Source organism: Helianthus annuus, chromosome 9 (assembly GCF_002127325.2).
Source record: "Helianthus annuus cultivar XRQ/B chromosome 9, HanXRQr2.0-SUNRISE, whole genome shotgun sequence".
NCBI lineage: Eukaryota > Viridiplantae > Streptophyta > Magnoliopsida > Asterales > Asteraceae > Helianthus > Helianthus annuus.
The window spans coordinates 146,178,155-146,297,923 of record NC_035441.2 but is presented as its reverse complement, the minus strand read 5'-3'; the positions used below and the strand labels follow the sequence as shown (position 1 = coordinate 146,297,923).

Sequence of the window (119,769 nt, the reverse complement as noted above, 5' to 3'; positions counted from 1 at the left end):
ATAAAGTAGTTAATCATTACAAAATCATTAATAAAGTTGATTTTTAGGTATACTAATCCTTGTTATGGGTATATTTATCACACCCCTAATTAATTAGTGTCCATACTAAATGTAAGGGGTAGTGCCAGGTTGTAAGACCAAGTTCTGTATGTTATGAACAGCCCACAATGGGGCCCAATTTGGAAGATAGAAGTTGACAACTTTGTCATTATTAGGCCTACATATTCAACTTTGTTGAAGAAAGTAAGAACCAAAGCTGCTATCCTATGTAACGATGATACATAAAACCAAATATTTTGGAAAATATCAGAGAATAGTAATCAAGTTTTAAAAGTGTTATAATTAGGTTACTTGTATCGTTTTTGTCTCTTATGACATTCAAATCGAGTCATGTCCTTTTTTCTATGTGTCAAGAAAAAAATGAAGCATAAGATTTTATGGTCGGATTATTTTAATATATGAAATTATATTTATTAAAAATAAAAACACTTTAATTGCATTAAAAAAAAAAAACAAGTTACGGTCCAAGTCATCACTCGAAGTTAGCATCAAATAAATGGGAAAAAAGAAACAAAAATCCACATCACCATGGTTGCTTATGAAATTGATGAAAAAACTCTTAATTTTAATGAAAAATGAATGTTGAGTGATCTGATTGGAACACTTTTGAAACTTGAGTGACCTAATTAGAACACTTTTAAAACTTGGTTACTATTCTACAAAGTTACCCCTAATCTGTGGGATTTTGGATTTAAATAAACCCAACTTTCATCAAGTAGCCGATAGCATTCTCATCTTTCGATTTGTACAACACCACTCTCAACTTTTAACTTATTGGCTGATAGCACTGTCAAAGTAACTGAATCCTAACCCAGTTAGTTTTTTACTAATGTGGCACTTGTGTGTTGACGTGGCATCTAACGTGGAATTTTTTTGATGATGTGGCAAATGAGGTGGTCGATGACGTGGCAGCTAACATGGTTTTTATGAGGTGGCAGCTGACGTGACTTTTTTTTTTGATGACTTGACAACTGATGTCATGTGGCGTTAGTTAGGTGATATGGCAGGTGATGTCAACCAACTGGATTACTGTTTTGTTAGTTTTGGAGTGCTATCAGGTAATAAGTTGAAACTTGGGAGTGGTATGGTACAAATCGTTGGAAGTACTGTTAGTCAATTAGTGAAAGTTGGGGTTATTTAAATCGACTGATAAGCATATGAAAAGTGAGGGAAAACTCAGCCACGCCATTCTCGAATTTGTGACTTTGTTAAGCTCCTACATCTCTTGTATACATTTTAGTTCGGTAGAGGTAGATGTTATTTGTCATTTATCAATTCAAAGCGAGGTTTTGGACAAAAAAATAAACACTTTGAAGGAAATATATGCAGTAAAACATGATGGTTGACATAATTCATTCAAAGTGAAGTTTAAAAAGTCAAATCATTGGTTGACTTGTAGAACTACAAATTAAGATTTTGAAAATGCCTTTATGAATATTTCTATAATTGTATTCATATTATCATATACATGTAAGGCCATGAGGTATACCTTAACATCTAGAGTATTAACGATGACATGACATGTTAAATGGCATTGCAAATCACTTCCTTCTTGTGTTAAGGTGTGTTAAAAGGATTATATGTTAACATGATGTCAAGAGATTGTCTTAATTTATTTTCCTTTTTTACACCCAAACCATGAAAAGTTTTTACACTCAAACCATTAAAGAATAAAGTTAAGGGGATTAAACCATTTCCTTGATGTGAGGTAAAGTGAAATGGAGAAAAACAAGTGATATGACACCTAGGTGGTGTTAAAAAGAGTTAAAGTATAACTCAAGTCCTAAAGGTCAAATGTATACTTTCATGGGATGTAGGCAACAAATTATATGATTTTTAAAACTATCATATTCGGTTTTCCTTTTAAATAAACTATTATTAGTTTATTACTAGTTCCTGGAAATTCACATTCATCAGTAAAGACCCTTAGGATTTCATATGACAAAACATAATCTTATTACATATACCTATACTATATATAACCAACTAACATTGAGGTCCTGGGTTTGATTCTCACATGGGGGTTTCCAAATTTATTAGGTTTCCTCCTGAATTGGTGTATAGGCATTATTGCCTAGTGAAGATGGATATAATCGGGTGGTTCCGCTGGTGGCATGATGATACTCCAGTGGTCTGTCAGTGATCAAAATTTGCAGTTAAAAAAAACTAATTATTGTCGATATTCACATTCATTAGTAAAGAATTTGATTATACACCATTTGCAAATGCATTTGTTTCTCTTTTTAAGTAAATGCGGGATGAAAACAGTTTCTCTAGAGTAAATTGCAGTTTTGGCGTAAACGCAACGGCTGCAAACGCATTTTATCAAAAGACAATAATATTCTTGTAGTGTGATTACAGGTTCTCATGGTTATCAAAAAACAACAATATTCAAAATGACCATTATTTACATTTCAAGTTTGACGAGATGATAAACACTTGCCAATTTTTGTGAGTTGATATCTATAACACTAGTCAATTTTCATGCGTTGATATCTATAACACTTGTTGTACTTATTTTGTCAGCTCCATGGTGTACGTAGATCGATAATGTCGTTGATAAGAGCACGAAAGTTTTGATCACGTCAATGTCAAGAAGGATACAAGTGGATCCTTGCCTCTTTGTTTGGAGCCCTTGTGCTTGCAACCCTCTTTATCTTGTATTACAGCCTTTCTTATTAGCAAAATCACATTTGACCATATTGGATGTACATAAGCAAACATATGTTGTTTAATTGTGTTTGTTTGGATGTACATAAACAAACATATCTTGTTTGAACTTTGAACGTTCCATGTAAAGTTAATAATATCAACTTTGTTTTCTTTTCAATCATGATCTGGTTATGTTACTTTTGAACTTTTTGCAAAAGAGGGTTTTTTTAGTCTAAAAAATGGGGTTTTGGCTATCTCAAAGAACTTGAACAAATTTTTTTTACTAACTTATTTTTTCGTCAATAACTTTCATTCTCTAATCTCTTTCATAAAAAAAGAACTAATTTGTTACTGAGTTTATAACTTTGTAACCCTTCGAGTTTATATAGTTTCAAGTTTATCCCTTTTGTTCCTTTATTTAAAAAAGAACTAATTTGTCACTGAGTTAAAAAACCCTTTTTATAACACATTAAGTTTATAAAGTTTCGAGTTTACTATATGTTTTGATTCAACCGTACGTAATGTAGGAACCGTTCGCGTAATTAAATAAAATAAAACAAATTTTATTAATATGATTACAATACAGAAATTAGAAAGCTAAAATACTAGTACGAATACAACTGAAATAAACCAAAATACAAGAAATGGAGTAGAAACAGAGTGGCTGAGGCACGTGAACACACGCTTCCCTTAAAACAAATTCCGAGTCTCCCAGGAGTACTCGTTTTGTTTCCCAGGGTACAACAGCCGGAGCAGTGGTACTGCCGGAGTTCGCCTACAACCCGAAGGTTACCTTGAAAGCTGCAAGAAAATTCTGGAGAGAAAGTTTAGATTGCTGTTGTGTTGCTGATGTCCTTCTGAAGTGGGTATGGAGCTGTATTTATACAGCTCCTAGGTTGAAACAGTCAAAATGAATTAAAGGAGAGGTTTAAATTGCATTAAACGTCTTCAATGCAATTTAATACGTCATTTAATTCTCAGTCAAAGCCTATTAACTCGTCAGTTACGAAGCTGGACTGAAACTGCCCTGTCATTCAATGCTGGAAGCTTCTGCGCGCGCGCGCGCCCATGCGGCCTCTTGGCTCACTGCCGTGCGGCGTGCGACCATTTGGCTCACTGCCGTGCGGCGTGCGGCCTCTTGGCTCACTGCCATGCGGCGGTGCGGCGTGCGCCACGTCACCTGTGAGTCTATACGTGCGCGCGCCTCGTGTACCCGCGCGCGCATGCGCATGACTGCCACGTCATGCGCCGCATCACCCACTTGGTCCTTGCAACCCTTGTGCTTCACCACGCGCGCGCGGTCAAAAATACAAAGGCGGCTCTCAAGCGGCTCGCGGCGATGCGAGCGTGCGAAGTGCAAAGTGCGCCATCAAAGCGCCACATTGCGCCTCATCGCCCACGCCACGCGTGCGCGAGCGTGTGCGAGTGCGAGTGCGAGTTAGGGTGCTCCGCACCCTTCGCGAGGACACTAGTGTGTGCTTCCATGAAACAATAATGATGGAGAGTTCCACCTTAAATACCCATTTAAGTTCCATCTCTCCTCCTATGTGGGACAAGGTGCTACTTTCCCTTTAGTTTCAACATTGAATGTTCCAAACACCCAACTTTGAGCATCGATATCTCATTCATCTTAGCTCGGTTTTGGACGTGGTTTAATTCGTTGCGAAGCTCTTCCAACATAGAACACAAACCCACAAATAAATACATAAAACCCGCTCATTTTATTATATTTATTTCTAGTCCAAAATAGGAAAAAATCATTTTCCTATATTTGTGAAAAATGCTATTTTCACTTATTTTCCAACAATCCCCCACATGAAAAATGCTATTTTCATCAAATTTCCAACAATCCCCCACATGTATGGAAATGGATCTTTCCTTACACTTTTCAACGATAAACTTCGACAGTTGAGTATTGCAAGATAGGTAGGTTGAAGCCTTTGAACCTTCTTTTGTGAAGCGCACTTAGCTTACTAGCGGTGTGTAGACGCGATGTCCTTGAACATACCCCCATTTGTGTAAACGACAATACACTTCACACAATACTCTCCCTGGTTTGGCCAACTCCTCATTGTCGTGTCCTATTATGGTCCTGGAACACTAGCCTGGTTCTGCGAGAGCTCTAGGATTTGCGCACCCCACAAATCCATTTGAAGCGACCCCACTTCTCTCTAACATAGGTGATTCCCATGAATCATTAAAAGCATCATGGTTATTTGATTTCCCGAAATCATTAACCTTAATATGCTTAACCTCACTTCATGTCACTGATTGGAATGGACTAGGAAGTATATGTAACTCCCTTTTATTTAGTTTGGGGTACTCCCCCACAGTGACTCCGTTTTGGTAATATGATTAAGTTGTCCTATTGAACTTAGATCTTGGGATCTCCAGTCAACTAAGTTAGGTTTCCCTCATATTCCCATTTTCCACGGGCTTTAGTCCCATTCCTCTTGACGACGTTTCTACTAACTCTCTGCTTAAGCCTTTTGTAAACGGGTCCGCAATGTTATCCGCTGATCTCACATAATCAATTGTGATAACACCCGTTGAGAGTAGTTGTCGTATCGTGTTATGTCTACGTCGCATATGCCTTGATCTGCCATTGTACATCAAGCTTTGAGCTCTACCAATCGCTGATTGGCTATCACAATGTACACATATGGCTGGTAAAGGCTTTGGCCATCTTGGAATATCTTCCACGAATTGACGTAGCCATTCCGCCTCCTCGCCTGACTTATCCAAGGCGATAAATTCAGATTCCATTGTGGATCTCGCTATGACCGTTTGCTTAGAAGACTTCCAAGCAATAGCAGCTCCTCCAAGTGTAAACACGTAACCACTTGTTGATTTGGAATCTTTATTATCCGATATCCAGTTTGCATCAGTGTATCCTTCGATCACTGCTGGTTGTCGGGTATAATGCAGTCCATAGTCTCTTGTGTATCGTATGTATCTAAGCACCCTCGTGATAGCCTTCCAATGATCCGCGCACGGATTGCTGGTGTATCTACTTAGCCTACTCACCGCGTAAGCCAAGTCGGGTCTAGTACATGTCATTAGATACATTAGACTGCCTATAATTCTTGAATACTCTAACTGAGCAACTCCATCTCCTTTATTCTTCTTGAGATGTTGGGAGGTATCAACTGGGGTTCGAGCTACACTCGTATCTCCCGAGTTGAATTTTTCAAGAATTTTATCCACATAGTGAGATTGACTTAACACAAGACCATCTTGGGTTCTTATGATCTTTACTCCAAGAATCACATCCGCTAGACCCATGTCTTTCATGTCAAATCTCGCTTTCAACATGCTTTTAGTAGCTTTGATAATTTTATCATTACTCCCAATGATAAGCATATCATCTACATAAAGGCATAAGATGACATAACCTTCATTTGTGTCTTTGAAATAAACACATTTGTCGCACTCATTTATTTTGAAACCATTGTCAATCATGACATGATCAAACTTTTGGTGCCATTGTTTTGGTGCTTGCTTCAAGCCATACAAAGACTTGACGAGTTTACATACTTTACCCTCTTGACCAGGGGCGGAGAAACCTTCAGGTTGCTCCATGTAAATTTCTTCTTCTAAATCGCCATTTAGAAATGCGGTTTTAACGTCCATTTGGTGAACTTCCAAATTTCGTAAAGCCGCTATAGCAAGAACCAATCTAATCGAGGTTATGCGCGTCACAGGAGAGTAGGTATCAAAGTAATCTAGACCTTCCTTTTGTCTAAATCCTTTAATCACCAACCTAGCCTTGTACTTATCAATACTTCCATCAGTTTTCATCTTCCTTTTGAATATCCAGCGATATCCAAGTGGTTTGCAACCAGGTGGAAGATCTACTAACTCCCAAGTATGATTTTGCAATATAGAATCTATTTCATTTCTTATTGCTTCTTTCCATTGAGGTCCTTCTGAAGAGGAGACCGCTTCGCGATATGTATTGGGCTCGCCCTCAACCATATAGCTAACGAAGTCTGGACCGAAGGATTTTTCAACCCTTTGCCTTTTACTTCGCCTACGATCGCTTTCTTCAACCTCAGGTTGTTCATGTGTCTTATCATGAACCACCTCATCAACTGGTGTAGATGAACTTTCACCTACTTCAAAATTAGGTGTTGATGACGTTGCATGTGTTTGTTTTCTCAAAGGAAACACATTTTCAAAGTAAGACACAACGTTAGAATTCACCTCCATAATAGTGTTTACGTGTACATCAGGATTCTTGGACTCATGTACAAGAAAGCGATGTGCACTACTTTGATGTGCATACCCAATAAATATGCAATCAACAGTTTTGGGTCCTATCCTAAGAGCCTTAGGAGGTGGTACAGTCACCTTTGCTAGGCACCCCCACACTTTCAAGTATTTGTATGAAGGTTTCTTCCTTTTCCATAACTCATATGGAGTTTCGTCTCTCTTTTTGAGTGGTATCCTGTTCAAAAGATAATTAGCCGAGAGAATGGCTTCCCCCCACAGTTCGTGGCTCACCCCAGAACTTATCAACATGGCGTTCATCATTTCTTTCAATGTGCGGTTCTTTCGTTCCGCCACGCCATTTGATTGTGGAGAGTAAGGAGGTGTACACTCATGTACAATGCCACTTTTTGCGCATAACTCGGCAAAAGGTGCAACATATTCGCCTCCTCGATCGCTTCGCAAAGCTTTTATCTTCTTTTGAAGTTGATTCTCAACTTCATTTTTATACAAGATAAATTTACTTATTGCTTCATCTTTACTTTTTAGTAAATATACATAGCAATATTTAGTACTATCGTCAATAAACGTGATGAAGTACTTATTTCCACCTGTTGTGGGTACCGCTTTTAAATCACAAATATCAGTGTGAATTAAATCAAGGGGTTCGGTTATTCGTTCAACCGATTTCGATGATGTTCTTGTAAGTTTGGATTCAACGCATGTTTCACATTTATAGTGTGAATCAATATGGAATGTTGGTATACAATTTAAATTGATTAAACGGCGTATTGAATTAAAATTAACGTGACCTAATCTACCATGCCATTTATTCGATTCAGAAAACTCAAGCATATAAGTAGAAGTAGTAGCAATTTTATTCATGTTCTTGACAGCCATTACATTCAATTTGAACATTCCATTTTGGGCATAACCCTTGCCTACATACGTTCCTCGTTTAGTTAGTACAAATTGATCGCTCTCAAAAACTAAACGAAATCCAAACTTGTTAAGCAACCATCCCGAGACTAGATTCTTGCGCAAGTCTAGGACATACAACACGTTGCTTAGAGTGAGCTCCTTCCCCGAAGTCCACTTCAAGATCACCGTTCCTTCACCCATGATGTCAGCGGTGGCTGCATTTCCCATATACAGCTTCTCTTCTCCAGAAAGCGCCTTGAAGGTGGTAAAGAGACTTTTGTCTGCACAAACGTGACGGGTCGCACCCGTATCAACCCACCATCCTTTTGGAGTGTTGGTCACAGTATTGACCTCATCCATCATTGCGCTTTTGTCGGAAATCATTGCCACCAAAGGCATTCCGTCTTCATCCACCATGTGCGCACGCTCACGCTTTGGTTTCTTGCATTGGTTAGCCCGATGCCCCGGCTCGTCACAGTTGTAACAAGTCCCTTGGAACGTTTGAGGTTTCTTTTTCACAACCCCTTTCTTCGGTCCAAGGTTGCTAGCCTTTGCTTTCCCTTTCCCTTTGTCCTTTTTCCCCTTGCTCTTCGCGCCCTTAGAGGATTGCCCATGCTCAACCAGATTTGCGCTAGCACTAGGCTGCACAAGGCTGTTTTTTAGGGCGATCCTATTCTCCTCTTCTATACGAAGACGAAGAACAAGGTCCTCCACCGACATTTCCTTCCGCTTGTGTTTAAGATAATTCTTAAAATCCAACCAAGCAGGAGGTAATTTCTCAATCATGGCTGCCACTTGAAATGTCTCGCTAAGTATCATTCCCTCGGCATGGATGTCATTTAGTATAATTTGCAACTCCTGGACTTGATTCATAACCGGCTTGTTATCAACCATTTTGAAGTCCAAGAAACGGGCGACAACAAATTTCTTTGTTCCCGCATCCTCCGTTTTGTACTTTTTCTCCAAGGACTCCCATAATTCTTTGGAAGTCTTGATATTATAGTACACATTATACAAAGCATCCGAGAGACCGTTGAGTACATAGCCTCGACATATGAAATCCGAATGCTTCCACGCATCTACCGCGCTCAGAGCCTGAGCGTCGGTCTCCCCTTCCGCAGGTTGGGGAGCGGTTTCCGTCAAGAACCTCGCAAGGTTCATGGTGGTCAAGTAGAAGAACATCTTCTGTTGCCACCGCTTGAAGTGTAGACCCGAGAACTTCTCAGGTCTTTCAGCATGATTTGCCACTGTGGACGCTCCCACAGTGTTGGCAGGGGTTCCAACTACAACATTCGTATTGTTGTTGTTTGAGGTCGACATTCTGAAAAAATTAAAATTTTAAAAGTTTAGTCAAAAAATTTCTTGTAGGAACCGTTCGCGTAATTAAATAAAATAAAACAAATTTTATTAATATGATTACAATACAGAAATTAGAAAGCTAAAATACTAGTACGAATACAACTGAAATAAACCAAAATACAAGAAAGGAGTAGAAGCAGAGTGGCTGAGTCACGTGTTCAACACGCTTCCCTTAAAACAAATTCCGAGTCTCCCAAGAGTACTCGTTTTGTTTCCCAGGGTACAACAGCCGGAGCAGTAGTACTGCCGGAGTTCGCCTACAACCCGAAGGTTACCTTGAAAGCTGCAAGAAAATTCTGGAGAGAAAGTTTAGATTGCTGTTGTGTTGCTGATGTCCTTCTGAAGTGGGTATGGAGCTGTATTTATACAGCTCCTAGGTTGAAACAGTCAAAATGAATTAAATGAGAGGTTTAAATTGCATTAAACGTCTTCAATGCAATTTAATACGTCATTTAATTCTCAGTCAAAGCCTATTAACTCGTCAGTTACGAAGCTGGACTGAAACTGCCCTGTCATTCAATGCTGGAAGCTTCTGCGCGCGGCCTCTTGGCTCACTGCCATGCGGCGTTGCGGCGTGCGCCACGTCACCTGTGAGTCTATACGTGCGCGCCACACAGTCGCGCCGTATTGGCTCACTCTGGTGCGCCGCACACGGCACAGTAGGACCCATGCACCATGCTCCCAAACGCGCGCCTCGTGTACCCGCGCGCGCATGCGCATGACTGCCACGTCATGCGCCGCATCACCTACCACTTGGTCCTTGCAACCCTTGTGCTTCACCACGCGCGCGCGGTAAAAAATACAAAGGCGGCTCTCAAGCGGCTCGCGGCGATGCGAGCGTGCGAAGTGCGCCATCAAAGCGCCACATTGCGCCTCATCGCCCACGCCACGCGCGCGCGGCGTGTGCGAGTGCGAGTGCGAGTTAGGGTGCTCCGCACCCTTCGCGAGGACACTAGTGTGTGCTTCCATGAAACAATAATGATGGAGAGTTCCACCTTAAATACCCATTTAAGTTCCATCTCTCCTCCTATGTGGGACAAGGTGCTACTTTCCCTTTAGTTTCAACATTGAATGTTCCAAACACCCAACTTTGAGCATCGATATCTCATTCATCTTTGCTCGGTTTTGGACGTGGTTTAGTTCGTTGCGAAGCTCTTCCAACATAGAACACAAACCCACAAATAAATACATAAAACCCGCTCATTTTATTATATTTATTTCTAGTCCAAAATAGGAAAAAATCATTTTCCTATATTTGTGAAAAATGCTATTTTCACTTATTTTCCAACACGTAATGCTTCTATAGGTTACATTAAATAACTAGATGTGTCGAATAATGGCATATGATGACCAAGTCATCAACGTATGGTTACCACGACCCATAATGGCATATGATAAAGCAATGCCATTGATGGTTAATAATGTTAGATGCATGTGATTAAGCAAAGTCATTTATGGTCAGCTAGAGTTGTTGATTGTCGATTAGAGTCATTGATGCTCAGTTATGGTTAATGGTGATCATACACAGTCAATGATGATTAATAACACGAAATTAGTGGTCAATCAGGGTCAATAGCCAATTAAGGCCATTGATGATCAATTAAATTAAATAAAGGGTCAAATGAAAGTTGGTTAAGGTTAATGATGATCAATTAGAGTCACTGATGGTCAATCATGACCATTAAGGTCCAAAATACACATTAGGAGATGTATTGATCCTATAAAACATGTATGATCAATCAATTACTAGATATGAGTTATCACAGCCCAATCACTAATAAAGACACGTAAAATTGATTATAACATCTAATGTGACTCTTACGCATTTTGAATGGTGTGTGTGTGAGAGAGAGAAACCAAACACATCACCCCGCGTATACACATCATCCCATAGTAGATATGGCCCAAGATGGAGCCCCATAACGAGCGACTACACATGGCCTTACTAGGCCTACATATTCAACTTTGTTGACGAATATAAGAACAAAAACTCACATACAATGGAATAACAAGACTCGCAAATAATGATAATAGAAAAGATCAAATATAAAATATCATAGTTAGTTTATTCTCTCAGTCATTTAATTTGTTGATGCTACATGTATTTGAATTAAAATCCATCCTTATAACTAAAAAAGATCGGTATCAAATGAGCTTCTTCTTTTCAAAGAAAGATTTCAAGTGCCAAATTTGCATACCCGCGACTGATAAGCATATGAAAAGTGAGAGAAAACTCAACCATGCCATTCTTGAATTTGTGACTTTGTTAAGCTCTTGCATCTCTCGTTCCCTGTTATATAACATATGAAATGTGTGTTCAAAATAATACGGTCCATCACGAAAATCCCTAAAAAACAAACACGTATATACCCTTGATGATGTGCCGAAATGGTACAGGTCAAAATTATTGTTTGTTATCAACATGTAGAGGCATGCTTTTGAAAAAAAAAAAAAAAAAAAAAAAAGAGTAAAATGTCATTTTCGTCTCTGAGGTTTGCGACTTTCGTCAAAAGATTTGTTTTTTCGCATCTGAATCCAAAAGGTTTAAAAGCTTGCCATTTTCATCCGGCTAGTTAACTCCATCCATTTTTCTCCGTTAAGGTAGGAGTATTTTCGTCTTCTTTTTGTTAACTTAAAGGGCTATTCGTTCTTTTGAATACTTGTACATTATGCTAAATGCTTGTACCTAAAGTGAAAAAGACTAAATTGCCCTTTAAGCTAACAAAAAAGACGAAAAAACCACTGACTTAACAGAGAAAATGGATGGAGTTAACGAGCCGGATGAAAATAGCAAATATTTCAAACCTCTTGGATCCAGATGCGAAAAAACAAACCTTTGGACAAAAGTCACAAAACTGGTCAAACCTCAGGGACAAAAATGGCATTTTACTCAAAAGAAAAAGAAAAAGAAAAAGAAACTTCAATTCGAATAAAGTAGTATGTCAAGCATCATGTATTACTGCATATATTATTTCAAAGTGTTTAATTAGTTTTTGACGTTCTAAAAGGCTAAACTCCAGATTTGAACCAACATTATCGACTTCTGAAATACCAAATTTGCCCCTACAAGAGATAAAAGTATGAATATTTTGGTAGATTATTCACTAACCTATCTCTGAGATATATCATTTCGTCATGAATTGAAGTGATGGTATATGCAAGTTTCTTCAGCTCATATTCCATTGCCTGAAAATAAGCAAAAATGCCAAAAAGGAAATGGTAAAAAACAAAACTTCAATTTCATCCCATTTACTTATGAATGGGTCAACTCGGGTTCTAAGCAGTTAATGCAGCAAAAGATCGGATATCGGTCAAGGAACGATATTTGAGATATCCGTTATAGCGGTGGGATATCTGTAATTTTAATATCATGATGAATTTATATATATATAGCAATGTAACACTAACAATTCAACTTTCGCAACTTGCAAAACACTACAATTGTAGCAAGTAGGAATTGATTAAGACTTAAAACACTAACAAATTAACAATTAAGACTTAAAACACTAATAGCAGCAATAAGAAGAAAGATGAATGGTAGAACTAATAAGAAAGGTAATATCGGGAAAATCGGTCAATATCGCCGATAATATTGCTACCGATATTTGACACCAATATTTTACATGGGGACCGATAACCGATAACTGATATTAAGTGAGTCGAATCGACGCGGAAAAATAAGCCAATACTCGTGAGCCAGGACTCATGTAACCCTAGTCAATAACAATAATTCTTTCGATCTACCTTTTGAGCTTTATTAATGAAGTTATACGTGCATGCGTGTGTATATAATTAACTGGGAAACTCTGAAAAAAAATTCGTTATTTCACAGGACATTCTAAAAAAGGTACGGTGTGATATAAGGGAGTATCATCTATACTGTGACATCATACTTTGTTACTAATGCCTCACATAGGCACATTAAAGATATGTTATATCGCTTCAAGGCAAACAAATAAACGTTAAAATGTTAGCTAAGTTCAAACTAAAAAAGTAGAGAACTAAAAATATAAATATGCATGCATAGCGTCATATATGATAACAAAAACGGATTGATAATCTTACGTCGACTGAACCTTTCTTGGCAACATTTGACCAATCTTTAGCCGCTACACCAGACCTCCAATCGAACTCAACCGGAATTTTAAGCGGCGGTTGCTGATCAATGGCAAAAAAGCAGGCCATGTAAGACCATGGGGTATGGTGGGGCTTGGGTTGGGGAATTGGTTGACACCTGGAAATTCAAAACTCAAGTTTTGAACCCACTTTGAAGGGAGTATGGTGGGGCTTGGGTTGGGGCTTGGGTTCAGCTTTTTTTTTTTAATATATGTATATATATATATTTATAACCATTCACAGCCCGCCATATCAGCCATGTCAGCTTGCTCCCCCGCCCCACGCCCGGCTTGAAAGCCAAGCCCCAAGGGGCCACGCCCCAACCCAAGCCCACCCGGGGTGGTGCCTTGGGCGTTTTACCCCAACCCACGCCCCAACCCAAGCCCCATACCCCATGGCCTAATCTCCAGCCTCAACAGCCTGAAAAGCGAATTGACCCGATTGCACATTTTCAGACGAATGGTAGCTATTCCCGTAAGCCGATGTCACCTGCATTACATTAAAAAATAAACGAATGCAACAATTCAGTTCAACTAAATGCCGAGAGGCAAAAAAACAAAGAAATTATATATACGTACCAAAACCGAATAACAGACGGTTGACGGTTCCAACAAAAAAATACACATAAATCTAAAATTTCCAACAAAAACTGAAGCGAAAGCAATATCTAATATAAAAGCAACAAAAATAAACAAAGACCGTGATGTAAACCTGTAATTTAAACTGAAATACCTTATGAAGCGTTATATATATACACGCATAGCAACCAATTTAACAATTCAATTCAACTAAATGCCAAGCGGCAAAAAACAAAAGAATCATATATACGTACCAAAACCGAATACATAAAGATTCCAACCAAAAATACACACAAATCTAAAATTTTCAACAAAAATTCAAGCAATATCTATATAAAAACATAAAATTTAAACAAAGACCATGACGTAAACCTGTAATTCAAACTGAAATATCTAATGAAGCATCATATATACACACACACACATACATATATATATCACACAGGATTCATACAAGTAAACAGCAACCAATGCAACAATTCAATTCAACTAAATGCCATAAACAAAAAAAAAGAATTACATATAAGTAACAAAACAACAAACTTAAACAAAGACCATGACGTAAACCTGTAATTCAAAATGAAATATCTTATCGGGTATCATATATATAACACAGACATTCATACAAGAAACAGCAACCTACGCAAAAATTCAGTTCAACAAAATACCAGAAACATAAAACAAAAGAATCATATATACGTACCAAAACCGAAAAACATAAGATGCCAACAATAAAAAAACACACACAAATCCCCAATTTCCAATTATATAACAACCAATATATATATATATATATATATATAGGGAAAGGTTATCATACAAAAACCCTTATCGTACATCATGTACGCGAAGGGCGTAACCGTCCGATCAGGCACAAATCACGCATTGGACACAAAATAACGCACGGGATCCTTTTTTTGACCTAATCACGCATTGGAACATTATTACGCATGTTCATTTTGTCAAACCTTACTGATAATAACGCATGGAACATAATTACGCAAGTTCTATAGTTTGTCGCGTACGATAATGTAGGATAAGGCTTTTTGTACATTATACTTATTCTATATATATATATATATATATATAGGGTAAGGATAGTGTAAAAAGGGCCTAAAGTGTGAGAAGTGTAAGAAGTGTATTATAACACTATAGATAATACTATATAACACCATATAAACACCGTATAACAATATGTAACACCATATAATACCATATAACAGTATGCAACACTATATATCATTATATAACAAATATAACACTATAGGTTGTCTGATAGCATGTTTATGATATATGTATAGTGTTATATTTGTTATATAATGATATATAGTGTAACATAGTGTTATATGGTATTATATGTTGTTACATATTGTTATACGATGTGTATATGGTGTTATATAGTATTATATATAGTGTTATAATACACTTCTTACACTTCTTACACTTCTCACACTTTGAGCACTTTTTACAGGATCCTCTACCTATATATATATATATATATATATATATAATAACAAGTTTAAACAAAGACTAATTCAAACTGAAATATCTTATGCAGCATCGTATACTGAATACAAGATTCATACAAGACAAAGTAATCAGGCAAATTTAGAATCCCACAATTCAGTATATAATAACTCTGAATACAAATACTACAATCCAAAGCATACAAGCTGTAAAAATCAAAACTTTAAACAAATAATAACATAAACAAAGAAGCAATATCTATATTACAAGCTTCTAATAAAAAAGCAAAATTAGGTTAAAATATTGGTAATTGAACTGACTCTGAGAGTGATTCTGTGAGATTCAGGTAAAGGTTGTCCTTCATTAGGGTTAACAATTGAGTAATGACCAACAGTCATCGAATTGCTTTTGATATCTTCTGCTATACACCTTGTGTGACCCGATTCGATCTCGAAGCGAATTGAGTGAGCGATTGTGGATAGAAGCCCTATGATAGCAATGAAACAGTGAGCAGATCTTTGAAGCTTCATAGTTGACAGATGTATTGATCTGCAGAAGATGATTTTGAGTAGTGATTTGGGGATCTAGCAAAGGAAGGAGATGATTTCGTGATGACCAAGAGTCAATAAGGTTTCTATAGTCTTTCATATTTATGTTCTTTCGATATATATTCATGGGTTAACAAGAAGGTGGGCCGGGTTGAACCCGAGATCGATTTGGGTTGGAAATTAAGTCCGGATGTTGGGTCGAACCGCTAATTACAGTTTTCAAGAACAAGAAACAAAACGGGGTGGTTGAGACTTGAGAGGGTGGGCCTAACTGAAGACCGACCCGACCCGATCCGATCCGTTTTGTTTTTTTTTTTTTTTTTTGAGGATGAACGGTGTAAAAGCTTGAGGAGATTGAGAAGTTGATGGAATGGTTGTATCGAGTTGAGCGTTTTGCTAATAACATATATGCCTTGTCTTGACACATAGACGAGACGGCCAAGGAGGTTGCATTTGAAACTACTTTCGCAAAATTATATTTTATATCCAAGAAATGAAGCCCTTAGAAAGATTTTTTTTAAAGTTTACCAGATTTTTAATGGTTTTAAACTTCAGTTTGTAATAAAGTAATGATTTGAAGATATTATAATAAATAAAACAAAAGATGGAATGAAAATCATTGTATTTGCATCCACTTAATAGACTAATGATATAAATTGACAAATTCGCAAAGCTATGGCATCCACTTAATAGACTAGTGATATAAATTGACAAATTCACAAAGCTGTGGCATCTGGTGGTGCACACAATAACCGGCTTTTTAACCAACACTGGTTAATAACTGATACCATAACCAGTTTGTAACCGGTAGAGGATTAACCGATGATGAGTTTTTTTAACTATGGGTTAGTAACCAATTTGGGATTTTTCAGCAATAATAGGTTTTTTAACCCCCTTTAACTGGTTAACCAATTTATTTGTTTTTTTAGCCAAATTAGTTGTTATTTAACATTATAGAGCCGATGGAAAACGACATTATGGTCGTTATAGAATATAGATTGGTTTTTCTAACCATTTCACCCACATAACATGTGTATATATTTGTGTATTGGGTTAGTCACAAACTCTTCTAAACTAAAGAATAAACACTTAAGAAATCAAAAATAGCAAAAGAACGTTCAAACTTTTATACGTTGAGTAGCTAGCTCGAGTGGTCATGATTCGGTTGGTGTTGGTAGTTCCTCGAGTGATGTAAGCGTGAAGAATATCCAAAAGACGATGAGCGATCCAAAACTATTTCAACATTTCGACTTATGCGAAATAACGAATGGTAATCAAAAAGCTCGGTGGAAGAATTGTGGTACATTTCTTGCATCCACACCCAACTCTACATTAATGTCACATTTGTCAAAACATTTCCGGTTATATGTTTTGAGGTATGGACTCGCGGGCTTCACTTTAATAATTGGGCCTACCAACATCAGGTTCTAACGGCTTTAACCAGTACGGTGTCGTTTTGAACATTAGGTTCTAACGGCTTTAACCAGTATGGTGTCGTTTTGCTTCTGAAATAACAAAACGCATCTTCTATTTCATACACCTTAGAAAGAAAGGTCATTTCTCTGTAAACCCTAGATCAAAATCACAATGTCAGACAACATTCCCTTCGAACTCCAACTGCTAATCATCACAAGCTTCCGGTGGAACCCTTGATTTGATTTCGATCGGTCTGTAAAGCGTGGAAGTCACTGATCGACAATCCCGATTTCATTCTTAATCATATCAAGCAACAACAACAGCAACATCTGCTTGTAAGTTATCAAGACGTTCTTAATCTCGAGCTAAAATATGTTTCAATTGATGACAACGATGATGATACTGATACTGATACTTTCCCCAAACATAAGGTTTTTGTAACTGTTCCCCAATTAGTAGTTAATATGGGCAAACATTATACAACAATTGACAGCTCTCACGGATTATTCTGTTTGTTCGGTAAAACCGACAGAAAAGCGGTTATCTGGAATCCTTCTATTAGGAAAGCGGTTGATGTTCTTCTGCCTGATATGGCTGATGATGAGATTGAGAGGTATAGAACCGTTTTAGGGTCTGGGGTTTGTCGGGAGACTAAGGACCCAAAGATTGTTCAGATAAAGATAGATATAGATATGGGAGATGCGGTCCCGTGGCAAGTTGAGGTGTTTACGTTAAGCACGGGGGTTTGGAGAAGTGTGTATAGCGGCAATGTACCTAGTAAGTTTGTTAGATTTAGTACTGGGGAACAGGTGGTTGTAGGTGGAGTTATTTATTGGCTAGCTAGTGGGCTTGCTAGTGATAGGGTTGACGGTGGACATTGGTGTGATAACTTGATTGTTTCGTTTGATTTGACGAGTGAAGAAGTTGGAGAAGTGAAGCTTCCGGGTAGATTAGCCCATACTCATGTTACTTTGTCTCTGTTTAAGCTAAGGGAGTCCCTTGTTGTGATTGAAGGCGGTTTAGAGGACTATCAACTGGTATAGCACTTTTACTATTTTAGCCTAAAAAGAATTTTTAACATCTGAGCTCCGTCCCCTACCAGTGTCCGGGACCAAGTTCTGCCAGCCAAACATATCTTCGGTGGAACCAAAAGCAGCAGGAAACATGCGGCGCCATCTCCAAACCTTACTCCAGACCCGAAAAGCAAAACCACATGAGACAAAAACGTGAGAGACGGATTCCTCCTCAATACCACACATCGGACATATGGTACTCGACAGACCAATCCTTCTTTTAGCCAATTCAATGCGAATAGGAACTCTATTTTTTTCGATTCTCCATACTAGGATATTAACTTTAATTGGAACCCAATTAACCCATCGCATCCGAAAGGTTGTATGCCCGTTCTGATCCCCTCTCAAAGCTGTTTTTATAGCAGCAACAGAAAAACCGACGCCTGGCTTCTGATGCCAGACCCAAATATCACTGCTACCACTGATACGAACACACGACAACATATATTCCACGTCTTGAACCTCCGAAATACCTTCTACCGAAGTTACCCCTAAGTTCCAGTTGTCTTTAATAACTGTATTCATCCCAACTTGCTTTAACCGTGAATGTACCTAGTAAGTTTGTTAGATTTAGTACTGGGGAACAGGTGGTTGTAGGTGGAGTTGTTTATTGGCTAGCTAGTGGGCTTGCTAGTGATAGGGTTGACGGTGGACATGGGTGTGATAACTTGATTGTTTCGTTTGATTTGACGAGTGAAGAGGTTGGAGAAGTGAAGCTTCCGGGTAGATTAGCCCATACTCATGTTACTTTGTCTCTGTTTAAGCTAAGGGAGTCCCTTGTTGTGATTGAAGGCGGTTTAGAGGACTATCAACTGGTTATAGCACTATTACTATTTTAGCCCAAAAAGAATTTTTAACATCTGAGCTCCCAACGTCTTTTTTTCTAATCTTTTTGGCCCCTAACGTCTTGTTTCTAACCCTTCTAGCCCCTAACTTTTAATGGATGGGGTTAGTGTTAGGGGCTAAAAGGGTTAGGAAAAAAAAAAGACGTTAGGGGCTCAGATGTTAAGAAATTACAGATAAAGTTCCATAAATTATCTTATTATTTATTTATATTAATTACTAGGTTAGAAATTATATCTTAATAATTAAAACAAATATCGAGCATTTTCATAACGAGGGTGGAGGGAACAATTTTCTTCTTTATATTATTTACTAGATTAGAAATTATATCTTAATAATTGAAACAAATATCAAGCGTTTTCATAACGAGGGGGGAGGTAATGATTTTCTTGCTTAATAAATAATTTATTTATTTAATATATTTAAAATACAAGAAGAATAATAACTACATTTATCATACTAATAAATTTATCCAAAAACAACCATCTTTTTAAGATGCAACTCAGGTCTATATGATTAAATTTTAAAGTTATATAACTTAATATTACCGATAATTTATAGTTATATAATTAATTTAAATATTATTTTGTAGCTATAAGTTTATCTAATTGGCTAATTGCTATATGCCTAATCTAAACATTTCAACAATACTTTTAAAACTTATAAATTAATACCACTGTTATTTAAATAAAACTTGGGTTCACGTTGTGAGAAAGTCGATGATACAGTTTATTTTCTAATAGATGGTTCAGATGTTTTTATATTTATAAACTTGACAAACATCACAAGTTTTGATCATACATAAAACAAAATTTTGTTCGGATATCAGAAAAGTGTCTTAAAATATCGTTTTATAATTGTTAAATCTTCGTTATTAACTATTTGATATTTTATTTTCTCAATCCGTGTAATACACGGGGTTATAACCTTTTTTTTTTTAACGTTAGACTTCATTAAAACACCGAGCAAGGCCTCAAAACGAGGACCGCTCAACCAATTACATAATATACAACGGGTATTTTACCCAATCATTCCAATCAATCCTAACATTGTTCGACCTATACTTTATCCAAAGAAAAGACATGGATTTCACGAGCGCCACAACTCCAACCACCTTAGGATCCGAATTTTAAAACACCACCTTATTTCGTTCTTTTTAGATAGACCAGCACGTAACCATGATAATAGCTCGGACCAGCTTCCGTCCCCTACCAGTGTCCGGGACCAAGTTCTGCCAGCCAAACATATCTTCGGTGGAACCAAAAAGCAGCAGGAAACATGCGGCACTATCTCCAAACCTTACTCCAGACCCCAAAAGCAAAACCACAAGAGACAAAAACGTGAGAGACGGATTCCTCCTCAATCCCACACATCGGACATATGGTACTCGACAGACCAATCCTTCTTTTAGCCAATTCAATGCGAATAGGAACTCTATTTTTTTCGATTCTCCATACTAGGATATTAACTTTAATTGGAACCCAATTAACCCAGCGCATCCGAAAGGCTGTATGCCCGTTCTGATCCCCTCTCAAAGCTGTTTTTATAGCAGCAACAGAAAAACCGACGCCTGGCTTCTGATCCCAGACCCAAATATCACTGCTACCACTCATACGAACACACGACAACATATATTCCACGTCTTGAACCTCCGAAATACCTTCTACCAAAGTTACCCCTAAGTTCCAGTTGTCTTTAATAACTGTATTCATCCCAACTTGCTTTAACCGTAAATGTACCTAGTAAGTTTGTTAGATTTAGTACTGGGGAACAGGTGGTTGTAGGTGGAGTTGTTTATTGGCTAGCTAGTGATAGGGTTTACGGTGGACATGGGTGTGATAACTTGATTGTTTCGTTTGATTTGACGAGTGAAGAGGTTGGAGAAGTGAAGCTTCCGGGTAGATTAGCCCATACTCATGTTACTTTGTCTCTGTTTAAGCTAAGGGAGTCCCTTGTTGTGATTGAAGGCGGTTTAGAGGACTATCAACTGGTTATAGCACTTTTACTATTTTAACCCAAAAAGAATTTTTAACATCTGAGCTCCCAACGTCTTTTTTTCTAATCTTTTTTGGCCCCTAACGTCTTGTTTCTAACCCTTCTAGCCCCTAACATTTAATGGATGAGGTTAGTGTTAGGGCTAAAAGGGTTAGAAAAAAAAAAGACGTTGGGGGCTCAGATGTTAAGAAATTACGGATAAAGTTCCATAAATTATCTTATTATTTATATTAATTACTAGGTTAGAAATTATATCTTAATAATTAAAACAAATATCGAGCACTTTCATAACGAGGGTGGAGGGAACAATTTTCTTCTTTATATTAATTACTAGATTAGAAATTATATCTTAATAATTGAAACAAATATCGAGCGTTTTCATAACGAGGGGGGAGGGAACGATTTTCTTGCTTAATAAATAATTTATTTATTTAATATATTTCAAATACAAGAAGAATAATAACTACATTTATCATACTAATAAATTTATCCAAAAACAACCATCTTTTTAAGATGCAACTAAGGTCTATATGTTTAAATTTTAAAGTTATATAACTTACTAATTACCGATAATTTATAGTTATATAATTAATTTAAATATTATTTTGTAGCTATAAGTTTATCTAATTGGCTAATTGCTATATGCCTAATCTAAACATTTCAACAGTACTTTTAAAACTAATAAATTAATACCAGTGTTATTTAAATAAAACTTGGGTTCACGTCGTGAGAAAGTCGATGATACAGTTTATTTTCTAATAGATGGTTCAGATGTTTTTATATTTATAAACTTGACAAACATCACAAGTTTTGATCATACATAAAACAAAATTTAGTTCGGATATCAGAAAAGTGTTTTAAAATATCGTTTTATAATTGTTAAATCTTCGTTATTAACTATTTGATATTTTATTTTCTCAATCCGTGTAATACACGGGGTTATAACCTAGTTATTTCATATATCAAATTACATTTATTCAACCCGTGTAATACACGGGGTTATAACATTTTTTTTTAACGTTAGACTTTATTAAAACACCGAGCAAGGCCTCAAAAAACACGAGGGCCGCTCAACCAATTACATAATATACAACGGGTATTTTACCCAATCAATCCTAACATTGTTCCACCTATACTTTATCCAAAGAAAAGACATGGATTTCACAAGCGCCACAACTCCAACCACCTTAGGATCCGAATTTTGAAACACCACCTTATTTCGTCCTTTTTAGATAGACCAGCACGTTACCATGATAATAGCTTGGACCAGCTTCCGTCCCCTACCAGTGTCCGGGACCAAGTTCTGCCAGCCAAACATATCTTCGGTGGAACCAAAAGCAGCAGGAAACATGCGGCACCATCTCCAAACCTTACTCCAGACCCCAAAAGCAAAACCACAGGTGACAAAAACGTGAGAGACGGATTCCTCCTCAATACCACACATCGAACATATGGTACTCGACAGACCAATCATTCTTTTAGCCAATTCAATGCAAATAGGAACTCTAATTTTTTTTTCGATTCTCCATACTAGGATATTAACTTTAATTGGAACCCAATTAACCCAGCGCATCCGAAAGGCTGTATGGCCGTTCTGATCCCCTCTCAAAGCTGTTTTTACAGCAACAACAGAAAAACCGACGCCTGGCTTCTGATCCCAGACCCAAATATCACTGCTACCACTGATACGAACACACGACAACATATATTCCACGTCTTGAACCTCCGAAATACCTTCTACCGAAGTTACCCCTAAGTTCCAGTTGTCTTTAATAACTGTATTCATCCCATCTTGCTTTAACCGATTACTTACCGTGATGGTTTTCTCCCTGTCCAGCGAAAACAGCACTGGACAAGTCATTATATCATTACTTACGGGGTTATAACCTAGTACACATATATTAGTTAATGTTTACATAAAAGTTATTAAGAAAAAGAAAATTGCCAATTTGGTATTTTTCTTCAATATAAATATATTATATTATACATATGAATTTAAAATTGGGATGGATAGTAAACTTATGTTTTAATGATATTTGATTGTTTTAAATAATAATTTAGTTCTTTTTCTTCCTAAAAAAATTTGAATTTTTATAGCAATAGTGATATCATAGTTTTCTTTTTCATTGTTTTGTATCAATGTATTATGTATGATATATGTTTTCACCCCGTTTAGTTTTTTATTAATTTATTTTTTATTTGATGACTTGCCTTCATTAGGCTTAAAAAACTGAATACGTAGTTGTATTGATTATATAAATTTTATTGAAAACGAGTCGTGTTTGAAATAGAGTCTTTTTTATATCAAAGGGTTCATGAAGTCATTGTAGTACTGTGACGAACAAAACAAAGACCGACAACGTCCATACCGGTATCGATATATACTTTAAAATATATATACGCCTTTAACCCAATTAGTTTTGTTTAATTTGATTTTCCTTCAATAACTCGCGTTCATTATCTTCTTTATAAAGTTGAATACGTGACTATGTCCTAATATTGTTTTTCACTGATCCTGTATAAGAAAAAGAGTTTTATTCAAAATAGTACCATGATGAACCACCGATATTCGTTTTTAATATAAAAGGCGTAAGAACATATCATGACTTTAAACCGAGTGCAGGTCCTGTACTGATATCAAATCGTTACCGTTCCAAAAGCCCGTGTAATGAATCAAACCGATACGGACCACTTCCCGCCGCATCGTGCAGGCAAATCCCGCTAGTTATCAGTAATTACACCATAACGTACTTTTCATCAATTTTATTAGTCATTACATCATAAATTGGACAAAAGGGTAGCTTCTTGTCTGTTGACTTTTGAATTTAGTGAGTTGAACTCTCCTATTTTGTTATTAAGGAGCATCCTTTCAAGATTGTTAATATATATATATATATATATATATATATAGGACAAAGATCCGTTAGGAACCACCCTTTATTGCGAGAACCGCGAGAACCAGTGTGAACACAAACAGTAATAGCTAAAAAAATCTAAAAAACACCCAAAAAATTTTTTTTATTTTTTTACTATTTTTTATATAAAAATCGCTACTTTTAGTATCCAAAAAAAAAAATTTTAAATTTTTTTTAAAAAAAAAGAAAATTTTTTTTGGCTACTAAAAGTAGCGATTTGAACATAAAAAATAGTAAAAAAATAAAAAAAAAATTTAGATTTTTTTTTTATTTTTTTTTTATTTTTTTAGATTTTTTAGGTTTTTTGGGGTTTAGTTTTTAGCATTTTAGCTTGGGGGGTGGGGGTGGGGGGGGGGTTTAGGTTTTTGGGGGGTGGGGGAGGGGGGTTTAGGTTTTTTTTTGGGGGGGGGGGTGGGGTGGGGGGGGGTTAGGTTTTTTTTAGGTTTTTTGAGGGTTTTAGTTTTTAGCATTTAGCTTGGGGGGGGGTTAGGTTTTTTTTTTGGGGGGGGGGGGGTTTAGGTTTTTGGGGGGTGGGGGTTAGGTTTTTTGAGGGTTTTAGTTTTTAGCATTTAGCTTGGGGGGGGTTAGGTTTTTTGGGGGGGGTGGGGGGTTTAGGTTTTTGGGGGGTGGGGGTTAGGTTTTTTTAGGGTTTTTTAGCTATTTTAGCTTGTGTTCACATTGGTTCTCGCGGTTCTCGCAATAAAGGTGGTTCTCGCATGAACCTTACCCTATATATATATATATATATATATATATATATATATATATATATATATATATATATATATATATATATATAGGCTTTGCATCTGCTTAATAAAATATATCAAGAAAATGGAATATGTTTTTGGAGGTAGGACTTTGATTATGGTTTTCTTGACTTCTGAGTTTTGTAAGTGTGTTGAATTAGTTTATCACCCCTCTATATTTGCATGGAATGCATCAACAAATTAAAATTTTGTACTTGAATCTTATTAGTAGGCAAATTTGTTTTATTGATAAAATTAGAAACATGTGTCATTCAACTATCGAACAATCGGAAGAAGCATGCGCGTTGGTCTCGTTGTTAGTACTCAAATGCATAAACACAAAAGTATGAATTTGTGCATAATCCTCCCGAATGTACACTTTTATGACTTTAGATATTATCCTATTCTTAATGCTTAATGTTATGTTGAATGGAAAGTAACAACCAGTTTATTTATTTATTTATTTATTTTTAATGCTAACAACCAATTTGTTGACTTATTTTCAATGGTTATATATTTAGATAATAAATGGCCGTATACGTAGTGTGGTCCGAAAAATTGGACGAGGGCAAGCAAGGTGGACTGCTCTGCGATGTGGGTAATGTCAGACTTTGTCTGCTTGGGTAGGTCCCGTTGGACCGTTTGAAATTGAAAAAAAAAAAAAACAATCCGACGTCTATATGCCTAAAAAATATTACAGGTATGACTAGTCGGTTTAGCAAATCTGTGGTATTTGAAATTACCACAAATCAAAGTTCTCAATTGTAAAGTTTTATTTTTATTTTTTATTTAGTGCAGAAAATAGCCCCAGAAAATTCATTTAAACATGTATCGTTAGGGCTGCAAACGAATCGAACGAACACGAACAATTGTTCGTGTCCGTTTGTTAAGAAATATATGTGTTCATGAACCGTTCACAAACACTTAACGAACGAGATTTTATGTTCGGGTTCGTTTGTTAAGGAAATAAACTTGTTCGTGTTCGTTTGTTAATTTTAGGCAACAAAAAAAAACGAACGTTGACGAACACAAATGAGCACAAACTAATGTTTATGAACACAAATGGAAACAAATGAACGCAAACAATCGTTCATGAACAGAATATGTAATTTATTGACACTTATTAGATATTTAGTTTGTCGGAATTTTGAAGTATTTAAATAAATATAAAAACTAAAAACACTAATCAATTATCGAACATAAACGAACACGTTATCGAAGGTTCACGAACATAAACGAACGAACACGACCTCTGTTCATGTTTGTTCGTTTAACTAAACAAACGAAATTTCTTGTTCGTGTTTGTTTGTTTATTAAACGAACGAACACAAACGAACTTCCCGCCAAACGGTTCACAAACTGTTCGCCAAACGTCTGGTTCGTTTGCAGCCCTATGTATCGTCATACAGAAGGAAGGTTTTACCAACTTAAAAGATCATGATACCCTTGTAAAAAAAATCTATACTATATAATAAAATAAACCTGTTTTGGGACACTTGTCATTCTCTTATTTAATTGATTAAAATTATTAATAATACTAATAATACTAATATTTAATCTAATATAATACAAATAAAAATAATAATATTTAATCTAATCTAATACAAATTCTTATTATTAATTCAATAACCTATTGTTAAACTAAAACTTCAATAGAATCTTAAATCCTAGCTAAACAAGTTTCGAAATTCATAATAATATTAATATGTTAGACTAAATATATTATTGATATATATAACTAAAATTATTATCAATAATATTAATAATAGGTTTAGAATCAAATACAAAAATTCAAAAAATAAGAAGTCGTACAAAGGATATCAAATAGACTCTGACTGACCTCATTCAACCGACATTAGAGCCGTCTTATCGAACTCTACGACATTAATTAATATGTACGAGTGGATGGGTTACATTTATATTAGCTCATTTATGTCAATAAAGATTCAAAAAATAAGAAGTCGTACAAAGGGTATAAAATAGACTCTGATTGACCTTATTCAGCCGACATTAGGGTGTAAGGGGTGCTCACCTAAGAGGTGAGTCCCCTCTCTTACGCCCAACCAATCCTCGTGTGCCACGTCAACTACCCTCTTAAACTCCCCTAACACCCTAAATTGATGGCGGCACTCCCCTCTTAGGTGAATTGGTTTTTTGTTAAAAAAAAATCATTGATTGGACGCCGCCTCTCTCTCTCCTCCCTCTCTCTTCGGTGAGCCGCCACCGGGAACACCCCCTCTCTCTTGGTCAACGCAGTGATGGCGGTGTCTTACCGCTCGGTTAAATGGGTCACCAATGGGGGTTGCCGAAGGCACCCCGTATACCCTTAGAGCCGTCTTATTGAACTCTACGACATTAATTAATATGTACGAGTTGATGGGTTACATTTATATTAACTCATTTATGTCAATATGGTATGTAAATGTCCCTATCTTTATTTTGCATTTACAGGAAATATTTATACTATATAGTTTAAATTGTTCAACCCGTGTAACACACCGTATGGGAGTTCTGATCCATTTTACCCCAGAATGAATAAATAGCCCTTTTCATAGTTAGGCAGGCAATTAAACCCCTGATAATTCCCAATTGTCAATTTCTACCTCGAGTTATCATTATGGATTATTTCATCTCAAGATTAAACAATGTTTCTTATGAACCCCAAACCTTATCTAAATGTACTAAATTCATTCAATGTTTATAATAGAATAACAACATACGTATGAATTGTATATACTTTGACTTCAAGTTGTATAAATAAAAAATTAGGGCGTACATCAATAGCAAATGTCTTCGATATAATGTAAATTTCTCTCGTATGTGAAATGTGACTAAGGTGTTTAAAGTGAGAGAGAAAAATGTTATCAAAATCTCTTGAATATAGAGTTTACAATCCTTTTTAATGATGTAATCGATCACAGAGTTTTGTTAACGTCCTAAATTTTCCGTTTGTTATATAAGGATACTTTATTCTATGATACAATAATAAATTCTGGTTTGTATTGTGTTGCCATGGCAACAATATATACGTTAGACCATGAGATATAGTTTGACCTCTCTTAGCTCCATTTAAACGTCATGTCATCCATTTTTACCTCGTTAACTCTTTCTTATTATTATTATGTATAAATCTCTTAATGTCAATTTTAATAATATATACAAAAAATATTTTGTTATCCTTATTATTATTATTATTAGATCTCTGAATTTTAATTTTAATAACATACAGAGGAATAGTATATTTTTTTTTGTCTTTTTATCTTCTTTTTTTTGGCATTAGGATATTTCATTTTGTAACAATACTTTAGTTTTTATAATTTGTGTCACAAATGTTAAATAATTTTAGTTTTTTTATTAGTTTTTGTTTTACATTTTTCTCGGATTTGTTCGTCATTCATTGCTATTTAGCACAGTGTTTGATAGTCACATTTGGCCCCTCAGGGTTTTTTTTTCATTCGTATTTGGTGGTCACATTTGGTCTTTTAAGTTTTTTACCCCCTCCACTTTCTAATACGCATCGTTATAAATTCGACTTATTCTACGTTTTACGTCACGTAAGTCACTTTGTGTTGGATATTTGTGTTTTTTTTATGCTTTACCCGGTTTTGGTTTTCGTTTGATGCTACTTGGCATGGTTTTACGTCCCCATCTCCTCAATGTTGGTAGCATGTTTTTATGCCCACTGGCCCGCAACGCGGGTAGCTTAAGACTAGTTGATAATAAAAAAAAGCACAAAATATAAGAAAACTAAAAAATCTTGTATTTGTTCCTAATCTCTTGTTTCAGTTCTTCTTCCAATTGACGGTCCAAGCCCGTCAGATGATGAATATTTTGTGCGAGAATTCTGAAGTAATTATGTTTTTCTTCATCTTCATCATCTCTTTTTGCAAGTCCATCTTCGTATTTGTGCATAATCCTCTCGAATGTACACTTAAATGACTTTAAATATTATCCTATGCTTAATGCTTAATATATTATGATGAATGGAAAGTAACAACCAGTTCATTTATTCTTTTTAACGCTAACAAACCAATTTGTTGACTTATTTTTAATGGTTATATTTAGATAATAAACTAGATTTTTGCCCGTCGCAAGTTGCGCCGGCAGGGCAAAGTGTTCGTCAAGTTCCGTTGTCCCCTCACGTTATGAGGGGAAACCTATTACTTTATGTCTTTGAAATGTTACTGATAGATCTACCTAGAAACACCAAACGAAACACAACTCATATAAACATTCATAAACAAACATGTAGGCAATCAAATCCGATTAAAAAATTAGAAACTTAAGCTTTTGTTGCAACACAAACAACATAAAAAGGATCACAAAGGATAACAATAGTAGCACCAGAACCAATATTCACAATAACCCATTTTTTTCCTCTTCAGCATCCCTGGTAACACAGCTTGTGTCACCTTAGTTGTCCCTTCAACATTAACTTTAATCAAACTATTCAACAATTCATCATATCCACTTTTTCCTTAGACCAAAAATTTCATCAACTTGCCATTGGGTGGTTCAGTCGATTTCGCACCATTTTCATCTTCTAGTTTAGATTCTGAGTTCTCGTTTTCAAGCGCCAAAGTCTTCAAGCGTTTAGAATTTCACAATTTTTCATTCATAATTTAACAAATCTTAGCATTTACAAGTTATAATTGGTATATCACACTAATAGTAGCCTAGCATACTAAACTTCAAGAAGCAAAACAATTAATCAGCATCTAGAAACCCATTTCAAAAAGTTCAGCAGGAAATGATCCTGCAACCATTTCTGTGGTCCTGTAGTGTCGATTTTAAGTAATACAAACAAAAAAGATTGATGAGATTGAAACATTTTAGATATAGGATAGAATATAGCCGTGTTTCAATCTTAAATTCGAACAAATTCGTACCACCGATTTCATCCAAATTTGAATAAATTGTGCAACAATTTCATCCTTTCTGTAATATTCCATCATGACACTATATCCACTCGGGAATCATCGCTTGTTTGAATCTGATTTACGTTGAATTCCACCATAAGTGTATTGTACCAATAGGGTAAAATGGTAATTTTTCATTTCACTCAGATGGGAGTTTCAAAAGTTGATATGAAGATACAAATTAGCTAACCTGATCCATGAATAGCAGTGAATGCCAGAATTGTGTGGGTTCAAGCTCAATCCACTTAAATAAGGCAATGAAAAAAACACAAATAAATATATAAATGAACTTAACATTTCTATAAAACTAATAAAATACAAAGTACCAACCTTTTCTGTAGAGTTTCTAGTAAAAAATCACAGTAAGTTTGGGCAGCGTATAAGTCTGGCTTTCCAGTGTTTATTATCACTTTCGAATAATTGTCTCTGTTCATATGCATCTGTTGTGTGTTCAAACATAAACGGAAAATCAGTTTTTAAAAAGCAATCCTAAACACTCCAAGTATCATGTGAAATATTGACTTACTTGAAAAAGAAATAATAACAATCATAAACGCTGTCAAACCAAAGAAAGGTTCTGTATGCAAACTCTGACGGCTAATCGGGTTTTCTAGAGGAACTTTGCATTTAAAGATAGTCACATTGCTGATCTTCTATTGTTTTCCTTCTTTCTTTGTTGGCTTCTGGTATATGATGATGATTTGGCTCAAGATAACACCATTTGTCAAGATCCCGACAACTAAACCCATGATGACTTTAAACAAAATTAAGGATATTAGATTAGGAAATAAAAAAATAGATAAAAAGTTTCTAGCTTTCTAACTATTTAAGACAAACTATAGGCAGAAAATGACGATGTTAAGCGAGTGAATATGTAATAATTATAAAGGAGAAGGCTACCACATGTTGGAGCTTTTTCGTGTAGGCTGGTAAACACTCACTTTAAAATAGCATAAAAACAACATAAATTAACTCCAAAAAAAAAAAAAAAAAAACTCTAGAATCAGCTTCCACAACAACAACTAAACAACAAAGTATAATCTAAAGCTCAATAACATGCAAGAGTATTCAATTAGTTATAGAGATCGGCCTTTAGGTGAAAGGCCTCTATAGCCTTTGTCCGTGGCTTTGTCTTCAGCTATTACAGAGACCGGCCTTTAGATGAAATGCCGCTATAACCTTTGTCCGCGGCTTTGTCAACAGCTTTTTACAGAGAACGGCCATTAGATGAGACACCTCTATAACCTGTGTCCACGGCTTCGTTTTTAGGTTTAAAAGTTGATGTTATTCATCTCTGGTACATCCAGCATCCTCATCTTCCCAAGGCTGCTGTAAATCCATTGAATTACTATGAATATGATGTAAATTGAACCAATAAAATGATGAAAATCCATTGAATTACTGTAAATATGAACAAATAGAAAAATTTAGTGTTTTGATTTTCTTTTAACTTTAGCAATTAGATGCAGAATCGATTATTCCTTAGCCAAACAAATTTCATTTTTCTTCTGATCAAACTTGAAATTTCCTTTAATACAATTAGATTATGTGATCATAAATGAATTACGACGCCTTAACATCACGACGACAACCGAGGTCCAAACCCGGAGATAGCGAAGCCTTAACATCACGACGAAAAACCTATATTTACAACTCTAGAATTTTAAATTGAAGAATGAATGAAATATCAAATCGCAACATAATCCAAAACAGAATACGAAAAACTAAAGCACAAAATATTAGGGTTTACATGGAAGAAAAAAACGTAGCGATGTAACTAAGCTGGCGATCACCCGTGAAAGTTGGCCGCTTGAAGCCACCGGAACTTGAAGACAAAAGAGACGATGCCCCAGGATGACGGCCACCAAGAAAACAAACCAACGCGTCATCAATAACCCCCATAATCGACAACGACACTGAGGGTTATCTCCTGGTGTGAAGGAGGACGTGGGTGAGGGTTTAGGATAAGGAGCAGTTGCAGACACGTGTAAAGTTATTCAATAAAAGAGACACGTAGCTTTAAGATGACACACGTCTACTAAAGAATAAATATACCCACAATATAGCACATAATACAATTTAAGTAAGCACAAAACTCCATTTATGCATGTTGTACAACTTCAATTAGCACAAACTTGTTACAAATTTATAATTTATAATTTATAATTATAATGACTAGAATTTTCGTTATTATACATTGCTAACAGTTTTTAAGAGCATCCATAACGCCGTATACGTGGTGTGGTCCAAAAACCTGGACTCGGGCAAGGTGGACCGCCCTGCGAAGTGGGTGGTGTCGGACTTTGTCCGCAAGGTGAGGGCAGGTCTCTTTGGACCGTTTGAAAAAAAAAATCCGACGTCTAGGCTGAGTACTTCCTGAGTACTCTCAAATCCGACTAGATACTGCCTAGCGACTTTTGTAACCATGCGGTCCAGTATTAACGAATTTTAGGTGATAAGATAAGTCAAATCGTGTTTTTTATTTATGAAAACTGAAACCAAGCCGTTGAATATTAAAACTAAACCGAACGAATTTTAGGTGATAACATAAGTCAAATGGTGGTTTTTTATTTATGATAACACTAGGCTAATGCCTGCGTTAAACGCGGCTTCAACAAAAAAACAAATTATTTGCTTTCAATTTTAATATTATGTAAAAACGCATATATTGGAAGAAACAAAAAGAAAATTATTCAATCTTCATCGGCGACGAATTCAAATCCATCAATCTTCAAAGGAATTCAAAGTATAACGTCTTTTTTTTTTTAATTTGTGAGGCCATTTATTAATAAGTGTATAAATAAATAAATGCAAATAAACTGACATGTTACATGATATACTCACAAGATGAATTGTATCATTAAGTATGAAGTCTTCTTTATAATAAACAAATATTATATTTCACAACGTTTCATTTACAATTTATAAAAAGTAACATGAGCTCGATCCGGTTGGTGCAGCACGACCCGAAACATCCAATGGAGTAGGTGCAACAATGCAACTCCTCTTTAATTAACAAAAACAGACAAACACAATCAATTGCCAATAACCAATAATCAAAGGCGAAAAAACACCAAATCCGATTTGCAAATGCACAATTCAAAATTAACTTTTCGGAATACTAACAGATCCGATTTGCAAATTTAAGGCGAGGCATAAGATGAAATCCAACAATGAATCTGATTTTAAAGGAAGTGGCGACATATTAGTTATAGGAATAATTGCAAAAATTTAAAACAGAAGAAACAGAGAGCAAACCGGTGGTAGATAAGCAGTCGACAACCTGATAAAATCGTCCGCCATGAGAAGAGTGTAATAGCAGTTAGAACATCATAATTCTTGTGCATGTCACTTGACATTCCTTTTGGTGGAGTAGTGGGCTCCCTTACTTTTCCTTACCAAGCAATTTCGATACCGGTACCTATATTTGGTGATTTTCGGTACTGAGCTCATCCCTACATATTAGAGCTGTCAACAACCAACCTAGAAATATGAAATCAAACCATCATGAGAAGCCACAAAACACAAAATAACAAAGAGAATAAAAAGGGGTGGATGAAGAATCGAACATGTGGAGCACAGTTAAACATTTGCAACACCAACCACCAAACCAACACAAAATTCAGATCTAAACCAACATCAATTGTATAAAAACACTATTAATTATGAAAGGCGTAGTAAAATAGTAAAAGTGAGAAAAAGAGAGCCAATCACAAACTGACAGGTACCCAAAGTTACTATTCCTAGACTTTGAAATTTAATAGATTTTTTATTTTTTATTTTTATTTTTATTTTTATTTTTATTTATTATTTATTATTATTATTATTATTATTATTATTATAGTATTATTTATAATATAGGGAAAATATCAAATAAGAAGTTAATTTTCGCTAGGAAGGATAGGAAGCCATAGGATTATGACATGTGGCAAATTTTAAAATAAAGAGAAAGGGTATTTTAGTCAATCCAACTCCTTCTTCTTCCTTTTTCAAAATCCAGTAAATTCAAAAACCCATCATTTTCAAAACCCACCATCTTCAACTATTTCTTCACTTTCTATCTCAATAATCATGACATTATAGTGCGATTTTCATCACAAATCAATGATTCAGAACCCGATCAACGTGTTCTTCAGCTTTTTTTTGAAGAAAACCCAGTTTAATTTCATAAGAAATCTCGTTTTTTCCGGTGATTTTGGAGATAATCACTCGATTCGAGCGTTGATAAGTGTTTCTATCATTCAAATTTCGTCAATTGATGAAGAAATCGGCTTCGATCCATGTAAGAAATTCTTTAATTTCATTTTCATGATCTGCGTTTTTGATTTAGTCATTGCGTTTTACGATCTTTGCGGGGGTCCGGGGGCGGCAGCCCCCGGTAGTGGGGTCCAAGGGGCAGAGCCCCTGCCTGGGGTTGAGCTCATTTCGATAAATTTTGATGTACTAAAAACGCATCAGAAAAATTAATTTTCCATAAATTGGCTCGTTTCGAAGACAGTAATTCGTAGACAATTCAGACAGTTCACAGTGATAGACAGTTTTATGTGTCCATTGCGTTTTAGAAATAAAAGAGTTTTATGTGGTTTCTGGCTATTGCGTTTTAGAAAAAAACACATTTTAAGTGTTTTTAGTCATTGCGTTTTAGGTAAAACACATTTTTTAGGTGTTTTCAGTCCATTGCGTTTTAGAATGAGTCATTTTTAAGTGTTTTCTGGCCATTGCGTTTTACATATAAGACATTTCTTTGTGTTTTTGGTGCATTGCGTTTTAGGTAAAACACTTTTTTATGTTTTTTTAGTCCATTGCGTTTTAGAAAACAGACATTTTAAGTGTAGTCTGGCCATTGCGTTTTACGAATAAGTCATTTCTTTGTGTTTTTGGTGCATTGCGTTTTAGGTAAAACACATTTTTATGTGTTTTCTGGCCATTGCGTTTTACAAATAAGACATTTCTGTGTGTTTTCTGGCCATTGCGTTTTACAAATAAGTCATTTATTTGTGTTTTTGGTGCATTGTGTTTTAGAAAAATGTCATTTTTTAGGTTTTTTTTTCATTGCGCTTTACGTAACTGGTGATTTTTCTATTGCGTTTTACGCAACTGGGTTTATTTTTTTTTAAATATAGCAATAGTATACTCGTTTTAAAGATAAAAAAACGCTCGTTTTTTTGGTGCAATTTTTATAAAAAATAATGTTGTATGAAAGAGTTATTAACGTTTAAAAAATGGGGGGGGGGGGAATTGGAGGAGAGAGAAACTATTGGTTTGGATTGACTAGAATGCCCTTGAACAAACTCACGCGCTTCTTTTCTTCTTTTCAATTTCCCTGATTTAATCTTAGCCCTTGATTAACTTCACTTCCTATCCTTCCTAGCCAAATAAACTTCCTATTGTATCTCCACCCTTATAATATAATCATAAATGGATCATCCGATACCATGATCCACGCTTTTGCCAAAGCAAATTGTTCTTCATGAGTCCATTTCCTTGTTTCTTTTTTACCGATAGCCGAAGAACCTTCAACCATAGCATTCTTATTATGTTTTCTTTTGCTAGTCCTGGTCTGACTTAATTTGAACGTTCGAAAATATGGTCGACCAAGTCTGACTTAATTTGGTGATGCACTTCTCGATTACGTATATCACGCCGCTTTGCTCGTCGGTGTACTTCATTAATTGGTATGTCCATTTCATGTTTCGTGTATCGACAAATGATTTGTTCCTCGTTCTCTAAAATCATGTCATGCAAAATTATACACACGCACATTACCCTCCTAATTTTGGTTGGTGACCAAGCTCGTGCCGGATGTTTTATGATATGCCATTGTTTCTTCAAATACCAAACGCTCGTTCGACATCTTTTCTGGCTGACATCTAAGCGAATGTGTAGATGGCGCGTTTCTCACCTACTCGAGTGTTATACGCTTTCACCATTGTCGCATATTCCCGATATACCATCGGCAAGATAATAGCCAAGCTTATATGTTGTTCCTCTAAGATGAAACGAAGAGTCTGGCGTGGTTCTATTTACTATATCGTCGAAGATAGGCGACAAATCTAATACATTAATATCATTGCTGGATCCGGCAATGCCAAAGAATGCATGCCAAATCCAAAAGTCACCAGATGTCGTAGCCTCAAGCATTATGGTAAGATGGGGATAATCACCACGCATATATTGACCTTGCCAGGCATTAGGGCAGTTTTGCCACTCCCAATGTGTGCAATCAATGCTATCGAGCATCCCTTGGAAGCCGTGTCTAGCTTCATGTGCCGCGTATAAAGCTTGAATGTCGCTAGGTGTCGGTCTTCTTAAATATCTCCTGCCATACAAAGTAATTACAGTTTTACTAAATTTGTAAATGCATAACCTTATAGTACACTCAAACATCTTCAAGTATTTGTCGAACACATTAGGAGCAGTTCCGTATGCCATTTGCCGAATAGCCACGGGCAGTGGCGGACCCAGGATTTTTTTTTCTATTGGGGTCCATTTTTTTGGTGTGAGAATTTTTCACATCCGAAGGTTAAAATTTTGCGGATCGGTCATCGTAGTCGGGTCGGGGCTAGGAAATAATGTAGAAGCATTTAGTGGACATGCAAATGCTACATTATTAAGAACCATATTTTAAGCATCAAGTTATCAAATATTGGTAATTAATAAGTTGCTTGGAATCAACAACTACCTAAACAACACAATTACTTCAAATAACTTCAAAGTTTTGTTTAAGTTTTTTTGTATTTATTTTTTATTTAGGAATGCCATAATTTGGTAATCAAATGTGAAATAAAATCATTTAGAGGCATTCAATTGAAGTAAATTAGAGGATTCAATTTATCAAGTTAAAGAAGCAAATTAAAAGATCAATTGGTAGTTGTGCTATTTTAAAACACTGTTTTAATTTGAATGGAAAAAATAAACTAAGTGTTATTTAGTAATCAAATGTGAAATAATTCATTGGCATTCAATTTATCAGTTTAAATTTTAAAGAAGCAAATTAGAAGATCAATGGATGTGTTTGTTGGAAAAAAAAAAAGCAAAAAGCAGGACATGTAAGACTTGAATATGGAATTAACCACCACATCATCTTTATTTTTAAACTACAGGGTCCAACTAATTATTTTTATGGGTCCTTGAAAAATTTTACATACCGATTCTACTATTTTTTGAGAAAACATTAGGGTCCGTGGACCCCGACTTGCACCATATGGGTCCGCCCATGGCCGCGATACACTTTTGTAAAGTGCTAAAACCAATTCGACCTCTTGCATCGTACCGTTGTAAGAACCACAGGTTCACTCTCTCCATATCTTCAAGTATTTTCAAGAATAGTGGTCGGTTCATTCGAGAGACGATGCCTAAATATATCATTTGGATACGTCGGATCAACTTCTTTAAAATAGTTGTTGACTAGCATCAGATGAGCGCGTAGCCGGTTATGGTGGAGTGCAGGTTTTCGGGTTCGCAGTGGTGCTTGTGGTTGTTGTAGAAAAGCTTGGGTTGCAGCTACAACCGTTTGCAAAAAAAAAAAAAAAAAAAAAAAAAATCGTTGATGATGAAAAAGACATTGTTTAAAAATACAGAGATTGTTTTGGTGTGGAAAAAAAAATTAAAATGTTGAGTTATATATAAGAAATTTATAAAATTATGATAACATAATAAAATAAATTAAAAGCCTATTTATATTTAATAAGCTTTTACTGTTAGGATAACTTAGATATATCTTATTAGTTAAAGGTAGAGGATATTAGATGGGTTATAGAAATTTAAAGAGATATATCTCAAAATTTCACAATTTCACAAATCTCTTCCTAACAAATCGACCGAAAAACGTGGGTGCGATAACTGTTACCACTTATCTTTATTAAACTTTATGACCTCAACCTTCCTTCATTGCTTCATGAATATGATCTCTCTTTTTCGTCTAACTACCACACCATTCGGGTGTCTTCGACGCGACTAGTTCCGCCCCACCACGAACCAAATATTATATGGATTCAATAGACGTGTTTACTCTCTGTTCCCATCCTCGTTCTTAATTCTGGTTTTGCAATGTTCATCACGGGTGCCATTAATCCCATTCAGAAGTGTTGTTGCGGCCACTATCGAACGGGTGTGGTTGCTCGATCCCTTTCGCTTCTGTCACTAGCCATACATACGAGACTTCCGTTGGTGAATGAAATATTATCTAACGTCGACAAGGCACCTTAACCAAACCATCATCCGATTTGGAAATAGCGATATGAATTTTGGTTTTGGTTTAGATTGCTACGGGGACTAAGAACTAAATTAGCTTAATTGTTTTTATAAATATAAAGAATCAAGATTTACTAGTACACATGTTAGATTATGTAACGTGTTGATTAATAGAACTCCAAGAGACCTTTTATATTGGTTTAAGTTAATAAAAAAAAGTCCCCATATCTCGTTTTCTTTTTAATAAATACACACATGTTTTCTTATACAAAATAAGCTTTTGTTCTGATGAGTTTGGATGAAATGGTGATGCTATGGCATCATCCAAAAGTTATAATTTAATGGAAGGGCATCAAAATTAGTTGACGTTTCTAGTGGTACGGTTATAGGATAATAATTAGAATTCTAAAATTTGTTCTTAAATATATAGAGGTGTTTATCATATAATACAAGGTGACAAACCATTTTTCTATATAGTGTAGCCAAGTTAATTTAATTGCCATTCAAGTAGTTTTTTTTTTTAATTATTAAAACAAGGGTTACAATCAGATTCGTAGTCGCCGGGAAGTTTTAACAAAGGAATCAATTAATGTGATTAATCTATCATAAAACTGATTTGGTAAATAACGGGTTATAGGTTCGCGTACTCGTTGAAGACAAGTTGTCTTGATTTGCTTGCTTATAAGGTACGGATTCTGTTTCTTTTACATCATTGTGTGATACCGTAGACGTTATTGTCATCATCCCGTCACAACATGCGGGTTGGGTTAACTCGTTATGTCTTCAAAGTCCAAATAAATAGACTTACAAAACCGCTCTTGCCATTTGAGCAAATTCAATTGCTTGAAAAAATATATTGTTAAGGGGGGGGGGGGGGGATATGGTTTTCTATGAAAGGGGAGGGTGTGAGGGGGTGTGTTTTGACCGTTGGAGAGTACGAGAAAATCTTATATGTAACCTAATTAACTTTCATGTGGTTTCGGTCTATGTTTTTTAGAAAAAGGAAACTTTACATTGTATGATTGCTAACTTATGCGTTAAACAAAATATTGATTGAATATTTTATATTTTAATCTTTTTGAGATAATCTTATTATATATGTGTGCTAAAAAATAGTGGTTGATATGAACTAGGTTATATGCCCGCGCGTCGTGGCGGTACTTTATCATGGGCATTCGAACAATGTCGGTTTGGTTCGTTAGACTACTGATACGGGCACTTGGTATAGAAATCAATACGTGTTTTACATCAACCGAAAACGATAAAAACGAACACCGGTACTGACACCGATGTTGTTCGAATGGTATCGATCGACTCAGATCGTCAGGTACTCGTACTGATATTCATTTATGGTCGCATATAGAGTTGTATAAATGAAAATTATCGATACGGGAAACAATAAAAATGAATACAGATACCAGTATCGATGTGTTCGTTAGGGTACGGTAGTGACATGGTGTTAGTTTTTCGAAAACAAAAACAACATATACAAATACGGTACTAATACATATATTGTTCGGTTGATTACCGATCGGTGTGGCACAATAGCCGTCTTCAATGAAATTTATATCACAGTGTTGAAAAAAATCAGTTTCAGTTCTGTTTGGTACTATTCGACACAATATACGTTATTAATAAAAAATTTATATCACAAAATTGAAGAAAAATAAGCATAGAATGCAATTTACTAAAATAATCAAATTACATGGTAAATAAAATATAATTAAAAAGTTTAAAAATTCTATTTAAAAATTGTATAATATCATTAATGAAGACTCCAAATTACAATCTATATTATGTCATAATTGTTTATTATTAAATTAAATAAATAAATTCAGATTCAAATTAAGAATACTGTTCATGAACACTTCAAATTAATATGTATAATATAATAATGTATAATGTATAATATCATGAATGAAGACTTCAAATTTATATAATATTAATTTAAAACAATGTTACGCATCATTGTTTGTACTTTGTGCTTATAGGGTGTTTTTTTACAATGGTTGGTTGCATCTATTGTTTTAGAGTTGCATATATGTATTGTACCTTATGATTTATGAGTTTCTCAAAAATGTTTGGTTGTAGGTCCATAGGACATTATATTTTATTATTATCTTTATTTTTATTATTATTTATTTTATGATTTCTTTGTTTTAGTATTCTTACTTATTTAAATCATGTAATTATTTTTGTGATACACATTAGTGATTTCTTTGTTTTAGTATTTTTACTTATTTAAATCATGTATTTATTTTTGTAATACACATTAATTTTTATTTTTGTAATACACATTAGTGATTTCTTTGTTTTAGTATTCTTACTTATTTAAATCATGTATTTATTTTTGTAATACACATTAATTTATTTTATTTAAATTTTATTTGTGTCCATACACGACGTAAGGTGCGTATGTGGTTCAATGTTTTTACGTCTATTTTTCTCATATGGTAGGTTCGTCGCAACTCGCAAGTCCTATATCGACTTAGTTATTCTTTTCGATGTTTTACGTTTCGGTCTAATTTTTTCGTATTAACACGCCGCAATCGATGTGTGTGGTTCAATGAATTTACATCTATGTTTCGCCCAATGTTACTTTTTTCATTTTTATTTATTTTCTTTTACAACTTTTTTCTGCGTTGATGGTCGTTGGCGGTAGTATAACAATGGAGCAACTTGTCACGGTTTTATGTTCCCCACTGCAACCTGGGGGTAGTAACAAAATGCACTACAAAATGTTTCTTACTTTTCTCAAAATGGTTGTAACTTCTCTTATACTTAAGGTACGTGCATGATTATGGTGTAACAACTTTTATTAATGCGTCATTTTCTACACGTTACGAACGTGTGTGGTCTAACGTTTTCACGTCTTCTTTTTCAGTGTTGCTTGGCGTTGGCGATGGTGTGTTATTAATGTTGTTGGTACGGTTGTACCCCGCCGCAACGTGGGGATGCTTCCAACTAGTTACAATCTATATTATGTCATAATTGTTTATTATTAAATTAAACTAGTTTTATAATATTTACAATAACGGGATTATTTGATTATGTTGTATTTGTTTTTGTGTCATTAGTTTAGGGTTTTATTGGCATATTAATTTAGGTTTTTTTGGGTATTTCCTATTTGTTTAACTTATATTTTTAGTGGCATTTAGTTTTTATGCCATTAATTTGGATTTTTAATAGCACTTTGCGTATGACACACCGTCCTAAGGGACATGCTTTGGTGGTAACGTGCCTCATGTATCTAAGAAGTGAAGTGTTCAAATCCTGGACGATGTACAAGTAGATGTGGTTTATATGAGTATTTAGGAGTATGTTAGTTTGTCGTTAAGAAAACAAAACTTTCGAGCGCTTTAGTGGTAGCATTTCTAGTTACACTTTTTTATGGCCACATTGGTTTTTGGTATTATTTTTTTTAACAATTATCACTAATTTTTTTAGTGGTTTCCTTTGTATTAATTCGAACTGTATTAGCAAATATTATTACAATAAATTGTAGCTAATATATTATTTCAAATACAGGTATGGGTGGGAGGCTGAGGCCGCGGCGGTTGTGGACGATGTGAAGAAGAATCCGGCTGCAGCAACTGAAGGAATCGTGATCCGAAGACGGTTACAACTCATGATGTATAACAACATGTTCAGAATCATGTTCGACAGACGATTCGAAAGTGAAGATGATCCCTTGTTCTTGGAACTCAAGGCGTTGAACGGTGAGAGGAGTCGATTGGCGCAGAGCTTTGAGTACAACTATGGCGATTTCATCCCTATCTTGCGGCCGTTTTTGAGAAATTATTTGAAGTTGTGTAAGGAAGTTAAAGACAAGAGGATTCAGCTCTTCAAGGATTACTTCGTTGACGAAAGGAAGTAAGTATTCGTTCGATTGATTTGAATTAGAGTTACAATAAGCTTAGTGTTATGTGATTAATTGTGGATCTAGAGATTCAATGAAGTAATAAGTGTTTTGTTTTTGGTGAAAACAGGAAGATTGGAAGCACTAAGAAAATGGACAACAATCAGTTGAAATGTGCCATTGATCACATTCTTGAAGCTAAAGAGAAGGGTGAGATCAATGAAGACAATGTTCTTTACATTGTTGAAAACATCAATGTTGCAGGTATGCCCTATTTATTTAAACTAATTATATATTTCTTTAATAACATAGTTATAACATACACCTATGTTAAATAAAAAAAAATTAAGCAAGACCTTTTTAATAAATAAAGTAACAAAGTTTTGAAAATTTAAGGTGTTTTAATACTTTCATATGTTAAATTAAAAAAAAAAAAAAACAAAATGCAATACTTATAAAGGAAAATCAGGGTATTGAACAAATCATAAATGTGTTTACTAAAATATGCATTAACTTTTTTAAACTATCAATAAAAAAAATTGATAGTTATTAGTTACACATACCCAAAAGCAATTACAACAAGTGTCAATTAATGCTAGTACTTTTTTTCTGTTTAATCGGTGCATAAGTGATGGTACTTTTTGTGCATGTGGGACTAAAAAAATAATCAAATATTTAGTATTGATTTATTTTTATTTTATTAAATGGTTTTGTGAGGTGGGACTAAAAAAATAATCAATTATTTAGTATTGATTTATTTTTTATTTTATTAAGTGGTTTTGTAACAAGATAAATTAAAAAAATATATAAATGTCTATTTTGTTGATATATTTAACATGAATATTCTCCTGATTTTCCCTAATTCAAACCCTACAATTTGTAGGGGTCCAATTGACAGAAAAGACAATAATATAATTTTTTTGAACAAATAAGGCAATAAAATTCATGGGTTTTTTTTTTTTTTTGTTTTGATATTGTGGTTTTTAATATTTTTATAATTATAATAATATTGTATGCACAATATGAGTCGCATATGTGTATTTATTTATCACCACCCGTATTGCACCTAACACGTCTAGGAATTAATGCCACGTGCGACAAACCTCCAACACAAGATTTTTTAAGTAATTAAGATTCAAAATTGGATCTTGTTTGACTTTTTTAAGTAATTAAGATTCAAAATCTCCAACGCATAATTTTTTTTAATTATATGTTACTATTTTAATTAAACTAGAATGGACTCCCCACCGCGATGCGGTAGGGGCGAGACACTTAAATGGCATAAAGCATAGTAATTCAACAATATACGCACAACAAAACCTTTACACAAAAGATCTATACGTTGATTGAAAGGTTTTTTGGTAGTAATCTTAACACAAAAGATCTATAACGTTGATTGAAAGGTTTCTTTGGTAGTATATTTAGGCTACTAAACGATTTAACTTCAAAATTTCATGTATATTAAAAAATTAAGTATTTACATTAATAAAACACCCACAATCATCTGACAAATTTTCTAAGGGGGTCGTTCAATCACTTATTCTCTAACCAATAATATCATGTCATGTCAAGTCCCCATTTCTCAATCACTGACAATGATTCAAACACATATAGAGAGTGGTAAAAAATTTAAAAAAAAATATATAATAGGTTGAAAGAGGTTGGAACCCACCATTAAACCCCCCATCTCTCCTCATTCCCTCCTCTTCCCGCATCGGTGAGTATAGAAACCTCTCCCCACTCACATATCCACCACCAACACCCTTTCCCCGTGCGGCAACCCCACTCCCCGATCCCTTTCCCGCAACGATACCGTCCAGCCTTATACGATATGAAACACCCACCCATAAATGATTAGGAAAACAATAAGTAAAATAAAACATCAGAACATTAAATATTATCAGCGTAGAAAAAAAAGTTGATAAGTTTACAATTTACCGAATATAATTTTGTAAGATTTATAGGTGTATCGTATATATATATGACCAAATTTACTTTTTATTGAAGTAAAAGGTAAATTAAAGAAAGAACATTATGACTACAATTTCAAAGAACATCTAATTCATTTACCCTTCAATGTTCATCGAGAATCAGCCATTGAACATTTTTCAAAGTAATTATGTTTGATAAATGATGTTAATAATTCTGGTTTCATAAAACAACCGGCCAAATATATATTCACCCCACTCCACCATTACCTCACTACACCAACACCACTAACACCACAAATTATAAACCCATTTAAAGTTGAAACAAATCTAATACTTTTAGATATCTAATCTTTTATCACCACCAATTCGATCATTGATGTCGGCCAAACAATCTTGTTACATTATCTCACCTATCTTAGGTTTTGTTTTGGGTTTCGCTGCTTTTTAGCTGTCTCAATAACTACACCCAAGTGATGCCGACATTTCTTTGGCTCAGAGTTCATAGAAAACATTGGTGCAAGGCGGGTTGTAGGTCAATACCCACCATCCATCAGCCTTGCCACGCAATTCTCATAACAAAATTGTGAACTCATCATAGCCAAGCGAACTCATAACCACAGCCAAAGGAATGCAAAAAATGTGAATTATCAAAGTTTATATACAAAATAAAGGTTCCAAAGAAGCTTTGACTTTGTAAGTTGAACCTTACCGTTTCAAGATGCAAGGAACACAAAGAAAACACAAAGTACAATCACACTATGTGTCACGGTCCCTGACCCGGTTTGACCCGTTTCAGGACCCGCGGAACAGAAAGTCTGCGGTAATCTGTTTATTGTGAGTTTAGCAGCGGAAAATTTATTTCACAGGATCGGCTAAGTTAAAATTTTTCCCGATTATTTTTATTTTACAATTCGGGTTAAAACCCCGGGTAATTTACAATATAAGTTTTTAGTAATAAAACACATTTCTTTATTTTTATATCGAGCCACTATCTTAAGCTTGAAATGCTTCCCCTGCATTTTTTCCTGAATTACAGCAGATCACCTGAAACATGTTTGGAAAAGATTTTGTCAGCGGGGAAATACTGAGTGAATTATTCTAGTTACTGAAAACGACACATTTTAAGATTATTCACAGTGTTAAGATCTTTTACGCATGTTTCCGATATCAACCAATTACCCACAGTATTTGTCACTCGACCGAATCTGTGACAGTGGTCATATCACCATTGGCTGCCCCAATGAATGACGTAAATCAATTAAATTAGGTACGCCCACCTAAAATGATTTAAACTGTAATATTGTGCACAATACCCCACATACTGGCTGCAATTTGGTGATTACATCAACTTAATCACTGGTATTATAATCTTGGAAAATGAATTTGGAGTATTGTAAATTAATCACAAACTGTGATAAAAGAATTTATAAAAAGAGAATAACTCACATTGCAGATTTAGTGTTGATAGAATTTAGATTTAATCCCTGTTAACCTAATTTCATAACAAAGCACACAAAACAGGATTAGTGATCAATACAACGATTATGATAATTCTCCGAGATCAATTGTGACAATGAATGTCCAAGTGCAATACTTCGGCTCATTTATCAAAATGACAAACGATAAAGTATAGTACTTCAACTCGTATATCGAATTATCGACAACGACAAAGTACAATGCTTCGGCTCATTATCGAATTATCGACAACGATAAAGCATAGCCCAATGTGGCGGCACTTAGATATTCTTTGGGTATATTGATCCCGGAAACTGAATCGTAATAGTGATCGACTAATTACCCTGTTTTGCGGCAGTACCTCGATAATAGTGTGTGTGTGTGGACTGTTTTGCTTATAACTCGGCCTATGTAACTCCGATTTTCGTCGTTCAAGTGCCAAAATTCAAGTCCCAACCCCTGCTATTTATACTGAATTTTTGACACCGTCGCGTAGCGCGAGGGGTACCCCCTTAGCCGTCGCGCTACGCGAGTGACCACCCTATTTTCATAGGGTAGCCCTTCGTGCAGGTAGGCTTGCTGTGTCGATGGTTTTATAAATTTCGAATTTTATAATGAGTTATGAAGATAATCGTTATTAGGGTTTTGCCCCCCCTGAGTTTTAGGGCCCCTGATCCTGATTCTGATTGTTCTGGAAATTCTAGGGTTAGTGCAGAATTACTTGGGTGTCTCAATTAGGGTTTTCTTAATAGCTAATTATTATCCTAATTATTTAAAATTTAATGAGAGTTGTTACATCCTCCCCACCTTAGGAAAAATCTCGTCCTCGAGATTTACTGGAATAGATGAGGATATTTGCGTTTCATTTCTGATTCCAGTTCCCAAGTGTATTCTGGTCCTCTTTTTGAATTCCATTTGACTTTGACTAATACCAGTCGTTTGTGTTTGAGAAACTTGATTTTCCTGTCTTCTATTTGTAAAGGTTTTTCTATGAATTTCAGCTTCTCATTTACCTCTATGTCTTGAAGAGGTACTACCAGAGATTCATCTTGAGATTGGATACATGAAATACATCATGTACTCCAGCTAGTTCTTCTGGTAGCTGTAAGCGATAGGCAACTGGCCCGATTCGTTGAATTACTGGAAATGGTCCAATATATCGGGGACTCAGTTTCCCTTTCTTACCGAATCTTACAACACCTTTCCAAGGAGATACTTTTAAAAGTACCTTGTCTCCTATTTGGAATTCAAGCGGTTTGCGACGATTATCTGCATAACTTTTCTGACGATCTCTTGCTGTTTTTAGTCTTTCCTTGATCTGAGTTATCTTGTCAGTAGTTTCTTGTACAATTTCTGGACCTGATAATTGACTTTCTCCGATTTCTGCCCAACATACTGGAGTTCTGCACTTACGTCCGTACAGGGCTTCGAATGGTGCAGCTTCGATACTTGAATGATAACTATTGTTATAGGAGAATTCAATTAATGGTAAATGGTTATCCCAATTACCTCCAAAGTCAATTACACATGCTCTGAGCATGTCTTCCAGAGTTTGGATTGTCCTTTCACTTTGTCCGTCGGTCTGTGGATGATATGCAGTACTAAGATTAAGTCGAGTTCCCATGGATTCTTGGAAACTTGTCCAAAATCGGGAAGTGAAACGACTATCTCTATCCGATACAATGGAGAGTGGAACTCCATGTAAGGATACTATTTCATCCACATATAGCTTGGCTAATCTTTCCATGCTAAAGGTTTCCTTGATTGGTAGAAAATGAGCTGATTTGGTTAATCGGTCCACGATTACCCAAATAGCATCATTACCTTTTCTGGTTTTGGGTAACTTAGTAACAAAGTCCATTGTTATAAGTTCCCATTTCCATACAGGCATTTCTAATTGTTGCAGTAAGCCTGAAGGTTTCTGGTGTTCAGCTTTAATTTGTGAACAAGTTAAACACTTAGATACATATTCAGCTATGTCCTTTTTCATTCCTATCCACCAGAAATGTTTCCTTAAATCTTGGTACATCTTATTATTTCCTGGGTGTATAGTATACCTAGATTTATGAGCTTCTTCTAAGATTTTTGATCTTAAATTTCCTTGTTTAGGTACCCAAATTCTGCTTTGATGAAATTTCCAAATTCCATCATTTCCTTGTTTTAATTCTTTTAGGTAACCTTTCATTCCTTCGGTATCGTTATTGATTGCTGTTTTCTGGATTTCCTTCACTTGTTCTCGTAAATCTACTTGTAGATTTATTCTAAGAGCACGGACTCGCTTTTGCTTTTCATGGAACTTACGACTTAAGGCATCTGCTACTACATTGGCCTTTCCTTCGTGATATTGAATATCACAGTCGTAATCACTCAGGACTTCCATCCATCTCCTTTGTCTCATGTTTAACTCTTTTTGCCCGAATATATACCTTAAACTCTTATGATCTGTATAAACAGTAAACTTACTTCCATACAGATAATGTCTCCAAATCTTAAGGGCAAAAACTATGGCTCCTAATTCTAAATCATGAGTCGTATAGTTTTCTTCATGCCTTTTCAATTGTCTGGAGGCATACGCAATTACCTTCTTGCGTTGCATTAACACACATCCGTATCCCAGTTTTGAAGCATCACAGTATATTTCAAAGCCTTCTGTTCCTTCTGGTAAAGCTAAAATTGGCGCATTGGTTAATTTTTGCTTTAAGATTCTAAAGGCTTCTTCTTGCTTTGGACCCCATTCAAACTTAGTGGCTTTACAGGTTAGCTTAGTTAATGGTACAGCTATTTTGGAGAAATCCTTAATAAACCGTCTATAATAACCGGCTAAACCTATAAAACTTCTAATTTCCATTGCGGTTTGTGGAACCTTCCAGTTGGTAATTGCTTTGATCTTAGCAGGATCTACGTGAATACCTTCGTGATTCACCATATGGCCTAAGAATTGCACTTCTTGCAGCCAGAATTCGCACTTCGAAAATTTCGCGTACAACTTTTCTTTTCTTAACAAAGTTAAGAGTGCATGCAAGTGTTGACAATGCTCGACTTGACTTTTGGAATAAATAAGTATATCGTCAATAAATACGATCACAAATTTATCCAAATATGGTTTACAGATTCTGTTCATCATGTCCATGAATGCAGCTGGGGCATTGGTTAATCCAAAGGGCATGACTGTAAACTCATAATGACCATACCTAGTTCTGAAAGCAGTTTTAGGTATGTCTTCTTCTTGAACTTTCAATTGATGGTATCCAGATCTTAAATCTATCTTAGAGAAATACCTAGCTCCTTGTAATTGATCGAAAAGATCTTCAATCCTAGGTAATGGGTATCGATTCTTAATTGTAACTTTATTCAATTCTCTATAATCAATACACATTCTCATTGATCCATCTTTCTTTTTCACAAACAATACTGGTGCACCCCAAGGGGATGAACTAGGTTGTATAAATCCTTTGCTTAATAATTCATCTAATTGCTTTTTCAATTCTAACATTTCGGTGGGAGCTAATCGATAAGGTGCCTTGGCTATTGGTGTAGTTCCTGGAATTAGATGAATTCTAAATTCTACTTCTCTGTCTGGTGGTAACCCAGGTAATTCTTCGGGAAAGACATCTGGGTATTCTGACACTACAGGAATTTCCTTGAGTTCCTTGTCCTTAGTACAGATGATTACAGAAATCATATATACTATTCCTTGGTTTCGTTCATAACTAGCAACTTTCATTACTGATATGAACTTTAATGGCTTTCTAGGTTTATCTCCTGAGATCTTAATTACTTCTCCAGTAGGTGTTTGAATTTCTATAGAATTCTTATCACAAATGATTTGCGCATGGTTGGCTATTAACCAATCCATTCCTAACACCACATCGAATTCAGCTAATTTCATAGGAAATAGGTTTGCAGTAAATTTATGACCTAAAAGTTCTATGTTTACTTTTTGCAGAACCTGATTGATTTCTACTGAATTCCCATCTGCAGTTTCGACTATCAAGATCTGTCTAACGGTAGATAATGGTAACTTAAGAGCTTGACAGAATGAAGTATTGATAAAACTTTGGTTGGCACCAGAGTCAAACAATACTTTGGCATAAACATTGTGAACTAGAAACGTACCGGCGATCACATCTGGGATGAGTTCTGCTTCTTGAGTAGTTAGCTGAAATGCTCTAACATTCTTCTTAGTAGTTCCTTCAGCCGTCTTAGGTTTGTTATCAGTGACTTTGTTCAGTTTAGGACATTCGGTTTTGTAATGTCCCGTTTCTCCACACTGAAAACAAGTTACAGTTTTCTTCTTACAGTTTTCTTCACTATGTCCTGCTGTTTTGCAATAATTGCAAATTCTGTTGCATTTTCCAAAATGGTTCTTACGGCAAACTTTGCAAAATGGCAAAGTTGCAGATCGCCCTGTCCCTCTTTTCTTGAAATTATTACTATTACCCATCCTGAATCCTTGGGTAATTTTCTGAGCTAATTCCTTCTTTCTATCTTCATCTCGTGTGCGGATCAGTTCATCAGTTAAGGTGTTAGCTAATTCGACTGCATCGTCAATAGTGCGAGGTCTCGCAGCTTTAACGATATTGCGAATTTCGCTAATTAATCCCCAAATATATCGAGAAATGAGTACCGGTTCTGGCGAAGCCAGATTAGGTACCACTTTCGCATATTCGAAGAATGTCGAAGTATAACCACGACAATCTACCCCGGTCATTCGATGATTTAGGAATTTATTTGCCATTTGTTCCTTTTCATACTCAGGACAGAATTTTCTTTCGACAAGATTTTTAAATTCGTCCCAAGTCATAGCATATGCTACCCGTCTGCCTTTTGCCTGTAGCACTGTGTTCCACCACTCTAGTGCTCCTTCTTTAAACAAGTTTGAGGCATACATGACTTGATCTTCTTCAGCACATTTACTTATTGCAATTACTGCTTCGGTTTTCTCCAACCATCGCAGCGTTGCAGTTGCTCCTTCGTTGCCTGCAAATTCAGCGGGTTTACAAGCAAGAAATTCTTTGAAAGTGCAACCAGGCGTTGCAGACTTTCGCTTCTTAGGGCGCTGGGTGTGCTGAGATTCATTGTCATGATTTATATGGTCATTGCCCCTGTTGATGCTATTACTGAAATTATCTTCAGTAGTATGTTTGCTAGGTACAATATGTTGCGGATTACTTGGATTTTTCATAGCAGCAACGAACATTGGAATTGCGTTGGCTATTCCTTGGGCAACCATATTTTCAATATCTTGTTTAGTCATATATTGATCTTCTGGTTGTTGCTCCGAGTGATTAACTTCATTTACTGGTTCGTTATCGTTATTTGCCATCTGATGATAAGTTATTATGAACAATTAGCAATTAACAATAAATCATTTAAACAAATTATAACACATAAAGCCAAAATTATCGATTTCTCGATTGCATTTCATATCAGTATAGTATGCATCAATACACACCGATATTTTACAATGTTTTATTTGTTATGTTACAACTGGTTTCACTATTTACTTTTACTATTATACAAGAATAATTCCACCACCCTCCTATTCGTCATCTCAGAAACGGAATTCCCTCTCGTCGTATTTCTAGGCAATCTGTTCCCCTATTTCCCTAATTCTATTCCCTGCATCCATTAACTCTTCACCAAAGTGGCGAAGTTCAGCCAGGTTTTCATTGCTCATCGGTGGATTAGGTAGGGGTTCTGGGTCGAATTGTGGAAGAAACGAGTAAGGACTATTGACAATGTTTTGGAATTGCCAATCGTTAGTCCACCATTCTTCTGGTTCTATAGGTTGGTCATGGACTATTGGTTCAGTGATTGTTGGTGTAAGGTTCATTGGTATTGGGTTTTCAACGGGATAGGTAAAGATACCTGAGTTGATAGGTTGCATAGTTTCACATTTTTCTAGTAAGGTATCTATTTGATCCTGAAAAGTAATTCTCCTGGTTTGATTAGAACTCTCTCCGACTTCTACCTGAGTTGGGTTAGAATCTTTTCCTATTTCTATTGCTATTTCCTGAGAGTACTGTTCAAACTGCTCCTCCATTTGCCTAACCTCATTAACTTCAGTTTCCTGTTCTTGTGGATTAGGGTTTTCCTGAATTATAATTGCTTTTCCTTTGTCTAAGGGTTTACTAGTTTTAGGGGTTTTTGTAACTGTCCTTCTCTTACGTATCCGGCCTCCCCATACATAATTTTTCTTTGGCCTTCTTTTTGGTTTGGGTACTGGTGGAGTAGGGAGTTCTACAGGTTCATCCATATCAGCAACGTATCCCGTAAATTCATGAGAAACTTCAATATTTACTGGGTACAGATTGAGGTTCTGAAAAGCTTCAGAGATCTCGTTCATGCTGTGTAGCATATATGCAAAATGCACAAAATATCAAGTTAAAATTTTTGAAACAAAGTTTACCAAATAAACACAGAAGTTTTATTGCATACTTATTTGTACAAAATACAGGAAATACCCAGTTTTATTTATCTACTTACTGAGAATTACTAGTACTGTATTCAAGATGCTTTTTAAGGATTAGCATTTTCTGCTACAGTAGCTAACATATATAAATTAGCCCATTTTTCATCAAGTTTATCCTCCCAAGGGGATTTCTTAAGTAATTCCAGGTTTTTCCTTTTTAATTTTCCTTTCCTTGATTTGCTCCTTACTTTTCTTAATAATCATACTCCTTTTTCTAGGAGAAAGCGGATTTTCGTAATTTGCTTTTTGCACAAATATTCCTTCCTCAGGAATTGTAGGGAGCTTTGAAATTTTAGTTTTAGAAGAACTACCCTCCTCGTAACTTGATCTATTTAATTTAAGATAGATATCTTGCAACTTCTGTTTATTCATACTGTAACTAACAAATAATCAGTTAGAAGCATGTAAACACATAATCATATATAGTAATCAGGAAAAATTAAGTATCGTTTAAATACTTAATTAGCTTAACTTAGTGGCTCTGATACCACCTTATTTCTGTCACGGTCCCTGACCCGGTTTGACCCGTTTCAGGACCCGCGGAACAGAAAGTCTGCGGTAATCTGTTTATTGTGAGTTTAGCAGCGGAAAATTTATTTCACAGGATCGGCTAAGTTAAAATTTTTCCCGATTATTTTTATTTTACAATTCGGGTTAAAACCCCGGGTAATTTACAATATAAGTTTTTAGTAATAAAACACATTTCTTTATTTTTATATCGAGCCACTATCTTAAGCTTGAAATGCTTCCCCTGCATTTTTTCCTGAATTACAGCAGATCACCTGAAACATGTTTGGAAAAGATTTTGTCAGCGGGGAAATACTGAGTGAATTATTCTAGTTACTGAAAACGACACATTTTAAGATTATTCACAGTGTTAAGATCTTTTACGCATGTTTCCGATATCAACCAATTACCCACAGTATTTGTCACTCGACCGAATCTGTGACAGTGGTCATATCACCATTGGCTGCCCCAATGAATGACGTAAATCAATTAAATTAGGTACGCCCACCTAAAATGATTTAAACTGTAATATTGTGCACAATACCCCACATACTGGCTGCAATTTGGTGATTACATCAACTTAATCACTGGTATTATAATCTTGGAAAATGAATTTGGAGTATTGTAAATTAATCACAAACTGTGATAAAAGAATTTATAAAAAGAGAATAACTCACATTGCAGATTTAGTGTTGATAGAATTTAGATTTAATCCCTGTTAACCTAATTTCATAACAAAGCACACAAAACAGGATTAGTGATCAATACAACGATTATGATAATTCTCCGAGATCAATTGTGACAATGAATGTCCAAGTGCAATACTTCGGCTCATTTATCAAAATGACAAACGATAAAGTATAGTACTTCAACTCGTATATCGAATTATCGACAACGACAAAGTACAATGCTTCGGCTCATTATCGAATTATCGACAACGATAAAGCATAGCCCAATGTGGCGGCACTTAGATATTCTTTGGGTATATTGATCCCGGAAACTGAATCGTAATAGTGATCGACTAATTACCCTGTTTTGCGGCAGTACCTCGATAATAGTGTGTGTGTGTGGACTGTTTTGCTTATAACTCGGCCTATGTAACTCCGATTTTCGTCGTTCAAGTGCCAAAATTCAAGTCCCAACCCCTGCTATTTATACTGAATTTTTGACACCGTCGCGTAGCGCGAGGGGTACCCCCTTAGCCGTCGCGCTACGCGAGTGACCACCCTATTTTCATAGGGTAGCCCTTCGTGCAGGTAGGCTTGCTGTGTCGATGGTTTTATAAATTTCGAATTTTATAATGAGTTATGAAGATAATCGTTATTAGGGTTTTGCCCCCCCTGAGTTTTAGGGCCCCTGATCCTGATTCTGATTGTTCTGGAAATTCTAGGGTTAGTGCAGAATTACTTGGGTGTCTCAATTAGGGTTTTCTTAATAGCTAATTATTATCCTAATTATTTAAAATTTAATGAGAGTTGTTACACTATGCACCATCGGCCAATAAGCCAAATGAAAACCCCAAAAGGTTTGTACCATACGGAACATCAAAACAAACAAACGGCTATATCATCACGCGGCATACAACGTATGAAAATAACGATGAAATAGAGATAAGCCAACGCCGATGAAAACCAAACAACAAAGCAAACCTCAAGTCGCCGGTCATCGGCGCAATATGAGACAGAGAGATAGAGAGAAGAGGTGAAGCGGGGATTTAAAACCTCGTAGTGAGATTATGCTTTCACCGTTCACTCTCTTTTCAAAGGTCTCTGTAGTCTCTCTAAAGTGCATCAGATTATGATGTCTCTCCTTTTTATTTATATACAAAATAAAGCTTTCAAAGGAAGCTTTAAGCTTCCAGCACGTCATAATACACGTGTCGTAAACAAAATAAGTTACAATAAAATAAACAAAGTGTACACTTAATCCATGCAGAAACAAAAGCTAATGCACATAGTACAATCACACTATGCCTAGTAACGTTGCTAATTTATAATATTGAATAAATAAATTCAAATTCAAATTAAGAATACTGTTCATGAACACTTCAAATTAATTTACTAAAATAATCAAATTACATGGTAAATAAAATATAATTAAAAAGTTTAAAAATTCTATTTAGAAATTGTATAATATCATTAATGAAGACTCCAAATTACAATCTATATTATGTCATAATTGTTTATTATTAAATTAAATAAATAAATTCAGATTCAAATTAAGAATACTGTTCATGAACACTTCAAATTAGTATGTATAATATGTATAATGTATAATAATGTATAATGTATAATATCATTAATGAAGACTTCAAATTACAATCTATATTATGTCATAATTGTTTATTATTAAATTAAATAAATAAATTCAAATTCAAATTAAGAATACTGTTCATGAAAACTTCAAATTAATATGTATAATGTATATTAATATGTATAATAGCAATAAAGCGTCTTACAATATTAGCTCTTTATCAATTTTTAAAGTTATGATATGCCCACATGAAGTTATAATGCGTTTTCCTCTAAGTACACTTGCTATTTAAGGTCTAAAAATTTTCAATTTTTTAAATGGTTACATGAAGTCATAATGTGTGTGTTTTTTTCTCTAAGTAAACATGTTATTTAAGCCCTAATTTTTTAAATTCCTACATGAAGTCATAATGTGTATTTTTCTCTAAGTAAGCTTGCTATTTAAGCCCTAAATTTTTTCATTTTTTTGAAAGCCCACTTGAAGTTATAAACTTAATGTGTTTTGTGTTCAAGTACAAACTAGTAAAACTCGCATGTAAGAGTGGTGGGAATTTGATATATGCACAAAACATCTAAGTTACATACGTATCTGGTACTTATAGTGGAAAAAACCCAAATAAAACCGAAACAAATATAAAATTGATATCTATACCGGTATCGATATTGTTCATTGATTTTTTATTATGATTTTTATTTAGAAGCCTCATATAATAATAATAATAATAATAATAATAATAATAATAATAATAATAATAATAATAATAAGAGTTAATTGCCTGGATAGTCCCTGTGGTTTCACGTTTTTTCACTTTTAGTCCTCACTTTTTGAAAACAACATGTATGCTCTATATGGTTTGTTATTTTATTACTCGAATAGTCCCCTGAGTAAATGTCAGATAGTTTGGTTAGTTAAGTTGGTGTGAAATTACTAAATTGTCCTTACTAAGCATAAAAATCTGATTTATTATTTAAAAGAAATAATATATATATATAGGGTCAGGATTTAGAGAAAAGTGTGAGAACAGTGAGAACGCTTATGGATCGTCTGATCAAAACAATCTATGTACTAGATTGGCGCGGTGGCGTTTTCGTAAATAACACCAATTTTATTAAGTGGACACGCTTCATTAAGGGTTAAAATGTCTTTTACCGCTCAAATTCAAAACGCCAACTAAAATGAGAACACGCCATTCAAAACAAATAAAACGACATTAATACAATACTCCAAAAATTAGTGATAAAACGCGTTGGAGATTACATGGAGATGAAACAACACAGTAACCAAAATTCAATTATTAACATTTATTAGAAGAAATTCCCTCCTAAATTACGCGTCAAAAACATCATTATATAAATTATATAAACGAAGTTAAACATCGCTTCCATAATCACTTAAATCCATCATTCTAAAAAACATCTTTTACCAAAAACGCCAAAAATGGCAACCATCGTTTCATGGAGATACACTCTGAGAATCAGAAGATTCGTCATACGTTTTGACAACAGAAGGATGGTGTATGTTAGGACCATCAAAGCAATTTTGAAAATGGAAGAAGAGGTACAGAGGAGTATCCTATCGCTTGGCATCGCTCTAGATAACGAATGTCAGAAAACACAAAAGCTTATGAGAACATTAACAAGGAAATTTGGACCAAGCAAAGCAGATGGAAAAATGGACCCAGTCATAACATCGTGGCGTTTTGATGAAGAAACAGACATGGTGACCGTTATATATGACAACGGAGAGCAGGAAGACTACCTGCTTGAAGACATCATGACAAAGCAGGGGGTTGGGTTCATGGAAGAGTTGCACAACGCCACGTTTTTGAACACATACATGGATTTAAAAATGGCGTTGATGCAGGACATGTTCAAATGGAGGCATTAGAATCTTCAAAAACAAGAAGCCAATGAAAGTGAAAGTGATGAATTAGATGATAGACTAGAAGAAGACTCCGAAGAAGAAGACGTCAGATAAAGTACCTTCTGACGAGGAGTTTTAATTTTTTTTTTGTTTTCTTCTTTGTAATCTTTCTTTAAAGATAATAAAATGCTATATTTCTCCCCTTAGTTTCAAAACGCCAAAAAATACTACAAAAAAGTCATTGGATACAAAACGCCAAAAATAATAAAAAAATATTTTCCCTTTTTAATATTTTCTCTGTTAGTGTATTTTGTCATCTTGGTCTACAAAACGCCATTAAAAAAACGCCAAATTTGGAAGATGGGATGTCTATCACCCTAAACTGATAAAGCTGAACAAAACAGTAAATACACCCAGTAACTGAAAAGGCGGTTACTTTATTACTAGGTTATTGCATGGAGGTTTGATAGGTCAGAGGGACGTTTCGTCCTAAAGTTCTCTGATAGGAGAAGGGTGAAAGTCAAAACAATCAAGGCCATACTTAGTATCGAGGAATCCGTTCAGAGGGATATTCTAGCCCTTGGGGTCCCAGTGGCCTACAATTGTGATCTACCAAAAGTTACCAGTTGGATTCTTGATGAACAATCAAGAACGGCGAGGGTGAGATTTCAACACGGGGAGGATTATTCATTGACAATGGATGAAGTGCTGAACACAGATAGACTACATCTTATTGAACTGCTCTGTGATTTAGCACCTTCGAACGATGCTAGATCCAGCGTTGTGAATACACTCAAGTATAGGATGCAACAAAGAAGAGACGAGATTATGGCGTTATACGCCAATGAACAAGATGATGATGAGTCTGAGGAGAGTGATGAACAAAGCGATGGTTTCATCTCTGATGTAATACCATCCACAGAAAACTATTAGTTTTTGTTTGATTTCATCTTAGCTGTACTCTTTTAAATTACTAATGAATCTAAAACGCCATGAACGCCAAGAAATTTACCTTGATAACATATATGAACTGTTGAAATCTACAAACGCCTAATGAATTTGGGGAACGCCATGGAGGAAAAGAAATTATAATTACTAAATGATTTTATTAAAAGCCATATAAACGAAGTTAAACATCGCTTCCATAATCACTTAAATCCATCATTCTAAAAAACATCTTTTACCAAAAACGCCAAAAATGGCAACCATCGTTTCATGGAGATACACTCTGAGAATCAGAAGATTCGTCATACGTTTTGACAACAGAAGGATGGTGTATGTTAGGACCATCAAAGCAATTTTGAAAATGGAAGAAGAGGTACAGAGGAGTATCCTATCGCTTGGCATCGCTCTAGATAACGAATGTCAGAAAACACAAAAGCTTATGAGAACATTAACAAGGAAATTTGGACCAAGCAAAGCAGATGGAAAAATGGACCCAGTCATAACATCGTGGCGTTTTGATGAAGAAACAGACATGGTGACCGTTATATATGACAACGGAGAGCAGGAAGACTACCTGCTTGAAGACATCATGACAAAGCAGGGGGTTGGGTTCATGGAAGAGTTGCACAACGCCACGTTTTTGAACACATACATGGATTTAAAAATGGCGTTGATGCAGGACATGTTCAAATGGAGGCATTAGAATCTTCAAAAACAAGAAGCCAATGAAAGTGAAAGTGATGAATTAGATGATAGACTAGAAGAAGACTCCGAAGAAGAAGACGTCAGATAAAGTACCTTCTGACGAGGAGTTTTAATTTTTTTTTTGTTTTCTTCTTTGTAATCTTTCTTTAAAGATAATAAAATGCTATATTTCTCCCCTTAGTTTCAAAACGCCAAAAAATACTACAAAAAAGTCATTGGATACAAAACGCCAAAAATAATAAAAAAATATTTTCCCTTTTTAATATTTTCTCTGTTAGTGTATTTTGTCATCTTGGTCTACAAAACGCCATTAAAAAAACGCCAAATTTGGAAGATGGGATGTCTATCACCCTAAACTGATAAAGCTGAACAAAACAGTAAATACACCCAGTAACTGAAAAGGCGGTTACTTTATTACTAGGTTATTGCATGGAGGTTTGATAGGTCAGAGGGACGTTTCGTCCTAAAGTTCTCTGATAGGAGAAGGGTGAAAGTCAAAACAATCAAGGCCATACTTAGTATCGAGGAATCCGTTCAGAGGGATATTCTAGCCCTTGGGGTCCCAGTGGCCTACAGTTGTGATCTACCAAAAGTTACCAGTTGGATTCTGGATGAACAATCAAGAACGGCGAGGGTGAGATTTCAACACGGGGAGGATTATTCATTGACAATGGATGAAGTGCTGAACACAGATAGACTACATCTTATTGAACTGCTCTGTGATTTAGCACCTTCGAACGATGCTAGATCCAGCGTTGTGAATACACTCAAGTATAGGATGCAACAAAGAAGAGACGAGATTATGGCGTTATACGCCAATGAACAAGATGATGATGAGTCTGAGGAGAGTGATGAACAAAGCGATGGTTTCATCTCTGATGTAATACCATCCACAGAAAACTATTAGTTTTTGTTTGATTTCATCTTAGCTGTACTCTTTTAAATTACTAATGAATCTAAAACGCCATGAACGCCAAGAAATTTACCTTGATAACATATATGAACTGTTGAAATCTACAAACGCCTAATGAATTTGGGGAACGCCATGGAGGAAAAGAAATTATAATTACTAAATGATTTTACTAAAAGCCATATAAACGAAGTTAAACATCGCTTCCATAATCACTTAAATCCATCATTCTAAAAAACATCTTTTACCAAAAACGCCAAAAATGGCAACCATCGTTTCATGGAGATACACTCTGAGAATCAGAAGATTCGTCATACGTTTTGACAACAGAAGGATGGTGTATGTTAGGACCATCAAAGCAATTTTGAAAATGGAAGAAGAGGTACAGAGGAGTATCCTATCGCTTGGCATCGCTCTAGATAACGAATGTCAGAAAACACAAAAGCTTATGAGAACATTAACAAGGAAATTTGGACCAAGCAAAGCAGATGGAAAAATGGACCCAGTCATAACATCGTGGCGTTTTGATGAAGAAACAGACATGGTGACCGTTATATATGACAACGGAGAGCAGGAAGACTACCTGCTTGAAGACATCATGACAAAGCAGGGGGTTGGGTTCATGGAAGAGTTGCACAACGCCACGTTTTTGAACACATACATGGATTTAAAAATGGCGTTGATGCAGGACATGTTCAAATGGAGGCATTAGAATCTTCAAAAACAAGAAGCCAATGAAAGTGAAAGTGATGAATTAGATGATAGACTAGAAGAAGACTCCGAAGAAGAAGACGTCAGATAAAGTACCTTCTGACGAGGAGTTTTAATTTTTTTTTGTTTTCTTCTTTGTAATCTTTCTTTAAAGATAATAAAATGCTATATTTCTCCCCTTAGTTTCAAAACGCCAAAAAATACTACAAAAAAGTCATTGGATACAAAACGCCAAAAATAATAAAAAAATATTTTCCCTTTTTAATATTTTCTCTGTTAGTGTATTTTGTCATCTTGGTCTACAAAACGCCATTAAAAAACGCCAAATTTGGAAGATGGGATGTCTATCACCCTAAACTGATAAAGCTGAACAAAACAGTAAATACACCCAGTAACTGAAAAGGCGGTTACTTTATTACTAGGTTATTGCATGGAGGTTTGATAGGTCAGAGGGACGTTTCGTCCTAAAGTTCTCTGATAGGAGAAGGGTGAAAGTCAAAACAATCAAGGCCATACTTAGTATCGAGGAATCCGTTCAGAGGGATATTCTAGCCCTTGGGGTCCCAGTGGCCTACAATTGTGATCTACCAAAAGTTACCAGTTGGATTCTTGATGAACAATCAAGAACGGCGAGGGTGAGATTTCAACACGGGGAGGATTATTCATTGACAATGGATGAAGTGCTGAACACAGATAGACTACATCTTATTGAACTGCTCTGTGATTTAGCACCTTCGAACGATGCTAGATCCAGCGTTGTGAATACACTCAAGTATAGGATGCAACAAAGAAGAGACGAGATTATGGCGTTATACGCCAATGAACAAGATGATGATGAGTCTGAGGAGAGTGATGAACAAAGCGATGGTTTCATCTCTGATGTAATACCATCCACAGAAAACTATTAGTTTTTGTTTGATTTCATCTTAGCTGTACTCTTTTAAATTACTAATGAATCTAAAACGCCATGAACGCCAAGAAATTTACCTTGATAACATATATGAACTGTTGAAATCTACAAACGCCTAATGAATTTGGGGAACGCCATGGAGGAAAAGAAATTATAATTACTAAATGATTTTACTAAAAGCAAGCCCAATTTGTAGCTCATTTAACTTTTCAATTAGTGGCCCAAAAACAATATTTGTTGTACGAAAGAATCATCAAAAAATAACATTCAAATTTGAAAGTATTAGAAAACAAGAGGTTTAGCAACCGTATTCGTGCAGTCACTGCTTGGTTAGGTATACCTGCCAGGTTATTTTAATCATACATGTAAGTAAAGTCTATTAGAGTATTATCTGGTGTGATACATTAACAATTAAAAAAAAAGTCTATTAGAATTACATTGATATATAAATTATATATCCATTAGTTGCATTCGATAGTTAATACAAGTTTAACAAATTTTGAAAGAAAAAAAAGTAAAGATATTTGAAGAAGTTTTTAAAAATACACATAAATTGGACAAAAGGGTAGCTTTTAAATTTCTTAAATTTGAAATTTCTTAAATTGAACTCTCCTATTTTGTTATTAAGGACCAGCCTTACAATATTGTTAATTTATTAAAAAAAATGTGCTTTGCATCTCCTATTTTGAAACATGTGTCAACAAATTAAATACTGTGCTTGAATCTTGTTAGTAGGCAAATTAGTTCTATCTATACTATCTTGTATCTAGTGTAAGAAGGTGTTGTAACTTGAGTTTTATTGGTTTACCGTGTCTTAGTTATTGTTCATTTTGCTTTATGAGTTGTAAGTTGTTGGGCACTAGATAATTGATGTTCCTTTTGTTTTGTGAGTTTTACGTTGCTGTTCCTTCGGTTTAGACCTTTTGATGGGTTAACCGTCTAATTATATGTTATTGAAGTATGTATTTGTTTATTTAGTACCAAGTCTAGCTAAAGTGTATTAAGAAAAACAAAATATAATAAATAAAACATTTAGAAGCTTTAGCTACCTTTTAACATTGGGTGCACATGAGTCGGTTTTAGCCAAACCTTATTATAATCATAACTACGATTTTGGTTAATGGAAAGTCATAATCATAACCATTCATTGTTATGTTATAAATTAATATACTATATGTATATAAACAATTAAAAATTTAACAAAACCCTAAGGTGTTATCAAATTTATAAATGATAAATATGAATTACAATAATAATAATAATAATTGGAGTTATTAGATGATGAATTTTTAGTGTTTGTGTCTTGCTGATAGACCTGGCAATCTTGGGCCAACCACTTAAATTTGGGTTTTAAATATAAGCTTATAGGGCAATGGGGGTTTAAATGGGTAAGCTAAAAATAATAAATTGAAAACTATGGGTCAAGATGGGCTATTATAAAAAATAGAATAGAATGGGTCATTCAAAAAATAGATCTGTGGGTTCCTACTATTATTTATAACCACTCACTCATTACCAGTCACCACCAGTACATCGCTCACACTCAAATCTCATTGTGAAAAGAAAAAACTTTCCCCATGCCATGGATTCATGAGTCGGAGAAGATCTGTGGATGAAGAAGACGTTGAACTGTATTAATCGATTTCATTTTCTTTCTAATTTCATTGATTATAATGTTTTTTGATTTCATTGGTTTAATCAAAATTTTAGTCTGATTCATCAATTTTGGGTTTTTAGTTTTGTTTCTAATTCATTGATTTTGGCTTCTAATTTCATCGATGTATTCTAATTTTATGAGTTTTGGTTCTGATTCATCGAGAGTTTTGATTACATCGAGGTAATGAAGTTTTAATTTCATGTGTTGTGGTTAATTCATGAATTATGGTTTCGAAATTTGAGATTTGTATAAGTGTGTAACGATTCTATCCACAAATTCTGATTTTGGATTGAATTTGGTTGATGCTCTCTTCCTTTCCTTTCCTGGGGTTTTCTTCTTCCTTTTATTTTATTAAATTGACCCTGCACTTGGATTTGTCAAAACCCATCCTGACCTGAACCATTCTGACCTGACCTGACCTGTTTCTAAAATAACCCATCCTGACCCAAACCAACCCATCTTAACCCGTCTACCCGCCCGACCCAACCCATTCATTTTGCCAAGAGTCCAGATAACTTTGTCAATTCAAAATCCAAAACAGTGTCAATCCAAAATCCAAAATAGTGTCATTTCGGCACAACAAGAAAGAAAGAAACAGACCAAAACAGTTTCGTTTTCACCACATACTAAATATATATATATATATATATATAGATATTCAACTACCAACTACCGAGTCACTCCTTGATGTTATACCTATGAACATTGAAGGTCCATAGCTTTCCCTTCTTCGTTTTTTCCGACTTTTCTTCTTCAAGGTTGAATGTATCCGGGTTCCCCAAGGGAGAAAGGTTAGCTTCTCCCGCAATCGTGTCCATCCCAGGGGAGTATTTAGCTAGACCGGAGTAAACCGCAACTTGAATTTCAGGAACTCGAGTCTTGCTGTTGCCGGTCAAGGGCTTGACCGTGGTAAAGTAAGCGTTTAACTCTCTTTTGATACCCCTGCACACACACAAACAAATTTAAATTATTATTTATATTTTATGATTTAAAAATGATTTTTTATTCGCATTATTATTATTTTTTTTTGTATATCTTACTCAGCATTCAGTTTATGTCTGTTGACATAAACAATTTTGTCAAAATCTTTTTCTGTTATCTTCTCAATCAAATTGCTAAAGTTTGTTCCAAAAAACACTTGTGCCCCAAGAAGTTTGAGCCTCTTGCAGCGGTGACCACCACCAGCCTGTTGGAAGCTTTCCCTGTCGATTCCGCTCTCACCCTTGTCCTTGTTTTTTACGCTGTTCTTGGCTGCCTCAGCCTCTGCATCGCCCTCCGCTTTCCCCTTTCCCTTTCCCTCTCCCTTTCCTTTCCCCTTGCCCTTGCACTTGCCTTTGGCTGCTGCCTCAGCCTCTGCCTCGCCCTCCGCTTTCCCCTTTCCCTCTCCCTTTCCTTTCCCTTTGCCCTTGCACTTGCCTTTGGCTGCCGCCTCGTCCTCGCCGTCATCCTCATCCTTGACGCGGCTTGGGTTTGCCACAGTAATGTTAGTCCCACTCTTGAGCTTTTCAGCCAATAAATGTGCATACAGCAAGTTGTCGTCGTGTACAACGAGGATCCGGTCGCTCTTGGTGTAGAGCGACCTTGTGTGGCTCATGAACTTGAAAGCAAGTTTCGATAACATATTCGGTCCTGAAAAACAAAAATCAATCAACAGATTAAACGTATTTCAAACTTCCAGCAGTTGAAACCTGTTCGTTAATCTTGGTCAGGCCGATTACTGTGAGATATTTCAATTTGAGAAGTGGTATTTACCAATTCGATGGTTGTCGTCCTTTCACCGTGCAGGCAAACTGATTTTGCTTTATTTGATTTTTTCAGTTACGATTAGAGTTAAGTTTATGTATGATTTGGTATTAGGATTCAGAGAGGGTGATGAGCTTGTTGTCGATGGAGGAATGGCTACTTTTGAAGTCATAGAAAGAATCGGTAATGAGTTGCGTTGCAAGTGTACAGACCCTGGTTTACTCTTACCTCGAGCTAAGTTTAGTTTCTGGAGGGACGGGAAACTTGTCGAAAAACATCATGAGCTCCCAACATTCTCTGAAAAGGTTTGAAAGTTTCGATTAGACCTGGCAAACGGGTTGGGTCGGGTCGGGTCGGGTCATGGGTCAAAACGGGTTCGGGTCGAAACGGGTCAATTATAAAAAAGGGCTGTTTTGGTTTGGGTCGAAACGGGTCCGGGTCAGAACGGGTCCGGGTCGAAACGGGTCCGGGTCAAAACGGGTTTCGGGTCGGGTCGGGTCGGGTCGGTTTTTTTTACAATACGGCCCGTAAGTACTGATCCGATAACCGAGAACCCATTATAACACTACTCGATATACTACCCTAAATATATACTCGGTTCCGGTTCTTTTGTTTTCGGGCATATCGGTCCACGGGTACAAGACCGACCCGGATCTTCGCTGTTGTACCAAAGGTTCGAAACTAAAACCTTTGGTCTTGTCTCAGTTCCACGCACATAAAGTTTACAGTCGAATAAATGTTCTCAATAAAACAACTTCAAATCAAATTTACAGTACCATCCATGCACATAAAGTGACCAAAAGATATTTTTAGTAAAGCCGTACAGATACAAAGTTTGTAAAGAATGGTAATCGATTCTAGCAGTCACATCCAGATGCCCTCTGTTGACTCGTGCTTCCTACGTCAATGGTATGATTGGTATCCGGCAAGTATCGTCAATGGAAGAGAAGGCAAAAGAAAAGGAGCACAAGTGTGAGCATTGTGGTTGTAGTAAATCGAACCGTGAAGATTATGGGCGTGGCCGAGGTGGAGGTCGGGAGTCCGGGAGAGGTCGAGGAGACGGTCGATTACAACGAGACACGAGCCGTGTTAAGTGCTACAAGTGCAACCAGATCGGGCATTATATATCAGAGTGTCCAATGTGGGAGAAAAAGGAAGAGCTCAACTTGAACCGATGTGAAGATGATGAACCGACGTTGTTGTGAAGAAAGCGGTACGGACAAACACCGATTAAGGGCGTGATTGTTAGGTTTAATCGGTTGTTTTACAGTTTAATGGGTCAACTGGGTCAGAAACTTAATGGTCAATTGGGCAGCAGCTTAATGGGTCAATTGGGCCAGTAGTTAGGGTGTTTTTCACATGTTTATTTTATGTTTTGTTTAGTAAAGTAGTAGGCTTTTAATTACGGGTCACGTTCTGAGACTTTTAGGGTTAATGGACGTCGTTTACTGATCACGATCAGGTAGTGGGCAATAGGTCGTATGTTAGTATTTATTTCCAGCAAAGTTTTCACTTGTAATCGTACCTTTCGAATTCAATCAAATGAAAAGAGTCGATCAATAGTTTGATCAACCTGCAGCGTTTCTCTGTTATTGTTTGATCAATTCATTACTGTTTCTTTGTTGTTTGAATCTGTGATTAAAGCTCGATATCCAACATAAACGATGCTCTTTTTGTTCCAAAGAATGTACTTGTTTTGCAATAGGACATATTTTGATGACCAACGTACGCGTGGAACTGAAACAACAGCGAAACTAAAACAAATAAATGGAACTGAAGATCCGGTACCCGTTTCGAACTGAAGATCCGGTACACCAACGACCCGGTTCTTTTGATGACCAACGTACCTGGATCTTCAGTTCCATTTATTGAGCACATTTATTGGTCGAATCGGTACGGATCGAAACGGTCGCCTCGAAACAGTTCGCGTCGAAACGGTTCGCGTCGAAACGGTTCGCGTCGGAACGGTTCGCGTCGGAACGGTTCGGGTCGAAACGGTACTGGTCGAAACAGTTCGGGTCGAAACGGTACGCGTCGAAACGCTTCGCGTCAAAACGGTACGAAACTCGTCGTGACCCTAAACCCGTGTCGTTCCGTAACCCGTCTAGTGCGGATACTTGTGCCGACTCGAAACCCATTCCGATCCGAAACATGCCCTGTTTCTTTAAGACACTAACCCACATCGACCCATTTCTTTAATGTTGTCGACCCGCTTTGACCCGAAAATAAAAAGATGGAATTTCAAGTGACCCATTTAGTTAAAATATCTCACCCAAACCAACCCATATAATTTTAAAAGTAACCCAAACTGACCCATTTGGAAGGCTTTGGGTCAAGATTGCCCCCTCTAGTTTCGATCAAATCTTTAAAATGGCTATTTTGTCGTTGTGATGTTTGATTCGTGGTTCGTTATCATCAGTCTGATATCGAGTCTGGAATCACTGAAGGTGTTGCTTTTATTGCTCTTTCGTTTGTGAAAGATGCTGCTGTTGTCGTCAAGCATTTAAAGGACCAAAAATAAGTAAGAAGATGTGAATCTCTGATCATCGTACCAGGTACGAAACCAAGAACACGTCCAGCAGTTGAAACCGATCAGCAGGAACACCTGATCGAAGCCGGAAACCTGTTCGTTAATCTTGGTCAGTCAGGCCGATTACTGGGAATCAGAAGAACAGATTGCAATCTACTCTGTTGAGGCAAGTAATCACAAGGCAGTGAAATTTTGACGACAAACAAGATGGCAGAATTTCAAGTGGTGAAGAAGTTGAATCAAACGGTTGAGCCGGTGTGGCTCAAACCGAAGAGATCCCTGCTCTTACGGTAACATAAGCGTGACGAATGGATTGTAGATTCGGGGTGTGCTCAAATCACTTAACCAACCGGTGATAAAGATCGACTAACCAACACAAAACGATACGAAGGTAACCGAGTGCTTGTGATATAGCCGATAACTCAAGGCATCGAATCTTGAACAAAATTACTGCAACTGGGAAGCATGTTTTGTTCAGTCCGAATATTTGATGATTCGGAGTCCGTGTATGTTCTCTCGGCTGGGCTGAATCGGTGTACATCGCGGAATAAAGATAGCACGGATCAATTTGAACTTGTTCTATTAAATACAAAAGGAACCCCAACCCCACTACTGTGAGATATATATTTTGAATTTGAAAAGTGGTATTTACCAATTGATTGATTACGGCAAAAACCTTATGAACTTGTATTCCCTTTTTCATTTCCGTATAGAAGAACAGAGACAGATATTTCAGTTTGAAGTAGAAATTTATGAGTTATCTCTTATTTCACCTCCAAATTGTTAAGCTATTAATAATAAAAATAAAAATTCCTTATTATGAACGATATTCCCCTTTTCATTTCCGTATAGAAGAACAGAGACACCCACTCCCACTCCCACTGTGAGATGATATTTCATTTATGAATGGCAAAAGTTATCTCTTATTTCACCTCCAAATTGTTAAGCTATTAATAAAAACTCCTTATAACTTTTATTATTAAACAAGTCTGTTGGTTGTTTTGTGTTTGAGTTTGTGTTGTTGTTTTCTTCTTCTCTGATACATACATACATACATACCCCCTGAGTTTTTTTATTTTAAAAAACAAGGTACAACTAGTCTTTCATATAGATTTGTAATGTTGATCAAAATGTGTTCATCAGATCTGCTATAACTTTTGCCATTCATAAGTTTCATTTCATTACAGAAACACAAACAATTTGGAGGTGAAATAAGAGATAACTTTGCATTATTATTTCACTTCTTTTTATTAGAAATACATACATACATTAAAACTTGTAAAAACTCACCTCAACTGATACTTCTACTTCTGATGATTCTTCTGGTTCTTCCTAAAGAAGAAGGAAAACATACATTATTATTATTATTATTGTTGTTAAAGAAGAATGTAAAGAGTGAAGTGGACAAATGATAAAGAAAAATATCAAAACTCAGCTGCTCACCTCCGGAGTGATGGATGGATGATTCTTTTCTTCCTACTAAGAAGAAGAAGAAGAAGTTAAAATGGTGAGGGTTTATATAGGCTGAGCTACTACTGTCATATATATAGGAAAGGAGAGAATGAAGGAAGGTGGTCATGGCATGAAAACATTCTTCCACTGTCCCTCATTAAATGCCAGGGCCCCACAACGTACAACAAACATTTCATTTGTCTCTAAGAGTGAGAGTGAGAGCAAAAACCCAGACCTGGGAGCATACTTGGTTCAGGTGGTTGCAGTCTTTCTTTCTTTCTTTCTGTGATCTCCTTTTGATTGTTCTCTTCTTTTCTTAGGTACACTACAGTATGTATGTATGGGTGGTGAGTGCTTTGTGGCTAGCCCCAACTTCTTATTCTTTAGTTTGTTTTTGCTGCTTTTGTTTTCGTTTTTTTTATTTTCCTTATTATATCTTTCTTTGTTTATTTGGTTTTTGTTTATTTAGTAAAACTATTTAACTAAATATCTTTTAATGTTGAAGTAAGTTAGGAGAAAAAAAAAAAAACTCATATCTTGATATCCTTTTGGATATATTATGACATTTATTTTGTTGGTTTTATCCTTTGGTCTTTTTTTAATATTTAAATCATTTTCAATTTTTTAATATCACTTTTGGTTCCTACAACGATTTGTAGTACTGCTCACTTCTAAAGCTTGTTATTTCCCATGTCGCTTCTAGATTTGTAGGTATTACACCCACCCTCGTCCTTACTCCTTCTTAGGGTTTCACCTAACCGACATCGTTAGAATGGTTTGATGATATCGTGTGAAGGATGTATAAAACACATCGTTTATAATCAAACGCAATACATATTTTCGCCAAATAAATTATGATAATAACTACTATTATTTATAATTCATAATTTTTATACCAAGATATTATAAAATAACCACTTCTTAAATAAGTTAATTACAATGTGTGATCGTGTATGCATCAACATTGTGGTTAACGGAGATGGTAAAAAAAAAAAAAAGTTAACTTCTAATTTCTTTTACAAAAAGCAACTCCTACCGTTTTAACAATATTCAAAACCAACTCCCACCCACGACTAAAGTTGATATTCAACCCGACGCCGGACACACCGTTCGGAAATATCTCTTAAACAAAAACAACTCCCACCGTTTTAAGAACATTCATTCAAAACCAACTCTCGCCATTAATCAGTTCAACAACGTTCAAAATTCGTCACGACTAAAGTTGATGTTCAACCCGAAGCACCGTTTCGAAAACAAAAAAAAAAACCGGCTATACAATAACAAAGTAATTACATATCAAATTTACAATTAATCCAGTTGTTCCACTCTAATGAAGAACTTTTGGAACGATTCTTCACCCATAAAAAAACCTCATGCCTTAATCTCCCCCGTCAACTGAAATTTAATTAGTTTTAGTACTTGATTTCTTTTTACTTAAACCATAGACTTAGGGTATGTTTGGCTAACCTTTTTGAAACAACTTATTGACTTATTGGCTTTTTGGAAAAGTCAGTATGGAGTGACTTATTGGCTTTTTCCCCTCACATACACCGAGGGTTGTAAACGAACCGAACGTTCAGCGAACAGTTCGTGAACCGTTTGGCGGGAAGTTCGTTTATGTTCGTTCGTTTAGTAAATGAACGAACACGAACAAGAAATTTCGTTCGTTATGTTCGTGAACGTTCGGTAATGTGTTCGTTTATGTTCGTGAGCGTTCAGTAATGAGTTCATTTATGTTTGCTCGTTAATATTTATTTGTGTTAGTTCGTTTAAAGGTTTTTATATGTTGTATTTTGTTTTATTATTTCTAGTTTTTAAAATTTTGAAACCCTAGTTATCTTATATGCCTCTCACAACATCCTTTATTTCACTATTTCAATTTTAGTTTGTGTCAAAATTGGCAAACTCTTAATGTTGTGTTTATCATGTTTTTGATAATCATGGCAACTATGTCCGAATAATTATGTTAAGTGTTTATTTATTTTTTTTTTGTGGATTTTTCATAATCTTTGTGATGAAAATGTAGATTTTATTCTAAAATGAATATTGTGTTTATAAACGTCGTTTGTGTTCATTTATGTTCATGAACATTTGTTAGAGTTCATTAGCATATGGTAAGTGTTCGTGAACAGTTCACGAACATGTTCATTTCCTTAATGAACGAACACGAATAAGAAATCTCGTTCGGTAAGCGTTCGTGAACAGTTCATGAACAAGCTTTTTTCTTAACAAATGAACACGAACAAGGCCATGTTCGTGTTCATTCGGTTCGTTTACAGCCCTACATACACCTCATTGCCAAACATCATTTTGGAGCTTATGACTTTTCAAAAAGCCAATACGTCAATAAATTGTTTCAAAAATGCCGAAAATGGGGAACAACTACATGCGGAAATTGGAATGGATAAAGGAACCCAACTTTTTACTTCGTCTTGAGCCCTCAAAATAATTGGCTCCGGCCGGCAATTAGACACACTTCCTACTTTAACATGTAAGCTTCGTGGTTCATAAACTATTTTTTAATTTGATCTCTGACCTTGACTAAGCGCAAGATCATTATAATAGTTAGCGTATAACGCATTGCTTTGGCTAATCAACACATGGTCAGGGGAACCTAAAAAAATAGACATAAGTCCATTAGGTCGATCGTAAGGTTGGTATGACAAACACAAGAAGTTATTCTATGTTGACTCAAAGTTGAGTGTAACTTGTACTTAAATATTTTTTTGTTAACATGATGGTTATGTGGAATGTTCGATTTTCGAAGCTAACTTTGTGGAATTTGTCCATCTGAACAACATAACATTAACCTCTATAAACTTAGATTAGCACATAAAAATTATTTATAAGCATTAACATCACAATTTTCATAATCAAACCTCCACGTGAATTTAACTCGATACATATTTTATGTTTGAATTTCTTATGCAAGTTAAATGTGGTTTCTGTGTCTACTTGGTTTCCTTCTTCTTTGGTTGTGAATATGTTTCTCATTTTCTGTTATTCATCTTATTAGATTTACAAAATTGTTGTTTAGTTCTATCTTCATATCGAGTTATTTCTTATATATTAATTATTAAAATTAATTTGTTTCTGAGCGTTTTTACTATTCAATTTTAGAGGCATTTTATTGGTCTACATCTTCTAACATTTCGTCTTTTTTCTTCAACATCCACTTGCCTCATCAAATTTTACAATCCTGAACGAAATTAGGTCACCGACACTACAGGAGGCGTCAGCGACACCCCCGCATGGCCCGTCGGCAAAGCTGAAGACCCCATTTTTACCCCGTTTCGTCATTCCTTCGACCCCGAACCCCGCAACCTCGTTCCCAGGCCTCGTTAAGCTTCCCAAATGTATCCCAAACTTATCAAAGCGTTTTTGTGAGGTGCGGATAAGTAGGAAACTTGTATATGAGCATATATCAATGATGAAATAGGCATGCATGTATGTAAGAATGAGATCATATTGCATGTAAGTAGACGGGATTAGTATGTGAGATCATATTGCATGTTTGAATATGTTAGTGTGTAAATTCTATATATGTGTTTGTAAGAAGGATATAAAGGTATATATGCACGTATTGGAATTTTAGTATACGTGGACAAATGGACCTTGTATAATACTACAAAAACCAACTAAAGTCACTACCGGCTACCGGACGGTCGCGCCTCATCAATCACGCCGTTTATAAATAAGTGTTTGACTTAATTCGATAATAGTTTTCGTTACAATCGACGTCTTTTCCTCAAAAATTACACCGTTTAAGACAAAGCTCTTGAATTCATAAAATATAGTATTTGCTCTGTATGTATCAATGGTTGCGTCATATCTTTTCCGGTACACCGCTTCACCAAATCAAAATTCCCAATTCCTTACAATATTACATTATGCCACATTTTTGTAAACCAACAACCGCCACCGTACATTATTCCCAATTCCTTCATCGGATAACCATCTACTACCTCCGTCAAAATCAAATTGTTAATTCCTTCAATTTCCGCAAATTCATCAAACAAGTTCGACATCAAAGGTAACATCTCTTAACATATTGGGTTTTCTATGGATATCGTATTCTTTCCTTCTTGAATAGATCTATATTGGTTTTATTTGTCGTTATTTTCCCTTATTGATTCACAACAAATCGATACATATATGTTATTATTGGTTATATACCGAAAAATTAAGAAACCGGCATGGGTTGTTTCCCTAGCGCTTTGGGGATTCTTTGCGAAAAAACATCCAAAAACAAGCGAAACGATGACATACACAACGCTCAATCAAACACTATAATCGCTGGGAATGTAAGTATGTTTAAAGTTGTAAGTTTGTTTCATTTTTAATATTTCTTGATTAGTTTTTTGTTTAGTTCTTAAAAGCATGCACGCCATTCAATTGTTCATTTTTGGATTTTGAGTTGTGACTCTTGAATTATTGATCTTTTAACTAGAATTTGTTGATCGTGATAATTTTGTGAATATTCGTTGTTAATAGTGGGATATTGAAATGATAACTTTCTGTGCATAATTAATAATAATGTTGTGTTCATCGGGTTTTTACTTAGACTAGAAGGTATGGTGACGGAGGATGGGCTGCCACGTCATCCGTCATGTCACCGAAAGTGAGGATGGGCCTAAAGGGGATGGACCAACGGGGTGGAGGATGGGGCTATATATATATATATATATATATATATATATATATATATATATATATATATATATATATATATATATATATATATATGTGTGTGTGTGTGTGTGCGCGCGCGCACGTGTGTGTAGTTATGTGTGTGGAGGAGAGGCCCGTCGTACACGTGACGGTGAAGCCGGGACAAACATAAGGGGGGGCGGTGTGGGGGTGCGGCGTCGGGCCAAGGCCGGCCCCCATACCCTCCAGTCTTAGTTAAACTCTGTTGGGATTTCTTTAGTTCATATTTGTGGTCATCAGTGATATCATTAAATGATATAAGGTTTATAACTTTTGATCTTGAATTTTTTAATGACTAAATTCATCAGTCACACCTTTAGGGTGCAATTGTTTACGAAGTTTAGAAAGTAATCATTAATCTGCACTTGAAGATTAATTACAATATTAGAACTTATAATAATCCGTTTTAACCTTTATAGGATCATTTGATATGATAGATGTTTGAATGTGTGAATGGAGTGATCATATGATTCTTTAGGGGTCAAATAATTACATTAATAGTAGCCCTAGCAAAAATGATCAACAAAGGATAGATAAAATTGAATTATATACCCATGTTTCATTTGTAATGAAACCGTGTTTTCATAGGGGTGGTTATGTGTTATTTGAAGTTTTGAATATTTAGAGATATATGTTGTCCGAGGGTTTTTTTATGTAATAGTTTGAATAAATGGGGAATTGCAAACATGGAAAACATAACAAACAAACTTACGGTGTCAAAATTAGTGAAAGGCGATAAACAGGTATGTATAGCAATTCAAACTTTGAATGTGAAAAGGATTTGAAAGGGCTATGGAATTTAACCATAGGAATTGATGGAACTTAGGACTGGATAAAATGTTAAATTAACTTTTTGATCGAGTCCATATTTGAGTTTGCTGGGTAGACAGCTCTTATGCATGTTTCATTATATTTTTTTTCTTAAACAAGACATTGATTTAATTTATTTCACATAGGCAAAATAATTAATGAAAAGGACTTCAAAAATACATATGCATTCAATTTTTTTGGAAATCGTCCCCTCTTTTTTAATTAGAATGACCATAGAATAAAAAAAAAACAAAACAAAACAAAAGACAAACAAAATGATCATGTGCAACGCCTTTTATTTGCCCAACATCATTTTTATTAACACCATTTAAGCCAGTGGTAACTATTGTCAAACTTTTATACCGACACAATTTTCAAATAACTATTCGCTCTACATAAATATAACATCATGTTTAGTTCAAATAACTATTCGCTCTATATAAATATATCATTTTGTTAAGTACAAATTTAGGCCGCCATTTTTTAAATAAAATGCTTTAGGAAAGGAAAAGTAAGGTTTGCATATACTTTGGAATTTTCCAACTCATATACTCATAGTAAAACATTCATAATTGACACCCCACCGCAACGCGCGGGCAACTTTAACTTGTTAATATATATATCACAAGATCGTATGATACATACATACTCCATCAAAAGATTAATATATTATTCTTACTTAATTAATTTTATTTGAAATAGTTGTATATTTAGAAAAGTATTTCAGTATTAATTCTTTTTGAAAATGTTTTTACTTTTTGCTTTTTATTAAGTAACTAAAACTCTTAAAAAAAAACAATGATTCTAAGATGTGTATGACTATATTAATTGGTGTAATCAATAGAAAACAATGATTCGAAGATGTGTATGACTATATTAATTGGTGTAACAATTTTATATCTTTTATATAGTGATACCGAATACATTTATAATCAACATCCCATTGGGGTGGCGTCATCTCATAACATATATTTTCAAACTTTGATGAATTTTACGTTGGACAATATTTTAAGTCAAGGGATGTTGGTTGTAAATAAATACATGATTCATCGTCAATCAACCATTTATAGAGTATAATATATTGACATAAACATATTATAGACTTTCCATATATATCTTGTAATAGTAACGTCGGCGGAGTATAAATCAACTATTTACTGATATCTTGTGCTTAAAGGATCAACTCAGCTAGTTAGGTGTGTGTCGCATATCTAAAAGGTTTAGGATTGAATTGGAAAACTAGGAAGCGTTCTTTAGCGGGGAGGCTTACGCTAGCAAAAGCGGTTATGGGGGCCCTTCCGAAGTATTATTTATCTTTATTCAAAACTCCAGAAAAGGTCATTAATACCCGTCAGGGAATCAAAACGAATTTTGTACGCGGTATCAAAGGGGAAAGAGGGGGTCGCTTGGGATAAAATTGTTGTGCTTAAACGTACCGGAGGTCTAGGGGTCGGAGATATTCGGAGTTCAAATGTAACTTTTTCGCTTGGGCCTCTTCTTTTTTCGATTTCTAGCTTGATTGACTACAGTAAATCTGAGTTTTTAAGTTAATTTACAATCATCAGTTTGGTCGAGTTTTTTTTATTGAACAGTTAATTTATTTATAAAAACATATCGAAATTACAATTAATCCAGTTGTTCCACGAAGGAAGTTTGGATCGATTCTTTACCCATAAAAAACCTTATGCCTTGATCTCCTACGTCAACCGAATTTTAATTAGTTTTAGTACTTGATTTCTTCTTACTTAAACCATAGACTTAATTTTAATTTTTCGCTTATTAGTAATTAGTTAAGTTTAATAGTCACTATTTTATGTCAAATCAAAATTGAAATACGGGTAATTCAAAAAAGAAAAAAGAAAAAGAAAATTAAACTAGATGCTTAGTTGGAAAAAAAAAAGTTGTCATTTCTAAATTAAGTAAAAATCACAAAAATATAATGCTCAAAATAGTGAACAAATAAATGGTAACACAGAACAACCAATTGAACTACATACCGGAAATGGTGAACAACTACATGCGGAAATTGAAATGGATAAAGGGACCCAACTTTTTACTTCCTCTTGAGCCCTCAAAATGATTGACTCGGGCAGGCAGTCGGACACACTTCCTACTTTAACATGTAAGCTTCATGGCTCATAATCTATTTTTTAATTTGATCTCTGACTTTGACTAAACGCCAGGCCATTATAATAGTTAGGTATTGCTTTGGACTAATCAACACATGGTCAGTGTAACAAACACAAGTTATCTGTGAACCTAAAAAACTAATTTAATATTCGTTCGGTGGACGGGTTATGTTAAACAACATAACAAATAAAGCTAACCTTTATTAAGTGTACACAAATTTAAACAACGTTACAAACAAAAGCACCAATTTTAATTTATAAAAGAAAAACGCATGAAAAAAGATTATCAAATTCAATTTCATTTGCCGTGTCCTAAATATATAATTGGGAAAAATCTAAGCCGACCATCGTCATGGGTTGGAAGTGATTACCAATGCTATGATAGTTGTGTCCATTCAAGCAAAATGTATACGGACCATGACCATCATTTAATTTCGAACATATTCTCCCACCGGTTGACATCATCGAAAAATTGAATTAACGACTTTGATATGCTCTCTAAAAATTGATGACCATGGCTCACCGTTACGATTCAGCAAACTTCGCAATGGTTGCTGAGGAAGTTTATGTAAAGGTAAAATGACATTTCCCACTATATAGATACGCCTTCAATTTGATTATGTTATCATTGAGTTGATGCAATTGACACCAAGAAGTTGAACGATGGCAAATACAAGCAATCCAACTTGATTAGGAAATCGCAAGTCTATCAACCTTTGGAGTTTGGTATATAAGCGTTAAAAAAAACTACAATAAAAACGTGGAAATAAATGTCATCAAAATCCTTTTTTTATTTTTATATTTGACAATAAAGACATAAATGTTGCAAGAAGCAAACCACCATGATCTTCACTATCGTATTAGAGTTACATTCTGCAATAATTTATTATTTAGGCTCTAAACCATTAAAAGACACGTTCGGTTGAGATTGTATGGGTGGAAAGGACGGGGAGTTGTATTACTCAACCACGATCCAACGTTTAATTGGTTCCTACTCCCCAAGTAACTTGAAATCCTGACTAAAACAACATTTTTATTGAAGTAATAATCTAAATTTCAAAATTAAAAATATTTAGCATGGCAAAAAAAAAAAAAAACACTTAACCCATCAATGGGTTAAAATTGGCACCCATGTTCCTATGATGAGAATACTAAGACCACCCGTAGTGAGGCATGATTTTAAAAAAAAAATTGCAAAACAACGCCTGGAAACGCCCACACCGCCATTACGGCCGGCGTTTTCCGACGTTATTTTTGAAAAAAATGGGTTTGGCGTTATTTAAAAAACGCCGGAACACATTTGATTGTCCAATGAAAGCTTGCCATGTGTGTATAATATTTGTGTGTGTTTATAATTAGTTTTATGTAAAAGAAAAGGAAGAAAAGATTGGTTTTTTTTTTTTGAAGTTGCAGGTGATGGGGAAGAAGAAAGGAAGAAGAAGGGATAAAGGAGTGGTGGGACCTTTGGTGGGGGGAAAAACAAAAGGTAATTTTTAACTTTATTTTTTTTTAGGTTTTTTAATTTTCTGTTTTTTATTTCGTTTTTTTTTCAAGTAGTGTAATTTTTATTTTAAATTAATGAAGTTTTTTATGTTTTAAATTAAAAAAATAATTGGGAAATGATTGCATGGGCGTTATTGGAATAATGTCCCACTACACCACTTTATGCTATAATGCCCCATGCTGACTGAGATGACACGTGTCGCAAAACGCCCCATGGTGGGGGCATTATATTGATTTACCACTACACATGATAGTTGGAGAGAGTAAGAAATAATGTTCACCTGTACAAAATGAGGTGGTTTATACGGTTTCTGTTCCAAAGCCTATTAGTCCTAATTAATATCTCTTGCATCATTTGAAGCTTTATATGCTTAGTAGGAGGATCTGCCTTCAAGTTCTTGACAAACTATAATAAAGTTGGTTATCCCTTTTAGTTATTGATACATTATTACTGCAAAAGTTTTTAGACATTATTGAAATGTTAATCATGTTAACCAAAAAAGTTTCTACTTGTCTAATTATCGAAAGGTATTAAGCTGTTAACCAAAAAAGTTTCTACTTGTTTACTTATCGAAAGGTATTAAGCTACATATTTTAGAGGTTCTATTCACATAGGAAATTTGGAACGTACAACCTGTCGGAAAGAAGAAAACAGATAGTATAGGGGCTAGTGTGTAATATGGTGGACTATATAAACACCATCTTTATATAACCCTAACGAGTATAATACAATCTCAATATAATTCAAACCCAAATCTGAGATTATTCTCTATACCAAACAACATGGTATCATAGTAGAGTTTCTGATCCTTGAAAACTATGTTAATTTCCTACAATTTATCCCAGCCAAATTCAATCTCAAAACAAAACCTGGAAAATCGTAAAACTTGCTGCGATCAGCCACAACGCCGCCGGAATATTGGTCGCCTTCTCTTCAAACCCCAATCCAATCACAGCCCTTTTTTTTTTCATACCAATATCATCCTAAAAAAAAAGAAAAAATTGTAACCTCAAAAATCAACCCCAAAAACCTGGTCAAATGAGGAACCCTAGTGTCGCTTCCACTGAAAACCGTGTTGCCGCCGCTGTCATAGCTGAAAACCAAAACCCTAGTACTGCCACGAACCTTCAATCCTCTTCCAAGTCTCAATGAACCGTCAATCCTCAATCCACGAACCTTCAATACTTAACTCAATCCACGAACCTTCAATAATCCACGAACCATTCCTCAAGGAACCCTCACCCCACGAACCTTCCAAACCCCAACGAACCCTCACCCAACTCAGACCTTTGGTCCTGTTCTTTAAACCCTAACAGACCGAGGAATCCACGAACCTTTCAAACCTTCAAACAGACCGACGAACCCACGAACCTTTCAAACCTTCAAACCAACGAACCTTTCCACGAACCTTCAAAGACGAACCTTCAAAGACGAACCTTTCAAACCTTCAAAGAATTCCATGAACCTTTCAAACCTTCAAAGACGAACCTTCAAAGACGAACCTTTCAAAACCAAACTTTTCAAACCTTCAAAGAATTCCACGAACCTTCAGTTGACGAACCTTTCCAAACCTTTCAATCCACGAACCCTCCAACCTCCCACGAACCCTCCAACCTCCCACGAACCCTCCAACGAACCTTCAACCCCCAACGACCACAAACCTTAGTCAATCCCCAACGAACCTTCAACCTTTTTTTCTCCAACCTTTTTTATTCTTCACTTTATACATTCATTCCCTTTCTCTGGTCGCCGGTGGCTCGACGAAGAGCAGAAGACAGGCTTAGTGTGCGAGGTCGCTATCTCTCCCGGCTTGACCTCTCGCCCTAAGTCGATCTTTCGATCCTTCCATTCGCTTTCGGGATTTGGTTCTGTTTGGCCCTTTGGATCTGTTGCTAGCCGGTTCCTCTTCTTGATGGCTTAGTAGGTCTGATAATGGTCGCGGCTATCGTTATAGTGCAGCTTGACTGATTCGAATCCTATTAACTTTTCATAGAGTTGGTTCCTCGGCTAGGTGTTCCTCGGCTCCTTTCTTCGTCAATTCCTAAAAAAAGGAAAAAAATGGAAATCAATCATGGGAAAAACAGTTCTTGGATATTCGATTCTGGTGCCACTGACACCATGACGTTTGAACCATTAGACATACGGTCAATGTCCAATCCTCAAAAAACTCAAATCCATACTGCAAACAACGGAATGATGCAAGTGAAAGGAGGAGGAACAATTGAGATTTCACCAACTATGAAATTATCAAATTGTCTTTATGTTCCATCATTATCGCACAAACTGCTCTCAGTTAGCCATATTACCAAAGAGTTAAATTGCACGGTACTAATGCATCCTACTTTCTGCCTTCTACAGGATATCAGGACGGGTGTGATTATTGGACGTGGTACTGAGCGCCAAGGATTGTACTACGTGGATGAAGTGGCTCCACAGGGTACTGTGATGTTGGCACATGGAACCGAAAATCGAGAAGCCTAGCTAAGGCATAGACCTTTGGGACACACATCCAATGGTTATTCATACCATTTTTTTTCCAAAACTCTTCCCTTCAAATGGGAAAATAGATTGTCAAACCCGTCTTCGTGCCAAAAGCCATCGACAACCTTTTAAACCTAGCAATACGAAAGTTACTTTACCTTTTTCCCTAATCCATTCTGATGTGTGGGGTCCTACTTCTGTGATGGGGGGCAGCATCTTCGGTACTTTATACTATTCGTGGATGATTGCACTCGCATGACATGGGTATATTTTTTAAAAAACAAATCCGAAGTTTACAAAAAATTAATCATGTTTTATGCTATGATTCAAACTCAATTCCGAACTCAAATCCAAATCCTTTGATCCGACAATGGGGGGGAATTTGTCAATACACCCATGAAACAATTCTTTAAAACCAAAGGATTAATTCATAAAACCTCTTGTTCTCATACCCCCGAACAAAACGGTGTTTCCGAACGGAAAAGCCGTATTATTCTTGAAATGACTCGAGCCCTTTTAGTCGAATCCCAGGTTCCTAAATCTTTCTGGCCTGAGGTAGTTCCAACCTCTGTGTATCTCCTGAATCGGCTTCCCATAAAAGCTCTTAAATTTAAAACTCCCTTAGATTGTCTGTCTAAGTCTGCCAGTATTCCCCATCCTCTTACACTTGAACCTTGAATCTTCGGGTGTACCACATTTGTCCACATACCCAAAATCAACCGGAACAAGCTCGGCCCATGTGTTGAGAAATGTGTATTTGTCGGCTATGGGTCGACCAAATAGGTTACTGGTGTTATAATCCAAAAACTCATCAAATGTTCACCACATTTGTGACAACTCGAATTTCCAAGATTTCTATTTCGCATTTATTGCACGTCCATTGTTTGTTTAGTGGTTTATTTTCAAATTTAATTCGTTATGGAACTCTAACGTTTTGATACAAAGAAGTGTATTGTGTGAATGTGCTTGGTTATGTGTTATTTGTGAAAGACTTGTCTAATGCATAAACTGAGTGGTGAAACTGTGAAATTAATTGAGATGGTGCACTATTGTAAAATATAATAATAAAGGGTGTAAAGAGTTATTAGGGAAACCTAAATCATACTTAACCCTAAATCACTCACTAAACCTCTCACAAGAATCCAAGCCCGTACTTTCATTCCTTTGGCTCTCTAGCAATCATCACCACCATCATTGTTTCTCTAGAATCATTCAAGGTAATTGTTTAATCGTTGTTTGTGGTTAATTGTTTATTGATCATTGTAATACTTGTAAACTCCAATTGATTGTTTGATGGTTATGAATTCTTGATTCTTGTAATTCTTGGTGAAACCCTAATTCTTCATATGATGCTCACTGTGATTATTGATTTGATGCTGATTAATGTGATGATGTTAGTGCTTAGTGTAGAATCGATTGACTGATGATGTAGATGCAGGATATGTGGGAATATTGATTGTTGTTTTGATCAGTACAATGCAAAGTATGTATTTAGGGTTTCACGATCGTAGGAGAACAAAAACGTAACTGATACAATCTCATGGAACAGAAACACTCGTATGTTTAAATTGGTTGTCTGAGGTTGTGAAGGAATGTAATTGTCTGAGTTTATAAGAAGCTATAGGTCCGAAGTTCCTGTTATGCTTGATGTCCGAGTTTAAGTAACAATGTGGAGTCCGAGTTTGATGAGCACATCAAGTCCGAGTTTCTTAAACAAAAATTGTGGTCCGACTTTGTTATGATATAAGGGGCTGCCCGACTTTTAAAACCCCCCCATCTTGACTTGGTCCGAGTTTAGGGCCACAAGGCCTTGGTCCGACCTTTTTATCATGACTCATAGTGTCCGAGTTTATCAATGCATATGTAGGTCCGAGCTTTTGAAGAGTTGAGGGTCCGAAATTCATGTGGTTTTGAAGGTGTCCGAGTTTTAAAACAAGCAATAGGGGTCCGAGTTTAATGGCTCATCTTTGTCCGACCTTTGACACATGAGGGGTCCGAGTTTCATGAGGAAACCCCCCCCCCCCCCATGTCCGACTTTTTACCCTCCACCCATATGATCCGAGTTTCCAATCCCCACACCCCCTTTGGTCCGAGTTTCACCCCCTCACTTCTTGTCCGAATTTCGATAGATGGTAAGCTTAGGGTCCGAGTTAGTTGGGCTGATTGGGTTAAGCTTTATCTAATTGGGCCTTGCCTAGACAATGGGCTGCACATGTTTATTAACTAGACTTGAAGTGTGCGAGTACATTATGTGTGTCTGTATACTGACTATTTGAGCTAAACACATATTATACGGTTATTAGACGACACTAGATGAATAGATGAGCTATCATGGATGGGATTGCATGTGTGTGTTACATGTACGATAATGTGCGTTATATGAACAAAGAATACGTTAGACTAAACTATGAAATCAAAGACGTGACGCATGAATTATGTGAATATGATTAACTGCTTGTGTGATGTATGATTCGGTATATGTATAATTGTATGATACTGAATGCAACTGTATGATTCTACATGCGTGAACATTCTATGTGATATCATCATGTACACAATAAACACACAAGACACAACTGTTTGAATGCCAACGATTTTGCAAACCCTAATTTGATGCAAACACTTACATCGTATCATGTGCAACACATCCTAGGTCGTGTGTTACGGACTTAGAGATTTATAAACCCTAGAAGCAATAACATACCGAGCAAACCAAGGTGAGTTCACACAGCCAAGGCATGGGGTTCCCATGGTGGGAATGGGATTTGATTATCTACTGGTACTTATCTATACTGGAACGTAGTGATGTGATTTGATGAACTATTGTACATACTCCACTGTTAGAACTACTACTAGACTAGTAACACTTATTGAACTGATCTTCGCACACCTGCCAAGGGTTGGCCGCGATATTATGACTGACTTCGCACACCTGCCTTTGGAAGGCCGCGAACTGTAATTTACTAATCTTCGCACACCTGCCTGGTAGGCCGCGATACAGGTAAACCTAGTCTAGAATATACAGGATGAACATCCCCCTAATATGTTCGCATACCTGCCTGGGAGGCCGCGATGGAAACTAATACGATACATGACATAACGAACGAACATACTACTACTCACACTATACTATTACTGAACTGTTAACTGTGAACTCGCTCAACTAGTTGTTGACTCGTTGCTGCATGCCTTGCAGGACTTTAGGTACTTATGGAGCTTGCACTGGAGGCGCGGTCGTTGTGGACAAGGATCGTGATTACTACGTTGAACTGTTATGACGTTTAAAACTATTAACTATGTTGGACTATTTACTATGCTTCCGCTATACTTTGAAACTATGATTATGTTTGAAACACCTATCGTATTGGATATTTGGTTTACATTTATTTTTACTTGATATTAATTACATGTTCAATATGATTGGTGGCTTGATCCTGGTCAGTCACGCCTCCAAGCGGTGATACTCCGCGTGTGGATTTTGGGGGTGTGACAGATTGGTATCAGAGCCATTGGTTATAGAGAACTTGGTTTTAATATGGGAAAACGTTTTTATTAAAACCGGACTATAACCAGAACAGTGCTCTCAACGATCCACAACGACGCTTCGCTCCACGTGCAAGACTCGACATCCTAGGTAATATGGTTTATGTTTATTACCTGCTTGCTAGAACTGCATAGAACTTTGCTCGTAGTATGCTTACATTACTTTGCTCACTACTTGTTATTGCTTGAGAACACTTACGTGCTTACACTCTTCTTTTATCGCGCTATTCGCGAACCTTTCTCACTTATGTTGCCTTTGATGTGAAGATCAATGGCCGGACGAATTAACATGACTCAAGCCCAGCTAGAGGCTCTCGTTCAAGCTCAAGTTGCTGCGGCACTTGCAGCTGCTCAAGCAGGTCAACACGCGCAGCAGCCTGTCTGCACTTTCAAGAACTTCGTGGACTGTCGTCCAAGCTCATTCAGTGGCACCGAGGGGGCAGTGGGACTCCTCCATTGGTTCGAGAAGCTAGAATCTGTGTTCGAAATGTGTGAATGCCCTGAGGCTCGCAGGGTCAAGTACGCCACTGGCACTTTGGAAGGAATCGCGTTGACTTGGTGGAACGCGCAAGTACAGATCTTAGGGTTGGCAGCTGCTAACGCCACACCCTGGAACGATTTTAAGGAACTTATCAAAAGGGAATATTGCACGCGTGAAGATATTCACAAGTTGGAAGACGAGCTGTATAACTTGAAAATGGTTGGGTCAGAGATCGAAGCCTATACCAAACGGTCGAATGAGCTGGCCGTGCTGTGTCCAACTATGGTGGACCCTCCATACAAGCGCATCGAGATGTATCTCAAGGGGTTGGCACCAGAAATCCAGAGCCATGTTACCTCGGCTAATCTTGACAACATCCAGGAAACTCAGCGCCTTGCTCATCGTATTACAAATCAGGCAGTGGATCATAACAGACTGCCAAAACGTGTCAAGGCTACCACTACTGCTGTCACCACTTCTGCTACTCCCAGTGACAACAAGAGGAAATGGGAGGGGGGATTCCAGCAAGGGATCGGTTTCTGTTCAGTCTCAGCAGCGCAAGACAAATGACTACCAGAATTCGAGTCAGCAATCGTCTGGCAGTCAGGGGCAGGGTGGATATCGGGGAATTCACCCACTGTGTAATAAGTGCAACAGACACCACAGCGGAAGATGTCGCAGGGAACGTTGTCAAAGATGCCTCAAGATGGGTCATGAGGCTAAGGATTGTAGAAGCTCACGGCCAGCAAATCAGAACCAGCAACTCCCACCACCAGCTCCACAGAACCAGCAGCAGCAACCACAGCGTGGAAACCGGGGATGTTTCCAGTGTGGGGCAGAAGGTCATTACAAACGCGATTGTCCTCAGTTGAACCAGAATCAGAACCACGACAATAACCAGGGCATCGGGAACAACAACAACAACGGAGGAAACAACAACAACAATGGCAACGAGGCAAGAGGTCGAGTTTTCGTGTTAGGAAGAGGAGACGCAATGAACGATATTTGAACTTCTAACTTATTTTCGGTTTTCATTATTATGTTTCAGCTACTCAAACAAAGTTTGGTTTGAACATCAATTGTATTGGGTTTTATGAATTATTTTAACTACTATACTTTATGTTTGATATGATGGATGGTTTGATATTATTGAGCGCACCTGCCGTATTTATGGACCTTATGAACAGGGTGTGCAAACCGTATATAGACAAGTTCATCACCATTTTCATCGACGACATCCTGATCTACTCCAAGAGTTAGGAGGAACACGAGCAGCACCTGCGTCTTATCTTGGAACTTCTTCGAAAGGAACAACTGTACGCCAAGTTTTCAAAATGCGACTTCTGGCTTCGTGAAGTCCACTTCTTAGGCCATGTGGTGAACAGGGATGGGATTCATGTCAATCCATCCAAGGTAGATTCGATCAGGAACTGGCCTGCACCACGTACACCAACGGAAATACGCCAATTCTTGGGTTTGGCGGATGACTACAGACGGTTTATCAAAGATTTCTCAAAGATTGCTCAGCCACTTACACTGCTGACATAGAAAGGTGTTACCTACCGTTGGGGAGATTCCCAGGAAAACCGCTTTTCAGTACTTAAAGGATAGGCTTTGCAGCGCACCTATTCTCTCATTGCCAGAGGGCACGGACGATTTTGTAGTATACTGTGATGCATCCATCCAGGGTTTTGGATGTGTGTTAATGCAGCGAGACAAGGTCAATGCTTACGCTTCGCGCCAACTCAAGGTTCACGAACGGAACTACACGACGCACGATTTAGAGCTGGGAGCTGTTGTTTTCGCGCTTAAGATATGGCGACACTACCTGTACGGTACCAGGTGCACGATTTACACCGATCACAGGAGTCTCGAACATATCCTTAAGCAGAAGGATTTGAACACGCGTCAACGGAGATGGGTTGAACTACTGAACGACTACGAATGCGCCATCAAGTATCATCCAGGCAAGGTCAATGTTGTGGCCGACGCCCTCAGTCGAAAGGACACCCTACCTAAGCGCGTGCGAGCGCTACAGCTTACTATTCAGTCCAGTCTTCCTGCACAGATACGAGCTACTCAGATAGAAGCATTGAAACCCGAAAACGTCATGGCTGAAGCATTACGCGGTTCAAGGCAACGAATGGAACAAAAGTAAGACGGCGCCTACTATGTAACGGGGCGTATTTGGGTCCCACTTTATGGTGGTTTACGAGAGCTTGTGTTGGACGAAGCACCCAAGTCTCGCTACTCGGTACACCCAGGGTCGGATAAAATGTACCACGACATCAAAACAACATACTGGTGGCCAAGTATGAAAGCCCACATCGCCACCTATGTTGGCAAGTGCTTGACCTGTGCAAGAGTCAAGGTTGAATATCAGAAACCTGCAGGCCTACTTCAACAGCCTAAGATATCTCAATGGAAATGGGAAGAAATTTCCATGGATTTCGTTACAGGCCTGCCTAGATCTCAGCGTGGGAACGATACAATATGGGTAATCGTGGATCGACTCACCAAGTCTGCACACTTCCTAGCGATAAAGGAAACGGATAAGTTCTCCACTCTCGCAGACATTTATCTTAAAGAAGTTGTTTCGAGGCATGGGGTGCCCACCTCCATCATTTCAGATCGGGATGCACGATTCACGTCAGAACTATGGCAAGCGATGCACAAGCGTTTGGCTCTCGTTTAGACATGAGCACAGCATATCACCCTCAGACGGATGGGCAGTCTGAGCGCACGATTCAAACTCTAGAAGACATGCTTCGAGCGTGTGTTATCGATTTCGGCAACGGCTGGGAAAAGCACCTCCCTTTAGTGGAGTTTTCATACAATAACAGTTACCACACCAGCATTCAAACCGCTCCATTCGAAGCGTTGTACGGACGTAAATGCCGGTCACCTCTCTGTTGGGCAGAGGTGGGGGATAGTCAGATTACGGGTCCAGAGATTGTAGTGGACGCCACAGAAAAGATTGCACAAATACGACAACGCATGGCGGCAGCACGCGACCGTCAGAAAGCCTACGCGGATAAGCGTAAGAGGCCATTGGAATTTCAGGTCGGGGACCGGGTTTTATTAAAAGTTTCACCCTGGAAGGGTGTGGTTCGATTTGGTAAACGCGGCAAACTTAATCCACGGTATGTTGGACCGTTCGAAATCACTGAAAGAATAGGCCCAGTGGCCTACAGACTGAATCTACCAACTGAACTCGGTGCAGTTCACAATGTATTTCACGTGTCAAATCTGAAGAAGTGCCTGTCATATGAGACCCTCATAGTTCCTTTTAAGGAACTCACTATCGACGAGCGGTTGCAGTTCGTCGAGGAACCAGTTGAAATCACGGACCGGGATGTTAAGGTCCTCAAACACAAGAGAATCCCTCTTGTTCGAGTTCGTTGGAACTCCCGACGTGGCCCAGAGTACACCTGGGAACGCGAAGACCAAATGAAAGAAAAGTACCCCCCAGTTATTCGAAACCAATGCAACCACTACTGAGGCTGAAGCTACTACTGAATTTCGGGACGAAATTCCAAATCAACGGGGGGATGATGTGACACCCCAGGAAAACCAGTGAACGATATAACTTACCTAGCTTCCTCATCAGTGAGTGCGTACCAAATTTCGGGACGAAATTTCTTTCAAGTTGGGGATAATGTGACAACTCGAATTTCCAAGATTTCTATTTCGCATTTATTGCACGTCCATTGTTTGTTTAGTGGTTTATTTTCAAATTTAATTCGTTATGGAACTCTAACGTTTTGATACAAAGAAGTGTATTGTGTGAATGTGCTTGGTTATGTGTTATTTGTGAAAGACTTGTCTAATGCATAAACTGAGTGGTGAAACTGTGAAATTAATTGAGATGGTGCACTATTGTAAAATATAATAATAAAGGGTGTAAAGAGTTATTAGGGAAACCTAAATCATACTTAACCCTAAATCACTCACTAAACCTCTCACAAGAATCCAAGCCCGTACTTTCATTCCTTTGGCTCTCTAGCAATCATCACCACCATCATTGTTTCTCTAGAATCATTCAAGGTAATTGTTTAATCGTTGTTTGTGATTAATTGTTTATTGATCATTGTAATACTTGTAAACTCCAATTGATTGTTTGATGGTTATGAATTCTTGATTCTTGTAATTCTTGGTGAAACCCTAATTCTTCATATGATGCTCACTGTGATTATTGATTTGATGCTGATTAATGTGATGATGTTAGTGCTTAGTGTAGAATCGATTGACTGATGATGTAGATGCAGGATATGTGGGAATATTGATTGTTGTTTTGATCAGTACAATGCAAAGTATGTATTTAGGGTTTCACGATCGTAGGAGAACAAAAACGTAACTGATACAATCTCATGGAACAGAAACACTCGTATGTTTAAATTGGTTGTCTGAGGTTGTGAAGGAATGTAATTGTCTGAGTTTATAAGAAGCTATAGGTCCGAAGTTCCTGTTATGCTTGATGTCCGAGTTTAGGTAACAATGTGGAGTCCGAGTTTGATGAGCACATCAAGTCCGAGTTTCTTAAACAAAAATTGTGGTCCGACTTTGTTATGATATAAGGGGCTGCCCGAATTTTAAAACCCCCCCATCTTGACTTGGTCCGAGTTTAGGGCCACAAGGCCTTGGTCCGACCTTTTTATCATGACTCATAGTGTCCGAGTTTATCAATGCATATGTAGGTCCGAGCTTTTGAAGAGTTGAGGGTCCGAAATTCATGTGGTTTTGAAGGTGTCCGAGTTTTAAAACAAGCAATAGGGGTCCGAGTTTAATGGCTCACCTTTGTCCGACCTTTGACACATGAGGGGTCCGAGTTTCATGAGGAAACCCCCCCCCCCCCATGTCCGACTTTTTACCCTCCACCCATATGATCCGAGTTTCCAATCCCCACACCCCCTTTGGTCCGAGTTTCACCCCCTCACTTCTTGTCCGAATTTCGATAGATGGTAAGCTTAGGGTCCGAGTTAGTCGGGCTGATTGGGTTAAGCTTTATCTAATTGGGCCTTGCCTAGACAATGGGCTGCACATGTTTATTAACTAGACTTGAAGTGTGCGAGTACATTATGTGTGTCTGTATACTGACTATTTGAGCTAAACACATATTATACGGTTATTAGACGACACTAGATGAATAGATGAGCTATCATGGATGGGATTGCATGTGTGTGTTACATGTACGATAATGTGCGTTATATGAACAAAGAATACGTTAGACTAAACTATGAAATCAAAGACGTGACGCATGAATTATGTGAATATGATTAACTGCTTGTGTGATGTATGATTCGGTATATGTATAATTGTATGATCCTGAATGCAACTGTATGATTCTACATGCGTGAACATTCTATGTGATATCATCATGTACACAATAAACACACAAGACACAACTGCTTGAATGCCAACGATTTTGCAAACCCTAATTTGATGCAAACACTTACATCGTATCATGTGCAACACATCCAAGGTCGTGTGTTACGGACTTAGAGATTTATAAACCCTAGAAGCAATAACATACCGAGCAAACCAAGGTGAGTTCACACAGCCAAGGCATGGGGTTCCCAGGGTGGGAATGGGATTTGATTATCTACTGGTACTTATCTATACTGGAACGTAGTGATGTGATTTGATGAACTATTGTACATACTCCACTGTTAGAACTACTACTAGACTAGTAACACTTATTGAACTGATCTTCGCACACCTGCCAAGGGTTGGCCGTGATATTATGACTGACTTCGCACACCTGCCTTTGGAAGGCCGTGAACTGTAATTTACTAATCTTCGCACACCTGCCTGGTAGGCCGCGATACAGGTAAACCTAGTCTAGAATATACGGGATGAACATCCCCCTAATATCTTCGCATACCTGCCTGGGAGGCCGCGATGGAAACTAATACGATACATGACATAACGAACGAACATACTACTACTCACACTATACTATTACTGAACTGTTAACTGTGAACTCGCTCAACTAGTTGTTGACTCGTTGCTGCATGCCTTGCAGGACTTTAGGTACTTATGGAGCTTGCACTGGAGGCGCGGTCGTTGTGGACAAGGATCGTGATTACTACGTTGAACTGTTATGACGTTTAAAACTATTAACTATGTTGGACTATTTACTATGCTTCCGCTATACTTTGAAACTATGATTATGTTTGAAACACCTATCGTATTGGATATTTGGTTTACATTTATTTTTACTTGATATTAATTACATGTTCAATATGATTGGTGGCTTGATCCTGGTCAGTCACGCCTCCAAGCGGTGATACTCCGCGTGTGGATTTTGGGGGTGTGACAACATTTATTTTGACACCCAACTCAGTTGTTAGAGGGAGAACGAATGTATAGACACCCTGAGTTGGCTAACCCAACTTCCCTCATCTGAAGAAGTAACAACAGAAAATCATCACAGTACTGCGGGTCCTTCAAACACAGCCACACAATCTGCGGAGCACAGTACCACTGAAGAAAGTCCATCCAATGTGATACCTGAGGTAAGAAATACTGAGGACACTGGAGGTTCTACGTTTTATAACCATGAGACAACAGGGGAACACATAGAACCGACAACAACGGAACCTACTGCACAGGCTGAACCAGATGTGGAACAGGGCGAACCAGACTTGGAAGAGGTTGAACAAGTCGTTCAACATGTGGAATCAATTGCAGTAGAGACAACCGGAAGATACCCTCTCCTTCCTAGAGCCAATAGAGGGGTCTCTCCAAAACGGTACTCGCCAGAAAGGGAAACTAGAACCTCAAGGTATCCTATAGCTAATATAGTTAATGGGAACTTATCTAACAGTGCGAAAGCATTTGTCACATTTCTATACTCCGAACAATTACCTGGCACTGTAAGGAAGCACAAGGTAAGAAGAACTGGAAAGAAGCAATGGAAACAGAGATGCAAGTGTCACACCCTGACTTTTGCGGAAGCGTGATAATGTTGTGACTTTCTTAATATCATTGCATTCAATCATAACAACAGCTATATGATAAAACCATTGGTTTTTCATCCATTGAATAAGTTTAAAACATAACGACATTGTTTAAAAACGTAGGCTTCAAATTCAAGCTTTACAATCATACCAAAATGTTTATGAGTTCACTAAGGACTCATCGAAAGATATTAAATAGCACCAAGGGTTGGGAGACGTGTCTCGTCCAGGAATAAGACACATTGTCTAAACCCAAAGACCATGGATGACATCTTTATTTCAAACGCAGCATAAAAACTTCCAACGCCCGTCAGATCCACTTATTAGTTCCCTGAAATACATGTAGTTTGAAAACATCAACAAAAGTTGAGCGAGTTCATGTGTTTAGTATGTGTGCACGAATCATTCTTGAAAACCTTTGTATGTATGTACTTGTAAACTGGTATGAAGCAATAAGGAAAAAAACAGATCAATTAATGTGTAGCTAATACATTAATATAAGTAAGATGGCATAGGAAGCACTCAAACCTGTTGCGTATTTCGTACTGGCCCCTTCGGCGGAACGACATAGTCACCGCATGCGGCCAACTCGCAGGCCCATGGGTGGGGCTCGCAACACCCAATAGATCTATCACTCATGCCCCTCGGTCCTTAGACAAGGATTAATGGTCTCAAGTTAATCACCTACCCATTCACGTGATCTAGCGGTACTTTTCCTTAGCTTATCATACCATTGTAATTGTTTGCAAGCAGTGTGTAACATGTATTTCACCCCCGAAGTTATAAAACTAAAAACAGTTAAGAGAAAAAGGGGGAGCATGAACTCACAGTTTTGCGTTCCTTGTATCTGATGTAACTCAAAGCTTCCTCTAGAGCGCACGACTACCTACATGCGTACTACGGTCCGTTAGACGAGCGGGTCAGTATTGATTAGTGCCTTTGAGTTACGTTTTAAAGTGTCTTCGATATTATTCCAAGTTATAATTATTTGTTAAAATAATAAATATCTTAACTTTAGATTTATATTTATTTTTTGGAATAATCGCTAAACAATATTTTTGTAATAATACTTCTCAAGTACTTATATTCGTATTTCCTTCCCAAGGATGGGGGTATCTCATACGTGTATTTTCGTATTCCTGTGTTTGTATATCTCGCCATGTATTGGTGTCGTATTCAGGTGTGTACGTATTTCCTTAATAAACATCCAATGTATATTTCCAAAACAATATATTTCCAAGTTTCACTTTAGAAAATATATAACTCATTTTGTCCAAGAATAATGTATTTCAAGAATATATATATATTTTTCTCAAAAATCATATATCTTCCAAATATCTAAGAAAATATATTTTTACTTCCCAAAAATAATATATTTTCTCCTTGTGTCAACGTATGATATAACTTGTAATAATAATAAAAATCATACTTTCATTCTTTTTGTATTCAAAATAATATTTACCAAAAATATATTTATGACATTATTTTCCGGAATATTTTGTAAGTTACGTTCTTGTGTTCGGTTCTACCATATTAAGCGTGTAACTTACATATTTATTCCTTGTGGTTTTCAGTATTATTTTGGATGGTAAATCTCTTGGTATTTGTTAAGTTATATTATTTTATCCCTAAAATAATATAGTTAATACACAAAGTATACAAGTATTCACATCCATCATGTCTTTAATGTAAATATATACTCTAAGTACATATTTATTCATTTTTATTTGTAAAAACCAACCTCCTGATACTTGTAGTTTTGTAACAAAATCTATGGCAAGGTTTATATTTAAAACCATAGTTTAAACATACTTGTAATTATTTGTTTAGAAAATATTTTTCTAAGTGTTTGTATTTTTAGAAAATTTTGCCATAGTTTCCCCTAAAAATGGAGGTGTCCATGCTATCAAAGCGTATCATTTTCTTTTTAAAATCATCACAATCAATCAACAACATAATCAATACTTACCAAGTGCCAAAGCTATACAATTTACATAACAACATGAACTTGAACTTTCACAAAAACTTGTAGTAACTTGGTAGTGTGTTTAGTAGGTCTAGTTACCCTCCAAAATGTATTTACTTCCTTATAAACTTCATTCTTGAAAGATTTAGGTGTTTACAACTTGTAAACATATTTTACAAAAACATTTCTTTATGACATCTTCTTGTTTCACAAGTGTTTATACACTTGTTTTATCACCAAAAGTAGTGTATGTTTAAGTAAGAACCAAGATCTACTAAAAATCATATTTTAAACTAGGGTTCTTTTTGGAAAACCATCCATAAATCTTAGATCTATATGATTGTTAACCCACTTTGATTATTATTTTTCAAGAAAACAATATATCTTTTCAAGTTCATGTTTTTCATGGGGATGACTTATAAATCTCTAACATTTTCATCCTCTCATCTTGCTAGATTATGTTTTTAATCATGATCTAGAAAGATCATATAATGATATACATCATTTACACAAACCAACAATCATCAAGCATCATAACATCACTAAACAACATGATTTCTTTAAGATTTCTTATAGTTTTATGCTCATGTTCATGTTTCAACTTCTTGTTTCTTAGTGTTCTTTATGATAATCATCTTGTAACATCTTTTAACCACTTAAAATAGAAGCAAAAGGAAGAGTAGATGATCTTACTACTAGCTCAAGGCTAGGGATGATCAAGTGTAGAAATGAAGTGGATAAAAGCAAACGGTGAAGGTCCTTCAACTTCCGAAAGCTCCCAGCTTCCTAACTTAGATCCTTACACCTTTATACACATGTAGAATGGATGGAAAAGGTTTGAAGATGATGGATGGGGGTGGGGTGTTCTTTGGCCGAGAATGAAGGGAGAGAGGAGAAGAGGAAGTTGGTGAATGGTGAAGTGATGAAATGGTAAGGTTCTAATGGGTATACTTATAATCTTCCAACACCATTGTTATCCAATGTGTAATATGTCCCCTATAGTACACAACAAGATCAATGAAGATATCAACCAAATCAAATACAATCTAGCAAGATCATATAAAATCCCACAAATAGGCCATGTGGGCCGTGAGCAAGGTGGGGGGTCTAGTATAGGTTAAACTAATTAGTTAGATGTTTAGTTTAATTTCAAGCATTAGTTACTTACATTAGTTAGTAGATATTTTGGTAGGTGTTCTGATGTTCGGGGATCATAACTAGCTCAGAAATATTAAAACAATGCTTCTAGTGTAATTTTGATGTTTCGGGTAGTGTCCAGTTGTTCAGTTAGATACTGGTTCGTTAAAGTGTCAATCTAATCCGTTTAGTGATTTTTATGTACCCTTTTTTGACACTTTTAATTCCCAACACTTAGGAAAGTATTCAGGGCCATTTGAGCATATTTTTGCATGTAACACACTTGTTAAATTGCTGATTTTTGCTGAAATATGCTGAATTCAGCACTTTAAGTGGGTTTTAGACACTTTCCGGCACTTAAACTATCACCTAGCAAAGCAGTTTTGTGGTCCTTACTTCCCTACATACTATACTGGTGTAGAACTTGGTTTCTTGATCATAATGGGTCTCAAATCACTGTCTGACTATGTACTGAACCCCGTCAGCACATTCCTATTTTATCCGTTAACTATGCTTTGTGTATCATGTATGTCAATATAGTTTGTATGTCATAATGATGTGACATTATGTAATATGTAATGCACATGTAAGTATGATGCAGTATTCAGAAAGCAGTTCAAATTATTAATTGTAATTCAGCACAGTCATTCAGCACTAATCATAGTTAATTAATTGGACGGATGCATGCAAATTTGACAGTTGTCACAGCAAGCTCTTATGAAAAACAATACGTTGGAAAAATGCATTCTCCCAAAAGGAAAGAAAAGAGTTGGCTACCGTTGGGTGTATTCAATTAAGTATAAACCAGATGGTTCCATTGGAAGATACAAAGCTCAACTTGTAGCTAAAGGGTCCACTCAGACGTATGAGATCGATTACTCTGAGACGTTTTCTCCGGTTGCAAAAATTGACACCATCAGAGTCTTCTTCTCCGTGGCAGCAAATAAGAATTGGCCTCTCCATCAGTTGGATGTTACAAATGCATTTCTCCATGGAGACCTAGCGGAAGAAGTCTACATGGAAGCACCTTCAGGTTTTTTAGGGGATTTTAAAGATGAGGAGGTTTGTCGGTTGAAAAAGTCTCTATACGGGCTAAAACAGTCACCTCGGGCCTGGTTTGGAAAGTTCACCTTGGCCATGAAAGAATACGGATATTACCAAAGTAACGCTGATCAAACCCTGTTCCTCAAAAGAAGAAACGGCCTCGTAACTTTCCTGATCATATATGTAGACGACATGATTATCACCGGAAATGATGTGGAAGAGATAGCACGGCTGAAAAAGAATTTGTTTTCAAAGTTTGAAATGAAAGACCTTGGGAATCTCAAGAATTTCCTTGGAATAGAAGTTCTCAGGTCTAAACTAGGGATTTTCATCTGCCAAAAGAAGTATAGCATTGATCTCCTGGTGGAAACTGGTTTGATTGATTGTAAACCATCAGATATGCCAATGGTGGTGAACTACAATCTTCACATGGAACTTAATGGCGAGCTTGCAGATAAAGAGAGGTATCAATGGCTCATGGGCAAGTTAATCTATCTCTCCCACACTCGCCCTGATATAGCTTATGCTGTTGGAATGGTAAGTCAGTTTATGCACCAACCGCAAGTTGCTCACATGGATGCTGCTTAGAGAATTCTAAGGTATCTAAAGGGAACCGCAGGCCATGGAGTGTTGTTCAAGGCAAATGGACATTTAAATGTTGAGCTCTACACTGACGCCGACTAGGCAGGAGATAAGGGAAATCGAATGTCAACATCAGGGTACTTCTCCTTGGTTAGTGGAAATCTTATTACCTGGATGAGTAAGAAACAGAAGGTGGTCACTCTGTCGAGTGAAGAAGCAGAGTTCAGAGGCATAGCTCGAGGGTTAAGCGAAGTCCTTTGGATCAGGAAACTTCTAGAAGACACTGGTTTCTCCCAAAGGGCAGCACCCAGTAAAATTATGTGCGACAATACAGCTGCAATACAAATCTCAGAAAATTCAGTTCAGCATGATCGAACAAAACACATGGAGGTAGATCGACATATCATCAAGGAAAAACTGGATGAAAGGATCATAGAGCTTCCGTATGTATCATCAAAAGATCAACTCGCAGATATTCTCACAAACGCAGTCAACGGAAACACGTTTAGTAGCTGTTTGAGCAAGTTAAGTATTGGAGATCCCACTACTCAACTTGAGGGGGAGTGTCGGAAAGAAGAAAACAGATAGTATATGTAACACCACGTAAAAACGTGTCCAATTATATAAAGACACGTGTCCTAAACTCTAAATATGTGAAAGTTTGAGTTTGAAGGACTAAAGTTGACAAATGATGAAATTATGTATGCGAAGGGACTAAAAGTGTCAACATGCCAAACTTGTGCCTCTGAATGACCATACACGGAGAATATATTCTTAAACAAGTGATTAATTGAATATAAGAAGCCGTTTATGAAAATAATCGGAAGATTTTAAACTACAGGGGTTAAATGTGTCAACATGTTAATTTTTTTTACCTCTAAGTGACCTTTTAACGAGGCTTCGAAATATTCAAATATACTCTCAGGAATAAGTGATATAAATTTCACGAGGTTTCGAGATCGTTAAGCAAGTTTTCAAGACTTTGGGCTAAAAGTGTCAATAGTAAGAAACTTGTGTTTATGGTGATCTTTTAACGGAACCGGGCCTAACGAAGTTTGGTTATACTCCCTTGAACCTCTACAAACTAACTACAAGGGCCTTATATGCCAAAAATGAGGTTATATTAAGTTTTTAAGGATCAGGGACTGAAACTACCAAGATTGAAATTGTTTTAACCAGTTCAGAGGGTTGTCGCGACCCGCGTAGACTCCCTCTGAGTCTTACGCGGCCCGCGTAAAAGTGCCCAGATCATAAAAATCATGCCAGCTACAGGTTTATGTTCATAACCGACTTAAATTCATTTCAATCGATACCAGGGGCTGTTTAGCGGACTAGTAATACCACTAGGACACCTGGGGTGATCCTAGACGCCTCCATAACACCTGCTTTAATCTCCTTACATGCCATCTTGCTATATAAAGGCCCATAAGTTCATTTGTTCAAGTGCTAATTCACTTGCAATCCATTCTATACTCACTTCTGGAGATAGCCAGCATTAGAAGAGGATCAAGAAGTGTAGAAAAGATAGCTAGGACCTTATGTAAGTGTCTTAGCCCTTCCTTAGTTCAGTTTACTAGTTTAAAAATCAAAAAGTCAAAGATATCGTAATTAGACTTTGACTTTCGGTTTAATCACAAATGGTCCAGCCACTGACCGAAATAAAAGTGGTTATGGGACCATATTAAGGTAGGCGATTAACCCTTAAAGGGGCGCCTCCTAATTATTTCATTTGACTAGTTAATTGTTGGGTCAAACTAATGAGTCAAAAAGTCAAACGGGACAGAATTTGTAATAATGATCCAAACTAATAAAACAGAGGCTATAAATTAGATTTTAACATTCTAATAACTTGGTAATTAGTATTAAGACATGTATAAGCATGTCTAACTCGACAAATATCAGTCTAAGGTCGGTTCATAACCGAAGGTCGCAAAAGCTTTACTTATGCTTTGACTTTCAGTTCTGACCCGATTAAGCTTAATTATCCGATGTTTTAAGCTTCCATTAGGACCATATTATATAGTAGTATAACCCTCCGAAGTTATATTGCTTGGTCCTTAGTAGTTTGAATTATATGCTCTTGTTTGTTATTATGCTTATAACTGCCATAATTGCCCTTTTGACACATAAATGAGATTTTTAGAAATCTGAGAGGACAAAAACCTTTTCTACTGATATATAAGCTTGTCCCGAAAATTTGACATCAGTTCTTCGTCTCAAACAGAAGTTATGCTCGATATCGTAAATAGAAGCTTTTTATTAATTAAATTGCGATATCTTGCATAAGACATGTTTAAACTTGGATTTTGAACCAAAACTTATTACCTACTGTTAAGATATTATTTTTAAGGATTTTTATGATTTTTGGTCAGATTATAATCTGCTCATATCATAGAGTTCTTGTGTAATTCAATAAATGACGATAATACCCTTTTCATGCATAAAATGAGATTTACAAATGATTTGAGTGCCAAACCTTTTCCTACTGTTTTTTTACATTAAATAAATTATTTTGAGCATTTAAAACTGATCAAAATCTCAGATTTACATAAACATCTTAATTATCGTCAATTAGCGAGTTTTACACTAATTAGGTGCATAGTATGGTTTAAAACCATATTTAACACCTAAGACTTGTTACCAACTGAATTTTTAAACAAATTTTAATATTATTACAGTAGGTATAAGTCATGAACTCAGACTTCCAAAAATGTCCTTAAAAGCATATGTGAAATGACCAAAATGCCCTTTCGGGGCATAGTTTCGCCATAAATAGTAAACCACACATATGTATAATGTCTTACTGATGTAATGTGATAAAATAAATATTTTTACTGATTACCAAAGACCAGGACCTTAGTTTATTATAAATCTCTTTTATAATCATTAAAATGACCAAAATGCCCTCACGGGACTTAAAATAGTTTTAAATACTTTTTGGGCATATATGTTAGCATCCTACTGATGTATTAACATATTTTAAGCATAATAACATTTGAGACCTGTATATAATTCATTTGGTTACCCGTTACGCATTTATGCGTTCGCAGCGTTTTATGTGACTAGTTTACGTAAAATAGTGAAAACGGGTTTAACCTTCTCATTAAATCTTCAAATTCCAGAATATGTTTAGTTTACCCATATTATACAAGTATCCAAACTTGTCGGGTCTAAATCACATTCTATTCCGGTCTCCGCTTAATCTAGCATTTAGAACCGTAAAGTATCCTTCCCACTAACCGGTATAAGTCTTTGACTTAAATAAAGACCCATTAGTATTCTAATAGGTTATTAAAACCTTTGTTCCAGATTAAGAGCCTTGTAAAAGCTATCTGTACTTGCTGATTGATATACGGCTGGGATAAAAATTATATTTTTGCTCATGTAAATACTTTTAACTTACATTCCGTTACACGGGCTTGGGATACGGTATTATAATAATACCGCTTGGTCGGGTATGAAATCGTATAATCGGATTGTGATTAAAAAGATGCATAACCCATTTTAATCTGTTTTGTTTGATGCAATGCCTTTGGGGGGTTAATGACCATGTCCGGGATATCCTCGGCTCATTTATTAAATGGCTACGGCTTAAGCACGGGGTGTAGGCATACACCTGATAGTTGCATATGTATAAACGGTATCTCACATCTCTTGTGTGCATATACTTGTGGTGTGTCAATTAACCTAATATGGCTCTTCTAATCGGTCCTGAATGGACGACAAACATGTAAAACTGTATACAAGATTATTTTTAAATAATTGTCCCAAGTTATATAAGTTTATTTGTGCCTTGTGCATTTAAATCAATTTTCTTAAATATTTCCAAAAAGAGTCAGTTAATTGTATTTACCAGTGTAAACTGACGTAATTTCAAAAAGGTTAACTGCAAATACTAAGCGTAATGGGCTAGAACTCCTGAGTGAATAAATAAAGAGCCTTGCAAGCTTTTATCACTTTAAGTCTGTTGAACAATACTTCTTTTGTTTTAATACGCCTGTGGATCGATCTTACCATCCGTTGTGTAATATTTTATGTTACTTTCGAATCGGTTTGTAATATTATTACTTTTAGACTTCCGATGTGCATTAAACTGTGATTATTGTCTATGATGATATCAACTACGTCACGATACTCTCCACCGGGCCCACCGGTAATACGTGGAAATATCGGGTTGTGATGGTATATGGGCTAGTGTGTAATATGGTGGACTATATAAACACCATCTTTGTATCACTCTAACGAGTACAATACAATATCAATATAATTCAAACCCAAATCTGAGATTATTCTCTATACCAAACAACACAACCATTTATTATCTTTAATCTATAGGCTCAACATACTCTTTAATAATGCTACTCACTTTTGAAATATTTACAAAGGGAGACACCTTTATCTAATTCTTCATTGTTATAGATCTACTGAATAAAAAAACAGTTGATAAACAAATGAACCATATGATTAAAATGGTTCACATTTCTAACTTGGTTGTGGTTACATACAATCCATATATCTATATACATCCACATATGTATATATGTGTGTGCGTGTGCGTGTATATATGTAACAACTCTTATTAAAATTAATAATTAGAACGATAATTACTCAATTAGGAAACCCTAATTGAGACACCCAAGTAATTCCGCACTAACCCCGAAATTTTCGAAATAAGCGGAATCAGGATCAGGGCCCCTAAAACTCATGGGGGGATAAACCCTACTCGATAATTATCTTTAAAATTTCGTTGTATATACTGAAATCGATTTTAAGTTGATTCACCAAGCCTATGCCACTAACTAGGCTACTCTACCATATAGACTGCACCCTTTACGGACCGTAAGGGTAAGTCCTTACGGACCGTAAGCCGACCGGTTTACTTACGGACCGTAAGGGATCAAGCATACGGTCCGTAAGCGTGTCTCAAATTTCACTATAAATAGCCAACATTGGCATTCGAATTCTGACCTTGAAACGACGTTGAAACCCTCTGTAGACGTCGAATTAAGACTATTATATTACAATTAAACACACACCGCACTCGAATCGCTGCCGCGGAACAGGGTAATTACTCGATCGCTATTACGATTCATTTTCCGAGATCAATATATCCAAAGAATGTTTAAGTGCTGCCCACATTAGGGTTATACTTTGTCGTTCGTTGTTAAATCGATGAATGTTTAAGTATGGCGCTTTGTCGTTCATTGTGAGAATTTGATCTCGTGAGTTATCGTAACTGCTGTATTGATCACTAACCCTGTTTTGTGTGCATTATTTTTGAAATTAGGTTAACAGGGCTAAATCATATTCTATCCATACTAAATCTGCAATGTGAGTCATTCTCTTTTTATCAACTGTTTTACAATACTCCAAATCATTTTTTTAAGTTATAATTACAGTGATTAAGTTTATGTAATCACCAAATCACAGCCGGTATGTGGGGTATTGTGCACAGTATTACTATTGTTTTAATCACATTAGGTGGGCGAGCCTAAAAGTAAGTGATATACGTCACTCATTGGGACAGCCAATGGTGATATGACCACAGTCACAGAGCTGGTCTGTGACAAATACCTATTCTTGATAATTGGTTGATAATAAACATATGTAAAAACCCTTAATACTGTGAATTATAACAAATGTGTCGTTTTCAGTAAAATAGAATGATTCACTCAGTATTTCCCGCTGACAAAACCTTTTTCAAACATGTTTCAGGTAATCTGCTGTAAATCAGGAAAAGTGCTGGGAAGCCTTTTAAGCTTAAAATAGTGGCTCAATATAAAATAAAGAAATATGTTTTGAAATAAGGATTTATCACTAAAAACTTATGTATTGTAAATTATCGGGGTTTTATCCCGAATTGTAAAATAAAAATAATCGGGAAAAGTTTTTAGCTTTACAACGATCCTGATGTTAAAATTTTCGCTGCTAAAATCACATCAATAAATATCACGGGATTTCTGTCCCGCGGCTCCTGAAACGGGTCAAACCGGGTCGGGGGCCGTGACAATATATTTCTTACAAACTTAGATTTTTTTGGCCCTCTCCAAACTCTGGAAATTTTGATATAAATTTAGTCTAATTTTTTCACACGTTTGTACTTTGTTGGCCAGCCTCTAGTTGCGCGCGTGTTGGAATAAAATTACGGTTTTATTGTTCGTTAAAAAAAGGCTTTTTCATAGAGGAGAGGGCCAAAAAAACACATACCAAGATTAACACAATCATTAGTAAGTGGTTCGAATTGTCATACTACCCCACCTATTTATTATGAAGTGAATACAAGGTACAAATGATCCCAATGAAGCAATTTATAGTAATTTAGATTAGGATCATAGATGATGTTGGTTGTTACACATAATCATATTGCAGCCATGGAAACCTATCTTTGAGAAAATTGTCAATTCCATTTCATTAATCAGATTATCAATGAAAATTGCCAATTCTATTTCATCCTCTCAACTGACCCAGATTTATAGGATCTCGTTTGGGATAATGGGCCCTAAAATAAGGAGATAACCACCCGAGAAGAGAAGTGGAGATCATGGGCAGAAATGTGGAGCAAAACCAACAGCTGAGAAGCTGAAAATAACTGCCCTAAACCGCTATGGGAGCGGTTTTTTTGTCAGTTTGGCTCAGATTTCATCTAAGAAAGATCTTATGGTGGATATCGATTTCAACGACGGTTAGACTTAATGGGCTTAATAATATATATACTACAATGATGAAGGTTTATATTAAAAAAAAATTCTGAAAAGCGCCCCAACTTTTTAATTCGCTTGTGGCCTTCGAAAACGTTGGGTCGACCTTACTTATAACTAAGACTATACGTTTAAAAAAAGAAGTTAAACTTCTAATCTCACAACAATAGTTTAGCCTTTGAGTTCCTAAGTGGGGATGAGCTCAGGACTTCCGGTACTGTCCGGTACCGGTACCGAATATACCCGGTTCGGTACGGTTCGATACCGGTATTTGAGGGTAAAAACCGGTATCGAACCGGTACTGGACCAGTACCGTACCGGACCAGTACCGAAAATGTAAAAAATCGGTACCGAAACGGTACCGAAAAAGTACCCGGTCCGGTAAATTCGGTACTGGTACCAGTACCGGGTCTAATTTGCTCATCCTTACTCCTAAGTTCATATACAAAAGTATCTATACATGTATCAGTGACGGATCCAAAAATTTTATTCTAGAATGGGGGCGATCTGGGGTTTTAAGCGAACTTTTAAGGGGCGTGATAAAGATTTTTTTTCCTACAAATTACAAAACAAAAGTTTTTTTTAACGGGGAACATCTAGCTCCCTCCACCCCTCACATGTATCATTGCTCATCCAAAAGTTCTTGTATGGTAGTTAAAACTAATGATATATAAATTAGAAACCTAGATAATTATCTATAGGTTTAACCAGTCTTCCTTGATGAATGCTTTAATGGTAGTTTAGCAACGCCAATATATGCCTATGACATAGTGATGTCGAAAGAGTCGTGATATGTAGCTTTGACGTGTCAATATTGACTCATATAGCTACAAGAGTATTAAATATAATATTTTAACAACAATAAATGAGTTAAAGATAAAAATTTTAACAACAATCAAAACACATCAAACGAGTTGCAAAAGCATAGAAGTGTATCTAGGTCCTTCAAACATTCTATATCTCATGTCTAAATAAATTAGGTTAGTTGTTAAAAACAATTTAGATTTCTATTTAAACCGTGCATGATGTATTTTTAAACCATCAATGGGGAGAACGTAAATGCACCCTTGCCCGTGCCCACATAAGTTGCCTAATGAAATGCGACCCCACAAAATCATTCTCTCTCCTCTCTTTCTCTGTCATTCCCTCTCATAAACCACTAAATGCAGTGCTCTTACTCAAGAATGAAATTACTCTCTTTCTCTCTCCTCTAACCTCCACATCATCTCCAACCCATCAAATGCACCCTAAATTCATTATATTGGGGATGGTCTTATGATAACGTATTGACGTATAATAGATGGAATGGGTCAAAACAGGGCCGACCCAACGTTTTTGGAGGTCGTTAGCGAATTACATAGTGGGGGCCCTTGTGAGACTTTAACCTAAAAAAATATCAATAAGCAATAGCAAATCACAAAATCAAGTCGTAAAATTGCGAATATCAAATCACAACATTGCTTCTTTATGGTTTCTCAATCGCAAATCACATCATCGGCGGCAAGCGATTACCCATAATTTCTCTCCCAACTGCCATTCACGTCGATTGCAGTTAGCAAGATCTAGACATTTTACTTGTTTGGGTCATTATGTCTTTACCAATATGTTTGTTTATTTAGGCTAAATACACATGTAATATATGAAGACAAAAAATTAAGAGCCCCTACTTTTTAGAGGCCCTAAACCTTTACCTAGAATGCTAAGCATATCGGTCCGGCCCTGGGTCAAAAGGATATAAGTTTGTTTCCAACTATTATCCACCCTTACGATTAAAGTGGTATATCTAGGGATGAGCTCGGTATCGTCCGGTACCGAAAGAACCGGTACCGAAAATCCTCAAAAGTGGGTACTGGTATGGTATGGTATCGGTACCGAATATACCCGTTTCGTTACTAGTACGGTACCGGTATTTGAGGGTAAATACGGGTACCGAAAATGCAAAAAGTCGGTACCGAATCGGTACCGAAAAAGCACCCGGTTCGGTAAATTCGATACTGGTACCGGTACCAGGAACGATTTGCTCATCCCTATAGCCCAATATAAAGTCCGTAAAAGACCGACGGGCTAGTGGAGTAAAGAAAAGATCTAGACATTTTATTAAAAGACCCAAATTTTAGCCCAATAAACATGGCAGTCAATGGCCCAAGAATCCAAGGAAAAAAAAAGAGAACTAGAGAAGTGAAGAATTAATAAACAAGAGTTTTTAGCACATATATCCATCTTGCAGTTAAGGGTCTTCTTCGGGTTTTTTAATTGGATTTTGGGTTTTTTGGGTCGGGTTTTTCGGGTTTTCAAAGCTAAATATTTAACCTGATAACCGAACCATTCTAAATTCGAGTTCTTTGATGTTTGGGTTAAATGGTTCGTGTTTAGAACGGGTCGGGTTAGATCAAGTTTCGAGTTAGAAAATAAACTAGTTTAACAGAAAAGTACAACCTTCTAAATTTTAAAATATCAATATTAGTTATTAACGAACACTATAAAAACTATTTTGTAAAACAACTCTTGTATTTCGCTGAGAATGAAGGATATTGAAGATAAGGAATGTATTATGTATGCTGTGATTTCAAACTTTTAGAAATTAGAAATATGGATGGACTTCCTGATGCAAAAATTTTAGAAGAGGGTGATGCAAAATTTTTAGAAGATATGGTTGGCTATATCATGGAATAGGAAATGGTTATTAGGTCCATTTATAAGATATGGCTATATCTACAAAATATGCTAATTGTTTTAAAGCTATTTCGGGTTAAACCGATTACTCATTATTCAACCCGTTAACCACCATAGAACTATATTCAGGTTTGGGTTTAAAGTTATTCGGTTACGGGTTCTTCAGGTTTTGTCAACTTCAGGTTTGATTGACTTCGGTTTCGGGGCGGGGTTCGGTTAAAAAAGACAGCCCTACTTGCAGTCGCTGCTTGAGTAGGTATACCTGCAAATTTATTTAAATCAAACATGCATAGTTTATTAAATATTATCAGGGTCGGCCCTAAGAATTTGTGTCCCATGTTCAAGCTCAAAAAAATGGGCCCTTAGGCTTTAACGAAATTGGGTATTGGGCTCATTAAAGGTCTAAACCTAATGCCAAAGGGGTTATTAACTAATCTAAACCATGAGAATAGTTTTGTAAGGAGGCCTATGTTAGTGTTTGTATGTGTGTACCCTATTAAAAAATATTTTACATATACATAGCGGGTTTTTTTTCATAAAAAACATGCCTCTCAAAATATCGAGCCATGGCCGGTGATCCTCCCCACCCACCCCAGGGCCGGCCATGCATATTATTAGGTTTAGCACATTATAAGTTTAAAAAAATAAAGAATACAACATAAATTATAGATAGGCAAATTGGAAAATAATAATCCCATCTTTCTGAAATTGACCGATAATAATCCCAAGTCAGTTATTAGTCAATAATAATCTGACCTCATCCATTTTTTTTATAAAATAGTCCGCCGTTAAAATAGCTTAATGGAGTTAAGTTTTTTTTCCGAATTGCAAACCGATTTTTAGGGCTTTTGATCAGAACGAGGATACGAGTCAATTGATGTAAAACTTACCTCAAAATATTGCCCCTAACCCACGAAAACGGTGCTTCAATTCGGGTGTTTAACTTCCAATTAACAAAATTCTAGCCATTTCGAACACAATTTCGAGGTAAGTTATCAGTAAGAGTCATTGGGCTGCTGTGAAAAAACATTCTTAAGTATCTGAGAAGGACCAAACACACATTCTTGTTGTATGGAGGAGTTGAAGAAGAGTTATTAGTAAGATGTTATACTGATGCTAGCTTCCAAACAGACCGAGATGATTCTCGATCTCAAACAAGATATGTGTTTACTTTGTAAGGTGGAGTAATAACTTGGAAGAGTTCCAAACAAAGTGTAGTTGCTCAATCCACCATAGAATCGGGGTGCATTGCTTTATTTGGTGCTGTAAAGGAAGCTGCTTGGATGAAGAAGTTCATTGTTGATTTCAATGTAGTACTCAACATACGAAAGCCCATAAAGATATTGTGCGATAATATTGGTTTTTGTAGCGTAAGCATATGAACCAAGGTGACACCACACCACAACACAAAGCACAAACTCGGAAAATTTCATTATAATAGAGATATATTGGAACGAGGAGACATCGTGATTAAAAAAAAGTTCTCACATGTCTGAATCTAGCAGACCTATTCATTAAGCCTATGCTTTTGGCTGAACATGAAGGGCATGTAGAGAAGATAGGGTTAACATATGCTAGGGATAGATTTTATATTATGTATTTGGTGCTTTAAACATTTAATAGCTACATTTCTTTATTTTGATTTAACGGTTAAATGTATAAAAAATTTCCATGTTCGTTTTTGTACATTTAAATCTCCTTGAATGAAGTATTCTAAATGTCTGTAGTCGCTTATATTCATGGGAATTAATCCAAGGTAAGACTACTATAAAGGATTGGTTGTTCATGAGATGAAGGCTCAAGGTGTAACACCCCGTGTTTTCCAAAAGTCAAAGTCAAAGTCAAGTGTTGACTGTGATTGGAATTAAAGATAATTTAAAATTATTTTATTTTAGTTTCATTTTGATTTTCATATTATGTTGAGTAAGTGTTGTATAATCTAAACCAATCGATCGATAATCTAATTGCAATTCGACGACCGACTGTGAATAATAGGAAGTAACAATGCAATAAAGTTAACCAATCAATAGTCAAGCTAGTCAAATCAATCATCGAGCTCAAGTGTGGGAATTTTGGTACTTTTATACGTGTGCGTGTGCCTTACGTGTTGCTTGTGCATGTTTATTTACGTAATTTTGTGTGGTGAATCAATCAAATCAATCGAAACTCGAAGGATAATCAAACTCAATCGAAATCGAACTTGAAAATAGGTTGTAAGGATGCTTGTATGTTAGATACAGTAGTTAGGACTAAAAGTAATTTGAATAGAAACCCTATCCTACTCAATTCCTCATTCATCGAAATATCAAAAATCATCGCGAAACACTCGAAAAAGGGCATTCTGATCGAACAGGGCACCCTGATCGAACAGGACTAGCCGATCGAACAGGCTGTTCGATCGAGCAGCCTGTTCGACCAGGAATGCTGCTCGATCGAATGGGCCTTTCCTCTTTTGGAAGCCTATAAATAGGGTTGTCTTTGTCATACTTTCCACTTTTGGAAAAGCTCTGACCGACCAGCCTCTTCTTCTCGCTATTTCTCAGATTTCTCTCAATCCGGTAAGTATTTTACTCTGATTCTTGTACGTTTTTGTTCCTCTATCGATTCTACACATTTCTATCTTTCAAAACTTGGATTTCAACCGTGAAATCACCAAGATCTAGGTGTTCTTGGGTGATGTCATCATGGTGTTCTTCAAGAACACTAAGTTTTGGCATCATTCCATCATGAATAGCTTAGATCTAACCGATTTCCACATAAACAACCTAAAATCTACCAAAGATCTTAACATTTCACGGTGGAAAAGGATTGGAAGATGGGTTTTCATCTATCTTTCAACTCTTTTACACTCAACCGGTGAGAACGGAGCTTGAACCGACTTATAAATCATTCTAAACAAACACATGGTTCAAGATTCGGATTCTACCACGAGATTTACCGATTTCGGGTTAAACGTTAAACTTAGGTTCTGAAACGCTCACTGACCGGACTTGGGTGATTCCTGTTCGAGCCAGTGAACCAAGTAAAAACTTAGGTCTTGTGGTTCAACTCGTCATCAAACTACCTCGAGATCACACCAAGTTAACGGGAACAACCAAGTATTAGAAGATAGGCTAACCAGGTCAGAATGCTGGCCGAACGGTTAGGCTGTCCGATCGGACATCCCAACCGAACGAACTACACCAGCTGATCAACCGGGCTAACCGATCGACTAGCACCTGGCCCACCAATTCACAAGTGTAATATTGACGAAGTGATGTTCGATCGATCGAGCCACTCGATTGTAAACATTACTCATCGAATCATGAGATATTACACCTCAACACTTAACCTTTTCGAAACATTGGAATTTCACCCGATCGAGTGACACATTGCCAAAGTCCATAATGCAAACCGATCGGTTGGACTAACCGATCGAACGGTCCGTTCGATCGACCAACTTGAAAGGTAATGCTGCAAAAACTTCAAAAGTTCAAACCATCATACACAAACACATCCTTTTCATTAAAGGAAGAAACAATCCACTCGAAAGGACCAGCCGATCGAGCCAACCGGCCGATCGAATGGGAGTGTTCAAACTGACCTTCAAACCGGTCGAACAGCCCGTCCGATCGAACCAGCTGTCCGATCGAACGGCCCACCCGATCCATTATTCATTACTCATCGTTATGCTATCAAACTATTCAGGCTAACTTATTCTCAGTGCTCCCTTCAATCCACATCAAACCACTGTGAGTATACTCGATCCCTTTTTGTTTTAGCACTTTTGGGTGTTACATACGTAAGCTATCAAAAATCACATTCAACGCAAACTATTTGAACGCTAACCTATTCGAATGTGCTACTTGACTAAATGATTGCTGTTTATTATGTTTACACGTGGAGTGCTATCTACCTGCTTTAACAACATAGTACTATAGTTTGGACTCAGCACCCGTTCACACGGGGGTTGCTAAGGACAATTACTTGCATGGATTACGGTGGTAATCATGTATTGCGAACTGTCTCGGACAGTCAACCCGCAGTCGTTGGTACCGATGGTCCCATGTTGATAATTTACATGCATCGTTTTCCCTTGTGTACGTGCCTGGTTATGCGTAAACTATTCGAACTCTATATGCTATATCAAACTTGTGTACTCACCTTTACATTATATGTATTGACTTTTATTTTAACGTATGTGACAGGTGTTTAAGGTATTAGCTTGCTAGGAAAGCGAGGCGATGATAAGTTTCTAGGAGCCCGCAACCTATGGCCTCTGTCCACATACCTGATCCGGGGCCATAGTTATCTATAGATCTAGCCACTGGCACTTATAGCCAGAGGGGTTCGCAAATAGGGGTCTTAGAAACATCAAACAATATTTATTTCGGTTTGTAATAATTAAACCTGAGTTGTCGGAACAGTGTTAACTTGTTTAGTTGCTTTCTATGATAACTTGTTATTTATTTGGGATACGGTATGGGACGTATCATTTAACTGAATTTGTATGATAGTTGTTGTGGAAACTTCTGAACAATCTGTTTCGCTCAGTGCCGCGCCCCGATGATTCCGCCATCGGTTGGGGTGTGACACAAGGTGTCAAGGACCAATATTCATGAATATGCATTGGAGAATGATATCGGGCGTAACTCAATTGAAAACGATCTTCATGGATCATAGTCATAAGATGCTTTGTAATTGGTACGATCTATATGTCCTTAGACCTAAGAGACATATTGGAACTAACATTTGATTAAAGTTTGTTTTTGATCTTACCTAACGTTGTATCGTGAAAAGACAACAATAAGGGTATTTGGTTGGGAACATATCTGAGATTAAGTGGGAGTTATATGTTGTCAAAGGAATTATGTTCTCATTTACATAAAGGAGTTGTGCATTTTGGTACCTCATTGATTCAAACTGGAGTAAACGCATGGCCACGCTCAAACTTGGTGAAGTTTGTTAGACCATTTTGATTCAGAGAATAAGAAAAGAATAGTTGAACATATGGTGAGAATGAAATGTGATCCATGTCTCATTTACAACGAATGCCTACACAGAAAGGAACTTAGATAAGGTTACCAAGGCTATTGTGTTTGGTCAAGTAAGATGTTACTTAAATACAAAGAATAGTTGACGAAAATAATTCATCATACCTTGAGAGGGGCAACATGATGTAGCTAGACGTCCACTGTTGTCTACGTTAAAGGGCTGTTAATTAAGAATCATTCATGTGGGAGACTGTTGGACTTGGTATACCCAATACACAATTATTTAACGTTGCTATCTTGGTACGTTTCAAAGACTTACACTTTAGAGGACAGACACAAATAATATATTTAATTGTTAAATATAGAACACGATTTGAGATTCAATATTATGAAAATTAATTATTTAGAGATAATTAGGTTCTGTTTAAGGAGTTAAATAGAGAGGATTTACTGTTGCATAATAAATGGTGGTTGGGATTAAAGGTTTTCAGCTTGATGAATAAGTTAAAACTTTGGGGTTTAGTGTGTAAGTATAATCTATATATATTTAAAAATTTAGTTATATGAACTTTTTTACAACCTTCATTATTAGACTCTTAAATACATTTTTTAAGATTCATTAATTTAGTTATATCAACTTTTTTACAACCTTCATTTTTTAAGGTTCATTAATGATACTATATTTAGGTTTGCCACACAACTCTAAAATATGTATTTAAATCAAATTAAAAGAATTAAACTTTTTATAAATCATGTGGTGTCCAAAGCCATATAAATGAACCATCACATTCATAATTAATAGTGTATCTATATATATTTAAAAATTTAGTTATATGAACTTTTTTACAACCTTCATTATGAGCCTCTTAAATACATTTTTTAAGGTTCATTAATTTAGTTATATCAACTTTTTTACAACCTTCATTTTTTAAGGTTCATTAATGATACTATATTTAGGTTAGCCACACAACTCTAAAATATGTATTTAAATCAAATTAAAAGAATTAAACTTTTTATAAATCATGTGGTGTCCAAAGCCATATAAATGAACCATCACATTCATAATTAATAGTGTACAAGTGGTAGGTTATAAAACATTTCCCAATGATACTTGCAAAAATTAAGTAATTACAATTTATAGTGCTTATGGTACAACACTTAATTACGTTAGTCAGGGGGCATAATTGTCCTTCTCATTATAGTCTTTAAGGGCCATAAGTCCAAGTAATTCAAATAATTCACATAATAGTAGTTCATTAATAATTCAATTAATAAAGGATGATTTATCTAATCCAAATAATAAAGACAGTGACATCAACCATCGTAACCGAACCTTCAAACAATACTTCATTATCCAAATAATAAAGACAGTGACATCAATCATCTTCTTCATCGTAACCGAACCATTACATCTTTTAAACATCTTCCAATAAATCGAATCATATAACATTAATGGTAACCGATACTTAATGGGTTGATTAATGGCTTCAACTGATAAATCGGTATAAAATGCCACTCCGTAACAAACACGGGAACCTTTTCACACTCATACCCGCTCACGAGTTTGCTTCTTGACTCGCATGTGTTTCATCAGAATCTAATGGGACTGCGGAAGTTACGACTGAATTCAAACAGTCCATTCTCTTTTCTAAAGCAGGTACCATTTTTTTCCCTTAGATCGTTCCATGTTCAATTTTTAGTGCTTTTGATATATACTATATTATAAAGCATTTCATAAGGATGACGGTAAAATTTAAGTAATTGCAAGTTTTTATGCTTATGGTACAATACTAAATGAGGTTAATTTTTGGGTAAAATGGTCATTTAACATGAATACTATTTTAATTTTTTACAATTTATTATAAATTTAAGTTAACACAAATGAGTTAATTAAAATAATAGAATTAAAAGAGTTAATTGAATTAAGACGCCAGAGAGTCACACCTTTGAACTTCATTCCTCTTCATCTTTCCCCATGGTTTATGAAGCCAATTAAAACAAAATTGATTACAATCATCCTACATATAAAAACCAATTCAAGAAACTCTAACTACAAGCTAGGATACCAAAAGTCGCTTTAAAATTAATTAAATTGCATTGTTTTATTGTGCCTCTTTGAATATCCATGTCATTTAATATCATTCATTAGGATATGATTAATTTGTAGACAGTTGAACGGTCTTTGGTTATGCTATAAGATTGCCGGCTTTGTTATGTTTGTAGGTTCATAGTTTCCTTTCCTCCTCTATGCCATAGCCAGCCCCCTTAGTTTGCAAACGTCCGACGGTTATTAAGCAATCATATGTTCCTTAGTGAACTCCGTGAAGGGAGCACCGAACCTATCATGATAATGGTTTGTAGAAAATGGGATGTGACACGTGTTAACGGCAAGTACATGAGCACCGACTATATTGTCACTGACATAAAGGTAGTTTTTTAGGCTCTGCTATCCCACATTCTTGCGCCTTTCTACTTTTGATTCTAAAAAAAAAATCTACGCCTTTATTTACGCAGGGAGGTGTGATGCATTGCACCACAAGGAATAACATTGCCCACTATTTCTTTGACAAACTCAAAGAGGGCGGTGTATATTTGGTCAACGGTTTCGCCGTGTAATTGTGCATATTTATTTTTGGATAACCGTCTGCATAAATGTTTCGTGCTTTTCCTTCGCAGGCTTGCTTATGCAGATTCGGATTCAGAAGAAACAGTTGACAGTGACCCACATGAAAGGTATACCGTCTGCACTTAGTGTTAGTAATGAAAACCCGTACTACTTTTCGATGCATATATACGTAAACATAGTATACCTTTTTTAATAGTTTTCTTTAAGTTATTTCACTGCAGTCAGTTGGCTGGTGATGGGATTGGGGATGACAGTGGCATGCGTTAGCTAAAGTTTGGTCTATGTGTTATCCAATAAGATAGGAAGGCGTGCGAGAGTTTATGCGTCTTTCCTTTTTCTGTTTCATGTTTTTTTTCCTTGGAAGACATCTTTTTTCACTTCTTTTTGGCCGGCAAGTTTTGCCAAGTAAACAACTTATGGTCCATGGTTTAATAAAGTTTAAGCACGCCCCTTTGTAGGCGTATTGTCTTACATGTTATGCACCGTCCGTGTCAGACGTCTTACCACGAACAAACAATAGCTATTATGCATGTCGTGCATCGCACGGGCTTTCTCCCTAGTTACTATAAATATATACTTAAGCAAAAACTCAATTATTGAGTATACCCAATACTCAATTATTTAACGTTTGCTATCATGGTACGTTTTAAAGACTTGCACTTTAGAGGACAGACACAAATAATATATTTAATTGTTAAATATAGAACACGATTTGAGATTCAATATTATGCAAATTAATTATTTAGAGATGATTAGTTTCTATTTAAGGAGTTAAATAGAGAGGATTTACTGTTGCATAATAAATGGTGGTTGGGATTAATTAGTAATTAATGGTTAATTAAAGGTTTTCAGCTTGATGAACAAGTTAAAACTTTGGGGTTTAGTGTGTAAGTATAGTTACTATAAATATATACTTCAGCAAAAACTCTAAAACACAATCACTGAAGTGTCAAGTGCATACAAAACACAATATTACTGAATGGATACTTCATTAACAACGAAACCAAGGCTTAAATAGCCAGACCATTACAACGTTCATAAACTACTTAACCGCAAAACTAGGAAGACTCAACAAAATACCAAGACTCAGCCTACCCACTAACGTAAACAAAAGAGTCCTAAAGACCCGGCTTATTTGACCCAGAAACAAAATGCAGAAATAATAAAACCTTAGAATATTAGAATATTCTAAGTTACACACCCATGTTGCCCACGTGAAATCCCTGACTTCATAAATTCCAATATCCTCCCCTTAAACAGGAACTCTATTAAGCATCCTGTTTAACTTCACATACTCCCAAGGCCTCTCTTATCTCATTAAATGTCTCTTGCTTGACTGGCTTGGTCATCCCATCAGCTAACTGCTGTTTAGTTCCACAAAATTCCAGCTTAATCACTTGTTTCTCAACCAGTTCCCTTAAATAATGATAGCGAATATCTATATGCTTGGTTCTCCTATGCATGACTGGATTTTTGGACATCTTTATTGTAGACGTATTGTCACAATTGATCTTGACTGTACCCACTTTTCTATCCATTTCTTCAAGGAGACCCTTCAACCAGACACAATGACATGCACATATCCCAGCTGCTACATATTCAGCCTCAGTTGAGGACAAAGTGACTATCTCTTGCTTCCTTGAACACCAACATATGGCTGCACTGCTCAATAGACACACATAACCTGAAGTGCTTCTTCTATCCTCATTATCTCTTGCATAATTGCTATCAGCAAACACCATTAACCCTTCTTTCTTCCTTTTGTCATATTTTAACCCATAGTTCAACGTCCCTTTCACATATCTCAGAATTCTCTTTGCAGCTAGAAAGTGATCCTCCTTCGGTTTTGACATGAATCTGGAGATGAGACTTACAACATACATAATGTCTGGTCTTGTAACTGTCAAGTACATGAGGCTTCCCACCAAACTTTTGTATACGTTTCCATCCACATCCTCCCCTGATCCAAGCTTGGTCAAAATTGTTCCAGGAACCATAGGATTATTCACCGAGTTAGCTTCTTCCATGCCAAATCTCCGCATTATTTCTTTAGCATACTGGTTCTGATTGATCTCTATAGCATCCTTAGTTTGCTTCACTTCAACTCCTAAGAAAAACCTCATGAGGCCCAAGTCAGTCATTGCAAACTCCTTCATCATGGATCTTTTAAATTCATCACAGATCCTCTTGTCACTTCCTGCATAAATTAGATCATCTACATACAAACTCACCATCAAAACTTTTGCTTCTGACCGTTTAATGAATAACGTGTGATCATGATCACTCCTTTTAAATCCTTCCTTCTTGAAATATGATTCAATTCTGTGATACCAGGCTCTTGGAGCCTGCTTCAACCCATACAATGCTCTCTTGAGTTTGTATACCTTTTCTTCCTCTCCCTTCTTTACGAAGCCTTCTGGTTGCTCAACATAGACTGTCTCATTCAGCTCACCATTTAAGAACGCACTCTTTACATCAAGTTGGTACACCAGCCATTCCTTTCTTGCTGCAACTGCTAAAAAAGCTCGTATTGTGTCCCATCTAGCAACAGGAGCAAAGACTTCATTATAATCTATCCCTTGTTTTTGAGCATAGCCTTTAACCACCAGCCTGGCCTTATATTTTTCCACCTCACCCTTTTCATTCAACTTTGTTTTGTATAGCCATTTCACCCCTATTGGTTTTATCCCTGGAACTGCTCTAACCAATTCCCACGTCTGATTACTTTCAATTGCATCAATTTCTGCTTTCATTGCTACTTTCCATTTCGTATCACGGGCAGCTTCTTCATAGCTAGTAGGATCTTCTATTGAACTGTATAAGGCCATCATATCTTCCTCAGCATAACTGACATAATAATCTTTCATCCACGCTGGTGTCTTCTTAACTCTGCTGGTTGCAGCTGCATTTGACTGTTCAGGGGCAAGAAAGTCATTTTCGGGAATTTCATGACCGCTGCCTTCATCTTCATCAGTTTGTGCGTGGATTTCTTCATTATTTTCACTTGCTTCTTCTGCATGTGACTCTTCTGGTTGCATTGTATTGTTATCAGGTTCACTCATGCCAGCTATCACAGCTTCTTCTTCACTAATCAACTCTTCTTCTATCTCCTTTCTAGACACCCAATCCCAACTCTTTTCTTCGTCAAACGTAACATCCCTACTTATCACAAGTTTCTTGCTTGATGGGTCATAAAGTCTGTATGCTTTTGACTCTATGCTCACACCAAGGAAGATACATTTGTGACTCTTGTCATCCAACTTTGTTCTCAACTGGGTTGGAATATGAGCATACCCGATGCTTCCAAATACCCGGAAGTGTTTCACACTAGGCTTGACACCTGACCATAGTTCTTCTGGAACCTTTTTATCCAAGGCCCGAGTCACTGTTCTGTTTAGGATATGACAAGCCCACATCACAGCCTCGGCCCAAAAAAACTTTGGCATTTTCTTCTCATTAAGCATGCACCTTACCATGTTCATAAGAGTTCTGTTTCTTCTCTCTGCCACCCCATTTTGCTGGGGTGTGTAGGCAGCTGTAAGTTGTCTTTTTATTCCTTCCTTTTCACAGAACTCTTTGAACTCTTGAGAAGTGAACTCTCCCCCTCTATCACTTCTTAGGCATTTGAGTTTATTATTAGTTTCATTTTCAACTAACGTTTTGAACCTTTTAAAGTGTTCAAATGCCTCCCCTTTTGTGCCCAATACATAAACCCACGTCTTCCTTGAATAATCATCAATGAAAACAAGTACATACCTCTTGTTGCCTTGAGATATTGGTTTTATAGGCCCACATATGTCTGTATGCACGAGTTGCAGCCTCTCCGATGCATGCCATGCACTTTGCTTTGGAATTTCTACCCGATTCTGCTTGCCAATGGCACAGACTTCACACACTTTGGTCTTTTGAGCCACCTTGGGTAAACCATCAACCAGGTTGTTGAATTGCATAATTCTGAGGGCTTTGTGATTTGCATGACCAAACCTCCTGTGCCATAAATCATCTCCTGTAGTGATCAGCATGCAGCTGCTTGATTCTTCTCTAGTAACCAGGACAGGAAACATTCGATTTCTTGTCATTTTAGAAGCTATGATCAATCCCTTCACTGGATGATAAGCTCTGCCATAACCTTCCTTGAAGACAAATGTTATTCCCTTATCTTGGAGTTGTCCCACACTAATTAAGTTAGAGGTTAACTCAGGTGCAAAATACACTTGAGTTATGATCTGAGTTATTCCATTAACTCTTAGTTTCACATCACCAATTCCTTTTACTTCTAATCTTTTGTCATTCCCTAACTTGACTGAGTGATTGAAACTCATGTCAAGTTTAGTGAACCAAGATTTATCTCCTGTCATATGATTGGAACATGCAGAGTCCAAAAACCATACCTTTTCCTTTCCATCCTTTACCGATTCATGAGTTTCTTTTATCACCTTCTCTTCTTGTTCATATCTTTCAACATCAACTGTAGCCATCAGCAGCAGCTCTTCACTCTCATCATATTCAGCATAGTTTAATGTTTTCTCATCAGCAGGGCATTCATACTGGAAGTGACCCATCTTGTGGCATTTGTAACATTCAACTGTACTTTTGTCAAATGAACTCCTCCCTCGTCCTCTGCCTCTTCCTCTACCATATGAAGATCTTCCTCTACCTCTTCCTCTGCCATAAGATGTTTCTTGTTCCACCTTCAATACTTGATCTTCAGAAGTCTTTTTCAACAGCTTTTGTTCATGGACCAAGAGGGCACTTTGTAACTCGTCTACAGTCATCTCATCGGTATCTTTTGATTCTTCAATAGAGCACACAATGAAGTTAAAATTTTCTGTGAGAGTTCTCAACACTTTCTCAACAATCTTGACATCGGTCATATCATCTCCGCATGTCCTCATTTCATTTGCAGTAATCATAACCCTTCCAAGGTAATCATTGACACTCTCTCCTGGCTTCATTTCAAGAGTTTCAAAAACTCTTCTGAGTCGTTGTAATTGAGCTTTCTTTACTCTAGCGCTTCCTTGATACTTGGTCTTCATAGCATCCCAAATCTGCTTGGATGTCTCCTTCTGTGTGATTGTCTTCAGAATTGATCTATCAATTGACTGAAACAAATAATTCAGGATTTTCCTATCCTTCAGCTTGTTTTCTTCATAGTTTTTCCTCTGGATGGGTGTTGCTTGTTCCCCGGCCTTGATCTCTGCATACCCATCTTCTACTACACTCCAACATTCCTTTGATTGAATGAGATTCTTCATGACCATACTCCAGTGGTCATAATCTCCGTCAAACTTCGGTACATGGGTTGCCTGGAAATGACTCTCTTCTGTCATCGTTCTTGTGCAGCAACACTTCCTCTCTCCTTTTTCTCGAACAGATGATCACACTCACTCTCTAATGGATCTCACAATTGTGCTCTGATACCACTTGAAGTGTCAAGTGCATACAAAACACAATATTACTGAATGGATACTTCATTAACAACGAAACCAAGGCTTAAATAGCCAGACCATTACAACGTTCATAAACTACTTAACCGCAAAACTAGGAAGACTCAACAAAATACCAAGACTCAGCCTACCCACTAACGTAAACAAAAGAGTCCTAAAGACCCGGCTTATTTGACCCAGAAACAAAATGCAGAAATAATAAAACCTTAGAATATTAGAATATTCTAAGTTACACACCCATGTTGCCCACGTGAAATCCCTGACTTCATAAATTCCAATAATCACAACCACACACACCACCTGTCACCTCCCCATCCCTCTCCTCTCTACGTCGCAACAACTGACCGACCGCCACCGCCGCTACTTTGGCTCCCATCTGATTGGATCAAATTGTTGTGTTGATTTCCGAGAGTCGGGTGTGTTCGTGTTCGGTTTACTAGCGGAACCATATTTCAATCCATCGTGTGAGTTCTTGGTATTTAGTTAAGGTACAATTACTGAACTCCCTATGGTTTTTTATAATTGTTTAATCGAATCGCATTTGGATCACTAGAAGGGATTAAAATCAGATTTTATAAAATAAAGTTAGAAAACCGCTATCGTGATTCCCATCACTCTTCGGTTGCGAGTTCCACCCTTTTTGGAACATCCTCCAACATTTAGTCTTCTCTGCCCATCTCGTGATTACCACTCGCCTCTTCACCTCTCGTACCCTTTTCTAAGTTACCGTTTTCCTCGCCTCCAACAGCCATCGGTTCCACCGAGTCTCCCATTTCCATCTCCATATTCTCTTCTTTTTTTCTAGTTTCGATACCAGACAATCTGGCAACCAGTCACCTTGCCCCTCTATTATCCACATCCTACATCTTTTGTTATCCCATACCAATATAACCTCATCGTTGATCTTCTTACCTTCCCCCACGAGAATTCCTACACAATCGAAGGACAAATCCTCATCATTTTCCGACAGGAGAGACTCGTGAACAAGTTTGCCAAACCTTTCCCCGATCAGATTAAAGATGGAGTTTCCAACTAAATGCAATGGGAATCCATGAACCTTTAGGCAAGCTATTCTCTCAAATGGGAAGGACTAACCATTCCAAACACCGAGAATTAAGAACCACTTCTCGACATCGGGCCTCCTTTTGAACTCACTAACTGCCTCCTCATTGGAAAATGTTAATAAAAGATACATACCTCCCAAATACTGCGATCACCCCAACCTACTTAGCCAAGTCCTTTATTTTTCTAAGGGTCAAGAGATCCATCGTTCTCCCTACTAGAGCCTTCTAGTATTGCTCTTCAAAGGCTAAGCTATCGTTCGTAACCACTATAACTTTCTTTTTTGATTTGATGGCCTTGCCGTTCATCAAAACATCCCTAAAGGATTCTCAACATCCTCTACATGTTGCAACTTTATCCCTACCCCCTGGATCATCTTATAATCTTCTACCACTTTCATCTATTCTCTTTGGTTGTTATTGCCATCACTGTTATCCAACGTAAATCTAGCAATGTTAACCTTCAATTTATATCTTCCCATTCTAGCGTTGCTCAATATCCTTTCTAGCTGATCCTTCCTGTCCCCGACCTCCCTGCAACTAACGAAGCCAAAGTTATTCCCTCCCTTCTGGCCACATACACTCCTTCGACTTCTTCTTCGAAGCCCCTCAAAACCTCAGCTATCTCCTTAGAATCGCACCCTTCTGGTAGCTTAGAAACTTGGTAAGGTTAACCCATCCTTGTCCCTCCCAGTACAATTTTCCTCCACTTTGTCTTCTCCTTTGGTTGCCAGTTGGAGGGTCTTCGAGATAATGAAGATACCTTCGTTTTACTCTAATAGGTTGTTGATGTGCCGAGCAAAATGAAGATAAGTAGATAGGTAATTTCAAACACTATACAACACTTCTATAATGATGTTTAAAAATGAGCCGACTAGTAATGAATGATCTACCTATTATACATGCACATTGTTTTATACAAAGCTTGTTTTTTTATCGCTTAATTTAAAATTGCAAACAAAACTAAATCGTTAATAGAAAATCAGGTGACCTTTAGCTAGTGTTGAAATAATAATAAAA

General features: G+C 36.5%; 3 protein-coding genes and 3 long non-coding RNA genes across 8 annotated transcripts; 4 read left to right on the top strand and 2 right to left on the bottom strand.

The window, feature by feature from the left end:
• Window positions 1–11,226: 11,226 nt before the first annotated feature.
• Window positions 11,227–16,018, bottom strand: LOC110915226 (transmembrane emp24 domain-containing protein p24delta7). Its single transcript, XM_022159888.2, has 4 exons — window positions 15,686–16,018; window positions 13,270–13,809; window positions 12,314–12,390; window positions 11,227–11,494 (listed from the first exon to the last, which is right to left on the bottom strand). The coding sequence occupies exons 2-4, from the start codon at window positions 13,387–13,389 to the stop codon at window positions 11,350–11,352; spliced, it is 342 nt and encodes a 113-aa protein (XP_022015580.1). The 5' UTR covers window positions 13,390–13,809; window positions 15,686–16,018; the 3' UTR covers window positions 11,227–11,349.
• A 1,775-nt stretch (window positions 16,019–17,793) lies between these two features.
• Window positions 17,794–21,259, top strand: LOC118481797 (F-box/kelch-repeat protein At3g23880-like). Its single transcript, XM_035977070.1, has 2 exons — window positions 17,794–18,205; window positions 21,075–21,259. The coding sequence occupies exons 1-2, from the start codon at window positions 17,794–17,796 to the stop codon at window positions 21,257–21,259; spliced, it is 597 nt and encodes a 198-aa protein (XP_035832963.1).
• Window positions 21,260–29,116: 7,857 nt separating this feature from the next.
• LOC110915224 lies at window positions 29,117–31,816 on the bottom strand. The gene is made up of 5 exons (XR_002578822.2): window positions 31,574–31,816; window positions 30,350–31,152; window positions 30,154–30,263; window positions 30,014–30,067; window positions 29,117–29,897 (listed from the first exon to the last, which is right to left on the bottom strand). It is a non-coding gene; the product is annotated as an uncharacterized LOC110915224 (long non-coding RNA).
• A 9,534-nt stretch (window positions 31,817–41,350) lies between these two features.
• LOC110915223 (trans-cinnamate 4-monooxygenase-like) lies at window positions 41,351–42,315 on the top strand. The gene is made up of 2 exons (XM_022159885.2): window positions 41,351–41,889; window positions 42,006–42,315. Exons 1-2 carry the CDS (start codon window positions 41,645–41,647, stop codon window positions 42,211–42,213), a joined length of 453 nt encoding a protein of 150 aa, XP_022015577.1. The 5' UTR covers window positions 41,351–41,644; the 3' UTR covers window positions 42,214–42,315.
• Window positions 42,316–61,984: 19,669 nt separating this feature from the next.
• Window positions 61,985–65,512, top strand: LOC110915222. Of its 2 annotated transcripts, none has more exons than XR_004867489.1 (2): window positions 61,985–62,171; window positions 64,055–65,512. It is a non-coding gene; the product is annotated as an uncharacterized LOC110915222 (long non-coding RNA). The 2 variants fall into 2 exon arrangements; XR_002578821.2 differs by lacking the exon at window positions 61,985–62,171 and adding an exon at window positions 62,178–63,111.
• A 6,149-nt stretch (window positions 65,513–71,661) lies between these two features.
• Window positions 71,662–77,031, top strand: LOC118482151. Of its 2 annotated transcripts, XR_004867488.1 has the most exons (3): window positions 71,662–71,955; window positions 72,136–72,226; window positions 76,979–77,031. It is a non-coding gene; the product is annotated as an uncharacterized LOC118482151 (long non-coding RNA). The 2 variants fall into 2 exon arrangements; XR_004867487.1 differs by lacking the exon at window positions 76,979–77,031 and having other exon boundaries at window positions 72,136–72,391.
• The last annotated feature ends 42,738 nt before the right edge of the window (window positions 77,032–119,769 follow it).

What these genes read in the sequence shown, in the direction of transcription:
- LOC110915226 (XM_022159888.2), bottom strand. Translation starts at nt 13,389, where the DNA reads ATGGCCTGCTTTTTTGCCATTGATCAGCAACCGCCGCTTAAAATTCCG. An exon ending in CCAAGAAAGGTTCAGTCGAC is followed by an intron (nt 12,391 to 13,269) that starts GTAAGATTATCA and finishes GCTTATTTTCAG; the next exon opens with GCAATGGAATATGAGCTGAA. An exon ending in ATGATATATCTCAGAGATAG is followed by an intron (nt 11,495 to 12,313) that starts GTTAGTGAATAA and finishes GTTATATAACAG; the next exon opens with GGAACGAGAGATGCAAGAGC.
- LOC110915223 (XM_022159885.2), top strand. Translation starts at nt 41,645, where the DNA reads ATGATGTATAACAACATGTTCAGAATCATGTTCGACAGACGATTCGAA. An exon ending in TACTTCGTTGACGAAAGGAA is followed by an intron (nt 41,890 to 42,005) that starts GTAAGTATTCGT and finishes TGGTGAAAACAG; the next exon opens with GAAGATTGGAAGCACTAAGA.
- LOC118481797 (XM_035977070.1), top strand. Translation starts at nt 17,794, where the DNA reads ATGGGCAAACATTATACAACAATTGACAGCTCTCACGGATTATTCTGT. An exon ending in TGATAGGGTTGACGGTGGAC is followed by an intron (nt 18,206 to 21,074) that starts ATTGGTGTGATA and finishes TTTACGGTGGAC; the next exon opens with ATGGGTGTGATAACTTGATT.